General features: G+C 41.5%; 1 protein-coding gene and 1 long non-coding RNA gene across 4 annotated transcripts; both read right to left on the reverse strand.

The window, feature by feature from the left end:
* Positions 1-6,726: 6,726 nt before the first annotated feature.
* Positions 6,727-107,845, reverse strand: nlgn4xa (neuroligin 4 X-linked a). Of its 3 annotated transcripts, none has more exons than XM_037091840.1 (6): positions 107,453-107,845; positions 93,138-93,865; positions 62,834-62,986; positions 23,025-23,210; positions 17,717-18,506; positions 6,727-9,139 (listed from the first exon to the last, which is right to left on the reverse strand). In XM_037091840.1, exons 2-6 carry the CDS (start codon positions 93,586-93,588, stop codon positions 8,245-8,247), a joined length of 2,475 nt encoding a protein of 824 aa, XP_036947735.1. In that variant the 5' UTR covers positions 93,589-93,865; positions 107,453-107,845; the 3' UTR covers positions 6,727-8,244. The 3 variants fall into 3 exon arrangements, with proteins under 3 accessions (XP_036947735.1, XP_036947736.1, XP_036947737.1); XM_037091841.1 differs by lacking the exons at positions 93,138-93,865; positions 107,453-107,845 and adding exons at positions 74,878-74,940; positions 82,689-83,242; XM_037091842.1 differs by lacking the exons at positions 93,138-93,865; positions 107,453-107,845 and adding an exon at positions 82,689-83,242.
* A 31,763-nt stretch (positions 107,846-139,608) lies between these two features.
* On the reverse strand, positions 139,609-141,418 carry LOC119015560. Its single transcript, XR_005073391.1, has 3 exons — positions 141,360-141,418; positions 140,399-140,567; positions 139,609-140,088 (listed from the first exon to the last, which is right to left on the reverse strand). It is a non-coding gene; the product is annotated as an uncharacterized LOC119015560 (long non-coding RNA).
* Between the last annotated feature and the right edge of the window lie 2,761 nt (positions 141,419-144,179).

Here is a 144,179-nt window from a genome sequence, read left to right on the forward strand (position 1 = left end):
GGAATCTGTCCTGGTTTGGTAACCTTCAATCAATATCTGTGACAAGTCTCTCCCTAGTTGCCTGTTTTCATAGGAAATGCATCATAATACCAAAGCAAATAGAACTGTTCTAGTCATTTCACGAAACTTTAAGAAAAAAGGCCCTCTGAGGGCTTTAATAAATAACACTCAGATGGTTGAGAAGCAGGTAGAGATTTATTCGAATAATGAACCCAAGGACAGGCTCAAAATCCAAATATTGTTCTGATATTCTGCTCCTGATTCTTCCTGGCTTTATCTTGCATTATACTGGAGCTTTTTTTTGTATGCAGACCTGTGATTGTTATCCTAACTCTCCTGCTCTCTATCATCTTCAATGCATTTCGCCTGGTTCCCACAAAACATGTGAATCACTCTGCCACTACATTTGAACCAACAAATTCATACAGACATGGACACTGTTTAACAATGGCAACAGCAATTCTAGATTTCTGTCATTGGAAAAAGGGGTGGTGAAGTTGTGCAACAGCTTAGCACACAATATGGCAGTGCATCTGCTCAGCAGTCACACAGCTACATTCAGCAACGTAATTACACTGCATCTGTCCTCCAACCAAAAGCAAATTTCTCATTCATTCCTTCCTTCTTTCCTGTCTACCCAGTTCACATTGTCAGCTGTAAACATTTTAATTGAATGGCATCAGTTTGATGTTGTGATGAGACAATGGGAAAGTGAAGAGAAACGAGGAGATTACAGCAGGCCAGCTGCTTCCCCCAGATGCACCCAGGTTACAGCATTAGTCCGTCTGGGATCACTGGCGTCCTGCTGGTCAGTCCATTACACACAAATAAAGCCATACAGTGGACGGGATCAAAGTCCAATTTTGCTGCAGTGAATTGCATACAACATATTTTTCCAATTGAAGTCAGCACAAATGGATGGATAAATGGAACAGGACATTAGCCAGCATGTATGTTAAGCAAAAACAATCATCCCATGAATTTAATTGTTACATCTGTCTCTAAAGCAAATGTATTATCACTCCTAAACTAACCACAATAGTGCTTCCTACAAAGAGTACAAGGTATAGAAGAAATCGTATTTTGGATGGATCATGTTCATTAGCAAGTTTTTTTTCTTTTTTCCACTCCAGAAAGTGTCTCGTCCTTAATGAAGGATCATACCTAATAGTGGCACAAAGAGCCTGCTGTTAGAGAGGCTTGAGATGATATGCATTATACAAATGGGGACAATGATGCATACTCCAACTCTACTGTAATGTATTCATAGTGTCACACTCAGTTGTACACAAGAAAAGTGAAAGGACATTTTTAGGTGTGATGTTATTTGAAGTAAATAGGCTAAAATGGTAGCATTGGTTGTTTCAGCATCTTCCCTCTGGCTTTAGGAATTCTGGAAATTGTCCATCATGAGCAAAGGAGGAATTACTTATTTTAGAGCTACAAAGTTTGCAGAGGAGGAGGTCGTGGAGGAAGATGAGTCAACAAACACCTGACTTTGATTCAGGAGGCTTTTGTTTCCCGTTTCCTCCCACTCAAACACTTTGGGTTTGTGACTGATCATGAACACATACATTTCCTAAACATAACCAATATGTGCTTTTAACTACAACAGTGAAGGTTGCTCAACAAAGTAATTATTTTCACCCAAAAGACAGTGTTTCCCTAGACAAATAGCCATTTGAACCCAACTCAACTATCAGTGTATTGAACAGAATAATCGGCAGCTAGAGCCAGGTAGAAAAATAACTATAGGTTGAAAATGAAAGAAGATTGACCCATATTTATGTTTGTTGGTAGGCAGCAGCCTCTAGTGGCTGTAAGTAGTTATTACAGCTGAAAAGTAGGAAGTGAGTAGTGGTATAAAATGCAAAAGCTGGCATAAGGAAAGAGGATGTTGGATGAAACAAGCATGGGACTTTCGTCTAAGAGACTGCTGAACCAGAAATCAACAGCGAGATAAGGTACAAGGTAAGAATGGAAGCCGAGAACGGCCATGGATTTTTCTTCCTTTTCTATGCACTGTTATCTCATGATAACTACTTATTATCTCGTTACCTCAATATAACAAAGATTGTCTTTTCGTGATAACAAATTAATTTATTTTGTTATCTCAACATAACAAAGACTGTTTTCTCATGATAGCGAATTAATTAATAACGTGTTCGTCTTGATTTCAACCTGGAAGAGCTGCCACGAACGACTTCCGTAACCACTGGCTGTAGCTGTAGCCTACCGGTAAGTTACACTTTACGTTAGTTTGTTTACTTGACTGGGTTTGTTTCAGGTAAGGTAACGTAAGGCTAATGTTAAGTTAGCAATGTGATGTGAAACGTAATTAAACTTTTATTAGATTGCCCACGTAGTATATATCTTGCAGACATTGGCCCAACAAATAAAAGTTACATTGGAAAGACTTAGAATGGGGAGCTTTTGCTAAATGGGAAGACATTGGTGAAATGCCAGCCAAATCTGATGTCTCACTAACAGCCTCCCTATTAGCAAATGCTCCTCAAACTATGTTCCTTTACCGAAACTCAGGCTCAAAATATACTACATGGTAATCCGGTCCTGGATAAAAGATAGAGTATATCAGATTCCCTGGATATGACGAACAACCTGCTGCCGTGAAAATAATGGCAGCAGAAACTGTAATGGCTCCATCCAGAGACCTACAAGAAGATCAACACACACACTAACACACATTTGATTCATTAATGGATGGACTTTTTCTTTTTAAATTGTGGAAGTGCATGTTGAGGCTATGGATTTTGAAATTCAGCTGGCATGATTCCCATGGTACTTTGCTGACATCCCCTCTGAGTCACTCATTTACATGGGCAACAAGTGATGTAGAAAATTCTGCAGGTCAGGTACTTCGTGCTGCAACTGATGAGAAAACTATGGAGGAGACTGAATGTAAACTGAGGACTTTTTTTTTTTTTTTTCAAAGTAAAACATGTTGAGGGGGATTTATGGAGGCCAGTGCTGCCACCTCAGTTCCTCACCACTTAACTGAATATATATTGACTCTGAAGATTTCATATTCATCTATTAAGGCTCTAGCTACCCAGGGAGGGAAATGCAATCAACTGGCTTCGCTGCTGAGGTATTTACCTGCATTTTAATTCATGTTTGGGGAACACAGCAGAGGTTCTCACTGCAGCTGCTCACAGCAGGGTTTGCGCAGCACCTAAACACCTCACCCGTCTCTCCCATACCCCATCCCATTCACACACGTACACATGAAACCTTCATCTCTGCCCACTCCCATTTGGTGCACTACCTTGTCACCGTGACGATCGATATGCCTCGGTAATGGCTGCCTGGAGAGGGGAGCTCTTGAATGACAGTTCTGGGGCCGTGGTTGAGTGATGGAGCACTGTTGCCAGCTTAATTAACTTCCAGTCGAGTCTCCAGTATTCACATTCAGCACCCCCCACCACCACCACCACCCCCTACCGTCATTCTCCCTGCTTACAACCCCCCCATCCCCGAACGAACCCAGCATCCTCCTCCACCCCATTACCCTAAGCATAAACAACATGCCAATTAAAAGGGTGCCTGCACATTCACACTGTTCTGTTTGCACTCAAGTCTCAAAATAAATATTCATCTCAGTATGTATAAGGCTTGTTTGCCGGATCATATATTATGGATCAAACAATTCTGCTAATGAAAGAAACTTTTCCCCATCTCATAAAAATAATTTTACACATCAGCCTGTACTTACGGGGGAGCCTTGCAAATGTCACAGGAGATTGCATGGAGACATCCATTGTGCCTCAGTAACTGCAGATTACTATTAAAGATTTCAATTTTCCCCCTGTCACTTCAGTTTTAAGTCAAAAGCTAATTTGCTTGGCTTGTTGCAAAGGGGATCAATAAATTGAATAGCCAGAAGGGAGGTGAGGTGGTGCTGATGGGGAGGCTGATTTCAAGGCAGTTTTACTGAATGCAAGATGCTCAGAGTCTGGATGCGAGTGTCAGGGGAGGCCTTGTAACTACGGCAGCAGCTCTCTTTGCCATTCAGCTCCAGAGGCCCGTCTTGTTTTCCCTTACGGAGCACAACAGCAATTCACAAAGGCCGAAACAGTCAGAGAATTTAGCTTAGCTGGCAGGGCCCAAACTGTTTGCAAATGCAATTCGATGTTTCAAAAGTTTCAAGTGCTAGATTGCCAGTATTGATTGAGTCGAACTCAATAAGAACCATACAGCTGCATCACTAAAAGAGCCAATTTACGTTCCCCAAAATGGGGGACTTCATTGTATCAGAGGAATGGTGTAATGAAGGTAAACAAACAGTGAGGTGGGCCGACATTACCAGTGCTATAATTGTGTACACGGTAATTCAAATTCCATACAGATTTTCAGAGTAAAGTTCTCACTCTTTCTGCGTCAAATATAGCAGCCTGGTCAGTGGTCCTACATCCTACATTATAAGTCTAATTTTACTATTATTGGAGTGGTTGGGAGGGTTTGATGTCCTGTTTGTAACTGACAGTCAAGAATGATTTTGAAGTTATGTGATGTAAGTTAGTTAATGTATCTGATGTCACAAACTCACAGCTGATAGTATGTATGATAGTGATAGTTAGCCTAAGATTCAACTGGATAGATAATATAATGCAAATATAATATTTACAATAAAGAATAAAAATGTGCCTGTGGGTGCCTTCGTCATTTTTTTATTTTTGTTTTACCTTGAGGAGAATAACATAAGAAATTAAACAAGTAAGAGACACATTGCACCGATGTTCCTCACATGTTTTCATCTGTTGTGCACATCACAGACATCCTGTCATCAGGCAGATATGTACTTTCACATTTTATCTCATAATGAAATGGTCCAAGCCTTCACAGCAAACATGAAAGAAAAGAAGGCCTAATGTAGAGTTTTGTCATCCTTGGTAAACCTGCAAATTTAAGTTTTATTTGGAGTCGCAGCTAGCAGACTCAGGTACAGATTGAAGGGTATTTATCTAATAAAAAGCTATAATTCCTATAATTTAAAGCAATGTGCAGAAACTGACATGGGTATACCCAACAGTTTCTCATACAAATTAGATAGATAGATAGATAGATAGATAGATAGATAGATAGATAGATAGATAGATAGATAGATAGATAGATAGATAGATAGATAGATAGATAGATAGATCTATTTATAAAAATATAAATGCTGAATAACACTTACCCACAGCTGGCAATAGCTGCACTGCATATTTTTCCTTCCAAGAGGCTAACATCTACTTTACTGCTGTCCTGATGCACTAGGGAAATATATCCTGAAGGCCATAGGGGACAGCTGAACTTCCAGCTACAACACACTCATAAACATAGTTCAGCCAATTACGTGTGGTCTTTGTGTAATTGATAATACGCAGCTCTGTACTGCACTTTCTCCGAGATAGTGAGTTGCAGAGAACACCCACATGTAGGCCTGCCTTCTCCTTCTCTTTCGACCATGGTTAGAAATAAATTAACGGAGATGCTGTTGTGCTTAACATACAGTACACAAGCCTGTTTATATCAGTGTTTGAATAAAAATCTAAAATATTAAGTCCTCCGATGTTCAAAGTTAGAAATGTCACTTTTCCACTACCATTTTCTACTTGAATGACAAAATATGTTGTATCTTGTTACAGCATTAAAAGGAGCTCGTATATAAAAGCAAAGTATCGGCTTGGACCTGCTGCTTCATTGACAATTTATAATAGAATAATTATTCAGTGGGCTCCCTCCATATATACATATGGTTTAAATTATTGGATCCCGTGGGGACAAATGATTTTGTGTTTTGAAGTCATGACATAACAGTTCAGGTGTTAAATATTCCAGTCCATTAATGGAGGCATCGCAACACGTTTTGTATTTACAGCATTTTGGTCACAAAATGAATTATACCATCACCTCCACACATACTCTTGATGCTGCGAAGGAAGAGCAGCAAGAGGATCATATTTCAGAGACTGTGGTTGTAGAAATTACTTTTAATTGTAAAAGTAGGGTTTGTGCTTGTAACTTAAAAATGAGTGAATGTTGCACAACCTACCCTGCCCTAACACTTCGCTCCATCCCAGTCGGGACACCCGAGATGTGAATAGAAAAATGGAGTATGGTAGGTCTAAGTGGTAGGAGCAGAGGGGGTAAATTCAGTGTTAGATTACATGGATGTTATATTTACACCATGATTTAGATTTGTATCAGCCTTTGTGTAATGTCACTGTTAATACATTTTATACGCAGATTTACAAAATGTGATCTAAGGCACAGGCTCTTTGACCATTAAACCATAATTTAGCTGAAATGCTATCTATTCATTATCATGCTATAAGTGCCTGTAAGCCTATCTGTGCACTGTAATCATATTAAGTTATCACATTTCCGCGCTCACTGGTTCCACTTCTTTGTGTTCTTACTTACTTACAGTTTAGAAGCATTTTTTTAGCTGCTTTCTGTTTATTTTCCAGAATTGTATCAGGAAAGGGAAATTATGGGAATGATTGGACACTGGCTTTTAATGTGCAACTGTGCAAGAAGTGTGGAGTTTCAGTGGCGGTACCTGAATAGCAATCCAAATAGCGTTGCGGTGTAAACAGTATTTTTGCAGTTCAGCTAAATGCATTTGAAATTGTGCAGTATAATCAAAGTAACATGGACAGACATTTGCACACACAGCACACGCAACCATCAAATTAAACCTCCCAGCTTTCTTTTTTTCTCTTTTTTTTAGAAAATACTGTGATATTTTATTAAAAATGTTGCAGAAAAAGTTTATACATGTGTCCAGCCAGAAATATCTCTATTATCACTTAAGGCAAAACCGCAAACAAATATAAGACAAACTAAGGATTTTAAAACTCTACGTTAAAACCCTTGTTATCATGACTGGTTTAGGGAACAAATGGCAAGAATATATCTTTTATAGAATTTACAAATGTAGCTTAAAATCTTCTGGATGTATTTCCATTTTTTTTTTTCATAATAGGATGCAAAACGGAACGAGAGTTAATGGTTACTTCTGTTGTAATTTTATAATAATTAATATCATTAATATTTACACTCATTCACTTGCTTTTGTAACCCAAAATATCACAAGCCTGGCACAATACTTTACATATTGCTAGCATATGACAATTTGAAATATCTAACATATATTTCTTTACAAACATATCCAACTAATATTGATACAAAAAAATCACTGCCTTTTTTATTTCTAAATAATACATTGCTGGTCACATTGTAAGCTCAGGCAGTGCTGAGATTGCAAGACAGAAAAAGCCCACAAAGAAAACTATTAGAAGCATAACAGGATGACGGCAGGTGATGGGATCAAGTCAGTCCTCATTCTCAGAGATGAGACGTGTCTGAAAATGGAGAGTAAAGCTCTTCCGGGACATGCAATGTCTAAAGAGTGGAAACAAAGCAAATGTACAAGACAGTATGAGATGACCTGCAGACACAGAATGTGCAACTCTCCAAGGATGGGATTGTGTTCGCATTTTGGTCGTTCTGTGAAAAAAATGAACGCAACGCGGGCTGTAATCAGAAAAAGAATGAAGGGTGTTTGGATATATTTACACGCATCTTAAACAGAAAGCACAAGCTGGAAAAACCCAAAAAGATCTCAGCCAAAATAAAAACAATAATAGGAGGAGCTCCTTTAATATAATTTTTTCTTTTTTTAAAGTTTTAAATTTCCACGCACAACTATATACCTTTTTTTCTTTTTCTTTCTTTTTTTTCTTTTTTACAAAGTTTTCATAAATACATTTCAGGCTGGGGTGTAGAATTCTGTGCCCAAGTCAGGTGTCCGATGCATGAAGTATCATGAAAAGATGATGTTCCAGATGTTTAATTGTTGCTTTTCAACAACTGATGCCACTGACCTCCTTCTGTTGCCTATCTTTATGGCACAAAAGTGTCTGCAAAGGCTTCTTTTGTCACACAGAAACGGTTCATTTTGTGTTGTAAGAATATTAACAGTCATCCCCTGGTTGCCTTGTCTTTTGGTAACACTCCTCGAAACCTTCCATGAAGCTTAGCTCCAAATAGAGTTATTACTATAGTAACATTCACTTTGAATATTTTCAATTTAAACTGTATATACTTTCAAGAAGGCATGGTAGCAAAATAACATCTGCTGAGTCTGTGCTTCACACAGTTTTATCTTGTCATATTTGCCTTGCGAGGTTATTGGCTGATCCAGAGGGAATCAAGCGTCATCCTGTTCCAGAGGAGCTATACCCGTGTGGTGGAGTGGCCGTGGGGTAAATTGGTACTGTTCTGGCTGCCACCGAATGTATTGAAGTTGTGCAGAGGCTGCATGCCAGCCAGCGAGTTGGGGATCATGGTGATGGTGCTGGGTGTCATCAAGGGTATGTCATCAGGCGACCGGCGCAGAGTGAGGGTGTAGTCGGGCGGGCATGTGAGGCGCAGTGTGTCATGGGTCTGCATCGACTCACACTCGTGGTGGTGCTCATGCTCCAGCTGCTGCTGCTTCATCTGCAGAGACATCAGCTCCTCACTCTGCAGGTGAGCCACGTCGTTGGCTGTGGAAGGTGTGTTGGTTGGAGCAGAGTTGCGCTGCGGGGTGGGGACCCGGCGATTCGACTCGTGCCTTCGCTTGTCTTTCTTGTAGTAGAGTGCAGCGAAGGCGAGGATGTTCAGAAAAAGCAGGGACGCTCCGACTGCAATGGTGACGCTGAGCTCGGTAGAGTAGTCCCTCTTAGTCTCAATTACCACGGTTGACTCATCGGTCAGGTCGCCACTCTTGTGCTGGTCGGTCGTCTGCTTGGTGTTGGCAGGTGGCACCCCTGGGTGACGGGTGGTGGATGGCCAGTTGTTTTTGCCAGGGAACCGTTTGGTGTAAGGGTAGGGGGTGGTGTCCTGTGGAGGTATCTTGGTGGTGGTGGATACATATTGAAAGAATTCATTGATGTTATGGAGATGCGGAACTAGTTCTAACCAGAAAGCAACCTTGGTCGCACGGTAGTGGTCTCGGACTCGTGGTTTGAGGCCAATGTGAAGGTAGAGTTGGTCTTTGGGGTTGTACTTAGTCCAGGCTACCTCCTCAAACCGGTTGGGTTTTGTATGGATGAACTTTGTATCCTGTGGAACTGGTTGGTTTGGATCCCTGAAAGCAGAAGAGACCAAAATCAAAGTCATGTAATCAAATGACTAAACTGCATTTATTTACCTCTGGCACATATTTCTGGACAATTTAAATAGATACAGATTAACAACAAGTTCTCACTCCTAACTTGTCAAATGTAGCAGCTTGGTCAGTGGCTTCATGCTTTAAACTAGGATGGTATACCCCTTTAGTGTCAGTTTTGCACATTAAAAAGGCTTTGCAGTCAAGTGTGCAATCATACATAGGCAACATCGATTTAGACTTTCAAAATAAAGCTTGCTGACAAACAGTTCATACATTATGACAAACTATGCCGTTTGGACTGTTGTGATCGTTGTGAAATGGTCCTACTTTGGTGGGGTTTAGGCCACAAAATAATGTGGTTAGTCATAACTATGTTATTTTATTTATGCTAGAAAGTTGAATTGCATCACATAAAAAAAAAAAAAACAAATCACTCTTCCCAGTTGGTAACACAAAGGACTCAGACCCACAGTGTATGACCTGTCCTACCTTCCTGACCACCCCATGAGTCCCACTCTTTATAATGCTGAACTAGAGGGGCACTTCAATAAATGATGAGTGATAATTACAGACTAAAAAGGATAGAGCCACTGTGAGAAAAGTGAAAACACGGAGTGAAAATAGGCTATTAAATATCTCCCAAACCATTATGACACAGTTAATATACATTGATGAAACAATAAATACACAAATGACATAACATAACCTAATGATAACCTAATGATCATATTTTAATGAGCTTCATTTAAATATTTCCACCACAGCATGATAAAAGAGATGAGAGAGAGTCTAGAATCAAAGCCTTTCTTGTATTTTTTCCGCTCCCTCTGTTCAGGCTCAAGCTCCACATTTCTAGGTGACTCACAATTTGAATGCACAAGCTGACAGAATGTCCTGTGTCCTTTATAAACGAATGAAACGTTTCCAGGTCTGTTGTCACATTTTCTTAATATTCAGTCTCATCTGGGGTGTTATTTTTTTTGTCGTTTGGAAAAGAGCTGCCTCTCCAGTGACTTTGTGGAAGCAATTTCATTAATTTTGGAAAGGTGTGGGGGAGTGAAGGCTAGACATCAACCTTGGATAAGACACACTGGAGTGTTTGTGTATCTGTGTGTGTGTGTGTGTGTGTGCGCAGTTGTGTGTCTGCGTTGTTGGCATTGTGTGTGTGTGTGTGTGTGTGTGTGGTGGGCAGGCTGTATATCTAGATACTTAATAGGAAGGAGTCATTTAGAGTCATGCATTGTAATTTGAGGACAGCCAAGGGAAACTAGCAAACTCCAGCTACTGTGTTAGCATCAACAGGTCAGGGTTAGGTGTGTTTTTGTGGATGAAAAGGGTCCTGAGTGGTTATGAATACATGTGTATACTTGAAGATGTGTTTGGATGTACAGTACGTGTATCTCCAATGTGTAAAATACAGCAGCCTGGACAGCTGGCATACACTTCTAAATTTGACCCCAAATTTGTAATTGTGCGTCCCAAATATACTTTAATTGAAGCAGAAAATGCAAAGCTGCAGAGCTCAAACATCCCTTAAAGCTTCATGTTTGAAAGGATGTCACGTCAGACTAGAGATCAGTGTCATAAGCAATTAATAGATCAGGAAGCATTGTGAGCCAAATCTTTGGTTCTTATGCAGGATAATCATCTGGAGTGAAGCAATGCATCACGTTTGAGGAATAAACTTGGTTAAGACTCACATCTGAACCCTATAGAATGTGTTTGGGTGGTGTTGTTGGTTTGAAAGGATCATAACTGCGCACAAACTAGATTAGACGTCCTTTGGGAGCCATAGCTGACCAGAGAGTTGTGAAACAACGCAATCACAGAGAGAGACTCAATCACAGAGGGAAGTAAATCAGCGAATGCATCAACAGACTTCCACACACGCACCATCTGCTTGTGCTTCTTTGTAACTGCCTATTTTTGAATTACCAAGCTGAAATTGTTGTTAGTTTTTTTTTTTTGTTTTCAATTGAGCCACAGGCCCGCTGCTTATTTGCTCAAGTAAATACATGGTTGCATTTTACACTGCTTTTATCCAACACTTCAGCGATTTGCCTCTCACTTGCCCATTCACTCACGCACACACAGACACACACCAATGGCCCATTGCTCAAGGATGACATGCGCACACATGGAGCCACAGCCTTCATCTGAAACAAACAATTATAGACTCCGTTGCTCTTGAAAATGTTCCCTGCTTCAGTTTGTTTCATTGCATTTAAAAAGGAATGCCAGTAATACCAGAAAACCAGTTATTAAATATATATTATATTATTCAGTGGTAACCTGGAGTGAATCATCTCTTATGCAAATGTTTCAGTGTGTCAGCCGGCTGTAATGTCCATCTTATACAGACCCATCTAATGCGCACAACACATATTACCTGATGTTCCTTTTACTGTGGGAGGATTTATACAGGACCACTAAGAAGGTATCAGCTGTGAACTACGTGCATTTTGCCCAATTTTAGTCATATTCAAATAGTTCCAGGAACTATTTCAAGAATCAAGCTAAAGCTAAAAGTCCCATTTGAACATTCATGTTCTTTCACACCACATCCGCAAGTTCTATCTATTATGCAAATTAAAATGAATAAAAAATACAACCTGCCTTATTTTGTCACAATATTTTATGTTTTTTGTGAATTGTGAATTACATCAACTGGCCCTAAAGTAAATCAGTTAGGTAACTAACATAGATAAAGGCAGCATGGGATATTTAAGAATTGCCACCTGTCGATTTCACACTCAAAACAAGTACGGGACAGAATATGAACAGTCTTGGTGTTGTTGCTGCTGGCAAGGGAGCTTTTGACCTGGATGTGCTGGGGCGTGCTGGTTAGTATGCTTATTTATATATATCTGCAACACAATACAATAATCATAATAACCAAATTGTTATTTCTTTGCATTGTGGTTTTCAAATAAATAAATAAATACGTTTTATTTTATGCTGTAATATGGGAAGTTGTAAACCATCAACAGATAGCTCTGCAACAACTGTGTTTTATTAAAGACTATGGTATAATTGAAAAGTGTCATGAGATAACTTTTGTTGTGAATTGGTGTTTTAAAAGTAAAATTGACCCGATTCAAGTCTTTCAGATCACAACTTTCACACGCTCACTGTAACAGTTGTTGAGCCAAGTAATGTTGCCGGATTTGTGTCTGTAGATCACTTGGCCTGATTTTCATTTTGACTAGAGTGTATCCAATATTCTGCTGTTTTAAATAAACAGCTCATCTCATTCACACATTTATCTAAAACACTCATGGTGTAAACTCAGGCTCTTCCCAACCATTTGCTGCCATGCTTAGCTCACCGTCTCTAGGAGAGGAAGTCATCATCATCATCTTCACTTACTACTTCGCTGGGTTTGGCCTTTCCTTTTAGAAAGCGACAAAGTCAGTGCCACTGAACCAACTCTGTGATGTCAATTACACAACATTTATCTAAAGTTTGCTAATGTAAGCTGCCTTGTGCTGTCAGTCATACCCGACCAAATAAGGCTTTAACCCCTGAGTCTATTGAACAAGAGGACTGTGTTATTTGCTTTTGCCCTCGTCTCACTTAAAAGGGTGACGCCTCCAATTTTACACATTAAAGTGTGTTTACAGGTCTTAGGGAGTAGCACTGCATATGCAAAAATAAATTAAAAGTATATAGTATAAAGCCTTTTGTGGCTCCAGAAAAAGCAGCATGTAAACTGAAAAGCAGGGGGTGCTTGGTTTTGAAAAGCCGTCCACTGGTCAGATATTGCACCACTGTAACACCTTTTTCCAAAGGGCAGGTGTCTATGACCTTGCACGGCATCATACCCCACCTGAAGCATCAAGTTTCGTGCCTGTCTGATATTGCTGACTTGCAGATATTGTGTTTGTTCTGGACTTTGTCCTTGATTATGTGCTTTTACCATGTTAGTAGGCTCAGAAGTTAAATTTATTTGATGTTGCGTTCAGTTGAATCTGTAATTGTAACAGTAATAAACAGTTTGAGCATTAAAGCAGGAACAAAACCGAAAGGGCACACATTTGCCACCATCAATGCTGACATTAATTATAATTAAGTGTATTTGGTTAATATGGACCCCAGGAAGATAAGTCATCCCCATGGGAACAGCTACAGGGGATCATTTAAAGGTCGGGCAAACACGTCCACCTGTGCCATTCACCTAACGTGGCTCCCTAATAAAAAAGGCTGTACTCAGCCATAATGCAAGGTCTGCCCTCCAACTGGTGGCTACATATGGAACCATACATAAGGCCCTGCCAGCATGTGGCGGGCCTGTCATCGTAATACTAACATATGCTGAAACAATATGTTACTCCCCTCCCACTGTATTTGCTCAAAGAATTAGATAAATAAATAAAAAAAAGACAACGCTCAAAGCCTTCCAAGCTCACTGAACTGCAAAATACATGCTTTGTTTGCATACGCTTCAACGAAGCATCCAATCTGGTGCTAAGTACAGTGACTCTTGCCATAAGTGTACACGCTTAATCTGTACATCTCTCAGTCAGACAGGTGTATGAAAACTAAAATATCATAGTCACCAGAGTGGTGGAACAGATGCTCCCTTGTACTTGGATGAGCTGTAATGTATTCAATGTTACCTTGTACTGAACTGACACACGAGCAGCCTCTAAAGATCCCAAACATAAGATTTAGGGATACATATTGGCAGGAATGGAATTTAATCGCCTATCATAACGTGGACATCAGAATAGTGTTTTTGTTACCTTTTAATGAGAGCTTTACATCTACAATGGTAGCCCGGATGGACGAACCAAACAATGTTGGGCTTTCATGCACTTAAAGGCCACCATGGTTCTCATGCATGCTTTGAAAGAGAGCGTTTGGAAAACTCCAAACATGATCAGGTGACTTTCTAATCAGCTACTTTTTCTAAGACAGCTTCAAATTGCACACTATCACTGACAGCTGACTAGATTTTGTTTGTTACCAGGAAAAAATACACTACACCAATGTTTTTTCAGTTCTGGTCCTGGAGGCCACCGCCCTGCATGAGCCTTCCCTGCCCCTGCGTGGCTGATTGAAATGAGTTGTTCATTATGTGGTATCAGTGGAGCTTGATGAAGAGATGGTCAGTTGAATCCGGCATGTTGGGATAGGGAAACATCTAATGCCGATTTTCCATCACCTCAGCCGGCCTGGCTGCACTCATTTGTCTCAGCGCAGTTGGAAATATTCCACCACAACATGGCTACCTGCTTGAAGGTGTGTCTTAAACCAATCACACGCTTGCCCAGATCCCTGCAGAGCTATCGAAGAATCAGTAGTAACAGAGTGACTCCACTAATTCAGTTACAAACACATTGAATTGTTCTATCATTTTTTCACAATCACCCAACCCCCCCCACCAAATCATTTAAAAGCTGCTATTATGAAGCAGCTTTACATGAAGTCGCAAGATGTGAACCCAGGTCAGCTCAGCTCGCCGCAGTAAAACTGGTGATGGAAAAGCAAATCAGCGCAGCTCGGTTTGACTCGGAGCAGCCAAAATTGCGAGTGGAAAAGCGGCATAAAACATGCAGGAGAGGGGGGCCCCCCGAGAGTCTTTCAGCGACCTTTCAATTTTCATTTGACCTAATGGCTCGAATTCTTTAGAAGTAGCCATGCTGCAGTGTTTGTGAAGCCCAGAGGAATTTTACCCTGCCACTGGAGGAAGATTGGACTGACAAAAGTACAGTCACTACTCTCTTTTTCCTCAGTGAATAAAAACTAAACAACAATGTGAAAGACATCTGAGCTAATTAATGTTGATCATTGAGCCCTCCCTGACAGAGTCGGAGGTATAGTGGGTTAATAAGGGCCAAGCAGCTCATTTTTGCAGCCAGAATAAAATGCGACAGTTTACATTGCTGCAAACCACAGATGCATTGAAAATGTATGTGTTATAGGTACCATATTCACATTTTTACAGTATGTATGACATTCACATGAGCTGACTCTCAAGACAGGAAGTGGACAGGGATGGTGGTGGCGTGACAGCTAGGCAAGAAGGCTGCCAAGCCAGTGTGTGTAGTCCAAGATGTTTCAACATTTGTAACACATGACGGGACATTTTCCGTCATGTGTTACAACATTTGTAACACATGACAGCATTTGTGCCCCTTGGTTTTTTTATTTCTAAAGTCCCTGCGGTATTTAGCACTGCTTTGACTTCCAAAATTGTTTGATTCCCATTTGTTCCATTGGCTGCTCTGGTGTCACCCATTACCATCAAAGTATGGCATACTTGTGTATTATGGCTTTTATATAGAAATGTTGACATGATTAAACATTTTCAATATGCCAACTGAAACACAAATAACAATTTATTATCTATTCACGAGTTAAAGAAATTTCTCTGTTTGCAAATCAAGCCACCAAAGGCTTGAAAGAATGATGGCAGCGACACATATACCCAGCCTGTACACACAAGCAGCGGCATTCGGTCATATTGTGTGTACATCTAAACTGCCATATTCTCGTGCTCTGACATCAAGACGTTTCATAGAGTCAGTGTGCTCTAGTTCACAACAGGAGACTTTGCAAGGAGTGTGGCAGAGCTGTTGAAAAATGGCCACACTCCCAGTGACGAATTTTGCTTTCAGTCACTGCTTTATTATAAGCACAGTGAAAAGAGAAGCAAGAGAAAAGAGCCTTCCCGAAATACCTATAAGGCAGCCAATCTCCTGCTGAGCATCAGCTGGATGGAGGCCAAACAGAGGGGAGTGAACTATGAAGCTGATCAAGACTCTATTTATTCACCTTAAAGTGAATTTTCAGTATGACTAGGCTGCAAACACCCTGATACCTAATCTCAAGGTGCGTGAAACAAAAACGTGATCCAAATATAAACAGCAGGCAAATCCTCTCATCAAATCTAGCACTGCCACGGCACCAGAGGGGATTTGGCTTGTTGTATTAACCTCCACTTGATCTCTTTGACTGTTAAGTTAATCATTAATACTGTAATCAGAACAAAAGTTTTTTTGTTTAGACTGTATCACAAATCTATCTTTGCAGTATCAAATATGTTTTTCTGGTGGTTCTGAAGGTCATTTTAATTGTAAGCATAGTTGAATAGACATAAGGGACCCAATTCCCTTTATTCACAGGCATAAGACATTGTCACTACATGCTGGGCATGCTACTTTCAGAAATGACACTTTCAGATGCTCTCAATTGGCAGGTCAGTGGAACTATATCTAATAAGATGCTCATTATGAAAAAAAAAAAAGTATTTGTGTTTGTTTATCGGTCATCAGCATAGTGTACACAATGTACCAAAACTACTGTTAATCAACCAGAGCAAGACCCAACAAGTTAAAGGTAAAGTCAAGTCATGTCCTTGGTTAGGGCAAATCAGATTCTAAATCAGGTTAAACTGAAAACATAAAATTAACACTAACAAGTCATTCAAGTCATCTTGTCTCAAGTCAAATCATAAGTCTTAAAATTGCAGATCCAATTCTGTCAAGTCATGTTGCAAGACATGAAAACAGTGTCTTGAGTGGATTTGAGTACAAAAGTTCAAAATATTTATTAATTTGGCCACTCCAGTTGTTTTTCCATCTCCCATTATTATGAATGTTGATTTTTTACATTTACAGCTCCCATCATGCTTTGTGGCAAATTGCTGCCATGGAGTGTCCAAGTGCACTCTTATCAAGACTTTCCCTGACCTCATTAATACGATTATTGGTCAAGATCTCAGTTTCGGTCCTATCCATGTAACCTCTTGAGATCTAAAATCCATTTTGCGAATGTCTTTCTTCATGGTCCTGCACCATTTCAAGACGCATTGATGGTGAGCACTAAAGGACACATTACAGTACATATGGTCAAAGTCAGTTTGGAAGCAGTCCAGAAACACTTTGGATGGATGTGTAAAGTCAGCCAACCAGCCACTGGTTACCTAGTCCCCTTCTTTTCTTAAGGCTTTTCAGGCTACAGCATTTAAAGTATTAGTGTATTAGCTACCCGTGGTTTGTGTTTGACCTTTCATGGGCCCCCTGTCTGTTAAACATGACCACGCAATAACTGGTGTTCTTCCTCCTCAATCAGGGGAAACAACAGAATAGCCAGAAATATGCAAACAGAGCGTAAAGCCTATTTGAATCTAATTATTTTCTTGGCCCATTTTTTCATGTTCTGTAGTCGGCTTGGTTCACCAGGATGAGAGCACTGTGTTTTCCATGACTTTATGATGAATAAATTCAACCTTGAATATTGCATGTTTAGACAACAATCACTGGATTGCTTTTGATTCTAAAGAAACATCAAAACATGATTATCATGAGACAAGGTCTGAGATTATGACGAGCACTTTTTAATATAATTTCTAAGCAGATAACGGCCGTTAAATCTCATTGGACAGTGCAAAGAGCAGTAAGTATTTGACTAAGTGAGTACTGTGGGTAAATGGGGTGCAATTTAAGATACCAAAGTGAGTTATGTATATTATTTTTTGTCAGAACAGATTGTCATAAGAACGATGGCCTAAGATGAATCGATGTTCAGGGAAAGGGGAGTACTCACCCTGTTTTAGCAAAGTTAGTCCAGTAGGTCATGACCACGGCACTCAGCATCACGTCATTCTTGGAGAAGTTGCAGTTGAAGAGATCTGTGGGGCCGATCATGGGGATTCCAAATACGTATGGTACTTCATCACCATGCGCCGAGTCGGCCCAGCTAGGCTTCATGTCGCTCTGACAGTGGTGGTAGAAAGCGTAGAAATAGGTAGGTGAGCCATATTGGGCGTGGAGATCAGCTGTGGCCACGGCTGGTGCCACCCACTGGTGGTCAGTGAACAGAGCCACTAGGGTCTTGCGCCGTGTCTCCGGGTTCTCCTTGTCCGCCCAGTCTGTGTACATGAATTTGATGGTCTCGCGCAGGGTGTCCTTGCCCTCCGGGTAGCCATAGAGATGGTCCACAAAATCCGACACGGCAAAGTCAAAATCATTGGCAGACACACCGTCCTCACTATCCACAATGCCATCCACAAACTTAAACCCCTCGCCCTGGTTGACCCCCAGCATGATGTCATAGTTGAGGAACTCCCCCTGCTCCATGAGGATCTGAGGGTCATCCGGAATGACATCGCCATCAATCACAGGCCCGAAGGCGATGTGGTACTTCGCGGGTGTGATGTACTGTTCAATCAGCTCTTTGTAATTCTTGTTCTGCAGGCACTCCACCAGGTCAATGGTGTCCAGCATGTTGCAGCCCACCTTCTCAGCCAGGGCACGCGTGTACTTGGCAGGCTGGTAGTTGACTGCCCAGCTGGACAGAGCTGTGCCACTCTGGATGATGGCTTTCTGGAACAGATCTGAGATTAGAGCTGGTATTAGTGAAACAGAAATGCACACACACACACGCATACACACACACAAATGCTGGCAGCAAACAGTTCATACTTGATAATTAGGTGAAATGCAGCAAATGTTAGCTTTAGTTAAAAACATGGAAGAGGGATCCATTTTTTATCTCCCCGATACAGATGTCAAACTCAAACTAATGTCATCTGCCTATGCTGAGCATGACTACTGATGTGATACCAGTGATGTTATGTCCTCCAGAATTTTAGAATTGTTTTAATCATTCAAATTATGAAACCAAAGGTCTTTGGGGAAATATCAGAAATTGTCCTTTTTCTCTCTCAGCCTCTGAAGAGGCATTTCTGTGTCTCGGTTTGATTGAAAGTTAAGTGCTGACATGTCCAACAGTAAATCAGAGAAACAATGTAAAGTTGTGCTGTAGCTTACAAGCCACCAAAGCGCATACTGTACAGGGAGTGCCATTACACTGTTATGATAGAATTGTTTTTCATTTCATCAGGTGTACACTTGTGATTTGGATTGGAGGGTGATCACGGGGAAACATAATGCATTTCATAGAATCTGCATCCTGGATCGTTTAACATTATTTATCGGTATTGATTTAGTTTGTGCAATTCAAGAAACTTAAAGTTCCGTGTGGCTCGTCTCATTTCACCTCTGTGTGATATTAATATTCAGTGTTCACCTCATATTTCTTAGTTAATCAAATGTAAACAGTAAACTTAATTAATTAATTCTCTTTTCAGTTTTATCCCGCAACAGTAGCTTTATACAATATTGGGACATTGCAGCAAATGAATGGCATATAGAGATCCGATTAATGGAGTCCAACAAATCACCCATTTCTGGTTCAATTAACAAATTACATCGGGAGAAGCCCAGTCAGACTTAGAATTCTGAAACTCTGTCTTTTGTCTGTCTTCACACTTGCACAAATAAACATTACAAAGCATTAAAAGGGTGATTCAGAATATTGATGCAACATCTTTTGTGTCCCTGATGAGCAAAGCGAAACAGAAAAGATATTTGCTGTTCATATGGAAACAACACCTTAGGCAATTCCCACATCGTGGAACACGGCTTCACGGACTGCCAATCAGCAAGTAGGCCACAATACACTAGAACATTAGAGTTACGTGCTTTTTTTTTGGTTTCAGAGTGTGCTATTTATACTTATGCAAACACGTCGGTGGTGACTCAACCAGGCCGACTTGAAAAGTATGTTTTGAGCACACAGCAGACATCCTCCACTAGGCCTGGTTAGCGGTGCAAGCTTTTACTGCTGCCGCTGTGATTCAGATGTGGCACTTCAGTTAAACCTCAAGCCAGATGTAACTTCAAAACTATACTTACAGAGTGACTGGAGGTTTTTTATGACCTTGGTATGTTTGCTGATGCACAAATTGATCGTACTACTGTGTTCATGGCAGGTTTACAACAACCGACCTCCGATAGCGACTGCAAAAAGGAGCATTACCTTTCTTGGTGATATATTATACATCACCTAGAATGCTTGGCAGGGCAGAGAGTGTTTGTTGACTCACTCTCAGCCATGATTTCTATCCATCAGAGCATGAGGACTTTTATCTAAATGTAAAGTAAGCCATTCCTAACCCCTCAAGTACAAGATGAATGGAATGAAACAGACCTAATAACAGCGCGAGAAGACCAAAAGAAAAACCGCAAGTCTTCCTCACTTTGATTGTCTATACGGTAAACCCAATGGACTTCTACCAGCAAGATAAAAAGGTTGATTTTGTGAGAAGGTGCAACTTTCACAAAATCTGTATTTGTCTCACACAGAGAGGAAAATGGCCTGAGAATTGCAGCAGCCCTTTCTGAGAGCCAATCCTCCAAATCCTGCTTTTTTCTCTCTTTTTTTTTTTTCCCTGACAGATGGCTGGCTGTATACATTTGAGTTGCACAAAGCTATTCATTTGTGCAAACCAGGGACTGGGGAAAAAAAAACAAAAAACAAAAAAACGTCATTCTGGCTTGGCTAGTTATAATCTCCATTAATAATACATATAAATAAAAATGTAAATACAGTATGATAATCCAGAATCTGTTCCCATTCAGCTCTTCTCCTCTAATGCTTTTAGACTGAGGCCGCATACACACTTGAATGAACACATATTTTGGTTGGTGGTTCTGCATGTGCTGATGAAATATGATGAGTAATCTGATGACAGAAAAGGCTATTGGTATAACTGATGCGACTGAACTGATTCAGTGAATTCTTCTTGCACAGGTGCTGTTTTGTTTTTGGTGTTTCTGGTCTACCTGCCTGTGATTTTCATTTTACATTTTTTGCCACAAATTTCATTTTTGTTACGCCCTGTATCCAAACGCTGCATGACAAATCAGGAAACGCGATGAGGGATGAGAAATGCTCTAAAAAATCCAAAGCAAGAACAAATCTACAACATAGTTACTGGTCCCTAGATGCTTTAATATGAGCCGTCATAGCTGTTTGTTTTTTTTTATAGAATCAAAACAGGTTCAAACTTAGGTCAAGACTATGAAAAAAAAGGTGCTAACTAAGAAAAACACATCTTTCTGCTCACAGCTTACAGGCATATGCAACATGTGATAGCAGGTTGCATAACAGTGATTCAGCTAGTATTTACAGCTGTACCAGCTTTGGGCTCAAGACATAAAGTTCCTGAGGACGGAGAGGGAAAGTTATCGGATCGCTTATTTTGAAAGGAAATATTCCCATGGGTGCTCGATTGTGCTCAGAATATTGAGTGGCAGTCCATCCATTAGATTGTAGCTTGTGTTGCACTGGTGTGTTTTTCCCTGAAGGGGTTCCTTCCTGGTTTGCATGATTTTTACAAATTATATATTATTGCGGTTTTCTGAATACATACTTCCTCCTGATAGTGGAACCAAAAGAAAGTTTATAAAGGGCTCGCCAAAACATGGAACTTTATGATTCCACTGAATGATATGTCTGGTCAACGTCCAAAAATGCTTAGGGGGACGGGTGATTACAGAATAACTGAAAGGTTGTTTAATTTCGATGCTTCTTAGCAGACTACTTTTGTTGATAACGCTTGGAAAAACATCAGGATGGTGTAATTGTTGAGTGCTATGGTCTGTTAGTTTTGTATTCTGGTATTGATAATAGTGTCACGTTCGGGCTGGGCCTTTAAGGTGCTTTTTGCAAGTAAAGTTGATCCCAAAGCGCCGTTATTTGACGAGTTGGGACTAAGACTCAAAAATCAACTTTTCTTACAAATAGCACCTTTAAGCTTCAAACTATGATGCTCAACCTGCCCCTCTAGAGTCAGGTTTGCACATGAAGTGCTCCACTGTCAAGAAATTTAGCTGCAACCCCGGCTGAGGGGAAGTAAGACAGTTGGAAATTAAAACAGTCAAGCCGAAATCAGCTGGAAGGTCCCTAGAAATGTATGAAAGAAATGACCAGCCTGTAAAGAGTAGAATGTTATTATGAAATCATGTTGGGGTACTTTTCAATAGATTTGGAGGGATTTATTGTTATTTTTGAGGGGTAATTTAAAAGAAAATTCAAGTATGTTCCTTCGCAATTTCCACATACTTGGAAAAAAAAAAAGAAGCGTTTCTCACCAGGCGGCCATGATGAAAACAGATGGCCAGAGGACAGAAAGGGACTTAAATACAGTAACATGGAGGCTCAGGGGCACTAATTGATGTATCTGGGTTGTCATACCCCTGGGTACCCTCACCTTACCACAGATCTTCTTATATCTTTATTTTTGTAAATCAAAATCCTCATACAGTCTGATATTTGTTGTCTTGTGTGACCTCACCACGGTGGAGAGAAGGTCATGTGGCTTGTGTGACGGCCTGCTGGATCGTCTTCCTGGATCCACATTCTTCACTTTTATATAATTTGCTTTTATATATTTTGTCAATGGAATCTGCAAACCCCTGAGGATTCTTCCATCCTTTTTCCCCTGTTTTTTTTTAAGTATGTTAAGTTTTCCCTCCTTCAGATCAAGGCTCTAAGGACAGATGATTTTGTTTCTTGCACACCCCGCTGAGGCAACGTGATTGTGTGTTACGCAACATCAACAAAATTGATTTGATTTGATTTAACATGCACACATAGTCCAGGCGCTCAGATAACCACACACACAGAGGGAGTGTGTGACGTCTTCGTCTGCTCAGGACGCCATTACTCACCTTTATCTTTACGAGGCGAACAGTTGTTTGCAGCAACGCTAATATTCTAGATCTCATATATTTAACCTGTTATCACACTGTCAAGATGCCTGAATATGTGAATCAGTCCACGGAGAACAGAGCGAGAGAGAAAACACATTCTAAATGTTGCTTTAATGTTGCCCTTAGCACCTGTGTGAGACAAAAACAGGGCTCCTCACTGTGAATATGCTTAATGTATGAAAGCGTACGGAGAATGCACATATATAGCAAAGACGACGCCATGATGAAAGGCCCGTTGTCTGTGCATATATATCACTTTGTGGTTATGCACGCCTGTGAGCAAGCAGACGTACCTTCTGAGTAATGCGAGAGGGTGAGCAGGCTGACGCACGATGCTCCGGCGCCAGAGCCAAAAATGGTCACTCTCTTCGGGTCTCCTTTGAAGGCTTGGATGTTTTCTTTGATCCACCTGAGAGCCTGAATTTGATCCAGCAGGCCGTAGTTGCCCTTGGCGGCCTGGTCTCCTGTGCTTAGAAACCCTGGATTGAGGAAAACAAACAGGAGAAGAAAAAGAAAAGAAAAAAAAGAGGTCTCAGCTTCACTTCAGGAGGGTTCCTGGCATTGATTTAATCCCGACTGAGAGTTCAAAACATTTGCACTCTTTGTATCCTAGAAGTGAAGTGCAGCAGCCATTACTTTCTGATCTCATCTCAAGGCTTTAATATCCCTAACTTGTTTGAGTGAGTTAGATCAGTATTATTTAGAAAAGGAACCTGAATTTTGTTCAGCTGGTATTCAGTATTTAAGGAAAATAGCAGGCTGTACTTTGTGAATAATAGCTCTATTATTGCATGAGAGCTGTGCTTTGTTTCGTTTACAGAGCTTTTCAGTTGAGCTCTGACCAGTAAGGAGCTCCGGATAGAAGTTTTTCCAATAATAAATAGCTGAAGCCTGTTTGAAAATCCAAATGCCACGTGCCGCGTTAACGACTACTGTGTGCGTATCCAAAGCCCGACATCCTCTGTTGCCTATTTCAACTAAGAAGAACACATCAATGAGACACACTGTTTCACTGGATGACATGTACCTTCATTACCACGAACATGCACGCTGTAGTTTATTTTGACTCAGTCCTTCATACACCGTCCTGCCAGAAATACTCACTCGAGGGCCAAAATGTGGATTAGTCAGCCTCCGAAAATAGTCCTCAACAGATGCATTTCCTCCTTTTTAATACTCAGTTTTCCAGTGTTTTAGATAAGATAAAACACAGTTGTATTAATCCTGAGAGAAATGTGTGTGCCACGCTCAAAATTACAGTGAGTAAAACACAAACAGACTAATACAGATTCAGTGAAAAAGTAGAAACTGATGAGTAAAATTATGAAGTCTGCTTGATAGGAACACTTTAAGAAATCAGAGTCAAACTATGCTGTAATATTGTGAGCTAAAATATCACATATAAAAAACAATGAAATAACCGTCAGATATGATCAATCACTGTTAGAAAGCTCATATTGTTAATACTTAATCAAAACCTCTCTATCAAAATACGATAAAACCATTATATACCGGCCATAAAAGATTTGGTTGAACTTTTAAAGTAGGAGCCCTCTGCACCCACTCATAGTTACCCATCACATCAACATTCATAACCCTAAACCTCACATTACATCAAGGCAGGAGCATTTTTTCTCATAGCTGACTGCAGTGGTGGAGCAATGTCAGATTTGTGGAATACACTTCCGAAAAAAAACACATTTATATGACTTACATAATTACATATGTCAATGAACCAATCGATCAATGTGAAACAACAGAACCAGTGCTACTTTTACTGATAACTGAACGCCAAAGTTAAATCTACTAAACCAATAAATAAATAAACATTCTTCATTTTATTTATGGGTAATAGATGTATAACTTTATTATTTCATATTTGACATGTCAGTTTGCAGTCATCTTACAGTCATATATTTGTGTGTTTCAAAAATAGAAATCAAAGTCTATAAAAATGAAGAATGTTCCTGATACATTCAGTCCGGACCCCCACTTATGACAGAATACAAATTGCATCATATAAAAGTATTAGTCATGTGCCGGCATGAAGGCAAGGTGAGAAAATAACTGGCTGCACAGAGGTGATTATGGAAACTGTGCTCGGCACAAACCGACCTGCGAGCATTACACTGTGTCTATATAAGATTTGTTTTGGCCGCATTTTTAAGTCATCCGTCACACACACGCACATCTGACAGAACAGATGCGCCTCTATTTTAATCATTCCAGCTGCCCACATAGACTGTGTGATGGCTCGGGTTTTGCGCTCCGAAGCGTGTATTTACGCCTCACGTCTGTTTTCTGCAGTTTTGCGAGCGTAACGGCAGAGATTGTGCGTCGGGCTCAACGCGCTGCCAAATTGTGGGAGACCTACACTTCAGTACCGTGCTTCAATGCGTCCTGTGTAGCCGCAGACGGAGCACTGGAGCTGATGCTACACCTCCTCTGTGGACACAGTGTTGGCTCTCTTTAGAGGCGGGAAATGTGTGAATGAGGTGTGTGTGCTGCTCATCTGCAGGGTGAAATCAGCCAAAAAAAAAAAAAAAAGGAGACCATTTATTTACTGTATCTCCCATAAGTGTCTTCTTTTCCTGCATTGAAAAAAACCCTCTGAATCCGCCTCCAGTGATCCCAGCATAATTAATCATTACTTAGACTGTCAGTAAGCCATTCAGCACTGAATTCTGCTGCCTCAAGAGCCAAAACACAAATAGTCAAGTATGAGAAAGCCTTTGAATTTGATCTCACTCCACCAGAAATGGTCGACAAGTCAAGTGCCAGACCAACCAGCCTGGCAGGGAGCTCCACATCCGAAACTTGTTTACAAATTAGCAAATGCGCCTAAACCCATTAAGTGGCTTTCTAAATGCTGCCACTGGGGGAACTGGTGGCTCCTCCTTGCCAGGCACTATGAGCTCGGCGGCCAAGCCTGGCAAGTGACAGCCTGTCCCTGCGAGCTGACCAAGACCGAGGCAGTGTAAATGACAAATGGGATGAGGACCGCTGGGTAAGAAAAGGGGGAAAAATAGGAGAGGTGGCCTGTGGCTCTTTGATAGAGAGCAGATCCGGTTTGTCATGGTGAGGTGGTGGGGATGATAGAGGGAGAAGGAGGGCAGGGGTGGGGGGAGGATTACAAGGCCTTTGGCAGCCTCATACACCCCGTAGGATGACCGCAAGTCTGTCGCTGCTCTCCCCTCTCAACTCCCCCCCCCCACAGACACACACACACACACACACACACACACACACACACACCTCCTTCAGTCTTTCTCATTTCTCCTCTGTTACCCCTTTTTTTCCTGTCTCCTGTCATCCCTCACTGCGAAGGAGCGAGGCATGCCTACAGGAGCTCCCGAGGATGTGTGAAGATTAGTCAAAGCTTCATTTCAAACGACTGTGCCCTGAAAATAGACTGCATACATTACTAAGCCTACCACCTATGGACAACTTCTAAAAAAAAAAAACACGAGATCTTTTTCAGGTGTCTTTGATTTCCGGATCAAAGAACTTTAATTGTTCAAAGATACGACCACATGGAGATGTTTCTTTTTTGTTGGTAGGACTGAGGGATAGCAACTTTTCTGTTAATACGGAGATTTGAAGTTAAGTCTGTGGCCATTTGTTTCACTGGCTACAGTTCACACAACTGAAGCTAAATACCATCCGTTCTGTAAATTGGCCCAACATCCACTCAGTGGGCTGTTGGCTGCTTTTCGCAGTTCATTTGTAATCACAGAGTGGGGCGTCTTGGTAGCTGTCGGTTTAATTAACGGCAGCTGAATACTGTTAATATTTTTTTATGTATATCATGTTGTTGTTATCGCCTCAATATAGGCTATTTTAGAATCTGGTTTCCTAGGATTTAGGGCTGTATAGTAGCTTGGTCTCACCCTTCTGCATGAGCGTGGAGGGTAGAGAAAAAGGTCGCTGAACAAACACTCTATAATAGTGATTACTGTTGGACTACAGAGCTATTCAAGGCTTACTTTAATATGAAATTAATGCACACAGCAGCTTTAATAATGAAAAAGTCAAATATATGCCTGAGTCCACAGGTGTGGTGTGGCATTAAAAAATCAAACTGAGGCATCCCCACGTGCAAAGATGGAAGCACACTTGCTTCCTTAGGGTATCTGGAAGCAGTTTAATTCTGCACACTTGAGTGGAGTTGAACCCAATACAAGCGCGTATTAGACCAGATGCTTTCTGGGAAAAAAAAAAACAAAAAAACAACAGCATTATGACACACATACGCATAATATCAAACATCGACTCAAGCAGCGAAAAGGAACCTCACATTTAGAAGATAAGCCAGATGATGTGTCTGTCGTGTTAAAGGGGCATTATGCAGATTTTTGGAAGAAATTTAATCTCAGAATACATATATTTTTTTGGTAGATAAACAAGCTGTTCTCAAAGGAAAAAGGGAAAAGTGTGGCAGGATATGATGCGCTATATCTGGTGCAATTATATCTTTGTATCCCCCTCATACAGCCAAATAGGCCATAATAAAGTATGTAGCCCGAAGAGCCATACAAATTGCTGGCATTCCTTGTTGACATCCTGATAAAAGCCAAGAGAGTGAGAGAAATGGTTGGTGATTGTAAAATGGCTCATGCTGGCACTGACAAGTTAGTAGATTGTCCTCAGCTGACCTCTGGTGACTAGATGTGGCTCAAATGATGGACATCTTAGTGTCTACGACAAGTTTTTTTTCCGATTTTCTCCAGGCTTATTTACTCGATAGGATGATGGGTGCTCTCAAACGCCTCACCCAGCAGTAACCAATAATCCAACCAGCGTCTGATCCTTATATGCTTTTATGATATGCTCAAGCCAAAAGAGTCAAACAAATCGAGGTACACTTCCTGTAGCATCCTAAACTGGACTGCCTGTTGTGTTATATACACCGGTGACAAAACTGTATTTACAGCCTGAGTTCAGTGTGCAGCGGCTTATTTCACATTTCTTGTTGGCAAGAGGAAGGTAGGTGACCGCATACAAAAGCACTTTGTGTTACTTTTAATGTGTGATAAGTCTGTTTGATTGATATGAGGAGGTGTCTTTAATAATATCGGAGGGTCACAAATTATGTTATTAAAATGTATGTCTGTGTCAAGACGATTTGAACAGCTGAGGACAGAAGACTTAAAAGCTGTTATGTTTTTTTTTGGGCCAATAACTGATGGAGAGTTTGTTTGCTCGCTTGTTTGATTTTCCCTTTTTTTTTTTTTTCTATGTAAGGATTTCTTGCTATGCTGCCAGTGACACTGTGATCTCTCACTGAGCACAGAGGAAACCCTTCATCATCAGCAGCGCTCCCACCGCTCGGAGGGGGAAAGCATTAATCCCTCACATTTGTATTAAGGCTACTTTGACAGGGCCTCGGAGCTTAATTTAGGTCAGTTATGACAAAGCACAGAGTGTTCGCAGCCACAGGATTTGAACAGCACTGAGGCGGGAGGTATAATGAGTGACAGCGCCGATTGATTTCTGGCTATTTCAAGGGAAGCACTGTCCAAAAAGATGATACCTTTTTTATTTCCTTTGAGAAGTTTGCTAGGTGCATTGTGGCAGTGGTTCTCAAACTTTTCAAGGTCACCCCCCCCCCCCGTTTGGAAGTCACAAATGTAAAAGTAAAAGTAAGACAACATTTTTTTTTTTTTCTTTTATTTACAATAAGCCAAAACCACAACCTCTCCCTCACGCTTCAGCAGCCTACATTTAACCACACAGGGCTACTTCCTACAAGTTAAGTGGGGTGCAATTAGGAGGAAAAACACTGTCTATGAACATAACTCTGGCAACAATTATACTGTGCAGCAGGAAAGAAATAGTTCTATATAGGAATGGAACAGAAATAGATATGCAAAATGGATCAATTAATTATTTCATGACAACTTCAGTATCAACACGGGGACAGAGCTCTGAACCTCCGAACCCTAACGACAAAATCCATGCGGTTGAACTTAAAAATGGGATGAAACGTTGGCATTTTGGAGCCATGACAGATTGTCACCTGACAACAGAGATGTGTTCCCAGAGCCAAACCCGAACACGGTCGCTCTGTTGCAATTTGGAGCAGCCAAAGTGACTTAATCTGCACGGAGCATCTGAGTTGAAATTTCAAAAATGAATTTTCGCCAAGTCCCGGAAATACCATCAGAGTGTTATCTAAATGCCACAGCAAGCGAGCCTACGCAGTTTAATGCTTAAAAAGTGGCGGCATCAAATGACAACAGAGCAGCGGGAGTGACGAAAAATGACACAGAGTGAAATGGCACTGCAAGCTCTGTGGACAGACAGTGACCCGGCTGAATGCCAAGCGTTTCGAGCTTTGAGCACAAAATGTTCACAGACCAGAGAGCAGGGAGAAAACGAGTTAATGCGTGTGCTCAAGTTCATTACGTCACTCAGCCTGGAAATGAAGCGACGTCTGGTTTTATTTCCTCGCCTGAAATCTGACGAAGCGAGTTGGGCTAATTCGGCGGTGAACACTACAGTATGTGCAGTTAAAGTGACGGTTCACCCCAAAATCGTACGACGCTTTGGACAAAACTTTCTGCTAAATGCCCTAAATGTAAATATTGACACATCTATGCAATGTCTCATTATCACATTCACAGTGCAAGTTTATCACCTGACTTTAATGTTGGTGGGCGGAGGGGACGAGTGAGTTTGTTGGCGACCAAAATGGCGTGTTATCAACAGGACGTCGAGACATCCCCAGCTGTGTTTGTGGGGACCAAAGCAGACATTTTAAGCCAAAGCGCGATGTTTTCCTACCCCTAACCAAGTGGACTGCCTTCAATCAAATGAAAGAGAGCTAATTAAATAAACTTCATTCATACTGAGGGAGAGTAACTTGACTCAGTGCATCTCCCAAGCCTCTGTAAGCCTCTTTCAAATCGTATCGTTTACCCTGAAAGGATCAGCACATCGAGGAATGAAAACGCAATAAAAATGATCTACTCATCCTCAACTCAGCCAACGACGGCTTCATACAGCTCGCCTGGCGTAATCCAAGTCTCCGGAAGCCCTGAGATCCCAAACTGATTTGAATAGATGTTATTCGCATTCTTAAAGTGCTGCTAAGCTTCCGACACTTCAGACATGGTGCCCGCTCAGCCTTTTAGCGCTTCCTTTAACCACGCTGTGTGCTGTGATCAGATCTCGTTGCTATTAGATGTATCTAAAAAAAAAAAACCCACTATGAAACCAGCAAATTATCTGCAAATTTGGCGCTGGTGACAGTAAGAACAATGAATAATATCGGTATTGTTTCAGCTACCATTATCACAGCGGGCGGATTCTACAGAGAGTGCTTCAACTAGACTGCATACTGAAGAAGCTTCACTTGAGAGAAGACTGCATACGAATCTCTGAGATGAGATCTTTGAAACATCTGGCAATCACCTCAAACGACTCTTCAAGCTGGATTTCAATCCACCTCTGCCTCTTTGTTGCATTCGTACTTCAATACGATCTGTGGCAGACACATTACCGTGAGTGGCTAAGTGTAAGCGGCCTGCCTAAGATTCCTTTTCAGTGACATTCTGAAATTAGCTGCAAGATTGGGATCATTGAGATACTACTGCATGTGTAAAGTTCCAAATAGCATGTGACATTTTGTGAATCCACACTGTAAGTTTAATTGCAAAAAAAAAATAAATGAAAATAAAATGTTTATGTCATCTGTTATTTTAAGAAAAGGTCCTTTATCATCCTATCCTATGGAGAGGCATAGCAAAGTGACATCGTGACAGTAATGGTTCTTAATTGTGCTCTCTGTCCAGGAGATAATCTCTCCGGCGGCTCCCAGATTAAATGTTAATTATCAAAGGGAATGATGGGAAGGGAATAGTTTGGGATAAGCCCGGCAAGGTCAGCGCCGCTCAGCCTTAGCCACGTTCAAGCCCCCTGTCTGTCAGATATGAAGTCGTCTACCAGACCGGGTCAGACGGCGGGGAAGGTGAAAAGAAGACAATTAAAGTCAGGCTTTTTTTTTTTCTTTCTTGCGGCTGATGTCTGTAATTAGGCTAAAGCATTAAGCCCACAAGGGGGCATGCCTGGTGTTAAACATAACCTCCCCTGACTGACAGTGCAGCAGCGAAACAAACTCACCACAGCTGTCAGAGCACGTCAGCCCACGCCGATGCATTTGAGGGTCACATCATGTGGCAGAGTTTGGATGACAGCAGAGCGATGAGTCACACAGAGAATGACACTATGATAACGACTGGAAAAGACAAATGTGGACATTCGTCTACGACTCCTCTTTTTTTTCACCTAAGCTGCAGCAGATTAGCTGTGGTTGGCTAGGCTACGTCCTGTCTCCACAGACTACACGTATTTAAGGGTATTTTAGCGGATGACACCGGTGTCATTTTCTTTTTTTTTTTTTTTTATATCATCATTAACGGCTGTGAAAAAAACTAGGATGTATTTGCCTCTGAGACACTGCTACAACAGGCTGCCCAAAAACAATCCATTATGAAGTGCTGAGAGACACAGTGCTGCCTTGACTAATGCCATCAGTCATGTTCAACAACACATGCTCGGCAATGTCGTCTCGCTGTGTCTTTATTACGCAGCTAATTACCAGTTTAATGTGACTATTTTAACTTTTTTTCCCCCATATTTGTGTACTGTTACTACTGGTGTTTGGAATGTAGCACACACAGCTAAACGGTCACTGAACAAGCTGCTGAGAGTGAGAACATGCTCGATTACACAATTGGTAATTGTAACTTCAGCGTTAAGGTGGTAAAACCAAGCTAGCTAACCTTACGTGGTCTCATCGACATGCTCTCTGTGTTTTAATAAAGTAGCAACAGCCATGCCTTGGCTCTCTTAATCAGTGGGAAAGCACTCTCTGTCAACCTTATTAATGGCATTTTGACAACAATGAAAGTTGGTGACATTTGCAATCTGCAGCATTTTAATCGTGCCTTGGGTTTGTCACAAATTCACTGATGGGTTCAAAATTTCCGGGGGGTTTTGGTGGTGAAGAAGGTCGCCTCAGATCATGTTTTAAGATCTTAATAGCTGTCAACTAAAGACCACAAGCAAAGGTGAGGAAAGAGTGAGAAACAAAAAATGGCAGCTTGAATTGACTCATTAACTGCCAGCCGCACACAGATGTTGCCCAGCTTAATTATTTGGAGATGTTTTGTGAGGCAGGTAAACAGTGTAAGTCTGGTGTCTGGGGTTTTTTTTTTTTTTTTTTTCTCTCATTTTTCAGCGTGCATCTCTTTGATGTGATGTGACTTCTCTCTCAATAACGAGGCACAAAGTCTTCTGCTCTTTGTTTACTTTGACAATGAGAGATGACTGTTTCGCAGCATCAAAGGAAACAACAGTGAGTTCATTAGCCGATCTAGGGCGAGCGAGCTTTGGGCGCAGATACACAGATCTATGCGTGTATTCCGTGTCTGTACATTGGGTGTGTGACTGTATCGCAGTCTTGTGGTGTGAGGGCTGCCTGCGTGTCAGGAACAGCAATCTCAAACCCGGAATTGATGTAGCTGGCAGGGGTGTCACGATTTTCATTCTGAATCTCTTCCGCTGAACCCAGGAATCTTTATATGAAATTGCTTAACCCTAAGCCACGAAAAGCCAAAAGTATGCCTCTGTTTTTAAACAAGAAGTAAAAATGTAGCAAAATGTGACCGATGACATGAAATCAAAATGAAGATTTGAATAATATTGACACCCCTGTCCGTTAATCACAAAGTCATATTTCCTTAATGTGTCATTTTTATAGTCACAGGTAAATTTCAGTAAGATACATATGTACAAGGAATATCTGGAAAAGGTCATTCTCACTCCATATTCAGTTGAAAAATAATAGTTTCACCTTTGTGGTTCAGAATCCCTTTTTATTCCGTTGATGCATGTTGTCTACTGCATTGGAAAACAATAATCTCCTCATAATCACACTATCATGAAGTGATGCCAAACCATGAAGTAGTTCCTCCCACTAACAAAGCAGATCTTTATACGTTTACCATAATGATTAACACCTTTAATCAGGATGAAAATACTTCAGTGCAAATACCTCGTAATTGTACTTAGATTCAGTGCTTTTTCAATATCAGGTGCACTGTCCATATTCTTAAAGCAACAGCACTCTCCAACTAAAATGGCATTAAATGCATCAGAAAAATGGCTGATTCTTAATGGAAATATCTCCACAGGTGTACAGAGGTCCATTTTCAGCAGCCATCACTCCTGTGGTCCAGTGGCACTTTGTGTTAGCTAATCAAAGTTTGTCATGTTAAAAGATAAATTGAGCTTGTGCAATTGTGTCAACACAGCTGAAAACTGTTGCTGATTAAAGAAACAATATAATCGGCCCTCCTCAGGCTAGTTTAGTATCTGGAGCTTCAGCATTTTTTGGGGTTTTATAACATGAACATAAAAAACTTTTTCTGTAATCAATCTATTTCTGTTCGGAGAAACGAAGGCTATTGCATGTGAGAAACTGCCAAGAAAACCGAAGACACAAAACAACTCTCTTCAAAGAACAGCACAAACTTCTTCTAACCAGAATAGAAAAAGAAGTAGGAGGCCCTGGTGTACCACTGAGCATGAGCACAGGATAAGATCAGAGTCTCTCATTTGAGAACCAGGCGCCTCACAGATCAATGGGCAGCAAACAACAAGCCATATCTGAGACTGTCCAATAAAGGGAAAAGATTAGAATGGGCAAAAGAGCATAGACATAGGAATACTGGAAAAAGAAGTGTTATGGACTTTCAATTCTAGGTATTTGAGGTATTTGCATCACATACCATAGAAGAGGGTTTACCAGACACAGACCAAATGCGAAGATGACATAAGAGTGCTTGACTCTATCTTTATACAGCTCCAAACTATGAAGAACTATTTAGGGAAGAAGTAGTCAGCTGGTATTCTGTTTGTAACTGAAGGGACAAGCACAGCCTCCTCATCTCAATCCTATTGAGCTGCTGTGGGAGCAGCTTGACTGTATGGTACTTAAGAAGTGCCTATCAAGCCAGTCCAACTTGTGGGAGGTTCTCCAGGAAGCGTGGAGTGAAATTTCTTCCGACTACCTCAACAAATTCACAGCTTAGAATGCCAAGGCTGTAATCGCGGCAAATTGACAATTCTTTGATGAAAGCAAAGCTTGAAGGACAAAAAAAATCATCATTTCTAACCTTGACAATGTCTTCATGGAAACCGTGACATTTTTCGGGTGACGTCAACCTTTAAAACAGTGTTGGGTCGTGGAACAGAACATTGAGACCTTTTAGATTTTGACGTGCTCAACATCTTAGAACCTCCAGAAGTGTTTTGGATTTTTAATTTCATCTGTGAGCAGGCAGATAAGAATTAAATGCATTTCTATGTGATGACAATGTGTTCACCAAGGACATCGGGTGGTGAAATGTTGTCCACTGCATTGTAACGTTTGATTAACTTCTAAAGCTAAAAAAAAAAGAGGTTTGGTTGAAGTAAATCAAGGTAAAAAACAACAAGTAAAACAAGCTTCCTCCTTACTCCCACAGCAAAATGCTTCCCGGGATACAGATGCAGAGTGAAAGCCATCGGCATAGGAAGGGGGGAAGAAAGGGAGTGGGAATGTGCCAGAGTCATTCTGCTGCAGCGAACCCCTCCTCGACTGTGGAAAAGTGCGATTGGTTACACATCCATTCAGCCGGGGCTCTACCCCAGTGATCCACCGGCGTATGTTCATTAAATTCTGCAGAGCTAATTAGAATCTATTTGACATCCGTGGGGAGACATTTGCACAGCTTGCAGAACTGCACAAACAATTCACGGGCACAAGCAGCCGTGCACACTGCAGGCATTTTAAATGGGAAAAGATGCCGTTACAGCAAGCAAGGTATTGTGAAGTAAGTAAATAAAGCATGGGACTTTCCTCCACTTGAAATGCCTTATTAGTCGTAACTGTGGAGTAATGCTGGCACCTTTTCCTGTTAATCCCCCTTTAAACAATATAATCAGCCAGTGACAGCCAACATTTATCATTATACATTTGTGTTATCTGACTGCTGTCTCGGCACGGCACTGAATGTCCATCACTGTATAAAGTCTGAGTTTATATTTTTCCAGGCTTCTTCACTCTGATTTTCGTTCATGCCATCCATGATTTAGGTAGAGTAAAGGCTTAAAGGCTATCAAACCTTACGGAGAAACAAAAGAAAATGGTCTAATGGCCAATTACTGAAACTTTGTTTTTATCATTATTTTTTTTATTCCAAATGTAAATATTCCATTACATTGACCAGGTAATGGTGCTCAGTGAAAGTATTGGCTGTGAGCCCCCCTAAGATGCTGTGTTAGTTTTTTTTATTTTGACACAGGTAGACAGGATAGCCTTTAACTTGACTGGTGCATATTCAGAAACAAACTTGCCATTAATCCAATTAACACAAACCGGTTGACAGGCAGAATCAGGGGGCCCCAGGGGAAGCCCAATTGTGCTTACCACTTGGCGATACGGCTATGCTAATAGCAACCCCAAAGCCTAAAATTAAATCCAGACTAACTCATATTTCCAAAACAGACACAGTTGAGATTCAAAACACCAGTGCAAGAGCAGAGAAGCCATGTTATCAAGGGGAATGTGGACAGCAACAGCAAAACCAATACTAAACACGATACGTTAAGATGCGTTACTAGTTTGTAAAATGACAAGTCACGTGATTCTTTTGGGAATTCATTTGTTTTTGAGATAAAAGCTAGGACTTGCAGTTATGCCTTGGTATCTCATAGTTATCAGTCAGTGGACGCGTATCTGACTCAAATGACGTTGTTGAACATCCTGGGTGTGTTCTCAGTGTCTCAGCTCTTTACTTGGGCAGGGACGATGCACCCAACTCGTTAGCATCAGGATACTTGGGTGCCAATTCGATATGGATCAATTCTACAGGTATTGTAATTTAAAACTGCAATTTTTGTGTCTATGTTTAAACCATGGCAAGAAAGCTTGATCATAATGTGCTTGATACTGCGCAGTGTCATGAGCTTTATTTCCCAAAACAATGTACATCACATGTCAGTCAGTCTTTCTGAGTTTAGTTTCAGGAACATCACTTACATACTACAGACAAAAGTGTTAAATCAAATACATTTTGAGGGAAACTGCTGCAATTAGCTGTTCTTAAGAAAATGTTAACTAAAATATAAAATATGATTTTAGGCTTAACTCCCTGAAAGGAACTCTGAGCTTGAGATTTGACCCTTTGAAGTTGCCGTAGCTGGTCAGTGTGGTAGAGCTCATTGTAGTTCATAAAGAATGTACGAGATACTGTATATGCCTATAAGCATGAGCATATATGTTAAACGTGAAAAAGATGGACTGTTTGGTCACAACTGTAACATCCGTTAGCATGTTATTGGGAATAATTATTTTCATTAATAATAATCATCTCTTTTCCACCCCTAATCTGTTATTTATTCAAAATTGTCACAGTTGTTGTTATGCAACAGAGGACTATCACTAATGCTCAAGCAGGTGAATACCATCATGGCACTGATCTTGTTGTAATACCAATCGAACTCCAACGAACACTATTCTGATCTCTCTTTCTAGTACATGTTGTAATGTAGAACATTTTGGGTTGTCAATGGATGTCTCATTTTCAATAAAAAATGTGATTACACAGCGAGTCATGTTGTCAGCCGAGTGAGAACATGGCAGCAGAGAGTCACAGTGGGAATAGTTGGTGGCACCCAGGTAAAAGGCTGAGCGTTGTTCCTGCAGATGGAACATGAGCCAATCAAATCTCAGCCCAGGTTGTCGGGCTTTTTTTTTATTTTTTATTTTTTTTTTCACCGTGTCACATCGTGTTTGGTGAATTCACCTCACTGAGCAAACACAGAAGGGTTAGTATTAAAATCCACAGGTCAGTGTCGCTGTAAACAAGCACAAATCCCGGACGAATCACCTTGAAAAACAATCTGCAAACTGGGTTTGTCACATTCCAGCGCGGAGTGTGATAGCGAGACCCCGAGGCCTGCGACCGCCCGAGTGTTTGTCACTTCATAAATGTCAGCGGACTCGTCAAACTCCGACCATATGTCAGTCCGAGTCAGGGCTACCTCCTTTTCCATCCTCCTCTCCTTAGCTTCCAATCCGTGACGCCGGGCCCGAGGCAGGTCTGCCGAGGCTTCGACACCCACATCATTAAAACCTCATCATCGCGGGCCATCCACGTGACGGTACAACGCTCACACACAGGCTGTTAGAAGACTGACAGACCTAATGCAGGATCTCTGACGAAGCTCCTGCTAAACAGCCAGCGACGATGAATCAAACGGGCAACCGCATGTCTGTCTGGTCCAGAAAAAAAAAAAAGAAGAAGAAGACAGGCCTGCATGATGTCTTCCCCTCCAAATAATTTCGTCTTTTCTCTGACTTTGCCCCCCCCCCCCCATAACACTCACCCACTCTCACCAGCCCCAGCCCTCCCCCCGTCATGCGGCTGAGTTGAGTGGGGATGTCAGCCCCCTCTTAGTTTTCCAAATTGCTCCCGAAACCTAGCCAGCCATGGCAGATCTGCATTCGGCAGAGGACGGAATGAGGGCACACGGAGAGGAATAAGTTTCCCGAAATGAAACATGTAGATGTTGCTGAGCACGATGGCCCCCGGGAAGCAGGCTTTTTAAACAGGGTGAAGGAGTCACTTAGTCATACCGGCGGATAAAAGCCAACCTTCAGGACACTCGTGCAAGGACGAGGAGGCGATTTCTAATGATTTGATTATTACTGCGGCGGTGTGTGTGTGTGTGTGTGTGTGTGTGTGTGTGTGTGTGTGTGTGTGTGTGTGTGTGGGCATTTGGGTGAGTTAGGCAAGTCTCTTTGATGAGGATGCAAATGAACTGATGGCAAAAATGAGAATTCAAATCGGAGTCAGAACTGCTCACACATCAAAGATACACAGTTACCATTACATTGTACATTGGTACAGTTCGGGACTTTCTCCTGTAGTCACTGAGCATCTTCGCAACATTAGATAAGGGTTTTTTTTCCCCCCCCTTGATTTTTTTCTTTCTGTAAATCTCTCTGTTTTCTTCCTGCTTCTCTTCCTTTCCTACCGCTCTTAATTTCATCCGTGCTCACCCCTGTCTTTCCTCGTTTCCTCATATTTCTCCTTTCCTCTTTCCATTGTTCCCTTACGCTTTCAATCTATTTCCCTGTTCCCCTGCTTCTATTCTTTATATTCTATTCCACTCCCTGTGTGTTTTTTTTTTGTTGTTGTTTTTGCTTTCTGTTTTCTCTTTCCATTTCTTTCTTTCTTGACCCTTGATTTTTTGCGTCCGCTTCCCTCCTTCTATCTATTCATCATCGTTTTCTCCCTTGCTATCCCTCATTTGCCCCGTCTCTCCTTTCCTGCTTTCACCCTCTCCTTCCTTTCCTAATTCGTCTGCGCTTCTGATCTCTTCTCTCTTCCTTCCACCTGTCCTTCCCGAAGATAATATGTATAAAATATCATCATTTCCTTCTGTCTGTCCTTATTGATTTCTTGCTTATTCTGCTGCTCCTTCTTCTCTTTCCCTTTTGCTTGTCCTACTTTTCTTTCTCTCTTACGATCACATTTGTCTCCTGTCCTTCAGTTCATGTCCTTCTCATCTGTTTTTTTTTTTTTTGCCTCTCTGCTCCCCTTTCTTCATTTCTATCCATCTTTACTCATTTTTTCTCCTTTGCTACTCGTCCTGGTTTTATTTCTTTCTTTTCAACTCTCCCTTTCTTCCTGTCTTTCCTCTGAAAGAAATCACCCCCAAGTTGCTTTCTGTCGTATTCTTCCTTTCTTTTCCTTGCATCGTAATGTATGCTTTTATTTCAAAGATTGTTTCCCTTTTCTGCCCTGACTCTCTTCCATTCTTTAATGTGGAAAACTGGAAGAAAAAAGGATCAGTCTCCTCTTGTTGCTCTGTCCTTTTATTTATTGCTTCCCTTCTCTCTTTCCTTCTCTTTCTGTTTTTCTTTATTTTAAAGAATTCCTTGTTTATTATTCATATTGTTTCCCTTTTCTCTTTCTTTCATAAGTTTATATGAATGCATTAAACAAATGCTTTCTGAAAGTAATTTCAGCCCGATGCAGAACCAACACTCCTCTTCATATTGACCACTTTAAAGTGAAACTCTCGCCAAAATGCAACTTAGGCTTTTTTTTTTTGTGAATGTATATGAATCAAACATTTGTGTAAAAGCATAATTACAACGAAAGAGGCACTTTTAAGATTTACTGCATTTTCATTTTCTGCTCAAGCTCATTTTCACAATATTTTCAATGCTCGTGTTCATGTGTAGAGACCCTGGCGATACTGCGAGCAAAGTTTCATGTTGTGCCGACCCTTCTTGGTGTTTTCAAAATAGTGATTTTGATGCTAACATAGAATGTGCCCTGTGCACTCCCATTGAAAATGAGCCTGACAAATGAAAATACGGTAAATCTTAAAAGTGCCTCTTTCGTCGTAATTATGCTTTTGCACGAGGGCTTGACTCATACACATTCACAAAAAAAAAAAAGCCTAGGTTGCATTTTGTCAAGAGTTTCACTTTTTATCCTCAAGAGAAGGTTTGACTGAAGGCTTTTACATGTAATACAGTATTTTACAATAGTGGTCTTGATGCCTCTCAGCATCAGGATTTTTTTTTTTTTTTGCACAGCAGAACTCTTCATATGTGGACGGAATGAGGTGCGGATTCACTGTCATCTCAGCGCACGACAGACAGCGGAAAAAAGGAAATAAGTGGGAAGTGGAGGCAGCGGCAGCGGACCTGGCGGCGAGGGCTTAACAAGCTTTCTGCTCTGACCCCAGCTGTGCTCGGCCCCTCCTTGGACTCCTCTGCCAGCGATGGCGTACATATTGCAAGGGTGTATGATGTGTGACAGAGCTGTCACAGGTATCAAGCCTGTGTGAGGTAAATTCACCGACTGTGGCGAGGAGCGCAGGGAGGACGGGCGGGATGGAAGGGAGTAATGGGGGGGCTGGAGAGGGAAGGGGAAGGGAGAGTAGGGATCTCCGTCGGAGTGACAGCTCGTCCAGGTGTGGGACAGCTGGGTGACAGTGATGGAGGGGGAGAAGCTCCGGCACACATTGTCATTATGTCCCCGTAGCCACTGCTATTCTTTGCCGTCTCGCAGACTTACTGCTGTGTTTTAGCAGATTTGTGCAGTGAAAGCAAATAATACAGTGTGCAAACATACTCTACTGCAGCATGTGGAGCTATACACATGCACACTCGCAGTGAAACCCCACTACAGCACTGAGCACTGGACACACATCACTGCCCAGGCTAGATCTGGGTCACAAGGCATTAAATCCCCTTGTTCATCAGCTGCCCTTACACAAACACATAGCCACACACACACACACACGCCCGGGTGCAAACACACACTGCAACCCGCTACTGTCACCTCACCGCATACCATCTGTCCTCCAAAAGCTGGGCTATGAAATCCATCAGGGTCTAACAGGTCAACCTCCACAGAGCTGCCAGACGCACGTGAACCAGCCAGCTGACAATGGCCCGTCTCTGCTAACAACACAACACAGAGCTCTGGAGACACTCCACTGATGCTGGCTGCTGGTCCGAACCAAAATGTGCATAAATAATTCATACAAGGAAGACAATGCTGTTTGAATGGCTCCATATTCAGCTTTAATTTGAAAATGGCCTTGTTTCCTTTAATCTTTTTTTTTTTTTTTTATCCGTATGAAATATTTGTTTGGGTATTATAACACAAAAGGACGTCTTCACAGTTAATCTACGGTGAGAAATGTAGTAGTTTTTGGTCTGCAGCCACAAAAAAATCCATCAAACACAGATACTAATCCCTCTGATGAGAAGCTGTTTCTTTGTCAATTTAATTTAATTTTTTTTTTAAAAAACTGCGTTACAGCAGAAACAGAAAATGCGTACAAACAACTGCTACTGTGAACTTTACAGGTGTGGAAATTCCATGATAACTAGGTAATAACAAGTAATGTACTTGAAATTTCTTTGAAATTAGTCCTACTTCAATAAATAAAACAGTATCATTTAATAATAATAATAATAATAATCCAGTATTCTTTAACTTATCCCCAGGAAACTCTCAACTGGTCTCTACTTTACTTATGCTGATCATTTTAATTTCCCTGCCTAACATCCCCTCAGCAGGTCATTAAATTGAGTCGTTGCAACTTAAAGAAGCAGTCTGTAGAGACGGGGAGGACTTTTTGAAATAATGGAACCAGTGTGTTTATTCAGGAAGTTTGTATTATGACCTCAATAATATTGGAAATATGGAAATTCTGAGTTTGAATTTCATCTCCAAACCTAGAGCCTGTTTAATTCCCAATAGTGTCTGCCAAACTCCTGCAGCCCTGGACCTCCCCTTACCTCCTAGCTTAGGGTCCTAAAATGATACTGAAATGTTTTGTTAAAAGTGGGTTAAATATTTTTTTATCACAAGTTTTGTCACATGCTTCAGCTCAGTATTGACGTCTTATATCTATCCAAAACTGCAATGTTGCCAACCTTGAATGCACGATATGCCATCTTTGCCAATGGAGGGTTCTAACTCAAAACAAGACCAAGGACGTAAGCAGCATGGGCTCATGGGAGTTGGATTTATTGTTCAGCGACCACAATTTCCAATAAAAATCTGTCTGCATGTCTCAGATAGAGATGTTCATCGGGGACGTTAAAGTCACGGCACGGTTAGTGTCATTCACCGACTTTCGACCTTCCCCGCTCTCTGACTCTCTCCCACACGTTGAAGAAAGAAGAAGAAAATTCAAGATGTCTCCATGTTTGACCGAGATCGAGAATACAACTCCACAAAATATATAACAAAGGTTTAATCGTTAGCAATGAAACTAGCACATTGCATCTCTAACCAAGCACATTTCCAACCATTGTTCCTATCTTGCCCTATTTCGTACCAGCCTGCTTACATACTTTCTCTAGGCATTTTCTTTCTGGCAGCAGTGATCTTCCATAGGTGAATGCCTCCATAATGTAACCTTACCATTCTCGGTCAGACGGCTGCAGAATACAGTCTGGCAGACGAATTGACCAACTGATGGCAGTGACCATAAAAAGGCGAAAAGACAGATCTCAGAAAGACAGAGACAGGAAGAGACATGGGATGAATGAAAGCCTTCTGTAGAATAAAAAAAAAAAAAAGAAAGAAAGAGTCTGGTGGGCAGAGGAGGATCAACAGAGATCAGGCCGGAACAGAAATAGCCACGTCAGCTGAGTTTTTTTTCTGATAAAAGCTCAGCACTGCTGGTGTTTTTCCCCAGCTGGTGTCTGCTGACAAACTCTACCGAAGAATGCTTCAGTTGTTCCGATGTTCATTCTAAGTTGAGAAAATCAATCAAGGGAGATGAGAAAACTGACCTCCACCACCACAAAACAAGAGGCAACAGAGCACACACACATTCTGTTCAACCAAGCATCAGGCTTCATTTATCTGTTATGTCGGGCCAGAGGGCTGTTTTAACAGCGCCTGAACAGCTCTGGAGCATCCAATTGCAGCCATGTAGTGTTCAAGCTGCGACAGGGTTATGTGGCGGGTGAGGGGAGTTAGTCCACGATAATAAACAATCAATATCTGTGATTACATATCAGAGTGACTCCAGAGGCCGCGGATGACGGAATGTCGGCGTCTGTGCCCTGACTTGCCGCCATTTAAGGCCGCAGCCATTACCCCGAGCATCGTGCCAAGTCAACAGAAGTGGGTCGCAAAGCAGGGAAAAATTACATAAGGAATCGATACCGAGCAAACATACAAGCATGTCAAAGCAGCTGCTAATCCTCTTTGTCGAGAGTGCCGCGGCTCTGTCAGGCAGCAGCTCCTACAGGGAGGCTGACGGGGGGACGTAAACAGCTTGATGCGCACACCCCCCCCCCCGAAAAACAATGTGTGAAATCAATGTACTATTATTGGAATAGACAAACATAATTGAAATAATTGCTACAGGAGCTTTTCTGGTACATCTCGCCCTTTATAGCCGAGATGGCTCCTCAGCATTTTCAGCGAGTCCCGGCTGCTTTGGTAATTATCACACATGAATGCAATGAAGAGCGGAAGTGTGACAGGTGATCTCCTCTGGGTGCTAAGAGAGAACAGGACATCACTCATCGCAGTCATATGGGATGGATCCAGGCTAGGGGGGCTATTTTTAACAAAATTCCCCTCCTAACTCACTTCGAGTGCTCCGAAACTCAAATGAGGGAACGCGCCACCATGCCATCCTTTTGTTCAGAGGGTGCGGCGCATAAGAAGTCACACTCCGAACAAATGGGGGCACTGCCAATAGGATAATATGTTGGCACTTAATGTTAATGCAAACCACTGATACATGCCACTTTGATATGTCTACAAAAAAGATAGATTCATACTTAAATAAATCGAGAAAGTTGTGTTTTTTCCAAAGTTTGCTTCAATCATTCCATTTCTTAATCTATCTGTTTTATTTATTTATTCATCTATGTTGCGATGAAATAACAGTTAGCGACAAAAATACATACCACAAGGGAATAACTGTCAATCAAATCTGTAAGCAAGCAGTCTATATTAAAAAACAAATCACAATGTGTGCGGATGCATAAAGGTCATGGCCCATATAGGCAAAATGTTGCAAGTACAGATTTAAGAACCTCGGTGGCATGAGTGGAGGAGCTCATATTCATGCACATTCATTAGGATTCAGATGGGTTAATTAGGGAGAGTAGCAGCCGCCGCCGCCTCCATGCTTGTGTCTTCAGAACATCAAAGCAGCGTTGGCCCGCTTGGTGGTCGGCCATCTCACTCTCCTCCGTCTCTGCCCTCAAGTTGTTGAGCGACATCACTCTTTAATCAGCTTTGCATCTGGGGAACGCTCTGCCCCACAGATATCATGCAAATGAGCCCACTCCTCTTTGGTGCCTGATGAGGCCCGACGTGTTTGGGTGGTCTGCCGCTCTGCGGTCTGTACTCCGTCATTATGTGAGATCGGATTCGTGCGGGCCTGAGCCAAGGCAGCGCTGTTCTTTTTTTTTTTTTTTTTTTTTTTTCCAGTGGTCTCACAGGAGCAAGAAGTTTACCTCTTCACCCTTAATTCCGTTCTGGCATGGATCTAGTTGTCTGTGTGGGATTCCAGGCGGGTGGAGCTGGAGAGTGATCTTTTCTTTTGACTCATAAGGTATCTGTGGGTGTGTGCCTGGGTCATTGAATGCATTACTTCTGGGTTCATTCACCTCAGCGTTTTCGATAAAGTCATGGTGGCTGGTATCTCTGGCCTCTAAGATTGACTTCAGCTGGTTTTCCAATGCAAAAAGGAACATCGTGGATTTAAAAAGAAAAAGTCAAATAATTCCCAAATAGAGGCTGAGATATGACTTGAACCAATAATAATTTTTTGTCATCATCATCACATCAAGTTGAAAACGTTTTCGCAAACAGTGGCTTCTTTACACATCCATCAGTGACAGTACTGAATCCCAAGAAAAGACACTGATTGAAAAAAAAAAATGACTTGGCAGACTTAACAAAATGTGTTTCCCTGTCCTTTAAAACTTTTCATAAGAAACAGGACATCCAGGACGAGTATGTTTTCTCTTATCTCTGTCCTTCTCTCACTCATTGAGGAGTCAACACTAAAGCAATAGCAGGAATAGGGGGAAGAGGTGCAAACATTTCTAATAAATTGTACGAAATACAGGAAATTGTGAAGCAAGAAAGAAAGAAAAGAAGGAAATGAAAAAGAGGAGTCTCCCTGGAAACCCGGAAGGTCAGCAGGTGTCATCATTTGTTTGGAGGCAAATTTGAATTCTCACTCCCTTTTAGCTCTATTTTTGGTCCCTACCAACTCCTGTGTGTCTCTGGCTGTGCAGTTGTGAAATACCCCATGATGATCTTCTCTGACATCAGCCGCCCGTTGCTTTCAAGTTGTCCTTTGATACGCTGCTTTTTTTTAAAAATTCCCTGAACCTAACGAAGGTCAAAAGAAACATGATTGATTTAACTTGCAGATTTTTGTGAAAAAAAAGTGTTTCCTAAGAGTTAAAATGAAGACAAATGCTGAATCAGTCTTCAATTTAACCCAACAACAGATCGTTTTCTTTTTAAATGTATAGTTTTTCAGAGTTTCCAAGTCGTGTTTGCATACAGTATCCTAGACCTTAACATGAAAATGAGGGGCGACAATGTGACGCACCATTTCTAAAAACACAATGCTACAAGGAGGGATTACCTGGCTGCTTAGGCAATGGATGACAATGCATGTCAGTGACTGGATCTGTGGACATGCACCACAACTGTGTGTCTGCGTCCTGTAATCTTTAACGAAAATGACTTGAGTATTTTGACTTGTGCATCATACAAGAGATAATGGAACTCTGAGGAAACCCAAACCATAGTACATGTTCCAAATATGCTTTAATTTCATGCCAATTACTATGACCTTAATGAGGAAAAAGATGTCTCATTTTCTTTAATACAAGGTTCAATCGCATTGATATTTGAACTTAAAGTGGCCAGTGGTCACTTGGAAAATACTGTTTTTTATCCTATAACTTATTTATCCTGTAACTAAAAAAAAGAAGCTCCTTCAGCTGATGCTTATTAATCTTACATCATTTCTTGTTCCTCTCCGACACATACCAGTCACTCCACTCCTTGTAAATTTGGACATGATTTATTTATCACTACTCACATACATTACTTCAGCATGTGAGCACCCTGCAGGACAGCATAATCTGCAATTTATAGCAACAACCATTTGTGAAAAGCAAAGCTGCCGCCATTTGTGAGCTGCATGTGAATTGTTCTTGAAAATGGCTCCAGGCTGTTAATATTGTGTTCCTCAGTTCATTCAGTCCTCCACACCTGGGGCAAGAGTGAAACACTGACCCTTTGCCCTGGTTGAAGAACCTTGGATCACATCTTGAGCCGCTGTCAAAAGGTCTTGGAAGAAGGCTGACACTACCACAATGAGCTGCTGCAGGCAGTGGCATAGCACACAGCATTGGGCAACAGCAGCAAGTGTTCTAACATGTCTAGGAAAACTTGAAAGCATGTGAGCGGCACCATCCGCTCCGCCTGAAGTGGCAACATGGCTACTCACTACTTGGAATGCGTCTCGAGATGGATCTCAAGTGACTGCTGTGATTGGACGCTCACTGCTCTATATGCAAATCCAGGCTAGGACAAAAGGACACAACGTTGCAGCATTTACAAGAAGGCCAACTTAAGAAGGTGTCAGAGACAGTATTTCATCGAGTTTGTACAGTTTTGTCCTGAAAAACTCATGAAATTGAGTGATTTTTTTCATAAATTTAGTGTAAAAAATGAAATCAATTGTCAAATGTTGAATGGTACAACACACTTTAGATGAACAGGAAGGTGTGTTTTTTTTGTTTGTTTTGGGGTTTTTTTTTTAAATCTCATATGATATATTATGGAGTATTATGTGACTGTTTTATTAAGGGTTGTGGCTGGTGCAGAATCCCTGCCTGTGGGATGGCTGAATGTCAGTGCAGAACAACGCCTTGAGAAAAAGCCATGCCTGTTTGATTCTGACACCCAAACCTGACATTTACTGTTTATGATTTAGATCTCCGAACCATTTTCAGCTATCAAACTCTATAGCAGTGTAGAGCACAGCTGTCTCACTTTGACACCACATCATGAACAATTGACCAGTTATCCACAGGAAGAAAAGCACCAATAAAAGATCAAATTGACGCCACAGCGACAGTTTTTTGGGTCTCTTGTGTCTGCCATCCCGTCGTGAGAGAACATGAGCAGTTCACTGGCTGATCATATAATCCCTAAGCTATAAAAGGGGGTGTCCATCCTCATCTGTTTCCATTTTTCTTATTTCCATGCCTCTTCCACCTCAATACAGGAAATGACAGCCTACAGATAAGAGAACTTCAGTAACATCCTCTGATGGCAGCTTTTTTTCCTTTCTGCAAGTGTAAAGAAGCGTTGTCTTTGATGTGCTAACTGTCTTCAAGAGCTGAATGAAGGTTTACTGAGCCTCTGCTCTTCAGCCATAACAGAGAGCAAGTGTGATTTGAAACCTCACACTGACAGCTGTATATTCACAGACACCTTCGTGTCATGTGGAACAAAGCAGTTTGAGCTAGTCAGCTCTCTTCAACGCAGTTTAGTGTTTCCTATTATGGCTTTTACCTCAGCTGTCATTCAGATTCTGGGGCCTGGGCTCAGCAGCATCTCTAACTGTGCAGATGACTCTCCTTTGAAAATAAAATGCTAATGTGACATATCAGCTGTTATGAAGAAAATGCTGGAGATAAAGGTTGAGCACAGGACAAACAGAGACGAACACTCCCTGCTATTTTGGTGGAATCAAAGCACGGCTAAACATCACAGAATCAAATTTACATGACTGAGACACAAGTTATCAATGCGGGTGTTGGCCACATGGAATGGATTTCAAAGCAGACCAACATGGCGTCTCATTTAGAAACTTTCACAAGAAAAGCGCCATGCGGTTGCTAAATCTATCTTCATTTTGTCTTGTGCATAAAGTAGCCTTGACCTCAAGTTAATGCTAATGAGGAGCAGGCTACGTGACACATCCTATGGACCTGTACCAGTATTGGCTACCAAGCAAGGGCCCACATCGGAGGTCAAAGAGTAGAGTCACGAAAATGCCACGAAATATGATGTTATATGCTATTGATGGGTTTGATATTTAATGTAGCCGATTAAACTTCATACAAAAAGCAGTCGCTGTAGATTACTGGGAGCTGGTTTAATGGAAGAACCCACAGACTTGTTGTTTACTTTCAGACTCTTGAGGTACAAGAACCAACAACCAACTGGCCAATTTATACTCCAAACAAATTAGAGCACGGCATATCGCTGGAGAAACTGCTATAATTTTAGCTGCTGTTTGCTAGTTTGCTCAGTTAGCCATGCAACTAGCCACAGCAGCTTTGTAGGGCTTACTTGGTTAGCATGCTAACTTCAGCAGATATCTGTGAAACACACCAAACTGAAGTGAAATTCTTACATATCGCATCTTTAAATTCACTGGTGGTTTTGTTTTGGCTGACCTATCTTGGGTCAGAATTGACATTGATTCTTTTAAATATCTGCGCCGATCAGTAGTAAACAGTAGTAAATGTAGTGATGTCACTTAATGACACATACACACAGTGTGCTTGCTATAGCACAATCACAATAGGTGGCCCATTATACTATTTTGAGGACATTACTGTGTGTTTGGGCATCTGTATGGAGTATGAGAAGCTCCAACAGAGGGCACTGATTGAACTGAAATATGGTGAGGGCCACAGGAAGTGACTCGTATCCTCCCTGGAGGCACTGGGGGGAAATGGACCATGCTGATGTTCTTTGAGTGACTGTAACTGCTAAGCCAATGAAGACACCAGCTCTGTTAGCTCCAGAATAACAAATCAACTGGCTGACACACTGCTATCAGAGATTAAAAGCTAATGCGACTATCTTTGCTGTCATTCTGCTCCACTTAGCCATCTCTGATTTAGATGTTTTGGGGACATTTTTTTTTTGTGTGTTTTGTTTTGTCAGAATGTCCATTTGGATGAGCTATTTGCCGTTCCCTTTCATTATCCACCAGACCCGCTGCGCTGCTTTTCAATTCAGGCAAAATGAGCACGCCAGCTCGCCAACTGTAATTGCTGGAAATTCATTTGCGGCACGCAATTATCTTGACTATCCTTTGCTTATAACAGCATTTAGTCAAAGGAAAGCATATCACTCTCATCTAATACATTCTCTGAGGAAACAGGACGGGAGGCGGGGGTTAGAAAGGTTGTTGTTGCTGCTACAGTCATCATATGTCATTGGAGGGCCGGCCAGGGAGATTGAAAACAACACAGCCTCGGATCATGGAGATTTACACAGCCGCTGACCAAAAAACCCCCATTCTAAACAACATCCTACTTTCGGCCATTTTATCAGACACTTTATCAGCCGGCCGTGGCACAGCCGTGTGCATGTGCAGGTTGAGGCCAGCAGGAACATCCATCTCCTCCCAGGGAAAAAAAAAACCATCTGGGCACTTTTCAAGCCTCTCAAATCCCTCCAGTGCATCTGTTGCATTCTGTACATGACAGTCTGTGTGGAGAGCAGCTCCCAAAGCTAATAAATGCTTGATATTGTAACATTTTCAGAGCCAAGAATGACTCCTCCAAGTAGCATTTTGTTGTGATCCAAGAGTTTTTCTATCCCTACTGGTTATTTCACGCAGCCGAGTTGCGAGAGAACACACGACTTCAACATGAATATCAATATACTTTGGTTTTTGTTTGGATTCAAAGTGAAGGCTGAGCAAAGGGCAATGACAACACTGACCTTTATAAGACTGGGTTGGTTTGAAAACACAGAGGCCAGTGTTATATAAGAAAAAAAAAATACTTTCCAATAAGCTCTAAAAGCAAATGGAGTGAAGTAAGAGATCCACAGGGAGAAAGAGCCACAGTCTCTCCAGAAACGAAATGAGGGTCACCGGCTTCACAGAGGTGCCTTTTTGAATGAATGAATGAATGAATGAATGACTTCATTTCCGAAGCAAAAACTGAAGCAACATAGAAAAAAACAGAAAAAACAAAAGTAAGTCTCCAAAATGGAATATGGTGGATATCAGCTTCACTCCACACCTGACAAGCCTAAGAGTAAGGTGACAGAGTTTCATCACCAGGAATGTGTCGCCAACAAAACCATTGTTTTCCAGTGGTACATGTGCCGGATGGGTGCTCCACTTCTGCATTTTTTAAAAGTTGAAATGTGTTAAACTTCACAGCGAGACTCACACCGCGTTTCCCATTATTTACGTATGCAGGCTGGGCCCGCATGCAGCTCACCTTCACAGACTTTACAGGATGTTTTTCTCCAAAACATGCTTTTCCTTGGCATTTCAAAGCGACCACACCTCCAGTAATGAGTCTCTGTGTGATCGCCCCCTTATAGAATAGTAACAGTGAGCCTGGCTCAGACAAAAGTCCAAAAATAGACGGTCCAACACCTTATAAGCTCACTGATTAATACACCATATTGTGTTTTTGGTTCATCTGTACAAAACCAGATCCAGGATTTAGCGGATTTTACACCGTCAGAAAGGAAGGTTTATATTTGTACCTTTAGGGGTACATCAGCTTGTCACTGGGGCAGTACCCTGGACATTGTTACCTATTTGCACCCATGTGGTTTGTTCTTAAAAGAGCACAGTCTTGTACCTTAAAGTGTGCCCTTAATTTAAGGGAGCAAGAAGTGACCTTTTAAAAAGTGAACATTTAGGAAAAACATCACATAACGTATCTTTTTGGACCTTTAAAGGACTTTGAGTTTCAATATTTAGTCCTAAGGGGTACATTGTTGGTACAGTGTTGATTGTTCCTTGGGGGACATAAATGGACTCCTACTATACTCCTATTTCTGACAGTTAGGAAGTTACTTGTTGTGTCCAAAAACAGCTACTAATGTAAGCATTACATAATGGTCCATTTTTTGTAAATTACGGCACCTTTGAAACTATTGGCTGTGCATTGAGGGCAAAACTATCCAATGAACGTGATAATTATAGTATATCTGTACACTAGCTCTCTGTGAGAAATGGACAATTTTAATTTTGGTAATGATATACGTTTGTTGTGAGATCCAATGATTTTGCCCACCTTTTTTGCCACTACAGCCCTGATAAGAAGTAAGGGACATCTGTGTGTTTGTTGCACTGCGGTGATGCAGTTTTCAGCACTGTTGCCTCACAGCAAGACGGTTCAGAGGGCAAACCTGCCAGCTGGCCGGTGCCCTCCTGTGTGAGGTTTGCATCTTTTTCCCATGTCTACGTGGGTTTTCTCTGGGTGCTCCGGCTTTCTGCCACCATGCAAAGACATGAAGGTTAAATGGTGACTCTAACATCGCCTCTGCGTGTGACTGTAAGCTTAAATGGCAGCTTGTGTCTATATAGTTTGGCAACCTGTGACCAAAATGTAGGACCATTTCTCTAAAAGGATAATCTGAATCAAATCAAAAAATGCTGTCACAGGAAGGCCAAGGAGAAGGCCTGATGTAGTGGACACCGTTGATTAGTCAGGACAATGACGGTGGCACACAAAAACACAAACCGAGCACCATTTGTCATGTTAATGATTGTTTTGCCAAAGCGACAGATGACTCCACTCACCCTCCTCCCCTCACCCTCGTCATGTATGCTGGCCAACACCAAAAGCATGTTCTGCTGGGTGTTTTTTTTTTCCCCCCCCCGTTTTTCTTTCAGCAGGATCTGAGCTGCAGCTGCAGCTCTCTGCCTTTCTGTGTAATGTCAGAAGACATCACCTCATCCTCTGACTCACAACTGGAGTGTATATCTGCCGCTGACGATTGTTGTGAGACAGCGACGACACATTTCCCTCTCACTCCTCACGTGCTATCGCCAGTCCACTGCCGGCGGGGGACTTTGGAGTGGTAATGACCTCCTCCCAGCTACAGCTGTCCTTGCAGAGATTGAGGATTCATAAAGAAAGAAGAGGCTGAGTACCTGCCCTCTAGCTACTAGAGGCCACTAACAGACTAGAATAGAACAGAATGATGTAGAATGGACTAAAGAAAACTGGAAAGGAAAAGGATAACATGGATAAAAAAAAGGGCAAGTGAGGTTAAATGTTGCACTTAAAATGTTTTTTTATGAAAGTTCACAGTGCAGGTCTCCAGCCTTGACTGTGGTGCCAATTTCAGGACTGTAAAACCAAAAGTTAGTTTGCCCCAAACAGCTAGATGATTTTATCATACATTAGCTGTGCGATCGCAAGCAATGGCACGTACCAAGGGTGTGTTCGCGTGTTTGAATTCAGGACAACCAATCCCTGAACTCTCCTCTGTGGAACGACAGTGGAGATCACAGCCGCTGATCACTGCTGCAGTCAGGTTGATAAACAGGAGTGAAGATAAATCCACGTTTTAATCCCAAATGTCAAAAAGTAATCTCTGAGCTCTCCTACTGCCAGTAGACGGCTCTGGAGCTGAATGTATAAGAAATACAACACACCCTTTGTCACTTCAACAGAATAAGTCTAAAGTCTTAACTTTGGCGCGGGTCTGACCATTAGCTCATGGTGGGTAATGTTAGCATTGATTAGTGAGTCTGATAACTCTTGACCCTGTAAAACTATAATCCAATGTTTCAGTGCTTACTAGTTCTGAAAATTGCCATTTGCTGGCCACTAGCTGTTGTCGAGCAATTGTTACTAGCTAATATTGATTTAAGGAGAGGTTCAGTTTTTCAAGATTTGCTGATTTTAGTTTTAAAGACATTCATGGTTTAACTGCCGGTCGCTTCCTCTCCTATCATTTTCCTCCTGAAGCCCTATTCCCGGTGCCTTTTATAAAGAAAAACTGTCAGCCATTAACCGCTTTGAAGCAACCAAGTTGTTGAATGGACAGACTTGTTTTCTTGAGGATGTCTTCTTTCTTTAATAATCCCTGAGGTTAGGCAGAGTGCAGGTTATTCCATCTGATTGGTGTGCTGCAGTTTGACAGCCTCTCTCTCTGAGATTCATCACATCTGTCTTACTTGTGAGAGATTTCCCTCTCAGGGTCACTGACTCATACTAAGCAAGCAGTTTACTGTGCCTTAAAGTAATACCACAAAAAAAGTAACTTGTTGTTCAACTCGTCAGTGTCAGGATATCAGGAGGATCTCTATATTTTCCATCCCACTCTGGCAGGCTGTGGAAGGCTGATTGTGATGTAAGAAACTGCAGTGCTTAGGATCATCAGAACAATGTGATGCAATTCATTTTTCTTTTCTTTTCTTAAATAACACATACCGTATATGTTGCATGTTCATCAAAAGTGTTGTCTCGTTCCATACCGGCTTTGAAGCAATCCCTTTCTAATGCAAATCCACTTTGAAAAATGTACAGGCCTTCCTCTGTGTAAATAAATACATCCTAACTTTCAGTAAAAGCTTCATTCAAGTGGTTTCTTTATGCTGTTATTCTTATTTGTAGGTGAATTGTCCCATCTCATGAACATGAACATAGCAAACATATTGTTTGATTGTTTGATAGATTTAACTTTATTGCCTTTGAGTACAGGTACTGATACAATAAAATGCAGTCTAGGATCTTGACTAATGTACATATGTGAGGTGGTATATATATATATATATATACAGTACAAAGCTGAGCGTCTGCTGGAGTGGCTCGCTACTTCCCCTCTCTTCCTCTCTGATAAGTGATTACAGTAGGGAACAGATCCACTATAGATATGTACTTTATATGACCCCACTTCAAAAAAACGCGAGCTATCCCTTTAAGTTAAAAAAAAAAAAACACGCTTATTTCAACCCAAACTAAAATGTTCCTTCCGAAACCTAAACAAAAGGTTTTGTTGTCTAAACCTAAGCAGATGTAAGCATCGATAAAGGTCTTGTATGCCTGTCACTGGTACATTATAGGTCATGTTGGGAGTTACTGGCATTTGACCGATTCAGTCAGTGAGGGATGAAGATGTGCTGGAGATGACAAAAATCAAAATCAAATAAACTGTGCAGTATGAATGAGTGAACTTTAGAATGTATTTGTCTGCAAAATATCTGGATGATATGTTCACTTGACATTATCTCTCTTGGCCATGTGCGTACTACCCGTTATCCAGCCCATCTAAAGACTGACTGTGAAAGCAGTTTATTGCAACCCATATTTATGGTTATTGTCTGACAGCAGCCTCTAGTGGCCATAATATTTATTGAAGCAGCAAAACAGGTCAAGCATGTCATGGAAGAGGACAGGGTGGATGTTGGGGCCAGGAGGGCTAGGAGACCCCTGTTTGTGTTCAGTGTTGACCCAGAAGTTTCGTAAATGTGATTATGTATTTTAAGTCTGCACGTTTGTAACTGACTATGCATAAGTAACATAGTTAAACTAACCGAAATCACAGTGTTTCCCAAGCCTGAGTATTTTTCTAAACCAAACCAAATTGTGACCTTAAAACAATGTTGTTGCACGGCTGTCTGGTTTGACCTTATTCAGTCTTTTGGGTTTGAGGAAGTGTAATCACCGCTTCTGCGTTTCCCATCAGCTCAACAAAGCCTTTCAGATTTTCTTTTATACCTCAGTGTTTTGGTTTTCCAGCCTGAAAACTCTGTATTCGCCAACCTTGTTTTAAGCAGCAGCAGGGGTCCGGTTTTAGTGACAAAGCTCTGATACAAGGCAGCCAGAGAATGAGATGTAGAGACTATCAGGTGAACAGAGCAGAGCACTTACAGCTGAGTGAGGTGGAGACAAAAAACAGAGAGGGAAATTTCTTCAGCGCTAACAGAACAGTGTTTGCATTAGTTTCAGAAATCTACAGAGGGTTCACGTTTTTTTCAGGCCAAATATTTATTCATTTAATGTGATTCAGAGCTGAGTCCATAAGCACTTTCTCTATTGTGAAGGACCCCTCATTTGATTGTAATGAATCAATACATTCAGTCACATAGTGGGTAAGCTGAATTTAGATGTTAGAGACTCATTTTTCTTCTCCTCGACTGGGTTGGATAGAAAGCAGAGCAGCAGCACCTCTCCATCAGGCAGCCATCACTAGTCGTCTCACGTCTGGCCACAATGGACAGTGGGGTTGGGTGGAGGGGGGTGGGGGGGGCTGGTGGGGTTGAAGGAGAGAAAATGGAGAGTGCCATGTGCCGCTGACAGATCCCATTGCAGCGTAATGAAGCTCACCGTCGCTCTGGCTCGTGTGACACCTTCCTGAGGCCAGATGGCACTCAGTGTTATCCAAGAGGCCTCGTCCTGGTACCTCCAGCACCCCGCTGCTGGAACTGAAATCTTTACTCACTGATGACCCACTGTAGTGACGGTGCAGGCTACATCCTGTGAGCCATTTTGCTTTAAAGAGAGGAACCTAGATCATGGCCATGTTGATGCATGATGCTGATACGTCACTGTCTGTCCCTAATGGCATGTGTTGGCCTTGAAAACGTCCTGCTACTGCCTAACTAAGATACCTAGGATCAGTGCACCGCCCTCCACTCTGTTGGGTATAGCCATCTTTGATGTTGCACCGTGGATGGATGCACTTTCGCTGCCAATATTGCTTTCTCAGCTTCCCACTAGTAGAGAGAAAACCATAACCACTTAGAGAAAGCACCTTGGCTTGTAATAGACTCCTCTTTGTCACTCTCTCATTTAAGAGGTACAAGTGGGCACAGCAGAGTCAGCCTAAAAGAGACAAAGTTACAATGTGACCTGGCCCCCAGCCTGAACTGTTGAGGCAGAGTGTCTCTTGAGCAGCTCCAGACATTCCAGGAGCTGTGTTGGGTCTACTTGACACCGTTTAGGTTCCTTGTACTTGGTACTTGGTTTTGTTTTCTAATGATATGTTTTCATTCCGCAGTTTGGTATCTACTCAGCGTGTTGGAACCTTGATGGAGGTGAGTCAAAAAAAAAAAAAAAAAATAAAGTACCAGTTCCTATCCAAAACCTTTTTCCAATGGAAATTCAAAAATGAGCTTGTATGGTCGAGTCCAGCTGAGCCAGAGGTTGTCACAAGATTTGACTAACTTGAGTCCTGAGTTGGTTTTAATCGAGAATCGGAATCCAAAAGCCTCCCAGGTTTCAAGTTTTCATCTGTACAAAAAATTCAAGACAGCGACATGCTGATGGCAGGCCTTACAGAACCTTAAATACTTCATTCCTGTTTGATATTTTGTCAAAACTATGTTAAAATCACCATTAGTGTAGTTCTGAGTAATGCAGAATGCTGTGTGACTTTGGTGTTCTGTTAAGGGACCTGAAATTGAAAAAAAAATGCAATTTGTGACATTTTAATTCAGTAACATCCGAGAAGTTTCTTGGAAACCACTGTGTTATTTGGTAGTAATTATAGAGAATCAATTGGTTCACTCCCAGTTAATTCCAATAATTGCTAGCTTAGCAGAGGAAGTCTTGTCAGTGCTCAATAGAGATGTGAACTGACAATGAAGACTTGACTTGGATTGCTCTGAGGCAATTCACTAATACACTCCATCACTGTCGTATGGAGATTTACCGCTACAGCTTATCTGATTTGGATCATATCAAAGAAAAAACAATGTTTTTGGTCTTCCACTTGATGCCCTCCTGCTGTTCTGCCTCAATCTGGTGATTTAGGGAATTTTACCATTGTACAAATAGCTTATCTTGTTGTTACAGTAACCACTAACAGCTGCTTGCTGTAGCTGACTAGCTACTAGTTAGCCATGTAGCGATCTATACTTCATCTCCCTGCAGTCCACAGCTCCCATGCCCGTGGTGGAAACACCAACACTCGCCAGGTGCTCCAGATGTTACCACCACTTTCCCTCTTCATTCACTGTCTCGCTTGCTTGACCACCGATGCTGTCTCAGTTTAACTGAGCCAAGGAGGTGGGGCCGATCTGTTTTTTTAAACAGCAACACACATTTGCTGCACATGGCTCTAAATTTAAATATGGCGAACTTAATAGGAAACACTTGCTTAAAAAGATATCCCACATTCACGGAGCAACATTCCCATTCTTTGGCGTTCAGAGAGAATTCAAATGCCCACTCGCTTTTAACTCTTTTCCTTGGTTCCTCCAACCCCTGAGGGGAACTAGTGGCCATTTAGCTGCTTAATGCCACACTTTGTTCACCTGCTACTCTCCAACTGTATCTTGTCTGCTGCCTGGTGCTGAGCAGGCAGTTTGCAGTGAGTTGATCAGAGCTTTATTAACTGAAAACCGTGGCAGTCGTTGTTGGACAGGAAGCTAAACAATGAGCTGGAACTCTTTGTAACTCATGTGCGATGCCGAGGGGAGCCACATATGGTAATTCCCATAAGAGACCACATCTACAGCCTAATGTCTTTCAACTGTCATTTGATAATTACTGCCCGTGTACTACATGTGCTTTGAATGTCTGGTGCTTGAAGTCCCCGCATAATGTCTTTGTATTAAATGGAACCTTGATCTTTCAGAACAAACAAAGGAAACACGTTGTGATTTAACATGTTAATCGTATGTTAGCACGTGATCCTTCATCATCATCATCATCTATTATCATCACATTTCCTACAAAATGTGTTGGTTGTTGCACATTAGTTGAATATAAATAAACGGTGGGAGGTTTCAATTTCCTCCAATAAGAATAGAATATTCTGCATGGCCAACAGTCATAAGGATTTTGATAATTGTCATTTAAAATCTTTGAATTTATTGATGAAAGTTATGTGAGTGGATAAATAAGAAGAAGAAGAACAGAATAATAATAAGAAGAATGGTAATTAACACTGGTCAATAATCATTATTGTGGTGGACTGAAATATATCAATATAAAACTAAACAAAGAAATAGGTATAAATGCCATTAAATACATATTGATATTTCTGTTTTAATTTGCTTAAGGGTTTATTTACCGTACTATTTATTACCCCATTCAATTACTTTACCATTTATTCTGCCGTTTTATTTATCATCCATTGATTTAAAAACAAAAAAACATTAATCAATATATTTTAAATGGGAGAGTAAATAACTAATCAAAAGTTAATAAATCCAGGATCAAAGAACAGAAATAATACATATGCAAATGTTGGTGCATTTAATGGCATATTTATTTAGCCATTAATCATTTTTTTCTTTTAGTTTTGATGGTCCTCCATACCAGACAGCAGCATTATAATTTCCATTTTAATAAAACTAACTCATCCTGACTCCACACTGATTCTTTCAGTCTGCTGAGCCACGCAGCACTTTGAACATGTCGAGCTCATTTTTTTTTTCTTTTTCTTTTTTTTTTTTTTTTTGTGAGCATGGTTATTTTGCTGCCTGAGTATCAGCTTTAAACGAAACAGTTTATCAAGCACTTTAATTAAATGTGACCTGACCTTCAATGGTTCAGACCATTATTTTGCATTGCTCATCATCACTGTAGTCAAGTCACTATACATAACAAGTGATTAAACCCTTGGCTATCAAGAGGCAGACAAAATTCTGAGGAACCTTCATGTTTGGTGTTTCTCCCTTTTATGGCGCTGGGATGATATTCGGTTCTATCTATTCCATGTTGTTGCAGATAAATGTTAGGCCGAGAAAGATGTTACACACTATCATGCAAATAAACAGGAAGGGAGCGTAACTTTAGCTAGCACCCCCCTCACTGTATCCCACTATGCAGGCGCTGGATACAGTAGCACATTTGTACCTTTGAAGCAACCCGTGGAAAGCGAGCTGAGGGTAAGGGTGTAAGCGATCCAGCCACTGACTGTCCAAAGGGATGTGTGAGGTTAAAGTGGCGAAGGGTGATGAGTATCTGATGACTTCTTTCCCTCCACTCGCACTCTTCATCCACCAGCCTGCTGGCGCAGACACTATTGAGAGCCTGCAGAGCCTCGTCATCTCTTTACACAAGACGTCTGCTTCAGCCCGGCCTCACACTGTTCACACGCTCGGCGCACCGAGCGGCGTCGCACATTAGCACCTTCCACAGCAGCAGCTGGAGGTATCTGTTTGAATCATCCGAACCACAACACCTAGACATCTTGTGAGGGGGCTGCTATGTTCAGCAGGCCTTTCTTGTTCTTCCAAATGTGACTCTAAGTGACCTCGATGTCAGTTCATAAGGAACATCCTGTACAAAAAAAAAATCTTGTTCAGTGAAAGAGATTAAAATTTATACGCACCTCTAATATGACAAGATGAGAACTTATTTTTTCACTTGGAAAAGTTAATTCTGTTCCAGCTTTAGCATTATTTCCTTTGCATTTAAAGGTCCCTTATTACTCTAATTTTTGGATTTCATATTAAAATAGACTTTTTTTTTTTACATTCTTTCCATTACTGCAGCACCTCTGTTCACCCTCTGTTTGAACAATCAGTGTCTCTTTAAGGCTTGCTTCTAACCAGGTTTGCTCTGATTGGTCGCCTCTTGCAAGCCTGAACAGGCACCACCCACATGTTTTTTCCTGCCTGTGTTTTTACAACCACTTAGCTGAAGGTGGTGTCAATATAACTGTGACATCATGACTTCAGTGAAGTCCTTGTAGTCTTAACATGGGCTGTATATATTTCTCCTTGTGATGAATATAGGTAAAAAAAAAAAAGGGTTTGTGATTACTTCTTAGTCCGTTGCAAGGTGTCAAGACGTAGCATCAACAGAGCGGAGCAGTGATTAGCCCTAACAAACAAGACTAGTTGTAGAATTTAACAAGTTAAACAAACTCTGCGGTGAGCAAAAATAAAGAAGACCCCCGGAGCTAACAGTGCAGCAGGCTGCTCTCACTGCTGGACTTATAACGTCGGTAACACAGCAGAGCACAGCCCTTATTATGTTATCCACCAACAGGCATGCATGTTATCAAATTAATTAATTCATTAATTGATGCATTTAACTTTAAAATGAAAAGGCTGCAGATCGTTTATCTTCATTTCCAGCTGCGTCTCATATTACATTTCAGCAGACTAAGGACCCCACAGTTAACGGTTTAGCGCACAGTAAACTGGGGGAAAAGATGTGACGGCCCCTTTTCTATTCATTCAACGCATAATCAATTTCGAATTGAGACACCCAAAAATTGGAGTCACGGCCCTGTTGGCAACGATGAAATATCGCTATATCGCCCAAATTAACAAACACCATCATGGGACAGGTTCTTCTTGGCGAAACCTCTTTTGGCAGAGCACTGGTCTGCCGTGCTTAATGATACCAAAGGGACCAGCGCGACAGCAAACACCAGCCAGTCCATTTCTGTTTGGACAGACACTGTTAGAGTCTTAACTTTTGTCACTTTTCTGTGCACGGATGATTTCCCTGCAGTGAGTGCAGCGACACAAGAATTTAATATGAGCACGCAATGTGAACTAGTGTGTGTCAATTAGTGGAGAGGAAGCACTCATCCCCGCCAGAGCCGCATACACTTTGTGATTTGTAGACGGGTGGGTTTTTACATCCGAATCCGCAGCCTAACAAGACCACTATTTCTACGTTGTCACTTTCTCGCTGTTCGGCTCGTCTTTCTCTGTTGTCTCTATCTGTATTCTCATCTGCATTCTCTCTCGCCCTGTCTCTCTCCCTTTTTTTTTTTTTTTCTTTTTTTTTTCTCCTCTCTGCAGTGCACACTATTCCAGAACACCTTTTCCCCCCGGCTCTCAGGCAACTAAATTTAGTGACTGGTGCAGACAGCTCGGCCTTATAACAAATGGTAAGCAGAGCAGAGCAGCGGCGGTGGCAGCAGGAGCATAAGGATGTGCTCCGGCTTCACAGAAAATAAGCAAAGTGCACAGCAGATGCGTTAAATTTAAAACTGCAAACAATGAAGGTAAACAGAAATCGACACCTGATGCCAGGAGAGTGTTATATAAGTACGTTACTATTTCCCAAGGCTATGCCTACACAAGTACATTTGCCTTTAAATAGGACTGTATAAACTCCAAGTGATAACATATATTTAATTAAATAGACAGCCCATCATCATCAGAAAAAGACCCATTTTTGACTTTCTTGTTAGGCGACGCTCTTTAGTGGTCATAGTAATCGTTATGACAGCAGGAGTAGTTTAAAGAGCGACAAAGTCACTATGGAGGTCTGGAAGGATGGTCGGCTTAAAACAAGCACAGGACTTTCAGTCAGGAAGTCACTGTTTGTGAAAAACAAACAATTAAGTAACCTCGGTACATTTATTACTGAAAAAAAAAAAATCTGGTGTAACATCTCTGATGCTACAGTGTCGACAGGGAGTCTGCTTTCATTGGTAGGAGGAACTGTTGGCCTGATAGAGGATATATGAGAAAAGAGAGGCCTGCCTGTCTCTTAATCACACAGCACTATTCATGTTTTCAGAGGAGAATTTGAGAACATTCTACAAGCTCCCGACTCATGCCAGACTGCAGTGATGAGAATATTTTAATGCTCTGGCTGAGGTTTGTGTCGAGTTGAGAGCATTTTCAAAAACACTATTTCCGCCCATACAGCCTCCATCTCGCAAAAGAGCGAGAGTGAGTGCAGTTCTGAAGCATGTTTGATGGTTTCCTTAGCTGACATTTCAAGCTTGGTGGCTCAGGACTCTCAATCTTCACTTTTCAAACAAGTACAAGCTTAAACAGCCCTGCATCAGGCCCCAACACAGCAGTGTGTTCAAATGAACTCAACTCCTCGTTTCCATCATTGATGTTCATAAATATCCCACTACAGTGAAACAACCCTCGCCAAGGCACAGTCCCATTTCAAATCATGAAATAAAAAGAGCACTGCTTCATTACCTGACCACAATCAATGTTTTATAGGCTAACATTAGCAACCTGTGCTCCTGCCCTGTCAGTCTGTACTGATATAAGAGGTGCGGTACTAAGTACAGCAACTTCACTGTGGGACTTTGGCTACATTTTGGGTTCCATTTGCATTTGATGGGGAGGAATGCAACATTGGAGTGCGTCAGAATGCCGGGCTGTCATGCACAAATCAGCAATAACACCGTGATGTTAGCTAACTAGCTAGTTTCACAAAGAAAAGGATGATATGTGAGGGATAATGTATAATATAATCCAGAACTTTGCTTCTCCCTCTTCGCTGCTTTCCTCTCTTTTTCTTTTCTTGACCAGTGACGACATGTTCCAAAAATATTAAAGTTAGGCTACAGATCAGCTGACATCGCTTAGTGACCGAATATGCTGGGGTGATAAGTGACCGGACTACTTGCGGAGCAAAGATTGTGGGGTGCGGAGTGCTACGACATACATGAATCGGAGGCAAAAAGGCTGCTTTCCTTGACAGCGGTCAAATATGCTTAGCAACGGTCAATTGCACGCAAATAATTGACCGCCAAACATTGGCAAGGCCCATTCAAGTGATTGGAGCATTCTACAGCATTAAAAAGAGTCGTGTAATAAGACAAGATAAGTTGTCATAGCCCTCGTTCTGAAGTGTGCCTACATTCTAACCTTCTATCCTAACGTGAGTTAAGACACCCAAACTACTCGGTGTCAATGCACAAAGCGGAGGTGTAGGGCTGGCTGAGCTGCAGGGGTAAGGCATGAATTGGGATTGGGCCGAATTAGGCATTTCAGGCTGCTGACAAAGGTGAGAAAGAGAGGTTCACACGTTTCTTTTCTGGCAAATATAGAGGTCACTTTCTAATTGGATGAAAAACATTTTCTGAGAAACAATTTCTGCAGCAAACGCTTGTTCAACTTTACCAGGAGAGATTTTCTGCCACAAAATGGCCACAGCTGTCCCCACTCCTGAAGGCCCCCAGCACAGAGTGACTTAAAACTCTCTGCCTCAGAACGTTTGATATTATCAGAATCTTCTTCAGACTCAAACATTTTCTTGGGCAACAGACATTCAGAAGCCAAACCTTTATGTCAAAGGCAAGATAAAGAATCCCTGAGCGAGCCAGAAACTACTTTCATCTTGCAGACAGAAACAAAATCAGATGCGCAGCACTGTTGTGTAGATACACGCTCAGATCACAATGGATCTTTTTTTTTTTTTTTTCCAGCATGGAATTTTTGGGAGGCTTGCTGGATGTTTGATGCTGCGGAATGATTAAAGCAATTGAAAATGCGACGAATGTAAGAGCCTTCGTTTAATTTGCATGTGCTTATCTTGTGCTGCGGGGGTCATTCAAGGCTGCATCTGAATGCAACCATTTGAAGTACGGAGAAGAATGCTGAAAAATGCAAACCACCACCTACGCCGCCATTAGCAGCTGATTGGCACTGTGAAAACAAAACTCTTGATAGCTGGAGGCAGAGCAGCCCGCAAACCATGCACACAGTCATGAGACAGTGTAGCAGATATCGCTGCAGTGTGCATGTGAGTCTGAGTGGATTAACCTGCTTGATTTGCTTCAGTATATATTTGCTCTTTCATAACACACACATCACGAGTCATTCCAGTCGAATTAAAGGCATTAAAGATTGAACATTGTAATCAAAAAGAGCTTAAGAGGGTTCCCACTGTCCACCTCCTTTGTCTGCGAATAAATGTCATCCACCGTAGGAGTAAAAACAATGGTAAAGCAACGGGACCCAATTAGTCATTCGATCAATCACGACATCAATAAATCACTGTCAGACACAACACGCCTTCTCAAAAGTGATTAAAGGGTCGACTCACCCAGAACTCCGAGCCGGTAGTTGATCGTGATGACGATGACGTTCCCGTAGCTGGCGAGGATGCTGCCGTCGATCATGTTGCCGGTTCCCTCCATGTAGGAGCCGCCGTGGATGTAAACCATGACCGGCTTTAACCCGTTCTCATCGTGGATATCTGCAAGGAATGGAAAGCGAGGGAGACTGAATCCAGTTCTATCCTTATAAATGTAACCATGGGTCATTGTGATCAGCTTTCTTCTTTGACCTGTATGGTTCTCTGAGGAATGCGCCTTGACACCTATGCGTTTGGGGATCAAATTCAATATAAAGATCAGGTAATTCCTGAATCGGGCACTCCCCAGGCAGAGATGTAGCGGTCTTCATTTACAGATCCAATACTCCTGCCACTGCGGCCTGAGTCCTCAATATAAACATCTGCTGCAGCTGGGAGCAAAACCCCCGATAACGTTGGAAAACACTGACAGCATTCATTCTCAGTGTAGTAAACAATAAGCTAACCCTAAACAGTATCAGCGTCTACGCCACAGGCCAATAAGTTTGACCATGAACGCTCATCTATTTTAACAGTCCAGCGAAACAGAAGGATCGATGGCGTCGGAGATTTGGTTTGACATTTTCTGGAACACTTTGCGGCTCCGTCCCCGTGGCTTTCACCCTGCAATCTCTCCACGTGTCTCCTCCCCTGCCTGCTTCATTTGTTCTTTGTGTAATATGCTGGGAACGCTGCAATTAGGCCAGATGAATACGTTGTTTATGAGGCTCTCCAGTTGTGATTAAGCTGGGTGATTAGTACATGTGTAGGTGGTGATTATAAATTAGGAGTGGGCCCCTTTGCATGAAAGAAGATGTAAGGAGAAGATATAAATCCTCATAACAAAAAAGGGTTCATAATAAATCAGCCGGCAGAATATATATATATATTTATATATCATTTGAAGCCCGCAGCTGATTTGAACAGTGAGTCCTCTAGATGCACTCTGACTTTACTGACACTTCAAAACAGGCAGCCTGTCGCAGAAATGGGGTTTTGTGGAAATGTTTGTTTCATTTCACTCCTTTTAACCCGAGAAACGAATCCACATCATTGTTGTCCTCGCATGGCCCAGCATCTCACATCTCCTGCACTACAGTAAGCCGCGGTTGCCTGGAACCAGCAGCTGAACGAACCCATTATCCCCGGCCATGCCGACCGGGCTGCTTGGAAGTCTCTTAAATGTCATTCGGGTGACAGCATCTGCTGGGGGAAACATTGAGGGGAAAGGGGAGCTGGCCTGCTTTCGTGCTGCTATATGAGAAATTTAAAGCCGTGATACTATGCTTATGGTTTATCAAATACAGCAGCATTTTAAGTAGCCCTCCGCTTCTGTTGTAATTATCTACCTAGCATCATTTGCCCATCTAAAACAGTGGGAGATGGTTGGTGGACAAATGCATCATATACAGGACTTTCACCATCAGGAGACTGAACTTCAAGTGTCAACACTGATTTGCTTGAAGTTTTGTTACAAGTATTGCACCTTACATAAATTCCCCAAATAACACGAGTGGCATGAATCATCTTACATGAGTACAGTAACACAGTTATTTTAACCCTTTTCCTAAACGTAACCAGGATGCTTTGCTGCCTAAACCTAACAGTGATCCTTTAACAATATTAACTACAATCATTAGAGCACATACTTCTGCCAAGGCCAAATAGTCTCTTTCAATTCAATCAACCCTTTTTCCAATATGAAATAAAACATATTTAAATCCAACAGATCTGGATTTTCATATGGATCTGCATCAATTGATGTTCACTCCTAAGGGTCATCTAACTACGCTTGATTTTATTTCTCTGAAAATCCATGCATGAGACCCTGGGTTTAATCTGGGCTGAGACCCGCCCTCCATCAAAGTTTCACCAAAACCTGCTTTGTGGTTTTCTGTCCAATCCTGCTGACAAACCAAGACGTAATGTCCTAGGTGGAGGAAATAACCGTTGAGGGTGACACATGACTCCCAGATTCTACTTTAGTCATACATCATTATTCCATACAAGCAGCAGCATACATTTTGTGACTTCGAGCACATAATTTGTCAAACAGTGGCTCGTCAACATTGCCAAGAAAGGAGTATGGACGATGTATAAAATAAGAAACATCATAAAAATACTGGAGGGGGGCTTTGAAGGGAAACTCTTTTCATGGTGGAGTGCTGAGGATGAGTTCAGGAGACTCACAGCCTGGGGAAAGAAGCTTCTCTATAGTCTGGTGGTATGGCAGCTTGTTTCCATACAGCAGGGTGCCTCTTAGTGTCCTCTGGGCTCTCTGGTGACACCTCACTTAATCAGAATCACTGACGGCAGACGGGCAGCGATGATGTTCTGGGTGGTTTTAATCATCTTCTGCAGAGCCTTCCATGGGTTTATTGCTAATTTCCTGTGTCATGATAATTCAGTGAAAAGCCTGTTTTCTGATACTGTTTCACTCTGTTGTTCACGCAAGCAAAACAATAACTGCATCAGTACAATAACGGAGTCAGGTCAAACTCATCATTCTGCCGCTGTTTGTCTCTGACATAATTAGTGTTTCCATTCACCAACTGTTTTCAATTTTCGCTATCTCTATGAAGCTGCCATCATTGGAATTCAACACGTTCCATTTAGTATTCGCTCAGGAATATGAACGTTGTTTGAAAGCGTCCCTCCACAGAGTCTGCCTGGATTTCTGGTGCCATAAAAAAAAAATCTAAAGAGCTCCGGTTTAATCTAATCTAATCTGAAGAGCTCCAGTCGGTGCCATGTAATTGGGTTTAAAAGGATGCCTGCTGCCCACACCAATTATTGGTTTCTCTTCCTGTTGCCACAGGCTGTGACGAGATGCTGTGACAGTATGTGACTGGAACGCTGGCTGTACTTCATATGTTGCACCTCAGCGGGCTTAGCAGAGAGCAGCACAGCCAGCCAGACAGACAGGGCGGCAGGCGGGCACAGGGCAGGAGGAGTGTATCATTCTCCTCCTTCGCAAAAGAAAACAGCGAGGCAGAGGAGTGGAAAGCAACCCACAAAGACAGGTTATTAATCTCCGCTGTGCTCTGAGTGGGCGCCTCAGCTTTACTAATGTGCCTGCGTCTCTTTCACAACTCCTCACCTGCGACCACGCAGGGGGTGGGTGGAGGGGTTCCAGACAGAGAACCTGAGGAGGAGCTGGGGTCAACATCCTGGACGGAACCAGACGGGGAGTCCCTCGGTTAAATACAGGCCCACTAATTACAGAGGCAGGACGGCAGGAGGGTGTCAATAAGCTCCTGTTTGTGATTCAGCTCTGCATTATGAAAGGCCCGGTGGAACAGTGTGGGCGGCGGAAACAACCTTGAAGAGGCAGATGCACATAAAACAAGAGCGGTGCCATTAAGTTGTCATAGTCTCTAACTGATACGCATCTGATGGTCACTGCGGGCCTCTGTGGGCTCAGACAAAACTATTCCGCTGGCTCTCCATCAAACAAACAGGCAAATTGACTGTTACTACCCGTCTCTTTTTGTGTAGTGCTGCGGTGGAGTCAGAAGTCAGGAGGGCGCGGGGGTGGGGGTGGGGGTGGGGGGGGACTCAGGGCCCTGGGATCCAACAGAAAGACGCCCTGCAGATTTAGAGCCGTGTTTTATGGCTGGGGAAGGAGAGGGTGGTCTCGGGGCACCGTGTCCCAATCCTGTCAGCGTGGAGTGCACTTAAAACTAAAGAAATCAAACTGCTTCAAGTGCTCCTCTCTCTCGCTGTCTTAATATCTGCGTGTCTCTCGCTCTCTGCGCTCTCTCGGGCCTGTGGAGCTTCCTGGGTGACTGTGCAGCGAGTTTGTCCCGGACATTCATCACTGCCACCCGGGCCGGGGGGATAATATATTCCTCCACTGGCTGCGCGGCGTGGCACACATTACTCATCTTTATACGGCTGAGGTGGGGGGGGAGGCAGGGGGCGGTGTTCAGGGGCGGGGGGAGCTTGTTCTAGGGGGTCTGTCTGAATTTTCCATTGCTTTCAGCATTTTCTACTGTTAGTGGGACGAATACAAATGGCAGTTAATGGATGCAACGTAAAGTGCGTCCCCCATCGCTGCCTCCGCCTCCACCACTATCACTGCCATCAACAGTGTCTGTCCCTGTATGCTCCCTGCAGACAGCAACCTACTTCCTGTTCAATACAGTCCTAGTGACACGCAAAAAAAAAAAAAAAAAAAAAAAAAAAAAATCTTTCCAGAGTCACACACAAGTTGTTATGCCAAAGCCAAACAAATCTGTCAGGAAGAGTGATACAATTAGTGAGAAACGGTTGTTGAGTATATTGTCAAAGAGCCAAACATTAAGAATGCGGCCACAGACCGCAGACCTTATACAGTAGTGAATTTTAATGTACTGAAAATGAGCAATTAATTTGATCCAGTATCAGCTAATTAAAAACGTATAATATATGATATAATGGGTCATATATAAGCCTGCATGCATAACAATTGTGCACGTACAGTATGATTATATAATGGACAATCCAAATTCATGCTATTTTCCAGTGATAAAAAGTTACCGTGATTCTTCCTATGATCTCAGCTGCTCATGGGCATGAAATGGTCATAACGTATGATGTTGATTATAGCACCATGTGCTATTGCAACATCCGCGCATAAGGATGCAGGAGTCATTTAACTGGCATTATAGCTGAAATATGCGCTGCCTATGGCAAAAAAAGTTATCATCACTGGAGAGGAAATCATGTTTTGGATGAATGCATTGGGCGTCATGGTAGCTCCTGGCTAATGTCTAGTTGCAGGGAAAGTAAAAGGACAAAACGGGAAAAAAAAAATAAATAAATAAAAAAAAAACATGAAATCAGAGACTGCTGTGCCCACAGAGACTTGTCTCCATCACAACATCTCCGATCGAGCTGTTGCACGACGGGTGAGCTGTGCAGAGAGCAGAACTACAGCTGGACGAGGCGAGGTGGACCTCTGTGTTTATAACATCGATGCTTGGTGCTCGCACGCAGTCACCATACTGCTGCTGCTGATTCCATACACCCCGCGGCAGATTCATATGATGCGTTACCTGTTTATGTATATTTGAATGTAATAAAACTTTATACATGTTCTGTAATTTCTGCCGCCTGAAGGAGTTTACAAACTTTAATTGTGTTATGTGTAATGAGGAATAAATTAGCTTTTGCCTTGTACCTTTATATAATTATTTGGGTATTAGAATTAATCAGAATTTTTTTATTCCAATCAAATATTGAAAACCTTGTTACCAAGCTGAAACTTAAACTAGGCTCTTTTATTGGGAGAAAAAAAAAAATCCTCTTTCTTGCTCCAGGCAAGGAAATGCTTGATTTCAGCAATGCTTTTAACATGATTGGTTTAATTGCTCTTTATGAATGCACCGACCAGTGTTTGGAGAAGTTGGACACAGTCTATCAACGTACCTTTGACTTTATTACTAGCTGTGGAAATCTAGCACACCACTGCAGTCTGTATGCTGCTGCCCCATCTCTGTGTACACATTGGGCGGTTTTCATATAAATCCCTCCTTGGGCTGTAAAAACTAAAATCAATATAGCCTGCGCTCTCACAATATTCTACAGACGTCAGTGCCCAGCGTTAGAACGGAATTAGGCAAAAACTGATTGTATATACTCTTCCCCTAATTCCTGGAGTAATATACAGGAGGAGATTTGATTACCATTTTAAAAGATTGTGATAAAAGTTCTCTCGGTTGATGTGATTGTTCTTAAATCTCCACAAAAATTGTTTTGCTTTTTTTTCCTTCTGATCTTGTACTGTGCTATATATTGTGTTCACTCATTTATAGTGCACAACAGTTGTGTGTTTTGTTTTTTTATTTGTTTATTTATTTATTTTTTGTTTATCTCAATGAGGTTTTGACCTGTTTAAATAAAGGATATACTGTATAAATTGGGAAAAATAATTCAATCATGGTGGAATGTTGAGGCTGATTTCAGAAGCCTGAGTAAAAAAAGCTTCCCTGTAGCAGTGGATACTTCTGTATCACTTGCCAAATGGCAGCAGGGAGTACAATTAATAATTACTACACATATTTGATCTTGCATTTTGTATTTCTGCCGCTTGCATCACAAGGCAAAATCTCTTATGTTTCAAGAGGCTTTCTTAAGTTTTAATCCTGACAGAAGTTTGCTTACTTGGCTCTAGACATTAAAACAAAAAGAAAAATTCACTAACAGCTGTTTAATCACGAGGACACTCATAGTGCTTCTGCAACCTGATACCGCACAGAAACATAATGCTCTCGCTCGCACTCATACGGGCAGCTTATCTCCCTCCCTTGCTCACACATAGACATGTTAACATGGCTCTATTGCTGTCCGTCTCTACCTCTCCAAGCCTCACATGCCACGTCTCTATATCTATCCTTATTGTGTCGATCAGTGTGTCAGTTAGTGTCAATCTCATATACATTAAAGTGAATACTTAAAAATGGACTTGCAATGCATATATTAGATATTTTCTCAATATTGCTAACAGATCATTGCCATGTTATAGACATTGTAAAAATATTACCATGTATTTCCCAGTACTTCCCACACATATTTTTCTATAATAATGTATAGCAGTGTATGCAAAAATATAGTGATCTATATCTAAAGTAGTCACTTTGAAGATACATATAATGAATGTGCATTTTCATTAACATAGGTAAGATATACACATATTTAATATAATATATATTATAGAAGCGAAATGACATTTTTTTGGTAGGTATTGTCATACATGTAGACTCCTTTCCACTACATACTGTCCATCAATACATGCTTATGGTTGGATGAGTCACACTCTGGATTTTCCTGCCAGCGGATACAGATTGTTATTGACCAGAAACGGGTGATTTGTTCAAGAAGTTCAAGTATCACGCTAACGTAACTAAACAAGGTAATTAATGTGACGTAAGTGATGCGTTTATGTAACGTGATCTGTACCACTTACCTAAATTACATTACGTAATGCATGTGACTGAACCTAGTTATTTTAACCTGAGTATGACAGTTGTCACATAGTTTAGATGCCTAAACCGAACCATTTTTTTTTCTGCCTAACCCTAACCAATCCATCACTGTTTGACAACTTTGAAAACAGTCCAAAAAGTTATATGTCTAAATATGCGAACTGTTTGTCAGCAAGCTTTATTTTGAAAGTCTAACTCTACAATGCACATTGCTAACTTGACCACGCAGCCATTCACATGCAAAACTGGTGCTAAAGGGGAAGCCACTGTATTTGTTCTCAGAGTGAGAACAAATTGGTACTTTATATGGCCACTTACCTGATTTTTGTATGGGCCACTACATCTATACTGAATATTGTACATGCAGCTTTGTAGTTGTGCCTTGAATGCACCCTTATCTCCTTTCCACAGTGTCTCTTTTCAAAGGAGCAAAGTAATTACAGTAAAATCTCAAAAAGCAATTCTAGTAATGCCCTTAACACTTCTTGTTCAGGGGACATAATTGAATAATTAGAATTGAGGGTATGTTTGATTCAAATGGAACTCTCAAGGCGAGCGCTTCTGACAAAAGCTCATTTAACAGTAAAGAGCAAACTTCCGGAAGAAGCGACTGAGCACAAGGTCTGAGAGAGGTTGTCTGCAGTGCTGCGAGGTTTCTCTGCAGCAGCCGCTGAGGTATAGGTGGAACCACAGGGGATCCACAGGAGTAATTCATTGCCACTGCAGATGTTCAAACAGTCAGAGTGCATCGATCCTGCGTTCTCTCCTCGAAACACAGGCAAGCCAAGGTAGTGCCTGAACACACTCTTTATCCAGACCTTTCACCATATCGGAGGCTTTGTTGAAATGTTTGTCTTTTTTCCTGTAGACTCGCGGTAGCACTGCACATCACCAAAAGCTGAAATGTACGTGTTTGCTTCTCTCATCTCTAGTCAGTAAAACGGTGCTAATAATGTCTGAGTAGGCTGTTTGCTTACATAATCAAATGCATTGGGTTTACTCCTCAAATTCCAAGGTGGATGTTGTCTATCTCCACAACAGCTGTGGGCAGATGGTGCGTTTTAATCGGTTTTAACAACACAGTACCATCTCCCAAAGATCTGGCCCCTGTAATTTGAGGTAAACTATACTACATCTGTTAGGTGCAAATCCAATATATGAAGGTATTTACGAACCGGCGTTATGAAACCCCAGAGGAAATTCAAGCTTTTAGAGGACCAGGGCCAAGCAAGACTAAATAAATTACAGTTTCCAAAAGAAAATGAGAGGGTATCACTTCATAAATTCAATTTGGAGATCATTCTCCTGTGAGGAGGAAATTTCAGCTTGCATTAAAGAAGTCTGCTTCTCCCATTTATTGCGGCCATCGTATATAATGGTTAGACGAGGGGTGTTCAGTTGGTTGTAATTGGCAAACCTCTTTAGTGCATTTTCATTTTGGAGATCAAGGTCTTGCTTTGAGGGCACTTTGTACACAGGAGGAGCCAGGCAGCAAACCAGCAAGCCTGGGGATTTAAGAGGTTTACATGTAAACATGATTTCACCTGTCATGAGTGGTACTGTCACAGCCCAGGTGCCAGGATAAATGTTAGCAGTTAACATTTCACTGTGTTTTGGCAGCCAAAACAGGTATTCCAAGCCAAAACAAGTGGTTTCTGGCCAAAAGACCATACTGCATTGTCCCAACACATACTACAGAATCAAACCTGTAGAAATGCAAAATTGTAACATAAAGAAACGGAAAATTTCAACTGCCAGAATTCGCTGCCTAAAAACAAATAGAGGTCATAATGAGCTGCATTCACAGTCGACCTATGTGGTCATTTTTTTCTGATGACGACCGGCTGAATTCTACAAAACTAATTGGATCACATTTCGCTGTCAATCACCTGCTATTTCAGATCCTGCCATTCCCTTAACCATTCTCATAACCCCTGTGTTTCCCGTCACCTGTCCCCACCTGCTCATCAGCACATTTGTTCCCACTTCCCTTTCGCTTTGCGGTATACAATAAATACCAGCCCATCGTTATTTATTCTTGGTCGGATTTTCCAATGAGTATGCCAATTACGTTATGGCTTTCATCTCTGTTTGCCTGATCCTTGTTTATCTGTAACCTTGCTTGCCTCTTGGACCGTCTGCCCTCCACATTTTTTCATCTTCCAAGTCTGCCTGCTATTGATCTGCCTGTTTCTGACGGCATGTAAAGCCGAACTTCTAACTCTACCTGCCGGATCTGTTAGTTGTGCATAGGTTTGCGCTGACTGCCCATAAAGCTTTATTGTTGTCTGAAAACCATTAAAAACACATCAGCGAGCCACACTGTTCCACTACGTGACTGTTCCTTCATTACCATGAACCCCCACACACACGCTGCAGTTTATTTTGATTCAATCCCACATACAACGTCCCGCTGCCAGAAAAACTCACTAGAGCACCAAATGTGGATTAATTTGCTGCTGAAAATAGTCCCCAACAAATGTAATATGTAAAGTAAATGTAAATGTAATAGCACAGGGCAAAGCCTTTTCACTCAATTTGGGCTCAGACTTTGCATTTAATTAGCATCTGATCTGCCAGCGCAGAGACTCATTACACCGGCATCGTTGTGCAGGTGGAGCAATCGGAGCAGGTCGGTGGAGGATTTATCTGAGATCACCTCGCTCAGAACAGGAGAGATAATGTGATGCTGCATAACAATAAAGCAGAGGCATTTACGTCACTTGAGAATAAAAATGTGTTTTACTCATTAAATTATAACATAGACAACTCTGTAAACCTACGCTAATGCAAGTCAGAAGGTAAATCTAGCCAGATGCACATACACATCATTAGCATATCCTCTTTTAAATGTTTAAAGTTAATTAATAACAAGACTCCCTGAGCTCCCTGTCTCCTCTTCGATAGCTGTTATATTGTCTTCCCTTTAATTCATTTTTAAACTTTTTGCAAATTATATGAACCTTGATTAATTCACCAAATCAGCATTTACCAACATCTGCTGTATTGTCTTTACTCTCACTTTATCATATCTTGGCTTGTAATTGATGGGGTTGAGGAGTGCTGCGCACAGATCACCAATCTACACCAGCTGATCACTGACAGGCCTACTGCCAGGTAAAACACAGCAACACTGATCTTCTTACTTCTCTTCTTGATCAACACATCTGCACTTCGACTGGGCCTGTATTTGATTTGACCCTAAACTGGTTTGCAGTGAACTGACCAGGTTATCAGCGTGCTGATAATCACCAACTTAAGTCAATTTTGGTAATTTATGTAGTTATTTATATCATATTTGTTTGTTGTTTGTTTGTTTGTTTGTGTGTTTGTTCCACACTCAGCCATAACCAGCCTGCAATGTTGTTGGGAATGAAATTAACTAATCAACTGAGTAACGTTTTAAATAATGTTCTGATTGAAAATGCCTATATCAAAATAAACTGAAATCTTAGTTACCCGTAGCTATTTAACATAATTTAAGCTCATCAGATCTAGGATCTTCGTCGAGCTGTACTCACTCAAAGATAGCCACCACCCTAAATACCCCTGATTTTTTTTTCCCCATTGTGATCCATGTGTTATTCCCTGAGAAAATAACAACAATGTCAAACCTTTACTTTCATACCTTCATTAATTGTTATTATTTACTTAATAATAATAATAATAATAATAATAATGATTATTATCATTATTATTATTATTATTATTATTATTATTATTATTAGTAGTAGTAGTAGTAGTAGTAGTAGTAGTATTTGTAGTTAATATTATTATTTCACTCATTTCATTTTCATGTACCTCCATACTCATGTATAATGGAAAGCAGTCACTGAGCGTGCAGAGCATATTAGGAGCCATAGATGACTAATTTATTTGTAATTTCCTTACTTGGATGAATTGGATGATGGAGTCGAGGTGGAGAGTTGCAGCACTCCTTGCATAAAACGCATTAATGGCAGCAGAGCTCATACACAGAATGTGTCTATCATAAGGTAAAATGAGTTTGGCGAGCCAGTGAATTCACATTTTTTGATTTGATTTGTTCTTGTCATTATTTATGATTATATCTAACCATAAGTAAAATCCATTCTGCCGGTGCAGTGACCTATCACTGTCGTATATTTGTGTTATATGAACAATCCAATAGAGATATCTGTTTTAAAGACTGGTTTCTGGTCCATCCACAGCACACAGAGCTGCCCGGCTAATGCTTACTCGTGTAGAAGAATGCATGTTGAGGATTATGTCAAATATCACTCTCTCGGGCAACATCCGTAAAAACTGAACAACTGGCTATAATAATGGGATTCAGAAATGTCACTGCTTTTCCCGGCACTTGCATGTCTCTCCGCCAGAAGACAAATGGTGCCCTTTAACTGAAACGTCTCCTATGGCTTTTTCACCTCCAGTCATCTGCCAGTCCCCACAGATTACCCAACACAGTCAAGAAAAACTGCGGCACCATTTGGTTATTTTCATGCAGAGAAACGAGGTGTTAATAGGAAAAAAAAAAAAAAAAAAAAAAAAAAGTGGCAGAGATTTTTCTCTTTCTCCAAGCCGCTGATGAGCAAATTTCTACTGTCAAAACAACATGGGTTAGTGCTCATGCTTCACCGAGCAATGGGAGAAGAAAAAAAAAAAAAAAAAAGGAAATGTAGAAAGGGAGGAGAGGGGCATGATCGCTTTATAAAAATTTAATTCATCAGAGGAGGCAAAATGACATGCAGAGCTGAATTCAGATCACGTCTGAGTCAGCAGCGACAGGTGAGATAAGGATTACTGGGACCTCCTTCCTGTTTAGAGGTGCCCTCTCACCTCAGGGAAGATCCTCTGATTTACATGACTCCAAAGAGGAAAGAGGTTGGATACAAAAAATGGGGAGCTGAGACGAGTGCACTCAGATGCACCTCAAAGGGGTAAAAAAAAAAGAGAGGGAGGTCAAAAGAAACTGATTCAAAAAGAAGTCTGCAGGTTTGCTGTCATGCACAAGTGTCAGGCTTTTATTTTGTTGGTCAAAAAGGGGGAAAAAAGAGAGAAAAATACCTTCATCACCGCCACCATCATTACTGTTGAAATCTGCGCCTTGCGCCTTGTTTGAGTTGGCCCCTGGTGTTGAGGAGAAAAGTAGAGTAAGGGGAGACATTTAAAAAGAAAAAAATTGAGAAAAAAAGAAAAAAAAAACTTTTTTTTTCCAGCAAAAAGAAAAAAAAAATCTGATTTTAAAAATGCATGAAAAAGGTTAGGGGGTGGGTGCTGTGTGAGGAAAAACAGATTCATTGTGAGCAGAAAAAAGCTTGTGGTGTGATGAAGTCTTTCACTAACAAGGAGCAAAACAGCAGCCCAGTAGGGCCAAAACAGCAATTTGTGACCAAACAGTTCCATCAGCTGAAACAAATCTGCCACACTGGTGTGATACACACTCTCATTAACTGTACAATCAGTGTGCAGCATCAAAGCAAGCCCATCACTCAGACATGAAGAGCTCATGTTTCTCAGGGATGTGATGATCGCTCAAAGCATGGTCTGTGAGTTGAAAGACATTAAAAAAAAAAAAAAAAAGCAATGTTCTCAGGTCAGACCCATTACTGTCAGATGTGACAGTCATATTCCTGACAGCTGCGTAATTAACACACAAACATGAGACTGACATAAATCTTCTCACCAGATGCTTGTCAACACTGCATCTCGGCCTCTTGGCTGACATGCTGCCAAAATCAAGTACATATTGTATTTCAAAGATGAACAGTGTTATTATTATGTTTGTATTCAAATAATATAATATTCCCTTTCTTATATAACTCCTGTAAACTAGTATGAATGAGTCCTAGCCACTAACTATTAACTAGTATCAACATTTTAAGTCCAAATTCCCCAAATTCTTCTTACAGTTAATTGTTGTTTCGGATAACATGCTTATTCACTTCCTTGCCATGAGGTATAGTGATAACACCAACGTCATGTCTGTGCAGTTAATATGAAGACACAATAAGAAGATGGTTAGCTTAGCTTAGCCTCGCTCTCATTTACAAATTAGGTCCCAATCAGACAGGGAGAGGCGCACTACTGTTTTTGTTGAAGCGCAACAGTTTAAAAAAAAAAACTTTTAAAATTGTTCTGTCATAGTTTTATATAATTCATATTTTATAGCAGTACAAAAGAATATTTCCAAAAAAGTAAAAAAAAAAAAAAAAAGAATAAATAAATGAAGCAATGAAAAAATAAATCAGTCAAATCAAATAAAAGGAGCACATCACAACACTTTAAGCCACTGGTTCCCTAATGGGTGCTGCTGCACACTGGGGTGCCTTAAGCACAATTCTATTTGAACATTTTTAATAATGTTTCATCAACTAAAGGCTCACATTTGTTGGTTGTCAAGGCAACACAATGTTATTTTCTATTTTCTGGCTAGGAAGTTTTTCAGGAGCTCAGTAGTAAGAAAAATATATATGTACATATATTTATATATATAAAAAATGACAAACTGAGCTCAAAGAAATCTGCCAACAAACACCACAAAGCTCAACACAGTCTAACAGGAATGAATCTGAGCCCTTCAACCAATCTAAAATCAAAGTCAACAGCACTGGCACTACTGTACTGTGTGTTCCCAGCATCATACTGTATGTGATGGGGCTTACTTATCTCTGGTATACATGAAAAAGGAGATCAGACTCACATTGTTGTCTTTCTCAACATTAACACCATGGCTCCATAAAAGTGCCTGAAACCTTTTGCTTGTTTTGTTTTGATTCTATATGCATGCCTTGAATATAAAATGTTGTAAAATGTAATGTTAATAAAGGCTCAGGTGTCTTTTGGTCTAAAAAAGGAAATAAAAAGTAGTTGTCACAGGGTCTATTTTGATCTTTTGATTCTTGAATATATGCTCCTGCAGATTTGTTTTTCTTTTGTCGATACACTGTTAAATTAGAGGCAGAATTCACAGATGCAGAACCAGGACAAATCAAACCATATCCATTTGGATGAAGAAACACCGTTAAAGTGAAGGGAGAAATGTGATTTTGGTGGTGATCTGTTGTTACAGCATATTTGCTGTACAACACACACATTGCTGTCTGTACAAATACAATTCTGATCGGGCTGGAAGCATGAACTGTTGTGTCTGATCTGACAAGGGCATATCACTCATGTCAGATCAGAGAAAAAAACGCAGTTACTGCTAATATAAAATCATATAATTATTTAAGTATAAGCTGGTTTCAGTTATAGATGTTGATCAAAATATTGAGTGGTAGGGTTGGCGTGTGGTATAAGTGTATTCTAGGAACTCTATCATGGTCTCCAACCCAGAGAGGTGTTTGGATGTTAAACATGAGGTGATGGACATTAGTTGTAGATACAACTCCTGTGATTGGAGCTCTCTTTGTCAGCTGGTGGCTTGCCAAATAAACATGAACAGCAGCAAACAAGCTTTACTAACAGCAACATTTGAAACACAAAAGCTCTCAAAAATATCATCTATTTAGGTCTTTCAGTCTTGATCTTGTCAGATGGCACTGATCTGTTGGACAGGAATGGGCAGCAGGCAGCAGTGTTAGCTTATAATATGGGAGCATATTCAGTTATAAAGCAGTGTGATATTAGCTCAGGCTCCACTTCAATCCACTGTCTTTTCAGATAAATAGCTGTACCTGTTGTAAATAATGAAAAGAAATCTTTTCATGCTGAGCTCCCAGCTCTTCTACTGATCACCAACAGCTGCTGGGAGATATCCAACCCAATGGCCGCAATAACTGCTACTACTGCTAACATTATATCTCGGTGACTGGGCTGGAAATCTGCAATGTACAGGATTCAAAGCCTTCTGTACAATATCCACTTGGTTAGTGTCTTTATAAGATCCTTTTCACAACTGATTCAAATTGAGTTTTGATTCATTTATCTCTTTGTTTTCATCACAGCTATGCTACTGTTAGGCCACTGCATCTGGCTTCGTAAAGATCGACAAATCATTGGTTTTATGCACTGACAACTGCCATTTACATTTAAGAAATCCCCTTTAAAAAAGATAGCGACATGTTTTTTAAACAGAGCCAGACTAGCTGTTTCCCCTTGATTCCAGCGGTTGTGCTAAGCTAGGCTAACTGCATCCTGACCTCAGCTCTGAGTTTAACATGCAGACATGACACTGATATCAATCTTCTAGAACAAAAGTCTTTTTTTTTTCACAAACTCATGATCTGTAAGCTGTGGTTACAGAGTTACAAAACCTCACCAGTGAGCTCAATGGGAATGTAATAATTTTTGATAATATTACTGGCCGCTAATACAAAACTATGGAGTGTATCTTTAAAATGGGAGGTATAATATGGGTTTATTGCTGCAAGAGCTGATGCACTGTAATAAACCAAAGCAGGCATGATATAAATGAGTGATTTTGCTTTAAAAAAAAAAAAAAAACAAGGCTTATTATCCATGCTGCCCAATAGTCCTTGAACTCTTACACTGTTCAGAATGTATCATCTGCTCATCTCATTGTGCTCCCACCTCCATGATGTGTGCTGTAGCATTCACTGATCAGCAAATGGTGGAGAATAGGTCTCAACAGGCACATAATGTGGCAGCATAGCTGGGATGGTGGAGTGTTTGCACAATATAGCTGCTCGCTGAGAGAGAAAGCTGCACAAATACGGGCTAGTGCCATGTCAGTGTAACCTGGCCAGGCGTGAACAACCACATCTGTTCAGGCTGTTCTTGCGCACACACCTACACACGCAGGCGCGCGCACACACACACACACACACACACACACACACAAAGACACATAACACAACATATGCCAGCCTCAGTGAATAAGAAATAAGAAAGAAAACACAAATAAAGATGTATATGTACGACCTCCATTTCATGAAATGAATATTTCACAGCTGCTTTATGCACTCAGAAAAGTAAAATGTAAAGTATGTGGCTGTCGTGAGCTTGGATGCTGATTATACAATCACCTTTGCTGTATTTGTTAATATAAAATGTATTGATTGTAATGAATCAGCTGAGAGATGTGATTTAGATGCGATGGGAGTGAATTAAACATGTGGCTGACTTTATGGCCAGCGTGACGACAGTTGATCAGCGTGCAAAGCTCAGCAAATTCAAATGAAGTTTGCAGTGAGTACAAGTGCAAAGTTATAAATGCAATGGCCCTGAAGAGACCAATAGAGTTATTATGATTTATTCATGTATTAATTTATTATTCTTATATACAGTCTAACTTGTAAAAAAAAAAAAAAAAACTTAGATGAAACGTATCCACCTTCTTCCTAGCCCCCATGACTGAGCCAACTTTTTCCAAATAACACTGATTATGAAGTTAGCATATTACAGAAATTGTGACAGACAGTAATTCACTTATGTTACATGACGCTGAGTTACATCATTTTAAGTAAACGTAACCCTAACCCTATGTAACAAGACTGAATGTGGTTATTTCAACCCAAAGCACAATCTTTTCCTAAACCTAACCGAGACGTTTTGGTGCTTGGTGAAGGTGATTACACTCAAATGAAAACATACATTTAAAATAAATACTCTGCAGTCAAGCCTCTAATAAAACATACTGAGAAATGTCCAGAATAAAGCTTGCTGACAAACCGAACCTGCTTGGGTATATTTAGAAAAAGGACATGTTTTGGATTAAAATAAATAAAATAAGTGATATAACTTTGTGTACTACTGCAGTAGATTGACACTTCAAGGATCGCTGCAATGCAAGAGGCGTGACAGTGGGCTGGAATGATATACGTGGATTTTGACTTACAGTGTGCAAACTAAAGCCACAGAAGAAAAACAAATAGGTAGTTAGAAGAATGCTAGTGTGGTGAGCGTGACTGCTGCTGACAGCAAATCAACTGACAGTAGGGAAACACAGCCTTTGAGAAAAATGGGCAAGAAAATAAATGACATTACGCACATATTGATAGACTAATGGTATGTTTTTGAGCCAAAGTAAAGAAAAAAATGGCCACAGAGGAACAATGACTGTATTATGTGTGCTGACAGCCGCCACACTGAAAACAAGCTCCTCAAGAGAAACAGAATCGAAGAAGTGTCTCAGCTGTTTTCCATCTTTGATATGTGTCATTCCGCGTCACGCGACATCCTGTATTTTTCCAGGGCTACCTTGAAGACAGCCTGATGGCAACCAAGCGCTGCATGTCACAAGATTACAGATTCAAATGTCACATCCTGGCTGTTGTTATATCTGTTGCTTTTGACGCAACATTAGGCCAACTGAGAGACGGGTGGGGAGGGGGGGATTCATGAAACAGATACTACCTCGCCATCGCTCTGCTGCGTCGTGACTCAGACTGAAGTCCTACAGCCGCTCCCTGCATTATATTCCTGTCACAAGCCCCCGTGCAATGAAAGAGAAAATGGCAGCTGCATTCAAAGGCACTTTGAACACTTGACGGCCACTTAGTGCTGAAAAAAAGAGGGCCACAAGATCACAGCTCTGGTAATAGCAACATTCTTAGATTAAACAGTAAGCACTGGGATAAGGCGCGTCATGACGGAGTCTGTTTTTCCAAGTTTGACAATATTTTTCTTGGGCATTTTGTTGAAAGTACCTAAAACGTAGTGTCATAATTAACAAGTAACTCTACAGTTACATTTTAACTAGGGTAACTAGTAATATGCAATATCTTACATTTTGAAAGGAACATCGCCAACACCACAAAGAGCATCGTGCCTCACTACTTTACTTTCCACCACTGTCCAACTGTCGGTGGCTTTTTTGGGAGACGTGACAATTACGCATATTTCTGTAAAGCCAAACCTCATTTTAGAAAAAAACCCTACTTATGAAATTTGTTCAGAGAATATATCTTAAATACATTATATACACAAAACAAACAATTAAAGCCCTCGAAAGGCGAGTTGGCTCCATTATTAGATCAACTGTAAAAGTGGTCCCACGCATAAACATGAAACTTGCCATCAGCAGCAGAAAACTAGTGTCTGCATAATCATCTTATTCCAGACAATCGCCGACACGTCTGGGATTATCAAAAACATCAGCAGAGCCTCTAACACATCTAAAGCGAACATAAAAGTGTGTGAGACTGGAGGATCGGCCGTGAGGAAGTCAGCATATTATTTTAGCTCGACCCAGCATGCACCTGTTGGTTGTGCAGCACTGTGCGTGAGTTGGTTTTGGGCCATTTAGTATGCTAACTGGGTGGTGTATCAGTGCATCAGCGATGATTAACCACTTTTCTGTCATGCTGAGACCCAATTATGCTAATCTCGACCATAGCCGATAATGACACGGACGTTACTTGAAAATGATTCAAGGACGAAAATATACGCAAAAAATGTGAATAAATTTCATGAATTAATTCCATTCCTATTTATTTGACAAATCAGACAAACAGGCAGAATGCTCATCTCAAGGCCCAAAGGTGCTGGCTCTGTGCAACTGTGCATGAAAACGTCCCATTAACTCTGTAAGCAGTGGTGGTTCTAAATAAAGGGTATAGTCCATGTCTAGTCTAGCCTAACACAGTAGTTTCTTTTTAATCTGGACTCCACTGTGTTGCTGTTTATTTATTTTTTCACATGCTTCATTGTGTGTGCTATAGATATATTATTTGTAAAAAAAATAAATAAATAAATAAAAGCTCTAAAATACAACCTGGCCCCAGGACAGTCACAGTGAGGCACTTGATTAAACAACTCTGTTTAAAAACCAGGTTTTCACCCGGGGTCCTTCCTTTCACCTTACTGTTGATAAGTCCTGCATTAATCTACAGTGCATCTATTTATGTGAAACTAATTGACGCTGCACAAAAAGCACAGAAATGTATGTTCCATTTGGGAGCTTGGAATAAATCTCTGCTGCTGCTGCTGAAACCCTTTTTTTTTTTTTTTTTTTTTTACTGCAGCTGAATCTCAAGTCTGGAATATTTAAAATGCCTAAATCAAACCAAATCAAATAAAGACATAAAATGGACTGTATTTCATTTCCTCATCCCTCCCTCCTTCCCCTCTTCCTGTGTCATTCTTTCCATCATTTTTTCTTTTTTCATTTATCCCTTCCCTCCTTCTTTCATTTCATCCTTCCTTCCTTTCTTCCTACATTCCTTTTCTTGTATGCGATGACTGTCATAATTGCAATTAAAGCTCTGGCATGACATTTTCATGTCACAGTGAAATCACATCCAGCCTCGTTGTGAAGACAGAGCGATGCGGTCCGTGCCAGAGGAGAAAACAATTATCTGTCCAATCGCGGCTCGGGGGGGCGGGGCTCAGCGTTGCTTGGAGTTACAAACAGCCACTCAAATGAAAACACTTTCCTGTGGGGTAGCCAGCTGGATGGACAGGAGGGAAGCTTTACAAACAGACGCTCAGCGGGATCATCTTGGCACAATAATTGGAAAATGGTGACAGCTCGAAAGTGTTAGCGGGCATTAGCTAATAGAAAGGCTGTATGTTGGTGCTGCCATCGGCTCATGTCAGCAAGAGAAGCGCGTCATGGACAGGGAAACGTCACCTGACTTTATAGACACATGAGGAGAGATAATAACTGCATTTCTATTTTCAGGCGAACTAATCCTTTAAAGAGAAAAAAAAAAGCTATGTATGTCATATTATCATAAACCTTGATTAGAATTTGATGATAGTATTGACAGTAAATGTGTATTTGAAACAGAAATGTGTTACATTTGTTTTAATACTGGCGTTATAAATCTTAAGTGCTCCAGTGTTATGCAAGTGTTTAAAGCAGCTGATATCACTGTGTGAAAGTATAAGAAGGTGAAAAAAAGCAAAGTAAAATGCAGCTTAAGTATTAGCAGCAAAATCTAGAAAAATAATAGAAACTAGAAACTCACAAAGCTGATCTGGGTCCATTTGATTTCCACATCAGTGCAGGCGGTTTGTGCCTGAGTGTAGCACAGACACTGGACTGTAGGCCACAGCAAATAAAGGGGAAGTGCTGACTTTACGCCCTACAAAATTACATAATCACTTGATGTGTTTGGCATCAAGACGCAAGTAAATAAAACTGAGCTGCAGTGGCTCGGGGGAAAAAAAAAAAAAAAAATGCAGTCTTACAGCCATTCTCTCTCTCTCTCTCTCTCTGTTTACCTCAGCTTACCTGACTTTATCTTTGCCCTATAAAATCTTCGCAAAGAGTATTTTAATTTAAGGGGAACAGCTTGCTCCGCCGCTGCACAAAAAAAGCTGAAAAATGTCTTTTGGTTTGGGCGCTTGGAATAAATCAGGGCTTGCTGCCGCTGCTGAAACATTAAGCCGTCGGCCGTGCCTGTGGAAGGGCATATGAAGGGAACAGGCGGCTTTAACACTGCGCTGGGTTTTACATCTGAGTTGAGTGTCGAGCAGTAAAACAGACAGTAATGCGGTAGATGTCGACAATTAAAAAATGGAGACGAGGCAGCCGAGGCATTGTCTCACCCTCAGAGAAAGCCCCCCCACCCCACCCACCCGAGGAAACGTCTTCACTCTGATTAATTCACTATGTAGCTGCGTGCCTCGTCCCCAGTCGGTCTACTGCAGAGGCTGATAAAGCCAGCTTTGCTGCCTTCACACTCACACAGGCGCTATCCCAACTAGCCTCTCTTTCTCTTCTCCTTCCACACTCCATCTGTATCCTCATAGCCTCTTTCTCTCTTGGGGCATTTCAGCCGCAGACAGCCAGCACCTTGTCTGCTCGGCCAACGGATTCAGACAAGATGACAATGGAGACATTTGGGCATGCTCAGTGCCGGCCATGGGAGGAAGCCGTGGATTTCCTCTTTCAACTCCAAATCAGATGACAAAAGAATAGGCGTCGCTTAATCTGTCAACCCACTTGAGGTGCAGTAAAACTATAAATCCCTCCCTGATCCTCGGCTGGCAGGATATTTTGACATTACACCGGATTTATGAAAAGGCCAACTCAGGGGATATAAAGATGATGGGCAGCGAGGGGAGCTCTAACTGGGATAGACATGTCACTCCCCGCTGAGCTCATACTGTACAGACACATTAGTGTAATTCTTTTCTCTCTCACTCTCCTCACAGCTTTTTTTTTTTTCCCCTCTAATTGCACTAATGAGAAGTAATGCGATAAAGAAAATTAGACTGCTCGAATACTTTTATCTCCGTCTGAAAAATTGATCCAACCGGTTCGTTCACCAGACTGCAGATGTTAAACAAGCCCCGCATTTTCTGTTGTGCGTGGATGAAAACTTCATAACTCCTTTGGGTGGTTTACACAAACAGTCTGAAGTCACAGCGGTGTGTTTTTCTACAGGTTCACCTCATCTCGAAGCACACGCTGGCTCCCATTGCTTTCAAAAATCCATTAAAAATAGCTTAGAGACATAGTGCTGCCTGGACTAATGCAGTGCATCATGTTTCACAATGCCTGCTCTGATGAAAACCTTTCAAAGCCCTGTTGGATAAATGGATAAAGTCTGAGTTGCTGAGCTGAACAGCAGCGCATTTTGAATTTTTTTTTTTTTTTTTTTTTTTTCAAACCTTGAAACTGGCTTTCAGGACACACTGTTTTGCAGGTAATAAAAATCCTATACTGCAAATAGCCGATGAATATCAATAAGTCAACTGACAGAGAATTTATCTCTAACTTTTTGATCATTGTCTTATTATGCAAGTGTAATCTGTGGTTATTGGCCAAAGTTCAAAGGTGGCTCCAAAAACAGAGCAGGAAGCATATCACCCTGATTAACCAACCACTTCTGCTCTTTGCTAGCTATTCTCGGCTTTAGCTAGTCACCTTTAGCTATCAAGCTCATGCTTCAGTTAGCTCTGGAGCTAGTGGGCCCTAGAGTTTGTCTGGACCGGGCTAAATGAGGCAGTTGCGCTTGTCTTAGTTCAGTAATCGAGAAACTTGAATACAGACAGAGTTTGTTGTATTTACTGCTTTGGACAATTGAAGTCAGAGTATTTCATTTCAAGACATTTTTGTGAGTTAGCTAGCTAGCTGAAACTACAGTCAGACTCTCCCTTCTTGCTGGTACAAAGTGGTATTCAGAGACAGGACAGGCGAGTGTTAGCGACTTAGAATGCTAACTTAAGTAGACATCCCTGAAACACAGTTTTTTTTTTGTTTTTTTGTTTTTTTTTCACATTTCTGGCCTTATCTTACAAATTGCCCCTCAGTAAACTGAATATCTTTGTGCTTTTGGTTGACCCTTGGGGCTTTAGGAAGAAACTCTAACCCTAATGTGTTCACACCTCAATATGAAAAATGAGGTGAACAGGATCTAATACGCATACAGTAGCATTTTATTGGAATTAACTAAAAAGCATGTAAACAAATAAACACTTACTTGCTGTGAACTTTAGCTGGTATTAGCTAGCTAGCTCACTTAACCGTGCAGCTAGCCGACTCTCCCCAAGCCAGACACAGAGTTTTGCTCTTTACAGCCACAGCAGTGAAGCGTTGGACCACTGGGAGGAGGTTTGCAGCCACAGAGTGTGTTGCTGGAATGGGCAAAATAACTGCAGCTGGTTGAGCAGGAAACGGAGCTGAGCTCAAGAGCCTCTATGGACATCACGACAGAGGAAAAGTGACTGACTACGAGGCTGGAAAGCGAATCGACATGAACAGGGAAATTTCAGTACAAATTAATAGAGACGCTGCATTAAACATCTCTGTCCAAAAAACCCAGTGCCCTAGCACTGATGCACAGTCCATAACAGACATAACTGAAGATACCCTTTACTGGTGTGGGCTTGATATTATGTAGATTAGGGGGCAGACTTAAGACAGTGAAGATGCCAGGAGCGGCTAGAAAGAAGTGAGGATAAAACCTGAAAGCCAATTCAACATGCTGTCTGAACCACAACTCAACTTGATATGCCAGAGGTCACAACACAGGCTCCAATGGTAAGGGGGGCATGACATCCAAGGCATGATGTCCTCCTCATTAAAAAGACACACTGGACATCTTTGAAAAAAGTATCTAACGCCCCCTGAACCCACTCTAGAAAAGGTCCCTACGGTTTGATTTATGCTATAACTTTGTATAATAAATAAAGAAAATGATGCTGGCACTGATTTCCTCTACTTGAAATAGATACATTACACAAAAGGCAAAGAAAATCCATGTCAATGATTCTGGTCATACACAGTCATACTGACCACAGTGAATTTCTATCATTTACTGTAGCACTGAGACATCAGCAGCCTCACTGTGCTGTGCAGCCACCTGTCACTTTTGTCCTGGATCTATGATATCCTCTTAACTATATACAATACACTCAATTCTCTGCCATATTTATAGCCTATATACTATATAGAGTGGTGTCACCCTCATGATTAAAGTGACAGGAAATTACAGGTAGTCACAGAAGAGTAGTGTGTCTACTGTCTTAACAGTTAAGACGATGGTCTAATCTCAATACTAGTGCTGTTGCTTGGTAAAATAAACCTAGGGGACCTATCTATTTGTATGCCTTGGACACATTCACTCTTCGTTTTCATTCTTTCAAGCCTTGTAAAAAAAAAACATTGACCGATTGGCAGCATTCATTCAACGCCCCGTTTTCAGTTGAACCTTTTTATCCGCCTGCTGGAGGACCACAACAGAAAAAAAAAAAGAAATCAGTTCCTACTGTTTTGAAACTAAAAGTCTTGTGACGAGCGCCATTTCTGTTGTTGTCCAAAGCAGCTGGCTAGACTAAGATTAAAAGGATTTTGACGTGAAAAAGTTCACAATTACGTCATGCAAAGCTGGATGCCCCCCCCTCTTCAAAACTCAGTGCAGTTATAACAAATGGACATGTACAGCTGTCCATATTAACTTCAGCGGTGTAAAAAGCAAAATGCAAATGGAAACAGTGATTTTGAATCACCCACAGCTTGATATGATACTCATGATTAATATGGAAGTGGTGGGGGTAGTGTGTGGTGAAGCCGGACCTTTTCGACCCACACTACTTTGGCGACACACTGCATTTCCTATAGGTTCTTCACGATAAAAAAGCATTAGCAGTAGCGTAGCAGAGCTCTTAAACGGCTGAAAACAATCGGCAAACAGCAAATAAGGCTGATTTGTGGCAGTACAGAAACAGTGTACATTTAGTTCAGAGCGAAACTGAATGTGAAAACGCATTGATTCGGTGACGACCTGCAACAGAGTGATGAACACAGAGGGACTTTCAGAAGCAGAGCTCTTTTTTCTAGCCACCAGTGCAGCCACGCAACGGTGCCAGACAGCGAGGAGACCATCAGGCTGCCTCCAAGCAGGCACAGAACAAACTGTATCCAACTGCACATACAGGACGGCTGCCCACTGATTTGTTGAGCTCACTCTCTGCTTGAGTACAATAACTTTTTTTTGGGGGGGGGTGGGCATTTGAGAAAAGCCCACAATTGCGCACAACGCAGGATTGTGAGATTATCTCTCTCCGGCACTTTTTAATCTGCCATGTACTGAAGAGCTCAGACTAAATTTAGCGCGGAGCTGTCAAAGATCTCCGGCAGACACACGCATTAATGTGCTTCGCTGTCCTTCCAGAGGCCATTCACACTGCCCAAAACAGCTCAGCCGGCCACTGCTCCCCCCCCACCCCCGCCGACCTCCGACCACTCCAGGTTATGTTCGACACGCGTTGTACAAAAAAGCACGCCGAGTCCTGTACACGGCAGCTACTGCACGACCTGAATGGGGTAGAGTGCTCTGCTGATATGAGTGTCACACCCACTCCAAGTCACAAGTGCTCGCCGAAACAGCAGAGTGCAAAAAAAAAGATAATGGACCAACCTGAGAACAATCCAGAATCTTACATCCTGTGCTTCTCTGTATTCCTTTCAATCCTGTATTACATCACTCTTGGGTGAAAGCACTCTTACCAGTTATAGTCACGGGTAATATGTTACAAAACAAACCGACCAAAGTGAAGCATTTATTGTTTTTCTAAGAATCCATCCACATCAACATGACCATATTAACACAGGCTCCTTGTATTTAATACAGCCGAGCCTGGGAGTTCTTTGTTCAGTCTCTGTGCGACTGAAATGACTTTGATAAGAACACTTTAAATCACATGATTTAATTTAGAGAAAGAGATTGTTGTCCTGTCATGTCATTATAAGCTCTGTTATAGAAGGTATATATGCTATGTTTCATATGACTGAGCATACAATTAAATATGTATTCCTAATTCCTATCTCATAAATGATCCAAATGGCCATATTTGATTGTCCTATATAGTTTATTTGAGCATTTTATTTGAAGTAACTTAAGAGTACCATAATGAGTAATATATTAGTCTATACTGACAGCAATTTTGTAATGTTATGTGTTACTTATAAATGAAGGTAAGTAGTAATATGTAATACAATGCATTTTGAAAGTAACTTGTCCAACACTGGTCATAGTACGAAACAACATGGGGGCTCTGCATTTCCTGTCGTTTGGACAAACCACTGTTCACCCATCATACTGCTGGCAACTTCAAGAGAATCAAAAAAAAAGGGGGGGGGGGTTATGACACATTAGTCAGTGAAAAGGAACAAAACAAATGCATTGTGAAATGGCATGCATGGGCTGCTGTAAGCCTTTGCATTTGAGAATAAAGCTTCTTTGTCCAACGAAGTCTAACGAAAATCCCTAATGAAAAGAGCTCAATCATGTCAAAGTGATTTTTAAATGTACTGTTAATACTTTTTTCTTTCGTTTTTCAAAGGAAGAACAAAAGCTCTTTGGGGTGTCACAAATGCTCCCTTCTCCCCAGTCCTCTTGAAGAGGTGTGTTGAAGTGTTGGATTGACAGCTGTGCCGGCAGGCTGAAACCTGTTTCCATATATGTAGACGGAAAACTGAACTAACGACAAGTGCACTTTGTAGTTTGGGGGTATTTTAATCAAAAAAGAAGGATCTTCATAGATTGATTTTTTTTCTGCATAAACAAACAAACCCTCTTGGTTTCCATGACTGAATAAACTGAAAACACAAACTGACCTAAAAGGACAACGCAATCTCACACTGCTTTGTTGATATGTTGCTAACACCGCCACCTTTCTAGCTAACTAATTAAGAGAGTACATATGAAAATTCTGAGTTGAAATCTCACAAAGCGCAACCAAAATAAACTCATTAACTACACAACTACTCAGTTCACTTTTTATTTACAGAGCAGATGTAGGAAAGGGGCATTAACAGAAGAGTGAAAATATGCCGCTTCGAAAAATATGACAATAGGTCTGAAGCACTCCTCGCACGCTTGATTTGCATTGTGGAGCTATGTGAAATCAGCAACAAAAAAAAAACACTAGCTCTCTTTACGTCCAAAGTTTAAAGATAAGTATTCAAACATGGTGGTCCAACCTATGTGATTTTTGCTGCTGTGCCCATTTTGTGTAATGTGGAGCTTTTTAAGCTTCTCTGACAAACAAAATCCACCAAATAGCGACATCTCAGTCTAACTGCTAGTTCTTGGTAAACTCAGGCTGTCATTTTCTTTCTCCTGTGGCGTTACAAACATTGCGATTGGTTCTTTTCTGGAAAATGTTCAGCCCAGTCACCTGGATATAATATGAGCACTTAACGTTACTGCAAACCACAGATGGCTCCAAACATGTACATGTCATAGGCTACGCAGACAAAAATGACAGACACATTAACCAATTAGAAATGGTTAAATCCTTTAAGTTCATCTAGGTTAAAATAGCAGACCCTTTTCCCGGCAGGCAATTTGACATGTCAAAGCAATAAAGGAAGTGTGACCAATGATGTTAACAATGGCTCCATTCTATTAAGTGCCCCAGTGGGTCACGTCAGCGAGTGAGCATGCACAATACCAGAGTCTTGGAGCAAGCTCCCCTAAATGGGACGCAGCTATAATTAATGTTAGGAATTCCACCTGTGCTTTTCTGTTTTGACAAGTCAAAATGTCGGCCGTGAAAAGAACGGATGAGCTTCCAGGCTGCGGGAGCCAGCAGAAGGGAGGCAGCGTGTGCCGCAGCTCCGATGGTGCTGACTGAAAACGCCTCCTGCAGCACAATCCACTGACACACTTACAGTTCATAGGTGTGTAACGTCTCCTGACAGCCGGCAATCACATAGAGAAACGTTAAAGCGCTCACATTACTGCCTACAACGGGCAAGAGACAAGATTTAAGGCATTTGTAAATAAAATGTGAAACCTTTTAATACCTTCAAAGGCCGATTTTTAGGAGACTAAATTCAATGCCTTTTAAGCCGAACCCTGCAGCTACCCTGCTATTTCCACAGCGCTAATTCAATCAGGGCAACAAGAGAGCCGTGCCATACTTGACCACTCTGCTCCTCTGTGTTTCTCTTCTCTAATGGTGCACTCAAACTGAAATCTGTCAGAGGAAACTTCCCCGCATAGTGTGGCTTGCTTAGCATGCTATTATGACATTTTAAATTTGTGTTTTAATGACCATTTTTGCGGTCATTATCCTCTTTGACTGCCCCGCACTCACTAGAGACAGGCAGCATCCCATCTTGTATCACCTGGTATTGCAGTTATAATAAAAACACACACACACACACAGTTTTGTGAATGAAAGGTCAGTCTAACCCCTTGTCTGACACTGCACACAACCTAGGCTTTCTGACCCCACCGGTGAACCACTGCCCTAGAAGTTCAAGAGTCTGCAAATTGCACTACAAAGCCACAGGACATGGTCATCTATCCTAATCCCTAATCCACAGAGGGTGAGGTGTGGGTGACGGGTTGGATGAGACCATGTCCCTAAAGCACAGAAAAGAAAGGAAATAAGCTTGGTGTGTTTGGCACAGGAGGACAGGCCGAGACTCTATCGTAGCAGAGATCAAGCGTTAACCACAAACACTGGAACACAGACTGTATTCGCTTCCTATTATCTCAATACAACCCAAATAAGACTATGTACCAGGCAAATGTGGAGACGCAGACAAAAATCAAAGCGTACAAAGACAAGTCAGGGTTGTGGGGTCAACAGAGTTGCTGGGCAGAAGTGCCTAAATTTAGTTACGCATCGGTCAGAGTGCAGGGTCACTTACACGGCCCCAAAGAGAATCAAAAAGTCAAGCGTTTCAATAGTCAGCTTCTTCAACAAGCACAGCGGAAACTCTGACCATGCAAAACTGGTTTGAGACTGTTGCTTTTGTTTGTGTGGCTTGCCAACCTTATCCTATACAAGATAATGATTTAGCATGTTTCCTGAATGCTTTTATTTTGCAGATGGATTGGAAAATATAATCTTTTAGACAGACATATTCAGATTTGTATTTGAACTGATTAAAAACTTATTCATTTATTTGCTACATCTTAAGCAATTTTATGAATGTTTACAATTGATTTGGGCTCTCTTACGCCCATCTGATTATTATCTTGGTCATTTTGAGATATGGCATCATAAATTCAAAATGGTGAATGCACAGAGTACCTCTTGCAAACTATTCTGCAAATCCTCTTTTTCTCAGGTTAAAATAAAATTAAGGCGTATAATACATTAACCCAGAATTTGTCACAACATTTTCTTTCTGTGACTGAAAATACGTCCCTTCACTCTGGTGGATGTTAAAGCGCAAAAGGGTATATTCTGCCAATTTAGGTTTTGCATAATTTTTCATGTTTTATTTTATTAATTATGGTTTACTTTACCCCTTGAATGGTTTTAGTTCAAAACAACAGTCTTCAGATTCTAGCCGTGTAAATATAGCCCCAACAGTCAAATAAACCCATTGGTGCATGATGTACACAGAGGGACAGATGTTTTCTCATTCAAAGAAGAATGAGATACAAAAAATACACAAACATAATTTTCATCTGGATAAAATAAAATGTTTTTACCTGTCTGGTTTTCTGAGAATAAAAGGATTTCACAGTTATTCCTGAAACACTTTATATACAGTCCACTGCGTATAACTCCTTCAAAATAATGCCTATTAAAACATTCACTGACATGAATTTTCACTTGTTTGAGAGCAAAGTCAAATATTGAACAATACATATGAATTTGTCACTCAATATTTCATGCATGAAAGGAGCTAGTAAAAATAGTTGCTGACTCAAACATTGTGTTATGCTCGATTAAGTTGCTAGTTTTGAAATTATAACAGATTAATTAACTTTCTGTACTAATGATTGGAAATACAAGCTTTCCCAAAGAGCATGAACCATCCTCCTCTTGTTAGGCTTTTAATTTGTTACATAGACAAGAATAGCTACTGCTGGCCTTTAATGCCAAACTAAATATATATCACATAATATCAACTGAGATGATGAGCTCTAAATCTAAATTTGACACAAGGTCCTTTCACAAGACAGGGTCCTAAAATTAGACAAAAAAGCAAAGTGCTGGGGCTTCCTGGTGGCATAGCAGTTCAGACACACACCATATAACCATATAATGCCCCCTGATTAGGTCTGGCCAGCTGTCTGCTTAAGGAGACTAGAAATACTGTCTTGCAGTCGTATGCCTCCACTCCACATGCGCCTCAAGATGCTCTTCCTGAACTGTGGCATTGAATAAACAATGTCACAGTGAAGTTGGCCTTTTAACCATTTGGATATAAGACGTCACATCTTCATCGTTTTATACTATTGGACGTTTGTGCAATTTGTTGGTTAGTGGTGAAAAATGTGTTTTGTGAGGTCACAGTGATCTTTGACCAGCAAAATGTATTCAGTTCATCCTGGAGTCTAAGAAATGGCATTCGTAATAATGGGACTCCATGCAGTCAGTGACCTTTGGCCTTTGACCCCCAAAATCTCATCAGATCATCCTTTAGTCCAAATGGACCGTTATGAAGAAATTCTCTCCACACGTCCTTGAGATGGCATTCCAAAGAATGGGACAACCCAAACACATAATGCCTCAAGCCACAGCTATTGCTGGCACAGAGACATAAAAAGAAGAAAGGCCCATAATTCCTGCTTGTGTTAAACTTCAGTGCTGGATATTCCCAGCCAATTTAACAATCATCAACAATCAGCAGTCCAGGCTTGTATAGAAGGCCTGATATGACAAGTTTAGAAGGATTAGGAGTAATCCTCTTAATCCTTGAGTTAGGATTAGAACAACTTTCCCTTCAAATGATGATGACATCAAACATACACGCCATGATTGTGTTATAGTGTTAGTGGGCACCATCGATACAGACGATACTTGTAATCCTCAAGAAATCATATTCATTTAAGGATAAATCTCAAGTGCACAGTCATATACCAAATTCTTGTGATTAGAGAATGACTGTGCAGCTGAACCCCAACCCTCGAAGTTGAAGGTGCACATGCGTGAAATAGCAAACAACATAAAGACATCCAGGAAGAGGATGGAAGAGGAAGTTGACCTACCGTCCTCTGTGGGGACATAGATGTTCAGGTAAAGGCAGTCCTCGCTCTGCTCCTGCACATAGGTTACCACTGTATCCAAGTTAGCGGTGAACCAGACTGGGAGCATATCATTGAGTAAAAAGCGGTCCTCTAAGAACTGAGGACAGACCGGAGCAAACTGAGTAGCATTCCTGATGCCCGGCCAGGACATGGGTGGCTCCGGTGGCTGGAACCTCCGCTCCCCCGTTGGAGCCAGCGCATATGGGATCCCCAAATACTGCTCCACTGGTCCCAGGATCTCATTGGGTAATGTTACCTTCACTCCACGCAATTTTCCATAATTGGTGGTGACCACAGGGTGTTGTTGGGCCTGAACAGCGGCCACACAGATGGACGCCAGCCCCATCCACAGCAGAAGGTAGGCCTTGGCCGTGGAGCGACACATGCATGAAGGGCCTCCGGGTGCTGACATGCTCCTGCTGTGCTAAGCCTTAGCCTGGCAGGTCGTGGTTATGGTCCACCCTTGGGTCCTCTGCGGCCCCCCCTGCCCCTCCACCGAGATGCTTCCTGCTCTTCCTCAGGCTGTGAGCTGAGCGAAGCAGCCCCGGTCACAAAAAGCAGATTTCTCAGAGTCCCCCATTCCGAGAGCCTGCATGGAGATGGGCGGCTGCTGTTCGACTCCCCAGTCCAGAGCAAGAAAGAGCCTAGGACGCTCTTTCGTTAACCGGTCTCCTGCTTGATGGGATATCCTGAAAGACAATAAAATAGAGTTTAATCCATTTGCTCATATAGCATTTGCACCATAATAGTTGAACACTAGATTTAGTTACTTGTCCTCATACTAAGTGAGTGGACCAATGGTGCCAACCAGCAAAACAATCAAAACTTGAGTTGCTCGTCTACCATTTAAATATAAAGCCTTTAAAATTGACAGTGTGACAAAATCTCTACTCAAAAGTTTACTTACGAACTCAAGTAACTTTTTGAACTTGACGCTTTCAAGACAATCCTCAAAATTCGCACAACAGGTCTTGCTTTATAATGTTGGTTAGAAAAAAAAAGGATTTTGACTCCACTGAGGACATGTTGCCCTCAAGAAACTGGGCTGTTGTTGTTTTATTCATTAATATGAAATCGAGGATACTAGCGAGTTTAGCTGTAAGAATAGTCTTGACACCAAACTAACTGATATTTTTATGGAGTGGAATAAGGTCAGGCAGTTTGGTGGCTTTTAAAAATGCAACTGCCTTTGAGTGAATGCGAGTGAGGCAGCGGAGTCCCAATGAATAATTTATCATTGTTTTCCTACACTATATGTATATATTATAATTTGTCTATGTCGGTTTTGTTTGAATAGATTAGTCTGAACAAATGATGTGTGAACTTTTTTCTCTCAAGTCCAAAGACATGGATCTTCCTAAGGTTTCTTCCATTTTCTCCTTTTTCCCCCTTGGAAAAAAGGGGCATGTTTTCCCACACTCGAATCGAGGATGTCATTCATTGTACAGATTGTAAAGCCCATTGAGGCAATAAAGTGACTGTGAGTTTGGGCTACATAAATAAAACTGATTTGATTTGATTAAGACATTCATGCTCCCCACATGACTAGTTAAGCCAGTTTTATTTATATAGTGCAATTTGTCTGATGGCAAGTTTCAGCTGGAGCCGGGCTACACCACACTCACTTTGGAGATTTCTTAACTTTTCATCTAGCGCTGTCAGGAGGTTAATTTGTCTTAATTAAAGGAGTCTTGTCTGGTTTCATGATCCAATACCTCCAAAGCTAATGACATTCCATCAGCCTCAACTGTACTTTGTGTTTAGCGCTAAGAGCAAATATTAGCATGCTTAGGCTACTTGTATAATTTAAAGCATGAATATAATAAAGTTACTTTGTGTGTCCAGACAGCACCAGAACCAGCATTTTCCATGTAAACAGATCTAGGTTAGTGATTTCATTGAATTACTCAATTGCGCAGCCCATTTAGCTACCACTTCTAAAGCCTTAAAAGTGCAGCTGGTGCGTCACTTTTCATGATACTCGTGCAAGTTCTGCCGAGCACCGGACGTTTCAGCCATATTGGATTCTCCGGTAACCTCCCCACTGACCTCCCCAGGAAGAATACATGTTAAACATCTAACGTAAGGTGTGCATTGTCAACTCTAGGGTCTTTGTTAAGTTAAAAGTCTTTTCGCTATGCCCTGTGCAAGCAGATCATCTCAAATGTGAAGTGCTGAAGCCTGAAAGACTGATAATCAAATACTGCAATGTGTTTGTTTGTATTGGTGAAATTGTGGTGTTTGTTTATCCCAAAACTCTTTGGCTAAAAAGATGACAGTTTATTTTCAGGCTCCTTTGTAAAGGAATTTCAGCAAACCCTCTGAATTAGAACTCTTGCTCTTTGGATTTTGAGGCATCGCATGGACATTTGTGTCAAAACTAGAAGGCACTCCACTTGTTAATTCAATTTCCTCTTGGAGCTTTCACCTCATTCTACTGCCCCCAGGTCATGAGAAATGTTTTAATATATATTTTTATGTTTTATATTTTAAGTGGTTTGGTTGAAGAAATCTCAGGCCTGATTGCTTCAATCTGAAAGTGTTGATTAATTATCCTCTCACTCAAATAACAGTGTGTGCCACTCAAAGTCAGGCCAAATCAATTATTAAGTCTCGCGCTGACCAGCACTGACTCTCTGAAATCAAATATAAATGAAAAGGCTGCATGAATAAATAAGCGGAATTCTGCTAATAGAGTCAAAGTACATGCCAATCTTTGCAAGCAAGCTTTTTAAACTAAACAGTTTTCCAACATGGATTAGTGAAGCTGAACAGAAAGGATTCAGGTTCCTGATTACAGCTGCAAGGATCTGTCATGTAGGCCTGTCAGCCTGGGAACACATCAGCTCAGAAAGGAAAATGCTTTAGGGCAGCATCACACAGTAACTGAGTTAACCATCACCTAAACAAGCTGGAAAAGCTTAATTTATGTTTCGGCAAATAGTAGTAGTACTGATTTATAGACTTTTTTATTATATTATCAGTTTAAATTGGAAGATTTGTTGGTTTGGAGTCATCGTCAAAGCTGATCTGACTACAAAAAACATACAAGAGTCTATGTATGTAATGGATTCCATTTATTATCAATGATAGACCCTGACTTTATATAAACCAGCCCGCCCAAAATGAAGCAGACAGCAGACAGACAGCACATCTTTGTAATATCTTTGTGTTATTCACATCCTGGATGGAGGTAAAGGGGCAAAACAATTAGCAGTGTGCCAAGTGTGCATGTTCCATAATCAAAATCTTGAGTTTGCAAGTCTTTCAACAGAAAGACAACAGAAATGCATTCAACATGTTTTTTTTTTAAGCCACGACAACACATACAGTGTTGCTGAGAACTGGATGGTTGGACCAGTCTATGCCACAATATGTTATTCCAATTATTCCTGAACTAGTCCTATGAAAAAGTATTGTGTGTATAAATACTGATATAGGCTATTTTATTCCTTAATCCCACATACACCCTTCTGCTGCCCCAAATACTCACTAGTAATTAATCCACTGATGAAAAGAGTCCCCAACAAGCGAACAATGTCTTCCTGTTGCAGAAGCATTTTTCACAAACTACAGCAGCCAGCTGTATGAGAACATTACTGAGCCTTCTTTAAAAGAGCAATGATTCCATTTTTTAGTAGGAACCAATGGGCTTGGAGCTGAGATGAATCATGCATGCTCTCACCTCGGAGGTGAGCAAGGTAGGGCGGTCTGAAAGTATTGAGAGACAGATCTGTTTTGATTTTATTCCCTGGGTTTTGTTGATGATAAACAACAACGATGGACTAATGCAACCCTGAACTTCAACTTTTTTTTATTTTGTAGAAGTTTGCCATCCTACCCTCAGGCTCATCTCAGAGCTAGCAGTGGTGTTTCCATGGTAACAATCAATGACACCTGCTGACAACTGGCAAAAACCAAGGGGGGAAAAATGTCTTGTAATTTCTGCTTTGCTGACAATGTTGTGGAGCGGGCAGTAGGAAGAGAATGCATCTTCCAGACTTCCGTACACAAGCCTTTCGAATGATATTTGAGAGGAAAATGCTCCCTGTAGCTGTCTGTCAGAGGAGGCTGAGCAGCCTGCCCACAGCTTTCAAATAGGTCAGAATTCAAAAAAGAAAAATGGAGCTTTCTCAGGAAAATTACATCCCAGCAAACACAGCAAAGTGCAATCATGCTCCCTTTACACCCGTAATACGCTGTTTTTGATATTTGGCTGTAAGCACCTGTGGTCAGCTGCAGACGGCTCAACTTTCACTGTGATGCTACAGGATTTCAGTGTTGGTGCTGGAAATCTATGCTTTGGCTGATGTTTGCTGGGCTGCTGCAAAATAAACACGCGTCCTCTTAAGTCTGCAAACACACACAGGAGGTGTAGTTACAAGAGCAGTTGGACAGTGGAAGAGAAGATTTGGTGTACTCCTCTGAGATTGCCGAAGTCCACAAAGGGTTTTATTTATCGTGATCTTCTTTTGCATGTTTAGATCTTTTGATGATGATGATGAAGAACAAATGATGGAACTCTGCTGACTGGCCGCATCACTTGCTGCCCCATCAGGACAAAGCTACCGTCAATAGAGTACTGCAGGGACGAATTATTTTTAGAGGTCTACCCGGAATTTAGCATTTCCCTGGTTCCCTCGACAAAAAGCCGGGGATTGTTCCATAGGATTTTGGATTACTGCAGAAAATAACTGCTGTTGGACTATGACACTTGTGCATCTTGTTCAGTGGGGCGATCGTCAAAGATGAACGGGTATTTTATGACATTTGAAGTGTAAACCACCCAAAATAAAAAAAAGATGACTTCAGTGCAGCCATCCAGAATTTGTAAAGTTAAGAGTTAAGCCTTGAAAATCTCTTAAACTTGGTATTCTAGGCATTTCAGGTTTTAGAGCTCATTCGTGTGGTACCCTGTGGAGAATCTCTGCACCCAGCTAAATCAGATCAATCTCGATCAACAGGATCATCACAGAACTCACTCAGCCCAACCACACACTGTTCTGTCTGCTGCTGCAGCATCTGTTCCCGCACCACCAGGTTCAGGGACAACTTTCAGGTCACATGAATGTTGACCTCATGAGCTCTCAAGCTCATTACGATCTCTTTACTGGAACTGCCCTGGTACACTTTACCTTACATGTCCGCACTTACAAGGCTGTTAACAAGACTAATGAAGACTACATTGTGTGCCATGATCATGTGTTGTCAGTGGGGGTCTCTTTGGACATCCCAGAGTACCTTTCTCATGTTATATGTCCTGTTTCATACGTATTATTGTGAATGAAGGCTGCTGGGTTGTAGAAACTCAAGATAGCATGGCATAAATCCACCACAGCAATGTTGAATACATTGTTTATAGAGTTGCTCCACAAACAGGGACAGAGTTGTACATGTATTGATTGAACTGACTGTAGAGTAACATCACAGTGTTGAGTTTCCACAGACACACGCACACTGCTGACACTGTAAAGGGGATTTCATTCAATTGGCTCAGTCTTAAGGTGACAAAACAAACAAACTTGCATACTGTATGATGTGTTTTAATTTGTGTTTTATGTATACATTATGCAGCGCCAGTAGTCACATCGGGATATAAATGAAGTGTGAATCACAGTTTCCAATTGAGAGTGCAGTTGAAAATTGCATGAAAAAATGAAATGAAGCTTCTCCTCGAAAGTGACACAAGGGGACTAGGGTGCCATAACACGTCCCAGTGTGAAGAGGAATTACATAAAGCTATATATAGGTAGGTATCCACATAAATATTCATAAGAGACCACAGACTAATACCTGATTACTTGGTGCCAGTTACTAAGCAATGAGTTTGTTGTAGCTTGTTGTAACTGTTATCACTGTAATGCCCTAAACTAACAAAGGCCTTACTTCCCTTCATACAGCAAACATTTGGAGAGAGAGTGCGAGTGTGTGTGTGCGTTGAGGAGCCGTCACTGCCAGGAAGACCTTCAAAAAGGACTGCAGAGACGAGCAAGTGAGACAGAAGGCGATAGTCAAGAGAATATGAGAGGCTGAAAGCATGTTAGTTCTTCTTCGGACCTGTTTCATCCATTTTCAGCGGCAAACTGAGCGGAGGGCTTTAGGGAACGCGGTGTCGAGTGATGCGCTTCAGGCAGGGTCATTAGCGTGCGCTCACCTCATCTCTCGGTTGGGTTGCCAGATACCCCAACACATTCCACAAGAAGGAAAGACACCAACATTTGGTTTGATCTCTATGAAATCGTGAGATTTATGGAGGAAATAACCAATTGGGTGCTCAGCAGGAGGTTAAAGGGTTAAAAAAAAAAAAAAACAGGAAAGTGTGTTGGCAGGTATGCAGCTGATAATGTGCTTTAGTGGTGTATCACAAACTATTTGCTTGGTGGACTCGAAGTGTTTAGGTTCCCTAAGGGTCTGGGGCAGTCGCACACTATGACCAGTTGGTAGTCCAGGCTCCCTGCCAGGAATATAATTATAAGGAAGATAAACTGAATCCTTTCTATATCTATTTTGTCCCACAGTAAATATCCAAATACGCCGATTCTACAATACTCCAATGCCCCTTTAAAATACTATCAACAACACGGGCTTTGAGCTAAGAGCCACAGACTGTCTAGGGACATCAGATGATACTGCGAGACGGACCTACACATCGCTGGCTTTGGTCTTTTTACGACCAAAGACCACGCGTATCCTTTCATCGCGGAGTTAAAATTGTCGCCAGGTTTCTTACGCTCCTTCATTTGCCAGAAAAGCTCTGGAAAGTCTTCAGCCGTAACGAAACGACACTTACGTCACATTAACAAGTCTCTGTTCAGTGTTAACATGACCATGATGCATTGAACTCAGGAACCCACGAACAGAACATAATAGCTCCTCACATGCACCCAACAGCTTTTATGTGCAATATGCGCAATGTGCAAATGTGCATATGTGACACACACATTTACATATTAATAAGAAAACTCACTTTCTTTGAACTCCTAAATGCTTGGAGGGTACTTATAATAAATAATGAATAAATACATTGATAAATATTAATACCTACTGTGGAAAGACATAAACATGTTATCAAGTAATGCAGTGTGTTTACTGATTCATTAAACAGCTCCAGTTATGTTTTCACTATAACAGTGTAATTATGGTGGGACATTTTGCAGCCCCCTTACTTTTGAATGTATTGAAATATATATATAAAATGTTTATACATCATTTTGTGTGGAGTTTGAGTGCAACCACAGGCTGCTCATCACTGAGTGGTTATATAGAGATGAAATGTACTACTACATGAAGAATATGAGTAACTGTGCTTGCATGGCAGCACAGAAATCGTCAACAAGTATAAGGGGGCGAAAGCGGCGACGCTTTTCTCAGGTCGAAATTGTTGGTCATTGTTCACTGAGGTTATATGCTTGTAAATGTGTCTGTGATGAATTGCGCCGACGTACAGTATTTGTAATAATGTGGCGTTTTATGATGAAGCGTCCTTCAAATGGCTCGGGCTGAATTCAGAGCGCGCTCCGTGGCTCTCCTTGGCAGGAGCACACGGGAGATTGCGGACATTGTTCTCACACTTAATGATGATAGGAGATAAGTCTTATGAATATCAATGAAGGTGCTCTCTGTCATTTGCATTTCAATCATTACAGAATGATCCTGTCAGAGGCGCCCGTCCTCTTACCTATAAAATATCACAGACACTTTGAACCACTGCAGCTGATGATACACACACATTACATGACCTGTTTGTGTATATATTTTCCTGTTTTCATACACCGCGTACGTTTTCCTGTCATGACCAAAACGCAGCTGGAGCATGACATGGATCAGATTTACTAAACCTAGTACCAGGGTCACAAAAGTCTGTTTCGATTCCTCCTGTCAAATTTGCACACTGCATTCTAACACTTGATGGGTACAGCCTACGCTGTAGTAGTTGGAACTGAAATACACATTTAAGTAAGACCTGCTGCTGGGCTGTTTGAGATGCATGTTGTGCATGTCTGGCAGCAAGACTTTCTGGAGGAATAAACTCCTGGAGTCACATCGCACTCTGCTCTGATCCAGAGTCGTTCGCCCACAGGTAAAACTTAACCCCTAAATCCCACCGGATCCCTGTTCGGTTCAGCTCTGTCACAGCTCGGCTGCGTATCTGCACCATTGCATGGCACAACAAATCAGCCAAAAGCGCAGGGCAGACAGGAAGCCCCACGCCGAATCAACAACATAACATCCGGTTCATTTTCAGAATAAAACACTCCGTCTTGATGAAAAAAGAGACAAATCCAAGAACTTCCTCTAATCCTTTGCTTGGGAAACACTTTGTGTCCTCTATACCCGTGGTCGAGCGTAGCGGGAATTCTCCCAAGTGAGGTTGAAAGTTACTAAGTCTCCGAAGAACTTCAGGCTTCAGCGTATGAATCAGACCGCTTTAATAACATGCAGCATCGAAGGAAGGCAAAAGCGCTCCCTCCCGAACTCCAAAATGTTACCACTTAAAAACAGACCAGATGTAAAAAAGATGTATCTTATCTACATTTCTGTACCTCCCATTTAGAGGATGTGCCCCACCTGTGGCTTTCCGACGCCTCAAGCAAAATGGCATTCTCCCCTCCTCCTCTCACATCCTGCTCCTGTCTTTACAGCACACTGATCACTGACAGGAATCGTTGGAACTCCTCAGTCTTGCAACTCAAGCTGTCCGGCAGTGCTGCGCCGAGTTACTAGAGTAACCACACCCTCAGCACATGCAGTTTCTTGCTAGCTAGTACAGCATTCTGGTTGTAAACACAAGGATCCCACGGTCAACCTTGCACATGCAACGCCTGGATGTTGGTGAGCGCGCCATAAAACAAAAAATCATTCATCTATCTGACCCACGCTTACATTTTTAGGGGAGAGAAAATGTTCTAGTTTTATTCACGTTACATCGAGTCTCATTTGCAGACTTCTTTCCTCACTCTCTGACTAACAGGAGTAATAGTGGCTGGCAAACAACTCAAGCACACCATCACCTTGACAAAAGTCTAGTCATTTGTTGCACATTGCATCGTGCCTCTCTTTATGAAAGCAGGCGCTTCACCCGCCAGTAAGTATGGCGGTTCATCCTTTTTTTCAAAACACGGTCATGGATGCACTTTGTCTGAACCGGTTCATTTCAGACATTGCCCGGTCTTGAGAAACACACCAGGACGAAACGCAAACAGACACAGAGGAACATCTAGAACATCCACATACACTGGGCACCAGCTGGCCTGTTTTCTGATGGTGCTACACAATGAACCGCCTTGCAAATGAACCACATTTCCTCTCGCAGGTTGATGATGTCTTTACTAATTAAAATTTAAAAAGGCCAGCGTGCCTTCAACTTTACACCTTTTCCTCCCAGTTCCCACTGATGAGAGCTCCCTTTCAGCAGCCCTTTGAATATCTTTCTAACCTCATAACGAGACTGGGATGAGCTTATGTAAGTCCATTTCTGTTTTGATTCATTATTTGTAACTTCAGTATCTGATTTAAGAGTGTTTTTGCTGCTAGCACAGGAACATTAGACCACTGGGAGAAAGGAGTTTTCAGGCTGGTTAGCCCGGTTAGCATGCTTCAGTAAACTCTTATTTCCTCACAGTCTGTTGAAATTCTCTTTTTATCATTTTTGAAGGATTGTACTATAATGTGTACATATTGCACCTTTAAGTGACATCATATGAATAAGCTTTTGTGGCTTAAGTGACATACAAAATGCTGTGTCCATAATAATGTAAGATCATTTTAGAAATGATGGAGAAGAACTGTTGAGGGGAAACGCACTTTTTGAGAGACAAACTACCTTTTCATGCACGTGTATCTAGGAGCCGTGTGATGAAACGAGAGCCCACTTATAGCTAAGTATGTAAATGATGTGCTTCACAGCTTGAGGCGACAGACAGCCTCTTCATCTGTATGCGTGAACTATAAAGGAGACACTTCCGTGCTTCGCGTTTGGTGTGACACGCAGAGGTCAGCCGTCATTTTCTCTAGTATGACCACAGAGCGAGACAGGAAGCTGACCCACTGGAGCCACCGTCTCATAAACAATCCATCTTTTCTTTCTTTCTTTCTTACTTTCTTGTATGTGGAGACAAAATCAAAAATAAACTAGACACTGGGCAGGCCCGACCCAAACTGTTACTGCAACACCCAAGCCTCAGTTGATGTCATACTGTCAAATTTGATGATTAAATTAAAAAAAAACGCCATTCTTTTTGATTTCCCTGCCGCGTCTTCAGTAGTTCTACAGTCTCCTTTGCATCCTTCATCCTTAGCTGGAGTAAAGGTGCAATATGCAGGACTTTGCCACCTGTCGAATCGTTTCTTCAAACAAATAGGGGGAGCATATCAGCAGAGTAATCGCTAACTGCTGCTAGTGTTGCCGCTGTTTGCAATCGGACTGGCACCTGTGGATAGAGGCTAACTGGTTAGCATGCTAACTCCTCCAGATAATTGATTCTCTGCAACACAATACATGGACGTCATATACGACCTAACGTCAACACTGTTATGGCTTCACCTTGCGTTGATAATAGTGGCTCATCAAAGTGTCGCCATGTAAATTAACCCAAAATAAGTTCACTCAATATCACTTATCACTTATGTATTTATTGCTATTCTATATTTTGACTAAGAGAACTTGAAAGCAACAAGCCAACTGATGTGACCAAACTGACTGATTGGACGTGATTTCTAAATTTTTATCGCCAGTCATTCGCAACTGATTAACCAAAAAATTGCGTTGACACGTATTCTTACCCGAGACCGCAAAACACCCTTAACTCTTCCAAATACACATGGGCAAAGATTTAACCTATATTTAACAGACCTGCGCAGAGTGATGTCACTGCCATTTTCTTCGTCGTACTGCAGCGAACACACGGCACGCACAGAGGATCACGGAGTGATGAGCGTGTGTGGGATTGACAGACAACTGTGCAATAATCCCTCTTTCAAACCTCCAGTAGCTCTCTTTACGCAAATTAAAATGTATCAATAGCGCAGCGTCCAGCAGGGCAAACACAACACGCTACACAACCCTGACTGCTGTTTCCACCCATTAGTTATGCGTTTTGTGTGTGTGCTTACAGTTTTGGACGGATCAGCAAACAGCTGCTTGCTCAGCATCCGCACGTCATCACTGAATACGGTGACGTTCCCAATGATGGAGGGCCCGCCGCGGAAATGAAGACATTACCGAAGCGAACGAGGTTACGATTTCACAGCATCCGTTTGTTGGCAGCAGGATTACATACAAAAAAAAAAAAAAAAAACTACTGAGCAGATTTCCATTAAACTTGGATGGTAGGATGGGTCTCGGCCCAGATTAGACCCCATTAACCTTTGGTGCGGATGTGGATAATGGGATAGATCCAGGATTTTTTCCTCACTTACTTTAACATTGTGAGTTAGCGTTTTTTTTGTTCGTTTTTTTTTTACATTTTTGTTAATTTCTAGGGAAATAATGCCTGGATGTTGATGAAAAAAATGAGGTGTATCTCAGTGGCTATGAGTCTATGAGCGAACGGGAATGCTCGAAAGGCCTCGGAGGCGGTTTGCACACCTTTCGACAAATTGTCAGGCATTAACACTGGAATATTTTGGCCAGATTGTTGTTGGCCTCGGTTTGTCACACTAGGTTCATTCCATTTGTGCATTATCAAAAGCAAACATGTAAAACTGAGGTCAGACATCCATGGGTAAAAAAAAAAAAAAAGGAAAGGAAAAAATTTCAAGGGTGGGTGGATACTTCAGACACCCGCAATCACCGAAGATTATTCTTAGAAAAAACACAAAAAAAACCAATATCCTGCACGTGTCCCCTGACATGCTTCCAGGAATCCTCGGTTTTATTTGGAACATGCAGGAGGAGCGGATTATGGAGCCATGTTGTGTGCATGTTGTAAATATTTGACTTTCATTTTGACTGACATGATTGTGTCGGCGCAGTCTGTTGAAAAACGGACAAAAAAAAAAAAAAATCTTGTAGGACAATCACAATCCCGGTGAGGAGAATGATTGAAAGAGGATGACTGTTTGATTGGACACAAAAAACTGAACAATTTTTTATTTTTATTTTTTTCCACAATAACATCCTAAAAGTAGGACATGTCCATCTCTCTCAATCACTGTCAAACAACAACTCGCTGAGATTTACTTTAATCTTCAAATGTTGTCTCAGTCATCTGGAGTGAATTTAACACCAGCTCGGCCATTTTTTTTTTTCCCCCCCTCTCTTCAAAGGATTGCAACGACACGCAGCCACCCCGGGATGAGTCGAAGCTTAGCTGCGCTGGCGGCCCAGCCACCAGGACAGTGTTGGCAGTTAACATTTCTGAAGATGCTTTCAAGTTTCCCGCATTTCATACGTTAAATTGAGATTGCATTTCATCACATTACACATTTATGACCCGATTTTCATGTTCCGAGGTGGAGGGGGAGTGTAAAGGCGAGATGGCTCCCCCAAGCCACTGACCACAGTTCAAGTCTGCGTTTCGACATTTGTCAGTGAGAAGCCACTGGGTGTTTAATGATGGGACCTTGGGGAGATCTCCAGCCGTGTTTGTGGTGACAATAATAGGTGTTTTCAACGAAACCTCAGGCCCGCCTCCAGTTTTGTTTTTTTGTTTTTTTGTGGCAACAAAACCGAGTTTTTTAACGTAACCTCAGGACACCTCGAGCCATGTTTGTGACGCCAAAAACAGCTATTTTAAGCAAAGACATGCTGTCCTGACCCTAACCAAGTAGTTTTCCTGCCTTTACCGAACCAGATCAAAAGCACAGCAGTGCAAGAAGGGACAAATTGAAAAGTGAAAACCCTTTTTTTGCAGTTTTGCAGAACGTACTTCACTGGAGGGAGACATGAAACTATTAATTCGATATTAAATCCTTTTGGAGATTCAGTTATTATCAGTTATTACCTCTGGAACAAGAACAGTGGAGACCTGAGAAGGATTAAAATGCATCAGAGGTTGCCCCTACACCTTTTCCACACACACACACACACACACACACACCCCACACACAACAGCAAAGATATTAACAGATGTTGTATTTCCTAAATAGATTTTGTCTGCCTGCGTCCTGCTGTGCTCCTTTTTTTTTTCTTTGTAGAACCTGAACGCCACACTGAACATTATGATGTCGTTTTGGAGCAGGTATGTGTGGCATGGCAGCGCACACAAGGTCATTGCATGTTAAACCAGCAGCCTTGTGTTGGAGCTCCAGGCCATGCAGAGCCGGTGTGAATGCCACCCAGCGAGAATACAAGCTTGAAAATCACAGCATTAGCAGCGGTGGGGCTGTAAAAATTCATGCAAGGCACAAAACCCCCTTCAACACCCCCACACTTTTTTTTTTTGCCCCCCCCCAAAAAAAAAAAAAAAAAAAAAAATCCACATCCAGATATCCACACCACCATCTTGTGGCTGCTTGGATAGAGATGCGCGCAAGAGAGCCCGCTTGGATAGATGCTCGTCTTTCCTGCTGCGCCTCGTTCAGACACAAAAGAGTTGCGGTGGAAAACGCAGGTGTGAAATGGGGTTTTAAGCGCTGCGCAGGTCTTGAGGGGGGGGGGAGAGAGAGCGCTTTGTGGCGGCCGGATCACAATCCAAACTGTCGCAGTAAAGTTAACCGAGCTGTTGCTTTGGCACCGAGTTTTTTTTTGGGAGGGGGGGGGTTAAAGCAGCATCCCGGCATGTGCGGGAATAATAACACTCATCTACACAAATAAGACAGAGCTGATCTGTGCGATCTGTGACGTGGGGGTGGTCGCAGCCGTTTTTGATCACTCATCCTTCCATCAACATTCACGCATGAACAAAACCCTCAACTGGAGTCGGGATGAAAGTGCGCAAGAATGAGCCTGCTGCTGCTGCTGCTGCTGCTGCTGCTGCTGCGGGGTTTAGGGTTTTTTTTTTTTTCCCCCATATTGCTTCTATTTCCTTTTTTTTTTTTTTTTCTGGGAAGTTCTGATTGATAAAAAAAAAAAAAAAAACATCCAGCTGGGGTTAACATGGGGGCTAAATGTCTCTCTGGATGGATTTCCCGGAGGATTATGCTCCTTTGTGAGACTGAAGCGCGTCCGGACAAGCCATCAGTGGTGGTGGTGGAGGAAGAGGGGGGTCAGCGCCTGAAAACGCGCAGAAATTAAGCCGCTTGTCTATAAATTTAGTCCGTTTCCCCCCCCCTCTCCTCCTCCTCCTCCTAAAAAAAAAGGCTGAGCATCACATGAAGCCGGGCAGCACACTTACCTCAGCCTGTATCTCCACCGTCTGACTCTCAGCCGTAAGTCCCGACTTCAGGCGGAATACACACCACATAGGAGGGGGGGGGGGGGGGGGAATTTAAAAAAATAAAAAATAAAAAATACAATAAAGTCCACGTCCAGCCCTGCCGCGCTGCAAATCCAAAGTACGGAGCGCAGTCCCGATGTTCTGAAGCAAGCCCAACTATACGTCCTGCGTGTGTGTCTGTCAGTCCGTGCAAGTGTGTGTGTGTGTGTGTGTGTGTGCGCGTGTGTGTGGTGGAGGGAGAATGGAGATGCGGCTTTATCAGCACAGAGGATGTTTCAATGAGTCATTGCAGAGGCACTGGAAACGGCGCTGAATCTAATTGCTCTCATGGAGCGAGTGTATTGCGAGGACAAGATTAGTGATAGAGAAACCAGGTCTCTCTCTCTCCCTCTCCCTCTCCCTCTCTCTCTCTCTAGCTTGCCATTGGACTACACCGACTGAAATTTACTAAGCCTGCAGCCAATGGATTGCCGCATTCTCTCCATCACCCTTAACCAGCCGCTGTGTTGTGGCAGCTCTGACACGGAGCATGGAGCACGGCACCGGCTGCTCTCCAGGACCTGGACCTGAACCTCAGACACGTGAGGAATACCAACTCCGCTGTGATGCCGACAAAAGTTATTTATATATTTATTTCCTTGTCATAGTTCGACAGGGCTAAAGGCTGCACAGCTGTCCTGTCAGGTCCCCTCCGCCGATGGAAAGTCAGGTGAAGTTTCCACAAAACACTTCTGGAGCTTCGCGGCAAAACAGAACTGCAGCAGTCCTTAAGTCCTCAGCCACTGCGGTTGTCGTTGAGTGTGGAGTAATCCAAATCTCCGGAAGCCCCAACATCCCTAATAGATTTTAAAAGACTATTTACTCCGTCGACGCTTTAAGCTTAGCAGCTACAGCGAAGGTTTTGCCTTAAAATGGGTGGACGTAAAACCTCCTCCTCAGATCGCTTCGGTCATCTCAGACTTGTTTTCTCTCTTTATAACTCTGCCAGGGAGGTTGACTCGTTGGGTTGTGATCAAAATGACACAAAAACGACAAAACCTACCACAACCCCCCCATCACAATGCTGCAACACCATGTTTGGCTGTGATGCTCCAGAATCCTTTGCGGACCAACTTCCCATCGGCTCGGAGTGCAAAGATAGTGAACTGTTCCTTTAACCCAATCGCCCTTGTTGTGGTTTGATTATAACCCCTGTGTTTCCCTGACAGCTGCTTTACTCCCTAAATGATATGGTATGATAATTGCAAAATTAATGTTCCCCCCCCCTCAGCTATTAAGATACTGTATATGTTTTGAATATATTTTCATCTGACCTTTTCAAGCTTTAACCCAGCAGACTGGCGCATCTGATGATCATTTGATGAAGGTGACGAAACGCGAGCTCTTTTTTGCTATATGCGCCAAACAAGTGAGAGCAACCAGGGCTGGCAGCCACGGCTCTGTGATCTGTGTCTTTGAAACGAGAGAAAGAGAGAGTTTCCTTTTGCGTCTCACACACAAAAAGCAGTAAAAAAAAAAAAAGTCCTTTCAACACCAATGACAGATATCGAGCAGATAAAAAAATGTCTTTAAGGTTTTACAGCGCGGTTCCTGCAACCCAAGACAGAGGCGATGTGTCGTTTTAGTGGGGGGTTTTTTTGTTTGGTTGGTTGGTTTTGGTGTCCAACAAAACACAAAATAATAAATAATAAAAATGATTTGCCTCAAACATGGACTGTAGTATTGTACTGTACTATGTTTTTATTAAATGTTATTTTCTATTTACTTTTTTCTACTTCTATTGCATGGGTTCAATGTAAAGAACCATGTTAAGTCGGTGTGTATTAATTACTCGAGATGTGTGACATATGACGCATGGTTTATTATACGAAATGGAATAGCCAATTGAACAATAAACGTGCAAAATATGTTGATGTAAAATTGGCTTAATACATGCAATAACTGAATAAACACGTCATGTGTAAATGTGCATTAATTCATTCATGAAATGTGTAATTCATTCACACTTGACAGAACATGAAAGAAAAATGTAGCGTGACAGTAGATGGGGAAATTCACGTGTAAAATAGTTAAAGTCAAGCTTTTAGCGGTCTGTCCTCATGAGAGAAAACAGCCACACAGGTCGAATGTGTGTTTTCGGCCGTGGTAATTAGCACAGTGGCAAAGGAGGAAGTCGGGAAGTCAAATATAAAGAGCAACACACTAGACTGTAAATTTACATGTCATTATAAAACTGAGAGTTAGCGTTTTAGTACCCTGCCCTCAGGAGAGAAACAAACCAAGGGTTTATTTTTAGAAGACACACATTCCTGTCTACATCACTGGAGCCAAGGTGGAGCAGTTGAACATCTATAGGTTCCTTGGATTTACCATCACAGAGAACCTATCTTGGTCATCACACATCACCACACTGGTGATAGAAGCAGAGAAGAGCCTGTACTTCCTGTGGAAATTTAGGAAGGCTACATTTTGGAGCCAGATTCTGCTCAACTTTTACAGAGGAGCAATAGATTGGAATCACAAACTGGCGTGGCTCATCGCAGCGACTTCAGTAGGATACTAAAATACAACATCCACCCAACCACAGTCTGTTCACCCTGCTGCCATCTGACAAAAGATGCAGAAGTATCTGTCATGAGACCAAGACACTCATGGTCAGTTGTTTCAGTGGGAGGATGTGTTGCCTTTTAGGCATATTCTTTTTATCATGCTGAGTGAACCTTTATCATAGTGAGGACAGATTAGAACACTCTTATTCTGTACATGTCAACACACAGGTCATGCAAGTCCTCAGGTTCAACTTCAAGGCACCTCACATTGATATGTATTTGCGGCTCCAGGACACGGATGCTCAACGTTTTTTTTTTTCTAGAATTTTTCATCTTTTCAAACCCCTATAATATAAGATTTCTCCTTTCTAAGACGGAGATCTATAGATATAAGCCTTTGTATGCAATTCACATACAAGTGTTATTTGATCTCAAGCAAGCAAGGACAAGAATATTCATAACCCACAGATGATATCCTTTCACTTCAACAGTCTGCATTTAAATTTAGATAATGATTAAAGGCTGGAAACGGATGCTAAACCTTTTAAAGTTTCATGGGATTCCTTGTGATATCAAGGTCAAGTTAATTTCAGACCCGTATGCTTCTCATCATCATGTCGGAGAAAACAGGCCTACAGCTCGACTGAACAGTGGCGGCAGAGCCTGAGATGAGGCGGGCAGAGAGCGCCACAGAAGGCAGGCCTGCCTTTGATATCGTCATCATTTATTCCCTCTCCCAACATCATAACCCTCAGCAGTCGGGGGTATCCTCCATGCCTCTGAAGTGTATATCAGCTTCTGTCAGCAGCTCGGCCCAGAATGACTGGGTGACTTTCATGAGATTGACGAGGGGATGTCACCGCCGCCTGGGCCGAGCCAAATCAAATGCTCAGCAGTCCAACAAATCCACCTGCAACAAGTGGCAGGGGAAGTTTGAATATGACACGCTTGACCTTTCCCCTGTCACTGACAATTTCATCATCTGATGTAGAGACATAGTGAAGGTCTTCGTAGAAGTGTTGCAGATCTGCTAAAGTTGTATTCCAGATTCAAAATGTTATAAAACATGGCAATAATTCAATAGTATGGTGTTAAATCTCAGTTTCATAAAATCTTTTTCCTTTTTCTTCAATGGGATACATTTGTCAGTTTGAAGTCAGGTCAAAATTAAGAGTCTATTTAACTCACTCTTGAGTTTAAGTTGAAAATGATACGCTGACTTAATGTCGAATAATTTAACTGAAAATCTCAAACTGTGCGGTTTAGAAATATTCAGTTCCAGTCTTCTGGCAAAGAATGTGACCCGCCGACCCACCAGAGGTCAGGTCAGGTCAGGTAAGGGGGGGGGGGTTGCCCCCAGCAGGGGGCAATAATGATGGGAACAAAAGACAGACACAATTCAACGAGCCAGAAAGTCCGCCTTGGCAGGAAGTTGGGGATGGCAGGCGGGTTTATTCATGAGACTTTCACCCAGTCCACCAGGGTCTAAGTCGACGGTGAGGTGAACAGCCAGTGGAGACAAATCCATGATATTTACCGAACCTCACCAATTCATTTTATTGCCATTATTATTCATTGCTTTTGGTGATTAGGTCATGAAATGAGACTGTGCTGTTGTCATGGACAAGGCCAAACGCGACAGTGATATAATCATCTCTAGCATATAGAGTATATGTGTGTAAAACACAGCATGTGTGCAAGCTGAGATAACACCGATGGCACTCCTCTGACATCATCAGGATCGTTTAGACTAAAGCACATAAGACCACCACTTTCAGCATGAAGCATCAGATCTGCGCAGAATGGAAACGACGGAGCGGCCATGGACGGGTGGAGTGTGTGGCCGTGTGCTCTCTTGCAGAATGAAGAGACTGTCAGACCTGGAGACTTACAGAAGACGAGGGCAAGAAGTGTGGCGCTTGATACTTCACAGAGGACATGCTCGCCTCTGATGATTTAGACAAACAGTGGCAGTAACCACATGCAGCGAGACAGAGATGGGAGGGTGGGTGGGGGGGAAGAGAGAGGGGGAGATCTGAGACAGCGAGGACTCCTCTCTTCCTCTGTGTTTAAGCACAGACAATTCCTGTCGCCTCGGGGTTGCAAACAGATACATAAAGGCAGTAAAGCGACCGCTGAGGCATGACAATGGGATTCTTCAGGAGCAGCAGCCAGCTCTCCGGTGTTGACACGTGAAGACGAGGACGAGGCCTCCTCAGCGGAAACTCGTCACTGGAATTGACACGTCTGCGTTGATGCAATAGAGACGAAGCAGATGGCTTCTTCTGCCTGTCTGGTTTTCGCCATAATCTTTAAAGGGCCAATCAGGAACATTTCACAGGCCCTCCTCGCAAAAGAACCATGATCTGCCAGTGATCGGCTTCTCTGCTGCTGAGTGGTGGCTTTCTGAACACACGGAGACTTCGTGTATTTGCGCTACGTTCCCCGGACGATCTGGAAAGGTAAGACTCAGGATCTGATGACATCAGTCTGTAAGATGCCCTTAAAGGAAAACTCCACATTCAGATACTTTGTGAGAATGGGTGAGCTAAACCAAATTACAAGAAACAGCTGGCTTCACTCTGCTTGTATCCCGCCCCGCATAGTTTTCTTCACCATGTTCAGGAGTTGGAAAGAGAGATTTGGTCTGGTTGGGCAAAAAAACATAGGGTTAGAATTACATCATTCAAGTTGGATGACCCTGCACCTTGATTTTGGTGCTTGGCTAACGTTCAGTCATGGTTTTGGGTTTTTATTTCGGTCGTTTCCTGGTTCATTTTGTAGGTTTTATCCCCGTGTCTCTCGTTCCGTTTTACACTTCCTGTCTTTGCCCTTTTCCCTCCTTTTTTGATTACCCTATCAGTCTCACTTGGCCCTTATTAGTCTTGCCTTCCCGTTGTTTCTATGCATTTTGGCCTTCCGTACTTCCACTCTACAACGGCTTTTAAGGTCACTGAAATCTGAGATTTCTTCAAAATGCCTTCCACGCTGCATTTTTTATTTTTTTTTTAAATTTATTTCTGGTTTTGGTGTGTCTCCCTCTAGTCGTCTGTCCACAAGAATGGATGACCTTCTGTTTTCGGTTTCTACACAGCACCTTGGCAGTATGAGAGAAAGGTGTTCAAAAGGTAATAGATGTCAAATAACTTCATACATACATTAAAAACGCTCTTAACTGTTTTTAAGTCGCTACTGCCAAAGGGCTAAAAGTTCACTGAGCGTGCTCAGAATGCTCTTCTCTGATTTTTACATTTCGGCCAAGCATGCCTGTTTCACCATTTGTAAAAGTTTTTGCATTCTGGTGTTTTTTACTAACCAAAGGGCATTTACGAAGGATGCTTTTGTAAAATACATGAGTGTATCAAAAAGCAAAGAGAACCTGCCTAAACAGCATGTACAGCCTAGTGAATTTATCTCGCCTGGCAAAGTAACTCCCACGCAATATGTACACATGTTGGGTAAAAAGTTCACGCGCTTATTTGAAGGATACGGAAACTGAAAACACAGTCCCCTGTCTTTAAGTATTGTGATAGAATTAAAAAACTGCTTTCAGTTCTAACATTGCTGTCACATAATCCCTGCATGAGTAGATAATTCCTTATCATTTCAAAACAGATCAGGAAACAGTTTTTATACAATGTTACACAAATTGCACAAACCATCACAAACACCGTGCAGTACAGTGCAGCTGGGCAATCAAAGCGTTGCCGAAATTTGCGAAAATAAAATTCATACACAATCCAAATAAAAGGTATTGAAATAATGACCAGGTTTCACATAATACCCAGGGGTGTTGCTACATGAAGGGCTGCCCCCTTATCAAAGAAGGGAGCTGAAAAAAGAAGAAGAGGAAAAAAAAACATAAATGGGTGGACCTACCTGTGGGAATGGCATAAATGTTAAATTCAGCGTGAACTATATTTCAAACCATTATGTAAATCCATCAACTGAGCCATAGCATAAGCAAATAAAGAGATAATAAAAGCCTTTACCTTCTCCTTTTCCATTTTTATAATAGCTGTTAAGCCACTGTCAGTTAAACACAATGGCTCTTTTGGTCGCTTCACCTTAAGAGCAAAGGGAGAGAATACGTCCTATCGGAGGCTTAATGTGCAACATCTGGGATGGAAGTATTGAGTCACTGGGAGCGGTTTAATACTGAGCAAGAAAACAGCAAACAAAAACAACAACTGGGCTGAATCAATAAGTGAGGACAATATGAATGTTAAAAAGAAAGTGAAGGCAGCAGCATGATAAGGATGACATTACTCCGTTGCACTAATGGAGTGCGTGCTGGGGAAATGGTGGCACTTCATGCTGACTACATCAAGACAACAAGAAACTGAAGCAGATAACAGGGAGGTGCGAAGCCTGTTTGAAAATCACTCGGATACAAAACAGAAGAAAAGCTCTCGTTTTTGATATAAGCCAGTTTCCACTAAAGCATGTTGTCTTCAGGAGAGATAAACACAGACAGTAATACTATATTGCATGCATATATCACACACACATGTAGTTTCCCATCATTGGTATGTAACTCAGAATTTACAATATTCCATGGAATGGTTAAGGTTGGTACAATGTTACTCCTGCATTCATGGGAATGTTAAAAATAAGTCAAAATAGCATCCCTAATAATAAAATAAGATGTGTTTTGACTTGTGTTGACTTGAGACCAGCTTTGTGGTGGTCAGTGGCACAATCGCTTTCTGCTGCTGCAGCCCATTTTAAGACCAACATGCCCAGGGACACACACAGGTGGGCGCGAGTACATTTGCTATCGATGCGGCGTGGGTGCTGGGCAGGAAACGGCAACTGCGTCGGCCTCACTCTGGCAGCGACACTTGCGCTGGGCACCCATTGCGCCAGCTGTAGGACAGACCCCGTAGTAATGACAGGAATGACCACAGGGAGTTCTCAGTGAATTTGTGTAGTTAGGCAGACGGCACAAACAGCTGCCAGCTGCCATGGTCCAGAAAGCAGTAGAAATCAGTCAGGTGCTGGTCACACTGTTTAGCCCCTCAACAATTCTTGACCAACTTAAAACACCTTGGTATTCATTACCAGCTGCTATTGTTTCCATCTACCGAGTGTGTGTGTGTGTGTGTGTGTGTGTGTGTGTGTGTGTGTCCAGGAAACACAACAGAAGCCATTTTGAGTGCTTTCCCAGGTGTTCATATTGCCTGTCCGTCTGTCCGTGGACAGATTTTGTAAACCTGATGGCATCACAACTGTGCAAGTTGCAGTAACAGAACATTAGAGCTGTGTAGTTGTAAGCAAGATGAAGGCTGAACTTACCTTTATTATTCAGGCTAATGAGTAAGAGTTGATTTTTATTGAAGAAATTGGACTTTTGAATCTTGAATATGATTTATGTAGCTATATATGTATGTAGCTCTTTATTTCTGGATCTGCATCTGTATTATGTATTTTTGTGAAGCTTGTATGGTGTCAGGTGATTTGTACCATAATAGAAATAATAATAGAAAAGTTTAGAAGTTTGCTAAATGTTTGGTATGCAGTAAGCCCTTTCCGTGTTTTGACCCTTGTTCGTATTCTTCATCTTCCTCTTTCCTTCTTTATCCGCTTCTCCATTTTGAATTGCCAGAGGTATTTCCACCATCTCTGGTTTGTACTGATGTGTCCACCCTTCCCTCCCCTTGACCTCAAAGTGATCCTTGCTTTGCAAACAGAGAGGTGCACCTCGCAGACGTCCCATGTCACCTGTGAGTCTCATGAATTTGGATTGATGCGGCCCACAGTTTCTCCCCGACCTTAGAACATGGAAATTTCGCGGCAATCCGCTGACCAACGGGGCTTTGATCCAAATCCTATATGGCAGCTGCCATAGCGAACAGGCAGACAGACAGATGGGGTGTCATGGATCACAATATGTAGAGGAAACCATAAGGTCTAAGGTGAAGCGCATATTCCAGTGCTGCAGATGGTGTTTGTTGCGCATTTTAATCAAATTATATTTTATACTGAGCTGAATTTGGTTTAGCTTAGTTTTGCACATGATTCCACCTTTCACAAAACTGTCCTGTAGCAGTGCCTTTTCATACGAGCTTTGCTGTCATTGCCATTTCTTTATTTTGCTTTCTTGACCATGGTGACAGTGTCATGTGCAGATGTCACTCCTGTTGTTACCTTAAACTTGTTTTAATTGTTCGGGGGGTTTTTTTTAACGCACTTACTGATCGTGAATGAAATGGCATCTCCCACCCAACAAGCCAGACTAGCAGGAACAAACATTATGTGGCACGATCACCCCAGGAAGAGGGGGAAAATTTTAGGATCAGAAACAAACCCACACTGGAGCAATATTCAACACAATCTGATCTGAGTCATGAAAGTCTTTGGAAAACTTAACATTCTGGTACAGAATATTGGACTTCCTCACAAACAGACCCCAGATAGCACAGATTGGCTGTCACAAGTCCTCCACTCCTACCTAGGGGCCCCCCAGGGTTGTGTGCTCATCCCCCTCATGTTCACATTGTACACCTACGACTGCACTCCCAGAAATGGAGAAACCTCGCTTTTGAATTGTGTGGATGATGCCACCATCATAGGCAAGAATTTATATGATAGTAATGATGGTTCATAGCTGGAGGGAATCAGCTATTCTGCAGAGTTGTGCATAGATAACAATCTACTGCTCAACTTAATCAAAACTCAGGAGCTGATTGTTGAATTCAGAAAAAAAGGAGGCAAGGACATATAGACAGGTAGATCAAGGTGAACAGTTCTCTACTCATCCTCTGCAGTTTAATATAGAAATACAGTATTTATGCTCTCAGTGAATCAGATGCATGTCCAGAAACACTCAGTTGGTTTTAATCAGAGCATCTGATTAACAGATGTTTTGAATGAAAAAAAGAAAAGAAAAAAAAACATGACTAGCATTTTCATAAGCTTATAAATCATGCCATATTATGAATCCATTCAATTCACTAAGAAATACAATCTGTACATTCAGCCTTGGAGAACACATCCAGTACCTCATGCCAGATGTGTATTGTAGTTCCCTATAAGCCGCTGTCTATTTCTTCCTTTTCTTCCCAGAATTCCCTTGGACAGCTTTCAGATAACAGGCCTAAACCTCTTGCTTTCACAAGTCAAAGACCCACTGGCGTACGGAAAGTCTGACGATCTAGTGAATCTGTTTCGAGGTATGTGTGTCTATAGCTATATCTTGTCTTATGGCTGCGTTGCATCATGGTCCGCTGAGGGAGCTGTCAGCAAAGAAGCGCATCTCTGCCTTCACTATAAGAATTCTCGCCCTTCAGCTCTGACATGTTTAGCTGAAGTTTTAGATGAATAAACCTTCAAAGGCCGGTATTGACATGATGTCACGCCATCTGTTTGCACAGCGAGTGCGATCGCCGACGCTTCCTGACACTACCAAATTAAACCCGCGGGTAAAACTGTTTATCTTGGCAGCATCGTCTTTCAACCTGCGGTATCATAAAAACATGTTAGGGAAGATCTTTACAATACAATCGTTAGGGCAGGTAGCGATGAATAAAGGAAACATGAAAGAGCAATTTTCATGTACATGTGGCTTTCCCTTCCCCTCTTGTCAGTATGGTCCTTTAATGCAGTTCAAAGGACACTGCCGCTCCACCTCCATGATTGATCTAGCCCCCAGAAAAGATTACAGTACAGCTGTTGTTTTATGTAAGTAGTCGGTCTCCATGGGCCACTTGCTACAACTTCATTAATTCAGCGACAACACACACAGATTAAAAGAAACTATAAATACATACAACAAGGCTGCAGGAGTACACGTCCATGCTAGTGGTTCCGTAAGGGTGTAGGCACAGTGTGGCTTAATGGTAACGGCTGACATCAACATGCTAACACAATCAGAATGACAACTCCAAAGTGCAGGTTTATTCTCGTGTTATTCTCATGTTCCCCGCTGAGACACAGATTTTTGAGATTTTGAAATGAAAATAGGACACTGGCTGTCATAGAAACAGTGAAAGCTGTGAAGCTCCAGAGCATTCAGGTCAGCGCTGGTATCAACCTCGTGGTGGCGGCTACGGGACATCGCTGGATGATCCTGACAGTAAATAAGCTTCATCTTCTGGGGACTAATAAAGTCTGTGCCAAAATCATGCGTGTGATGCATCAGCTGAGGAGAGTTAGGCACGGTTGTTATCAGTGGTGACAGGCTTTGCTTCATGGCGGCAAGTGGCGAGTGGCGAGCATGTCTATTTATACCCTCCACCTTGATGCAGAGAACCCTCTACAGCTCAGGGTGACTCAATGTGTAGTGACACTGGCGAGGGCCTAGTGGGCAGGAACTACTTTGGAAAAAGGTCATTGTCACTGCTTTTTACAGTGTATTGTGGAACACTTTCTCAGAATAGCAGGTTCATGTCACATGGAAGTAGCGCTTCACTTCAGTCCTGCATTTTTGCATTTACAGTTGGTATAGAAACAACTAATAAAAGGTTTACAACACACTATAATTAATACAGAAAAAAAGTGGTTAATTTTAAATTTTAAAGTGCATACTGCATAATCGCACGCACACACAGAGCCTGACAGTGTTTCATGAAGCACATATTTACTGTTGATATTCTCAGCTTTTATATGCATGATCAAATCAAATTAAAAAAAAATCCAGTCCATGCCCTTGACCTGTAAAACGGAGGCCATACCTCGCAGCACTCACTGGCCGCGATTACTGAGAGCCCATTAGTAGCTGGCAGGCGGCGTGGATGCTGCAGCTCTCACCGCCTGGTTTTAGGAATTTTGTTTAATCACATAAAATCATAAGCAGTGGGCATTAGTTTGTGTAATCACGCATGTCTCCGGCTGCATGAGTCAGCACAGTGAGGAAACAAACTATGTCAAATGTTCATTATAGCTGCATTAGAGCTCTATCTGTTGGACAGAAAGTGGCATTGTGGGAGGCCACAGTTACACAGCTGCCATGTTGGATTAAGATGGATTATTTGCTTGGCAGAAAAGTAATCCTGGATGATTGCTGATTGGCTACAGCCTCCCTGTTTTGTGATTGGTGGCTGTCGTGAGAAAGGTATTATTCCTTCAAAAAAAAAAAAATCACCTTAACGCAACGCTCATTTGTTTGTGTTTATTCTGCTTCAGTCGTCGGTTAACTTTAGATGCTTCCAGTTCGTTTAAACCTGAAAGTCAAACAGTGTGTGGGGAAATCATGAGCAGCGCAGCGCAGTAACAGCCACAAGGACATGTGTTCAACACCTGGCTGTTATTCCTCCTCCAGTGAATAACGCACAGTCTGAGACTGATTATGTATTCAGGCAGTCACCTGTAGCCGACACTATATTTCTCCACATTTGTTGTGTTGAGTGTTGAAAGAAAATAGCTCTTCAGTGCTTCACAGCTTTTAACAATGGGAGCAAATTTAGGGTTTTGAAGGACTTATTGAGGGCGCCCATTTGGCTAAGAGACTGCATGAAAGCAATTAGGTGAGAGGGTTGGTCAGAAAAGGGCTTGGGGTTTTGGGAGAGGGTCTTTCAATTCATAATTGCTCATGCCAGATATATAAATAACTCTTCCATTGTGAGATTTATGTGGGTGGTTAAAAAAAAAGAAGAAAAAAAAAAGGTATCTAGGTCAATCTGTATGACTAGATACCTTGAGGATAATACCTTAGTTGTCCGCAAAGTTTTTCTTTAAAATTTTTGCTGCATTGTGATTCTTCTTAACTGCCCATTCTGCCCACAAACGGCGCAGAACGTTTTGTCTATTCCGTCCACCTCTCCAGGCCCCGTGTGCCTCGCCCGTGGAGTGAGCCAGGTTGTGACACTGACCATCTGTGTGACTACTCGCGTTGAAAAGTTGAGAATATTCAGATTTTTGTCTTGCTGGCTTCTTGTTGCAGCATCGCTTTTTTTTTTTTTTTTTTCTTTTATCAGACTGGCCCAGAGATGTGTGCTTAACCTTAGACATTTTGGTGTTGTGTTAAGTGCTCTCAAGCCAAAGCGCTGGGCTGTTGCTGGAGTGTCCGGCTTTTGATTCTTACGCCCATATGTAAGGCAGACCTGTCCAAACACTCCACGTCTTAAACATTTAATATGTAGAAAATCTACATTTAAATGGAGTTGTCTGTTCAAACCAGAGAAATCTAAAACTCTCAAAGTGACGGTGCTTAGGGTGGAATCGGTACTCGGGAAGTCAGCAGACAAGACGCAATATTTGTTGAATTTATTACTAAAAAAATCTGAACGTTGACGCCTGCAGGCTAGAGCAGGCAGGAGGGGAAAGCGTAGTCTATGTAAATCGGTGGTGGGAGACAGCTGAGGACGGGCAAATAGGATTCGGACTGACGTGAAATCAGAGACTGATGCGCCCACAGAAACGCTCCACAACAGCATCTCAGACCAAGCTGTTGCACTCGTCAGGCGGACCGCGTTCCGAGCCGACAGAGTGCGGAACTACAGCTGGATGAGGAGAGGCTGAGCGTGTGTTATAACATCAGTGCTTGGTGCTCACACAGTCAAAGTTGACGGACAGCGTTTCCCAGATGTCAGACCTTTGCTATAACGATGCCGACCACATTATCAGCACCGTCTCCTTTGCTGCTGACTCCATACACCCTGAAGCAGATTCAAAAGATGCACCACATGTTTATGTATATTTCCATATTAACAGCTGTACACATGTTCAGTTATGTGCGTAGCATGAAGGAGTTTGCACACTTCCATTTCATTATACAACCCTGTGTTGTGTAATGACAAATAAATTACCTTGTACCTGTTTATTGCCCCTCTCAACAGTGAAATAAAAAAATCCTCTCTTGCCTGTGGGATTGTGTTGTGTAATAAAACTGCACATTTTCGTGTGGTCTGTTATTGCGATCAGTCTGAGGCACACCTGTGCACTAATGATGCTGTTTAATCAGCATCTTGATATACCGCTCCTGTCAGGTGGGTGGATTATCTCGGCAAAGAAGAAGTGCTCACTGACATGGATTTTCAGACAATTTGTGCTCAAGATGATCCTTTTGTGTTCATAAAAAGAAATAAATTTTTAACTTCAACTTGTGAAAAATGGGAGCAAAAACAGTACTTGGTTTTTTTTTATGTTGTTGTTGAGTGTAGATAAAAGCCTCACAGCACAAAAGAAATAGCATCAGGCCAGTAGCTGTCGTAACTTCACTATGGCTTTATCTAAACAGAACTGCCTCTCCATACAAAATTGAATGTGCCTAAAAACATTTAAGGAAGAGGAATTTGCAAAATCCAGCCCACGAATATTCATACAGGAGGGGAACAACATACACATCTGGGGTGGATTAAATGCACAAATCATACTGTTGTAAGTGGTAATAATTTCATGTTTTGGATATGTAAATTGGGTACTCATATAACATGAGTCCTGAATGAGAATTTCAGGATCAGCGTTTGCCTGTGGCGTTAATATATTTTGGGGAAAAATAAAAGACAATGGACTTTATCAGGCCTTTTACTTTGATATGCATATTAATACCTTCAGAATTTTCTAATATTCTGCTTTTATTTATTTATCCTCATTTGCACTAAATTGTTCAACAGACTGTTTTTGTTGAACTGTTGTTCTTATGCAAGTTGTCCTTGAGTGCTTTGAAAGGCGCCTTGATTTAAAATGCATTTATTATTATTATTATTATTATTATTATTATTATTATTATTATTATTATTATTATTATTAATAATAATAATAATAATAATAATAATAATAATAACAACAATACTAATAATAATAATAATAATAATAATAATAAATGATAAATAATAATACTATAAAATGTTAATCAAAACTATTAATATAATGAGTAGAAACAATTCATTTACATTAAAACTTTAGACTGAGTAGACTGATAACTTTTTTTTATTATAATCATGAATCAGACTTCTCTGTATGAATAATCTTTTGTTCTTTATTCCTTGTTCCTTATTCCGTAACTTTAAAAAGTGTCTTGGTACCCAGTGCTCCACTTAATAAAGTATAATTTTTGGAATGTTGTGATCACACTTAAAAGAGACAGACTGGGAATGCTGACCTGCTGTATGGAACAGATTATCTATGGTGAGGAGATGATGATGTGACGATTCATTACTCACTGACTGTGAATACAGGCGTACCCTCCCAAAGAAGACCATCTGTGGTTGAAAGGCTCTCAGTCATATCCCCAGCAAATAGACGAAATGGTAAAAAGCCAGTAATGTGCCACTAGATTGATTTTTTTTCTCATACTTATGGTTAACTTCTTGTTTTTGCAGTATTAACCCTTTACCACTAGTTATTTTGATTACTGCTTTCTCTTTAATTACAGTTCTGCCAACTCTACTTGCCTCTGAGGAGCCAAAAATGTTAAGAGCTGTCTTTCACTGGATGTAAACACAGACACAAAACAGAGTAAATCATAACAATACAGTTAAAAAAAAAACAAAAAAAAACATTTCATTAATTAATTAAATTGAATTACACTGATGGGCCAGTGGGTACTTTTAATTCATTGGATGATGGATTGATTTAATGACATTGTTTTTCCCATTTCAATTTGATTTTTTGACCCCAGTCATTTTCTTGCATCACCTTAACAGATGATGCATTAACTGAGGATGCATCCCAGTGCATCCACCTACCTAAATTTTTGGGACAACCAGTGACATCTGGGAAGAGACCAGATTACAACAAAGAACAGAGTGGTGACTCATGGAGAGTCAGCTGACAGCACAGGAAGACAGCAACCCGGGCAGGTTGGGCTAGCAACCTAGCTTAAGAAAGCCAACCCAAGCTACAGGTGATCCCGAGAGGGTCGGTGGGGATGAGATCCCCAACAGGACTGACCCAAGGACTTCAACCCATTCAAACTGAACACAAGGTGGATCTGCCATGAAAAGCGCAAGAATCCACTCAGCCTTAAAGTCTCTCAGGCCAGAATTAAGAGTCTTTTAAGCCTGGCTTACCAGGACTGACAAGTCTGGGCTGCCTGGTCCTTTCAAGGTCTTAATATACCAGATTGCCATTCTGCCCAGGGTTTTGTGGTCCCTGCCCTCTGTCAACTATGGAAACTCTGGAGAACAAGATCAGTAGCCATCTGCAAAAGTGGCTTGGCTTGCCAAGGAACCTAAGCAGTGCTGCACTGTACGGGTCCACAAACCCCCTACAGCCCTACTTCAGCGGCGTCTCAGAAGAGTTTGTGGTCACACGGTCAAGAAGAGCAAGACAAGAAGAGACTCCAAGGGACCCCAAAGTAGCAGCAGTTTGCATCAAGGTTTGAAGATTATGGAGTGCTGCCAGAGAGATGCAGGTGGCAGAGGCATGGCAAGGTCAGAAGAGCCTTGTTGGGACAGTGGGGACTGGGCCACAGGAATGGTCATGGACAATTTCTCTAATGACTGATGGAGTCATTCATTCTGGTTGGACAGTCTTTAGAATAATGACCAACACTTGCTGAGGGATAGTAAAGCATATATTTGACATTCATCAAATGGGCCTCATTTAGATTTGTATGTTTTTCTCCTCTGTCAGCGTGGTAGGATTCATTAGAAAATAAATGAATAATTTTAAATGAAATAGTAGCAGACAGACCTTGAAATTAACAAGAGGTTGCTTTAGATTTTGTCATATCTGTGTTCAATTTCACTTAAAACATCTAATTTTAGTTTTAACTATGACGTTAAACACAGATGCCAGATCCTCAGGGTGTACTTTCAGGGTCATGAAGGCAAATTAAGTGAAGTCTAAGAGTCTAGGAGAGAGAAATGATGCTTCTAGGTGGACCACTAGTTCAGCAACAGTTCAGCTTTTACAGAGGTTTGCCTTCTCATTTGCATGGTTGATGGAAACTCCTTCTGATTTTACAGTTGGCCTTGAATTCATTTTCACTGCCTCTCCATGCAAACACTGTTTTCCACCCCCGCCAGAGTGTTTGGAGAGCTTTTCAGGCATGTATTAAAGAGCTGGAAGGGGCCTGCTGCTGAAGGAGGACGATGCTGAGTTTACAGCGCTGCCCTGCTGACCTCCACTGTGGAGTCATCTCTCTCACACACACACACACACACACACCAGTACAAATCACTGACACAGCTCCACAACCCAGATAAAAAAAGGAAGAGTGGATTTACCTGCAGAGTTTCTCTTTTCATTGCATGAGTCTGAACGGTAGTGCTTTATTTTATGTCATTTTCCAAACCTTTCCTACTTCTTCCTGGAGAGTTTCTTAGAATGAACCATGTAATTTGGTTGGAATTATAGGGATAATGGAGAGAGTGTTAAATTGGTTCCAGTTATTTCATTGCAATGAATTGCTTCTGTAAGCCAGATAATCTTTGAGTAGGTGCACAGCAGGTCAACTGAACATATAAAAATGTTGCAAAAGATTGAATGAAAAATTGAATGATAACTTGGATTCTTAGGAATAAATTTCCAGAACTTTAATGAGAAACAGTTGTGAAATTAAGGACCGATAAAAAAATTTGAATAAAGAAAAAAAAAAACAGGTCTACGCAATTTGCACACACCGTTTTCTCTCAAGAAAAGTCAGTGACTAGAGAGAAATTTTGAATTTTCTTGGTTTCCTGATAATAGAAATCAGACTCAATTATTATTTCTGTTGATGCATGTTAGCAGCAGTGCTGGCCCAAGTCTTTTGGGGGCCCTAAGCAGAATTTGATTTGGGGCCCCCCTCCCACCACTGTGGAGTCACCTGTGTTTGACAATTATTGACACAAATATCACACTGTAATGTAACATTATAAATTGTATAAATACAGTGACAGATTATGAACTATGGTCCCCCTGGGCAAAGATGCATAAGGACCCCCACCCCACCCCCACCTTATATGTACAAAAGTGGGTGCAGATGGGTGAAGGGGGGTCTTGGAGTCCTCCCCCAGAAAATTCAGAATTTGGTAGATTGGGCTGGGATGGCCAGCTGGAGAAGGGTAATATCTAAATTTGTTCAGATTCATAGCCTTTTCCTTTTCGACGTATTGAGGTAGTGGCTTCACATAATTACTTGGGCTTCAGGGCCCCTTCACCTCTTGGGTCACACAGGCTCATTCAGTAATCCATCCTTGCTTTGTCTAAGCACGCGAGGCGTCTAGCTTATGCGCATGATTTATATGCTGGCAGACACAGCGGTTATAGGCAGGTATATTGGACATGAAATCAAAATCATCTTCTCTTAAATTATTCATTTATTCATTTATACATTCATTTATGTCACTTGCTGTATTCAATATGTAAAAAAATAATAATAATAATAATACAAAAAAATATTAGCAGCTGCTTAGTTTGCTAATGGCTCGGGCTGGCTCTGGTTAGCAGACTGTGTTTTATCCAAAAACAATCAGTAGTGAATGACACGTTTGTTCTAGGGATGACACTGAAGCTGTGGTAGTGGTTTCAGACCTTGAAAGATAATATTAAGTGGCAAAATATGAAGATTATTTTTGCACATTGACTTTACAAAGCATCTTTGTGTTTTTGTGGTTTGGTGATTGGGTATTCAGCTAAGAGAATCTGTGGATGCGAGGCGAAAGAGGAGAGAGGAGGAATAAGAATCATAGTAAACAATATTTCGTGCAGTTACTCCTTATTTAACATCTCTCCCCTCACTAGTTGCCATTTGTTAGACATATTCTTGAGTAGAAGTGGCCATATAATCAAGAGTGGTCTCAAAATTGTGCTTTAAATTAGTTTGTATAAATTTATCCGGTTTTACTTTTGAACGATCCAAACTACCACCTACTGGTGGTATGGAGAGGCATTTCCTCTTAGGCAGTAGTCTTAGGTTGTAGTCTCTACGGTGTGTTCAGGTGCGGCTTTTTGGCTGAGACACAGGCAACCAGAGGCAATGCAACCATCAGCCAGTGTCAGTTTGGTGTGGCTGGGCCCAGAGACTAGAATGAGGGACAGATCCAGTTATTCCCACTTCAGTCTTACCTCCTCAGGCCCTATTTCAGGGTGTCATCATCAAGAGGACATGCAGGTTTTCAACTAACTCCTCTCCAGAGTCATGGAGAACAGTGGAGGACTGTTGAGGACTGCAAGTCTGCCCTGATGAATCAGACAACAGTGTAAAGCAACTTGCATTCTCTACAACCTCTTGAATTCTGCTGATGGGAATGAGGGAGGCAAAGATGGTGGAGAGAGCAACCTGCCACCAATCAGGAACATGTGGGGGTACAGGACAGGCCCTGAGACTACAGGGAACCTAACACCACTATCTCTCCAGCCACAGAAGTTCTCCGGCAATGTGCCCATGTACACTGTGGACTTGCTGCCCAAAGCAATTTTCATCTACCCTGATCACATCATTTAATTTTCAGGCCCTGTGTACACTGTTGCTATTCTCTGGTGTGTTCAAAATCAGATCAAAATGTGTTACATGTACATTTTTTTTTTTTTTTTTTTTTTAAGAATAACAGCTTAAATCTCTGAGTAGCCATATTAGCATGAGTGACGAGTGCAGTGACCAATAGTTCCCTCAAACAGTGTAACAAAGATACACATCAGAGGGGATTTGCAGTACTGACTAAAAATTATGTAGTTACTTTATTCAACTTAGTTCACAGAATAGCTATTAAATATCTGCTGAGGTAGTCTTACATATTAACATAGTGTTAGGATATACACCAATCAGACATAACATTATAACCATTGCCAGGTGAAGTGACATAACACTCAGATAGCTCTTAATCATGGCACCTGTTAGTGGGTGGGTTATCTTAGACAACAAGTGAACATGTTGTCCTTGTTTGACAAGGGTCAAAATGTGATGTCTACACCACTGGGTCAGCGCATCTCCAAAACTGTAGCTCTTGAGGGGTGTTCCCTGTCTGCAGTGGTCAGTACCAATCAAAAGTGGTCCAAGGAACGAACAGTGGTGAACCAGCGACAGGGTCATGGGCAGCCATCAGGCTCACTGATGCAGGTGGGGGAGCGCAGGCATGACTGTTTTGGCAGCAAAAATGGGGACCAAAACAATTTTATGCTTATGCTTGATCGGTGTATTCATCCACTTCCTGTGGAGTCAACACAAGCCGAAATACAGACAGTGCAACCCTGCCATTGATGAGCGCATTCTGGTCAAAGGAAGTATAACGTAAATTCCTATCATCATGATTTTACCATCATTATGATTCAAGTATTCTAGCATCTACAGTTATGAAGTGTAGTGTAGTGTAGTGAAGTCAAAGTTGCCACTTTCACCCAGTCCATTTCAGAATTGATTTTACTGATTACTTTTACCTTGTCTTTTGCTTGACTGTTGAATGTTCACTGTAATTATTGTATATCTGAGTTTTCTGCTTTTTGCTTGATTTGTCAAGATGTGTTAAACCTTAACAAAAAAGTACTCAACTAAAGTTTTTTTTTTTTTTTTTTTTTTTTTTTAGCAGGTAACATTTGAACACCTTCTGCAATGTTCTTACAGTAAACTTTGGATAATGGGCCAGAAATAATTTGCAAATCACATGTGTTTACAATGTACAAAATATTGGGATCAAACCATGCGAGTTCAGGAACAAGCGGAACATTTGAATGCTGCACGGTCTAAAGAGGGTGCTGTCATCTGACACTTTGATCTGATGCCTCAGTGGGATTTACCTGACTGTTAAATCTACACTGTGCTTATGGTTCAAAGCCGTCTGCACTGACCCCATCAGTTTTTATACAAAGGAAATGCAGAGACTGGAGATGGACTGTTCAGTATTCACTGAGGCCAACAGAAGTGTTTTTTCCCCCCCTGCCATCTATTTTTTAGCAGCGTTAGTTTTGGCCTACATTTTTTTTTTTTTTTTCTTTTTGAGGGAATCTTCACTCCTGAAGCTACTTGCCTCTGGTTCTGCTGTATGGAGGGTTATTAGTCCACTTAAGTTTAGCAGGCAGATGTGCGGGTGGTTGTTAACCCACCGAGAATATGGGAGCGCCAAAGCAATAAAGCCTCAAATGAAAACGGTTGCTTCTCAGGAGACTTTCCTATTATTCTAACTACGAGCATTTCTACTTGTTAAGAGTTTTGAAGAAGTAATCTTTTTTTTATTCTCATACACAACCTGTTTTCCCATAACACACTCATATTGAAGTGAGTAGTTTTGGGGAAGAAATTTAAATCAGAAGAGAAAGAACTTCATTGACTGGATTTGTTCTGCCTGAGCAAACTGAATAAATAAACTGACCTTAAAGAACAACACAATTTCATACAGTTTTACTTTGTTTGTATTTGGCAGACGCCACCACTTTTCCAGATTCAAACTTTGTTCTGGGGAACTCTGAGAACAACTTGTTTATTCAGTTATGGAAACTAAATATACATATAATAATAACTATAAATATCATAGAATATATACCATAAATTTGGTTTTAGTTTCAGTTTTCCATACATTTACCTCATCAATATTGTAAATATTGAAATATTTCCTCCCTGTAACCATAGAGTGACCCTTTAATTAGAGCAGTGGTATGTCTCATAAATATTGTAAATATAGAATGCCTAATATTGTGCCTGTCCCTGAGGATATTACAGACAAAGATATTACGGCATGCCTTTTTCTGCTGTCACCACCAGACAAAATCACAACAATTTGCGGTCCTGATTCTACAATGGTGGAATGAGCCTATGTAAACCAGTACAGCAGAAACTCTGCACCTAAGCCCCCCCACCCAAAAAAAGAAAATATCTTTTTCTCTCCCGTATCTTTACCCCTGCCAAGGAGGTTATGTCTTCGCTCATGTCTGTTTGTTGGTTGATTGGTTGGTTGGTTTTTCAGCAGGATTACACAAAAACTACTAAACTGTTAATAACTTGGATGGAGGATGGGTCTGGGCACAGAGTAGACCCCATTAGCTTCTGGTGCAGATCCAGATAACAGGGAGGGATCCAGGATTTTTTTTTTTTTTTTTTTTTTTTTTCTCATTAACATTGTGAGATAAAGTGCTTTCTGACAGTTTTGTTAATTTCTTAGGGACTAATGCATGGGTTTTGATGAAAAAAAAAAAAAATCTGCCATAATTAGGTGTTATCTGGATTTTTATTTGGCTTCACATCAAATTGTACTAAACCATAAATAATTGTGTTTCATTTGATATTGGATTAGGGCTTACCGGCTTTAAAGGGGACTGTTGGTCCTTTGTGGAGGTATGTGCTCTACCAAGAGTACCAGTACTCACAGCAGGTCAGCATATTCTCTGTGCCAAGGTCTGACACACTGGATCAGGACCCAAATGCCAACTCAAGACAGTTCAGTTTAAAAGGCAAAAGGTCTTTACTGAAGACAGGTTTGGTACACAGGAGATCAGTCAGCGAAGCAAACAAAACAGAGGGATTAGGCAGAGGCAAAAGTCAGGATCAAAAACAGAGTTAAAAAAAAAAAAAAAAAAAGGCTGTCACTAGGAGAATAGCTGGAGTGATTGCTCAGAAAACAAAGATGAACTGGCACAGAAGACGGGGAGCATGCAGACTTTATACACAAGGGATGTGGGGGGATAATGAGACGCAGGTGTAGCGCATCAGGGAGGGGCAGAAAATCACAACAGCGGGAGAGCACGCAGGGAAAGGAAGGGATCTGTAACGAGAGGAGAATTAGACGCCACAATGACACAGAAAACAGAGCGGCAAGACAAGGAGACGAGGAAAACTGTAGCATGACCTGAAGGGAGACGAGACGTGACATTCTGGAGTTGCTTGATTCTTTTTGTGTGTGTGTGTGTGTGTGTGTGTGTGTGTGTGTACATAGTCAAGTACATAGTCAAGTACGTACTTTGCCTAATGTGTGTATTTTGCCTTTTTTTGTATTCACACCAAGCTGAATTTGAATACGCTACAGTAGCCACAGTACGAAGACAAGGAGAAATGGCGGAAGGCTACATCTAATCTTTTACTTACAATAATCTGGTTAAAAACACTAATTGCTGAGCGGAAACAGCAATGTATCATAATGCATGTCATCTCCTTTCATCTCCGGCTCCAGTTTTGATTCTAGATGACACTGTTAACAAGTCTTTCTCATTAAATACGTGGCCTTTGCTGTGTGATACAGCACCTCTTCTCTTTCCCCCTGAAGCTTAATATTTTGTAAAAGTGAATAATAATGTATTCTGACATTAAGCAGGGACCTTTATTTCAGGCTGTGCCTTGCTTTTAATTCCTTGCAGAAAACCCTGACAGTTAAATTGTCGAAGCTACATATCTCAGCTGACTCAACGAGATAGGAACTTTAATGCTCATGCCGTATGGACCCAAAGAGGCGGCGGGTGTACCTAATGAGCCACTTTCAGCAAAATGAATGGGGAGCCGTTTGGAGCTTGGTCTTCATTTTTTTTTTTTTTTTTTTAAAGAAACACTTCAAAGTGTTAATCTAGTTGCAATTACGCTGTTTGCTAGAAGCCAAATTGGCACAGTTGAGCATACATACAGTAAAGCCACGTACATTATAATCTGTTATGATGTGGAACATGTTGAATTGTAAATGAAACCAACTCATATGATCAACTGAAAGTACATGCTGTGTATATCAAAGTATCTTCACCCACAGTCGCTCTGATTGTCACTAGATCCAGTCTCCAGAGAGCAAATACAGACACAACACGTCAACAGTTGATTTCACTGATTCTAATTAGTGTCTTGGTGGCATATGATTATCATTCATTTTAAAATGCTCACATGATTGGACGCACAGGATTGTGCTTGCTCCACTAACGGATGCTTCACCTCTCCCACATTCAGCCAAGGTGATTACCACCTGCAAATGTTCCCTACGGATAATGTTTTTCTGCCGTTTTTTTAGGTCCGAAAGAACAACGATGCAGCCATCAGAGCATGTGAACAAATCACGACAAACGGCCCCCAGTGATGTGAGAGGTCGAAACGCGGTCATCCCAGTCTGTAGCACATTTGACGACACCGTTGCCGATGTCACTGAAACCATCAATGGATCCTCTGGTAACATAAGCAGCAGTACCCAAACACTAAAGTTAAATCATTCCACAACCAGAAACCACCAAAAAGTACCACAGCCGTCTGCAGTTTTGAAACATGGGCAAAGCTAAAGTGGCAGCCTACTTTGTAAGACAAGCAGTAAAAGAGGCAAAAACGGGACAAGGGGAAAAAAAAGGGGAGCTATAATTCCTGGAGGGAATCCCAGAGGAGCGACGATTATAAACCCACCCTCCCCGCGGTCTGTGCTAATGTATCTTTAGCAAACGAGTTAAATGGCTGGGTGGTGTTCATAATGACATTGATCATGTCCCCGGTTAGGTCAGTCATATCCATGTCCTTCAAAAAGTCCACCATGCGCTGAAGAAAACCACACCAACCTGCCTGAAAGACTACCACCCACTGGCAATCACCTCTGTGTTGACGGAGTGCTATAAGTGGTAAAGTTCAGCACCATCATGGTCCTGCCATTACTGTCTTGGGGAGTTTTGTGTTGTTTCTTTGCAGTTCGCTGCATGTTTCCCTGCTGTGTTCCGGTGTTCCAGCCTGATTTTCCTCCAACACCTGCCCCGTGTCAGCCTCGTTATCTCCGCCTAGTGTTACTCTCGGCCTATCGGCTCCTTTCCTGCTCCCTTGTTACTTCACCTCGTTCCGCTCACATCTGCCTTTCTTCCCCTGCACCTCGTCCCCTCGACCACATGCTGTGAATAATGACAAACAAGTAGAGACGGGGCAAAAAAGATGCATTCAATTGTACCGCTTTTTTATGGGTCACCAAAATTGTCTTTTTTAGATTCAGCTGGTGAGAAATTAGGGAAAACAGTTGCTACAGAACAGCTGGGAGGAAACTGGATGGGAATTAAAAGTACAGACAGTGGTGAAGGAAGAGTGGAGGTCGGTGCAAGACTCTTGACCCTCTAGAGGATGTTTTACTTAACATCCATTCCATCGTGAAAGGCACACGGAGTATGTGGGTAATGATGGTTACATTGTTTGAAACAGACGTATCTATTTTCGTACATGAAGGGAGCATAAAACAGCCTTTAGTCGTGTTCCATTACGAGTGAATCCATGTGTAGTGGTTATATAAAAATAACTAGAAAGTAAACATGACCTTTGCCTCCAAGTCTACTTAGACCGGAGGGAAGAAACATTATTCTACTGTCCGCAGTAGTGTTTGCATATAATATTCCTTTTACCTCCAGGCCATCTGAGGGGATATCAAACAAAAATGTATCCTCAGTGATTTCAGGAATGTCAGGCTCCTGCCACATTTCTTTTGCGCTCAACTTTTCCACGGGCGTGGTGTGAGTCGTAATGGATTTATTGGTGATGTTTGCTGCCCTCAAAACCAGGCAGTTGGCGAGTACATGACCCGTGCAATCACTGTTTTACAGTCAGTTTCCTGAAGTCAGAGAGTGCAGTGTGTGAAAGTATATTAAGGAAGGGAGCAAGCAAGGGGGGAAGGGAATGGGGGTGGGGGGGGGGGGGTTAATAAGCCACAGTCAACAAGGCTCAGGGCAGACCATCAGTGGCATTCGGCTGCCCTGCTCATCCCATGTGAGTGGCATGCGGCAGCCCTGGCCCACTTCTCCCCACTGAGAGACCATTTAAGGGCCTCGCAACAGGGAGAGGACATACATAAAACAAGGCTGCGCCCCTGGGGTTAGTGTGTGGATGGGAAGCATGGGTGCAGAAAATTCACTGACACAGAAAGCCTCTTATGAAACCAGAGAGGGCAAGCAGAGAGGAGAGGCACTGCTGGACACATGGAGTGGATGATGGATACGCCAGCGGTTCTCAAAGTGGGGTCCAAGGATATGCTGGGGGAAGGTCAAGAGGTTGTAGGATCCCCGGGAAAATAGCAAATGTACCTCTCGCCATATTTTCAAAACTGTTATTTCTTTACAATGTTTTGATCATTTTAGTACAGGTGCTGTTGAGTTTTAATCTAAAATTCTTACATATTGCACCTTTAAGGGACATGGTATTGTGGTTGCTATTGGTGGATATCTAATATTTGCACTATTTTATCTCCACATAAAACAAATGCACATGTGCAACACAAATTAAATGCACATCTACAAAAAATGTGCTGTACAATTATACAAGAATTCGATTGGCTATGTTTGTTGTGGTTGGTAAGTTTTCGCAGAGCCTCATATTTCCATACAATGATTTCATACAAATCCAGTCTAGTGGTTCATTATCATTTCTCTGTTGACTTCACAGCCTCAATATCATCTCACAGCCACAGTGACTGATACATGGTATCAGTATCTTAGTGGAAAAACTGTTTGCAACAGGAGTTGGTGACAAACGGCACAGCCTGCCTTATGGTTCTATGACATACAGCTGTAGATCTGTCATTAGCCACCCAGGGTATCATGAGAGCCAAATGGACTGGTAGTTGGATCCATTGGACATTTTCTTGGAATGGCTTGATGAGTTTTGGGGAGCGATCAATACACCCACTGCCTGCCATCCATCTGTAATGCCTCCCTTGCTTCATCCTTCACGTCCAGGGGTCTCCATGTTTCCCACTAACCGTGCCGCATCTCCAGACAAGAGCTCTTCATTTTAATAGATTCTAACTTCCCCTCCAATAAGCCTACAGAGGAGAAGGGATATATAGAGAGTGCTTTCTTCATTAGGCAGCCGGGGAATCTTAATCAAAAAGCTATTTGCCCTCTGCAATTGATTTGTGTCTCGCCGTTCATATATTACTGTGAAAATTCCCTCTGAACCGAGTGTCCTCCTTTGCATTACAGGTGATTAGAGGAAATGTGGAGTCTAAATCAGAAAAACAGAGGAATACCATGTCTCTGAGAGAAGTTTTATACAATATGCGGTTTGCTATCACACAAGAAATTACCCTAAAAGCATCAACAAATGAAGCAATATTCTGGAATAAACTTCTTCATACTTTTTTTTCTTTTCTATCACATGTTAACATGATTCCAAGAGATAGTCAGATTTAACAAGATTTCATATTCACTGTGTCTTTTTCTCTTTGATATCTCTGTAACTCGCCAAGCTTTTACCTCCCCGCTGTCAAGGTACAGCAAGTTCTTGTATAACGCACCAACATGTTATCAAGCTACCATTTATCTGTTGGCTCTATTGTCAGGACATTATATGAGAAAGAATTAGTCAGTCATAATTAATATGCAGGGATGCCCATTAAAACATAACTGGTAAGAATGAACAGCTCCAGGCCATTGACTGGGTAAAGCAATGAGAAAATCTAACCTTTGCTTCCCTTTAATGCACTTAATAAGGAGCATACAGCTTTGAGGCATTGCTTCACTGTTGAACAACAGCCCAACGGACCGTCTACTATAATAAACAACTAGCATTAGGGGAGAGCACAGAGTTTGTTATTTAACGTTTGGGATTAAAACATTTGATTAATCTTGAATCTTGCTATTTAGCCTATGTGCAACAATGAGCCATGGATGTGCAAAACAACCACTGTAGCACACTGTTACTTTCTCATTTGATTGCTGAATACAGGAGTGGGTGTGTACTTAATCAATATACAGAGAAATAATGAAAAAAGTTGAAAGAAACAGGTTATCTGGTAAGTGCTATTTTGGTCAGTGACAAAACTGAGACATCAACTATCTTATTAAGAGATTTGTGGACAGTACATTGTCAAGTATATTATTTAATCATACTGTAAAAGGATTCTCACAATGCACTAAAATATTCATCTTGGTTGGATTCCCACAATAGCAGAAAACAACACAGTGGTTTGGCTTAAAATAACTACATCACTTGTGTATGTATGAATGCACCTACGTTACATAGATAATTCACGTGAAGTATGTGACGTTACATTTGTCAGTAAGTTAAAATATCTCACCCTCGACTGTCGCTTTCACACCGGCGAGGAACAGCCGAACTGTGGTCTCTGTCGCTCTTTATACTATCTTCGCATGACTTCCTCCTTTGCTGCTATAAAGTTCACTGCCTAACAACAGAGGTCAATATGGGTTTCACAGTTGACCTACAGTATATGTTTTTTTTTCTGACGTGGACACGCTGTAGAAGTTTAAAGTTAAGTTAATTCGCATTCCTTAAATAAAGTGGCAGAGTAAAATGCAAGTGAATTCTGGAAAACATATGGAACTTTTCACTGACATTTCTAGAAAAAGATCTTTAGGTATATATTTTCAGTTAACAAAGTCCATTATGTATTTGAACTAAATACTAATATACTGTAATAACGATGCATTATTCAATAGAGCAGAGCTAAAAGATTGTAAAATCACTCAGCCATCCATGACTAAATGTCTGGACAACTGCTGCCAAGATAGGCATGATGTTTGGTTAATGTCGGTGCAAGGGTCAGCTCAAAATGTTAACTCCACACAATGAATGTAATGTTCTTAATGGCAGCTAGCCATAAGGTTTATTGGTTTTGGTTTCTGTTGCTTACTCCGTCAAACATGAATGAAATTTCAAGTGTAGTGAAGAGCAGAAATCAATGGCCATTATAGTTAGTTTGTTCAGTGGTCTGATTGGGGTGTAAATTACTTTTTGGCTTTTTGGCTCTTTTTATGACATAAAATAATCATATATTAAATGATCACAAAAATCTATGTATTTTATTTATAATTAACAGACCAAAATAAAGCCAAGTACAATTTCAAAAATTTCTGTATTTGAGTAGAGACTTTTTCTTTGTTAAGCAGTGTGTCTCTGTCTGCTGCTCTTGAAATGTAAATCAAGTCAACGGCCATGTCTGATTGATATATCATTTAAGACAGAAGAGAGGAAGGTTAAATTAGGTATTGAACCAGCCTCAGGCTAATATCATCCATCGTTTAACAGCACTCTGACAAGCCAGACACAAGATGATATAAATGTCTATATCATCTGTTTGGGGCTGATCCCTCAGCAGCAATGGGCTATTGATATAGAGTTAAGCTGCATTACACCAAAATGAGCTGGACTTTAATCTATAATCACTATAGGGTTATATTACAACTTGAAGTTAATGTAAAACATACATAACACTGAATGAATAGTGAAGTTAGTAAAACGAGTTAAGGATCATTAAGCTTTGTTAAAGATCACTCAGCTGTGATTATTAAAGTTAATCATTCATGTGTGTACCAGAAATTCAGTCCATTTCTTGTTTCTGATGACCTCATTATATCTCACTGCCCTCCAGCAAAAGTCGTAGTCAGCTGGTGACTTGTTCACACTGGCTTTACGTGTTGTATCCATAATCACACGCGTGCTATGTGATGTTGATTATACACTGCCAGCAGTGCACACTGAGCAGTAATCCCATAAGAAACCAGCTGAGCCTTTCAAGTGGAAAAGCAGTTTTATTCACAGCGGGCACATGCATAATCAATATGTAACTCCATGATCAATATGTCTTCATGACACATTCACATTTACATACAACTGCTATGAATTGTGTACCGATGTGTTTTTTTTAAAATGAGTGATGTCCAATGATCTGACATACAGTATGTGGTCCTACCTCAAGACAGCCGTCATTCTCCCAGTTCCAAATAATTATTCAGCATCTGATCTTAATAACTACCTCCCTGTGGCACTCAACTACATCCTGATGAAGTGTTTCGAGAAACTGGTTCTCCAGCACAACAGCCCTGTCAGCCTGGACCCTCACCAGTATGCTTTCAGAACCAACAGATCCACAGAAGATGCCATATCTGCTGCCCTCCACTCAGTCTTCACACACCTGGAAAAAACAGAACAGCTACATCAGGATGCTGTTTGTTGACTTCAGCTCAGCATTCAACCCAACCTCACCCATGACGCTGACTGGACAACTAAACACTCTAGGCCTGAGTAAAACCCTCTGCCACTGGATATTCGACCTCTCAAATGCAGACATCAGAGAGTTCAAACTGCAGTCACACCTCTTCTATGTTAGTTCAACACAGAAGTCCCACGGGACTGTGTGCTCAGGCCCGTCCTGTTCACACTGTACACCCATGACTGCACCCTCAGACACTGAACTGATCTTCAGCACTCGAAATAGATGTAGCAGGACTCAAGGACTAAACCTTATATCTACCTTGTACCTTGAAATGAGATGGGAGTTTGGACTTCTGCGGGGACATGGTGGACACAGATTCAATGACAAATGAATGATAATGTTGCTCTGCGTCTGGATGTGGAAATAAGCAACTGTCATATAAACTCTGAAAGGTGATTGTATGATTGATTGAGTTATACGCTGTCAACTCATGCTGGGATAACACAAGTCAGCAGGTTATACACAAACTTGTTGAGGCCATGCAAGCTCAAGTCCATCCTGTACTGAAAGCAAAAGGGTAACATACCAAATACTCATTCAAACTGTGACGCTGATATTAAACATAAAATATATGATTACATTCAAAATAAATGCAAAATATGGACAACATGGACATTTTGGCAGTTCGAACACTGAGTAAGTTGTTATAATAACTGAAAACCAAAACTGTGAGAATGCTGTAAACATAACTTGACAGCTTGTCAACAGCTGATTCAGACAGATGGCAGTGTAATTTGCTGTTTTACTGTCTGGAGTAAAAAGGCAGACACACTGCCTCTAAAACACTTATGACATGATTTTTAAATCAGCCATTGTGGTTCCCAAACAAGTCAAGATTCAGACACTGCTCTGATTTAATCCTCACCTCAGACATGACAGCAACAGGTTAAGGTTAAGAAGGATTAAGACCAGGTTGCCAATATTCTGACAACAAAGAGACGGCTCAGTTATGTGAAGTGATGCTCTCGGTTTACATGCAGACGCCCTCATTTTACCACACGGGACCAAGCACTGAACCTGAGACTGCACAGACCTTACAACCTTCAAAACACTCACCAAAACTCACCTTTTTAAAACTGCTTTGAATGTATAACTTCAGTTCTTTTCTAGTACTACACTACTAAATGCTACATAAAATAAGTGTGTCATTATTCTTATTATCATGATTAATAAGTAAAGCTTTGTGGAGACTTCCACTGCTCAATTCTCCTCTGCCTGTTGGCCAAAAGCTCAGTGGCCAAATCTAAACACTGTATTGTGGTGAGCCATGTGTAAACCAATAGAAAAAGCCCTGTAGGTGGTGAATTTGTCAGAAAATTCTGGGTTCATTGCCAGCATAGTCAGCCAAATCTGATTTGTGCTGTATAGCCACCAACCACCGTACTTTAGTATTGGTTTACCAATTTCAGTAGATGAGTCGCAGCCTAATGCTGTGAGTGCAATAGGCCATGCTCTCAAAATGTATATAACCAGCTACATCAGTCAACTCAGCTTCATTCAAAGAGCCCACTGTAGACACAACTTTATTCTCTCAATGGTTCAGGAGTTTAGCCAAAACATAAAATACCTAATAACTGACAATGTTATCATTGACCTCGGGTTGAAGTCCATCAGACAGAACAGCTATCAGCTAGCAGGGGCATAGCTGATTACTGCTACAAACTAATCAGCAGCTTCCAACTTACTGTAGTTCAATGGATCACTCCCTGCTGGGGGCCACAATCAAGTGGAATCCTCAGTCAGCGTCAAAGCGATTCCACACCTTTTCACACTATGATAAAGTCACAGCAAGACAGCCTGACATCATCATCGTGTGGTGCAGCAGCTGGTCTTGATCTCCTCCTCCAGTGCCCCCCCCCCCCCGAATGACTGACAGGATTCAGCTGCAGGGCCAATTAGCAGCGCACGATTACCCCAGGACAAATGTGACCCTGAAATTGATTTAACACTTTGCCAATTGCGAAGATGACAATTAGGGGAAATTGACCTGAATCGCGGTACTTGGATGATGAGGAGGGCTCCTGCTGGGAACTACGGGACCTCAATCCACATCACAGAGCAGATAATGGCAGTACATATTAGAGTCACACAATGCTGGGGACAAGTGATTCTTATACTCTGTTGACATATGTTCATCAAACTAATGGAGATTCTCTCACATGAGTGATCCACTGGTCCAATTTAGCAGGTCACTGATGTGGCCTTTTTCCTGCCAGTGCAAGAGATTGTAATATAATGCTGCAATTTATAAAAAGACCCACAGTTATGTTCCAGAGAGAAAAAAATGTCAATAAAAAGAACATAGAAATATGCCATGAATTAAAAACACATTTTATTTCCAGGAATTAAATGACTCCTACTGTAAGTTTGAGAAACATGTTTTTTAGTTAATATATAGGATATTTCAAGTGGTAAAGTTGTGATCAACTGCAGGACACAATCAGAAAACACACCCCAAGCAACACATGTTCTTAGCCATTTTTACATGAAAGATTACAGTTAAAGGGAGGGGAGAGGGCATCCAAATTTAGTGGAAATTTGTTCCGTAGTTGTTGTGTAATCCTGCTGACAAACCAAATGACAAACTGACACAGGTAAAAAAAACATAACGTCCATGGGTTAGGGTTTGGTTAAAACCAAATACAACCTGACACATTCTAGATATAGTACAACCTACATCACAACTGACATTAACAGCAGCTCTAAGTTAAACCATTTTTTGGAAACCCCGATCAAGCTTGAGGTTTGAATAATGTTTTTTAGGATGATGCAAGGGAGTCAGAATTAACCAAAGCTGAATGCAAATGCTCGGTGAAGACTTACTTCACTTTGTGATTAAATCCACTGATCACCCATTGAAATGAACTGGTTTCAAAATGCAAGTGTTGTAAATGGGGTTCTTCTTCTCAAAGACTGAATCTGCAGATTTTCCAAAAATTTACAAAAAAAAATGACACAACTGGGAAAAAGTGAACCATGGTGCAAATGAGGGCAGGATGGCGACCCAGTGGATAGTACTGTTGTCCCACAGGAAGAAGGACCTGGGTTCGAGACAAGGCAGGGCCTTTCTGTGCGGAGTTTGCATGTTCTCCCTCCCCCTGTGTGGGTTTTCTCTGGGTACTCCGGCTTCCTATCACAGTCCAAAGACATGAAAAAAGTTAGTTTCAATGGATACTCTAAAAATTGTCCATAGGTGTAATTGGTTGTGTGTCCTTATATGTCAGCCCTGTCATGAACTGAGAAGTTTTCCAGGTTGTACCCTGCCGTCACCTTATGTCGGCTGGGATCGGCTCCAGATCCACCCGTGTCCCTGAAAAGGATAAGCGGTTCCAGATAATCGATGGATGGTGCAAATGAAGTATGGAGAATATACAATTTTTTAAAAACACACCCATTATAACAACAGAATATATCTAAATGTATATTATGTGAAGACAGTGAAAAACCCTGGCTACAAAAGACAGAGCAGGAGCGCCTGGTGTAAAATACAAATTGACACACACAATACATACATACAGTACTATTGACATTGTCATGGTCTGTTTATGAAATTATCAGTTTTCCATTCTAACTGTCAAGTTTGTGTTGCAAGCCAATTTTAGAGAGAAGATGACTCCTACCTGGAACTACTTGAATTTTCATGCCTTTTAGTGACGCCGCTCATTTCACTTATCTGGTGGGTTGCATGCAGAGGTGAGGGGCCGGCGCACTTGTCAAGCAACTCTTAGCGGAGCAGTAATCACGCGCAGTGTGTCACGGCACATTTGCAAATCTTCCATTAGCTCACGACTGTAATGAAAATGAATAAAAGCAAATGAGACGATGAGTCAAAACAATTCCAGGGGGCAATGTGAAATGCAAATGAAGACAAACTTAGCTCTGGCTTAAGCCGCTGATGCCTTTGAACAGATGCTGATAGACATGACGGGGCTTCATCAAACGTAGTGAACAAGAGCGTGTCTGCTCTTGCTCACAGCGCTGGAGGTGTTAAAGGTTTACATCGAAGGACGGGTTCCAAACTTTAACGTTTCCCCACCAATGGATACTTTCACCTTGGGAACTCGCAAAACGAACTTGTCCCATGTAAACAAACTTGTGCAAAGTGAAACACATTATGAATCTAATCTAATTACTATTGATCTCATGCCTGTCTGCATTCTACAAGTTAATTAATTTGGCCAGTGCTCTGTGCTACGCCAGTTGTGGTCTAAAATCCTTTCAGCCCAAGCAATTTGCACAAAAGCCAGCAGCTAGTTGAGCTTGGAAGACAGCCTCGGAGCTATAGTCTGTGCTGTCATATGTGCTATCCAATTACAGTATTGCTCCACTGAAGTACTTTTTAATTATGATTTAGTAGGCCAGCCTAGATTCTCCTCATGTGAATATGTTTTCATCCCTTTGCTCCATTTGAGGTTATTGCAGCATTGTTGTACATGTGTAAAACCTCTTGAATTTCAGCTCTCTCCACAGTATAGCCTGTCTAATTCAATCCCACTTCATACAGAAACACTCCACACAGCTTAAGCACTGTCTGGAACACTATCTCCTGCATACACACCAGCAGAGCAGCTAATTTTTCACCTGCGACGCGAGACAACTTTGTCCTCTTCAATATGGATGGGCTGAGGTCCGTGGCGTTCTGTGAGGTTAAGAGCAGCATCAATGTGACAGGCAATAAACAATCTCTGGAGCAGATACAAATGATCACGGTCATTAAACACTGAGTCAGGGAAAGGAAGGTGCCTGTGTGTTTGAGCGTGAAAGAGAAAGAAGGAACTGCTTCAGTTCACACTCATGAACAATGCACGTGTAATGTATGTGTGTATCCACATGCAGTCCTTCAGTCAGATTATGAAAAGCGCAGAAATGAAAATTCATCCATTTCATCGTATTGAATATGTTGATTTGTTACCCAAATGTTTTTTTCATGAATTCTTGTCACTTCTTTTGTCAGCTTAATTCTTTGTGTACTAGACAGCACTCATCATGGCAGATGTCCTTGTTTTTCTCTTGCACACTCATAATTACTCATTGTATGTGTACAATTTCTGCATAGATTGCCACCTACCACTGCTTATTGTACTAATCACGTTTTTGCATATTGTGCATTGTACATCTTATGTACACATTTTTATCATATTAACTACTGTTTCTTATATTATGTGTGTGTGTGTGTGTGTGTGTGTGTATACATGTATATATATATATATATATATATATTTTTTTTTTTTTTTTTTTTTTTTTTTTTTTCTTTAGGTTACATCTCATGTTTCTCTGTACAGTGTTATTCGGAGTGGAAGGCAAAGGAAGAATTTCATTGTACAGGGAAACGTTTTAACTGTGCACATGACAATAAAGGCTTCGACTTACTTTGACAGGAATGGTGCACAAATGGAATCATTTTTTTAAATGCTACGAGCTATTATTCCATCACCGGACAACAATAAAAGCTATACAGTTTAAGGGGCTGCACATTTTATCTATTTAAAACAAATGTTACTATTCTCTTTTAATTGAGTCACAGCACAGGTAGTTCTATTCAAATAATTTTAGGTCTCAGGGATGTAATTACTTCTTATGTAACATGAGTAACAAGGGAACTCTCTGCTTTGGCGTCTGCTCTTACGCCAGCTCGTGTTACACAGCAAGACTTTTCCACTTCTAGCCAAGCAGCCCCCGAAAACTGACAAATGACAAACTGTGACCATGACACGACAATTGGTTACTTACAGTTCATCATGTTTCAAAAACAGAAAATTACTGGGTGCATTGACTGTCCCAACAATTATTGTGGGTCTTATGCCCAAAAGGCCCATTCAGTAATCTATCTATGCACTTCAAGACAAAATATCGGAAGTTGGTCTTAAGACTTTTTTGTCAATTTCAGTAATAATAAGTGGCCAAACAATCACTGTTAACCTAAAACAAGACTTGATGCATGCATCTGTTAAACAATATGTAGCTCATGGTCTAAAGTGCATTGTGCAGGTAAATTTAGGGTGTTAGTTGTGTGTTTGGGGCATAAAATGGATGAAACCAATTGCAGCATCATCTCTCATTTCCTTCTCCTTTTGGTGCACCTACACTTGCACACTGCTGTTTAAACAGCAGCTCATGTCTTCGCTATGACAGGTGTGTGGTCCTTGGCCAGTAGATCCTCTGCCTCGGCTAGGTCATTCAACAACTCCATTCGACTGTGTTTGAGCAAATGGACCGATAGTTAACTGAGGATCGCTTCTATTCACGCAGCATTGACAGATGATTATTATCAAATTTGTACATGACATGATCACAATAGCAAAACATTGATCCTAGTGCCTCATGTTTGGCGTGATACACCAGTATGGCTCTCATTCTCTCTCTTGCAGCTCATATCATATTCCAAGCAACATGGAGGTGGCAAATTACTTACAAAGGTATGTGTTCAACCAATAAGATTACATTCAGATTACACATTTACACTAATTTGGTCTTGTGGTACTGGCTTTCCTACAAGGTGCATTAGATTAACATCTGGCAATGCTTTGCCCTGTGTATTTGATAGTGATGCGCAATTATGAAAAGTGAATGGGATGTTCATTGGTTAAATAATCCTTAATAACATGTATAACATTAGCGTTGTGTATATAACATTGTTATTAATAACTATTATTGACATCAACTGCAGCAAACTCCCAGAAGCAGAAACAATACATACAGTTCTCCATTCAAAGAGATGATGTATTTACATTTATATTTACATTTAGGGCATTTAGCAGACGCAGTGAAAACAGAAGTGGTCATCATACTGAGCCTTGGGGGACACCAGTTTCCAGAAAGCTGGGTTTGGTGAATGAGCCATTCCATGTGACCTGAGTGGTGCAATGTCAGATGCGAGCATTCACGCGCCAGTCAACGAAACTTACATTTTAATCAACTACATTGATTATTTAAATCTCCTGACATGTCAACAGGATAAGTAAAATTGAGTAGAGTAAAGAAGGCACCCTCCTGACCCTGAGCTCCATTCGAGCTGTCTAAAGTGTTCTATTTCAGAAGCTAAAAGTGTAATTCTGTTTCTTCTGGAGAGTTTCCTCTGTCCTGTTTATAACACAGCTTTCAGTTTTTCTGCTTAAGTGTGTCACGATATTTGCTGCAGCGACATTACTGCCGGCAAAAAAATAATAATAATTGAAAGCAGTCTCTCCAAAAACTAAATTATAGTGTCTATAACTATGTGGGTTGGAAAACTAACAATGTCACTTGCACTGAACGGTGCTTGGCCTGTGACAGCAGCCTCAATCTTTCACCAAGTGGTTGGCATTTCTTGGACTCTAACCAATCCTTTCATTTTCAACTCGTAAATAATTTCACAATGTCACAAGTGGTGTTATGTTTAATGATCATTTTATAAATGCTTTC

This window comes from Acanthopagrus latus, chromosome 24, assembly GCF_904848185.1.
Source record: "Acanthopagrus latus isolate v.2019 chromosome 24, fAcaLat1.1, whole genome shotgun sequence".
In the NCBI taxonomy this organism is placed as follows: Eukaryota; Metazoa; Chordata; class Actinopteri; order Spariformes; family Sparidae; genus Acanthopagrus; species Acanthopagrus latus.

Excerpts from the sequence above, each read along its gene's own strand:
- nlgn4xa (XM_037091840.1), bottom strand. The coding sequence starts at position 93,588 with ATGTCAGCACCCGGAGGCCCTTCATGCATGTGTCGCTCCACGGCCAAG. Across the intron at positions 18,507-23,024 it reads CCTCTCGCATTACTCAGAAG|ATCTGTTCCAGAAAGCCATC; the intron begins GTACGTCTGCTT and ends CTCTAATCTCAG. Across the intron at positions 9,140-17,716 it reads ACTAACTTTGCTAAAACAGG|GGATCCAAACCAACCAGTTC; the intron begins GTGAGTACTCCC and ends TTCTGCTTTCAG.